The sequence below is a fragment of the Pteronotus mesoamericanus genome, unplaced genomic scaffold, assembly GCF_021234165.1.
Source record: "Pteronotus mesoamericanus isolate MK-2021 breed Mesoamerican mustached bat unplaced genomic scaffold, CSHL_Meso_final scaffold_174, whole genome shotgun sequence".
Classification (NCBI taxonomy): domain Eukaryota; kingdom Metazoa; phylum Chordata; class Mammalia; order Chiroptera; family Mormoopidae; genus Pteronotus; species Pteronotus mesoamericanus.
This window is the reverse complement of record NW_026555309.1, coordinates 14,995,191-15,096,854: the sequence shown is the minus strand read 5'-3', so window position 1 is coordinate 15,096,854 and position 101,664 is coordinate 14,995,191. Positions and strand designations below refer to the sequence as shown.

At 36.1% G+C, this 101,664-nt stretch overlaps 1 protein-coding gene and 1 non-coding gene across 3 annotated transcripts; one reads left to right on the top strand and one right to left on the bottom strand.

Annotated features, from left to right (window-relative positions):
• Positions 1-46,386: 46,386 nt before the first annotated feature.
• VIRMA (vir like m6A methyltransferase associated) lies at positions 46,387-99,849 on the top strand. Of its 2 annotated transcripts, XM_054590266.1 has the most exons (24): positions 46,387-46,482; positions 54,241-54,356; positions 58,134-58,220; positions 59,291-59,339; positions 60,984-61,152; positions 66,103-66,225; positions 68,185-68,457; positions 69,675-70,815; positions 74,670-75,161; positions 76,129-76,283; positions 78,765-78,847; positions 80,826-80,919; positions 81,279-81,823; positions 82,373-82,608; positions 83,314-83,566; positions 85,570-85,787; positions 90,745-90,877; positions 92,665-92,817; positions 93,262-93,422; positions 94,463-94,559; positions 96,116-96,282; positions 97,042-97,373; positions 98,782-98,925; positions 99,514-99,849. In XM_054590266.1, exons 1-24 carry the CDS (start codon positions 46,420-46,422, stop codon positions 99,666-99,668), a joined length of 5,439 nt encoding a protein of 1,812 aa, XP_054446241.1. In that variant the 5' UTR covers positions 46,387-46,419; the 3' UTR covers positions 99,669-99,849. The 2 variants fall into 2 exon arrangements, with proteins under 2 accessions (XP_054446241.1, XP_054446242.1); XM_054590267.1 differs by lacking the exon at positions 92,665-92,817.
• Positions 99,850-101,038: 1,189 nt separating this feature from the next.
• Positions 101,039-101,141, bottom strand: LOC129084487 (U6 spliceosomal RNA). Its single transcript, XR_008530611.1, has one exon. It is a non-coding gene; the product is annotated as a U6 spliceosomal RNA (small nuclear RNA).
• Between the last annotated feature and the right edge of the window lie 523 nt (positions 101,142-101,664).

Here is a 101,664-nt window from a genome sequence, read left to right as displayed (position 1 = left end):
CCTCTGACATTAGCTTAGACTAAAGACCCGATCAAGGCAGACTAAAACATTTAAACCAGACTTTACTGACCATGTGTCATAGGGAAATATACCACGAATCTGGACAAGATATGCCTGCTTGAGGAACACAGAACCAATCCATTTAACTGGGCATCCTGGGAAGTGTCCCTGCTTGCTCCTGGCCCATGCCCTTTGCTTAGGAGTGGATAACTCCCAAAATCTAGTCAGAGAGTCAAGCAAAATAGCTAATCTTTTAAGTCAAGGTAGGTTGACAGGAATGGGTAAGAAAAAGATTTAAGAAGCTTGATTCTCTTAAGAAATTTCTTAAGTTCCTCTGCTTCCCTATAGTAGGCGTACTTATCCACCCATTTGACTGATAAAAGGCCAATTTTGTTTTTCTGCCAAAATGCAACCCAGAAAGACCAGGAAATCGTTGTCACCTGCTTTGTATATACAGTATCTAAAGTGCTGTTAAGTTGAGTTAATATACTTGGCAGATACTACCATTTGGAGTCAGTGAAGAGAAATAGTATGATGGTCCTATCTCTTTTATTTGTATGTCAGTGCATTCTCACCTGTAGATTTCTAAGTAACTCTAAAAGTCTATACAAAGTGTCAGACCAGTGGACACATTCAGTCATTTATTTAACAAGGACTTATTTGCAATATACTATGCACCAGGTACAAAATGTATTAGCCACTGGAAACACAATAGTGGATAAATGCAAACACGGTCCTTGCCCTTATTGAGTGGGGAAACAATCACAGAAATGTATCACTACAAACAGTGATAAGTGTTCTAAAGGTACACAGTGCGCTGGAATTGTACAACAAGGGGACATAAAAGCAACCAGAGAACCAGAAGAAAGTTCGGAGAACAGTGGTATTTGAATTAAAATTCACAATAGAGACATATGCTTGAGAAGATGAGACCTCCAGAATCCCCCCGGACTTCCCCTATGACAGTTGCTAACCAAGTTCCTTAAAGTTTTCCCCAGTGACACCATGCTTGGATCACTCCCCTCCATTCCTTATGTGACCCACCTGGCCCAAAACTATAGAATCTTGCCAACCGGTTACAACTGTCCTAGCTCAGTTGGTTAGAGAGTCAGCCCAGTACACTTAGGTTGTGGTTTCGATTCCCAGTCACGGCACACACAAGAATGACCCAGTGAATGCATAAATAAGTGGAACAATAAATCGGTGTTTCTCTCTTTCTTTAAAAGTCCATTTTAAAAAAGGACAGAAGGGTAACCACCATAGAAAGGATTTCAGTTTTAATTTTGCTGAGAAAGATATGTCATAACAAAACCAATTACTATTTACTGTGCTCATTTCATAAAAAAGGCTATTTTAACACCAAAGAGAATATACTAATTTCAAAATAACAACTTTTATATTAGTTATGTGAATCAGCTTTATGCAAAATCTGCCACATTGAGTTTTTTTTCCCATTTTTGTCATTCAACTTTGCTTTGGAAAAAAGTAATCATATACCAGGGTTTTGAAGACACTGCTTTGATTCCATCTGAAAATCATCAACAAGTTGATTTTTCTAAAACTCATTTTTCTTTTTAAATTCATATATATTTAGGTAAAGTAATACAAGTACATCATTTTATGTCTAATCTACATGGCTTATAATAAAAAATTGTAGTCACCTGTCTGTCCTCCCCCTGAACTCATCCTTGCTACCCAAATACAGTTGCTATCCACTTTCATCTGTCTTTCTATTCTTGTAGTTACCTCTTCATTTGTAAATAACATGCACTTACTAATATTAAAGACCTTTTTTAAAAAAAATTCTAAAAATATACTTAAATCTTGTTGCTCCCTTCTCAAAATAAATTGGAGCTATAGAAGAAAATACATGCTATTCAAATCTCAGATCCATCTGTGATGCTTCCCAGATGTCAAGCTCTCAGTAATGGCCACTATAGACTATATACTTAAAATGCTGTCCTGTATTATTTATGTCAACTAGGCAATTACTTTTTTCCTCAAAATTCTAGACTCTATCCATTAATGGTTATTTTCCCTATGCCTGCTTCCATGTTTATCATTAAATTCTCTTTATGGACAACTTAACAACCCATAGAACTTGCTGATGCTTAGAACTTGGGAAAGGGGTTTCGTGAGGGTATTCATCAATTATGCTGGTGTTTGAGGAAGAATAAACACAGGAAATAGAAGGACTGCTTCCAGTAATAGGACACCTCTTTCTGGTCCAACTTGTATCCCTGCTTTAGAGAGTGGAGGAAATATCCAATTTTAATTGGAATCTGTTTGTGTAAATATTTTTAATCAGATCATCATTTTGGAAGGCCATATAAAAAGCCATTAGCATTTATTCCCTCTGAAGTGTGGATCCATGGAGTTGATGGGAGAAGGAAGAGAAAGATCTTTCTCTGCACCTATGTACACAATAACAACAATAGATTAGTTTTTATTTGTTGATTTGACCCTATATACCAAAGTGCCATTCAATGCCTTTGCAAGCATTATGTCATTTAATTCGCAACCAAATGGAGTAACAGTACTCCCCCCCCCCCCCCCCACCACACACACACACACACACACACACACACACACACACACACACTTTACAACTGAGGAAACTGAAGAGTAAGAATAACTTGGTTGACACTGACAGAGCTGGGATTTATATTTAGGAAGCCTGACTCCAAAGACTACATTTAGCCACTACACTATACTGAGCCTGAACCACTTTTATACTTCAGAAATCTTATTAATAAACTGAAATAGGGTAGACTGTCACAAAGCAAAACATCTTCCTGAGATAGCTTGACTGTAGCACATATACAAGCAAAGCTACAGTAAGCTGAAGAGTAATATCCCACCTTAAATTTTATAAAATAACCTACATTTTCTACCTCAGCTTGTTTACAAGGTAACCATGAATTATGAAGTATCTTTGAGACCCATGAAAGAAATGACAGTCTATGGTAGTTATAAATAGCTTGGTAGTTAACATAAGCATTTAATGTGTCATCAAAGCTTATTGTTTTCATATTTGGAAGAGACCTTTGTACATTTTATTTCAACTCCCTCTTCACAAGAGGCCAAGGAAATGAAGTGACTTACTTGTCCAACTAGGGTGACACAGCTAATTAGCAGCAGGGCTATACTCAGAGCTCAGGTCTCCTAGCTCCCAACTCAGTGCTTTTTCCCTGTTGTATCCATGACTACGCAGATACTGTGCTCCCTCTGAGAATATGGTAGGCTTCTAGATGGGGCTCAGAGATGTCTGTGTAGCTAATTTTGGTTAAAATTACCTTTCTTGAGGTTTTGGTAGGGAAAAGACATCTTGGTTGAGAGGTCTCTTCATTGAAACTTAGGGGATGGAAAGAGGACTTGGGTGTCCCCCTCTGATGCTGAAACAATTGCTGTTTTTTGGAGTCTGATTCTGGAACTACGGCCTGACACATTGAGAGTGTAGAAGAGTTTTGGTAGGAGGACAGGAGGTGGGGGTTGTGGATTTGGGTAAACCATTGAAAAAATAAAAACTCTTCAAAGAAATATTAAGGGATGCATTCTTTTGATTTTGGTAAATCTCTCTGTAGAAGATACAAATTCATAGGGGATGATCTCTGCTGTTAAGGAGCTTGAAATTAATAAAAGGGGAAAAGCTCAAAGAACTTGCCCAACTGGTGTGGTGTGGGCGCCTCAAGAACAAGGCTCCAGCCCAGAGCAAACATAAGAAGAATGCTGTAGCAGATGGTCTGCACAGGAATGCTTTTCTGTACCTCTGAGTCACCAGGCTGGCTAACCCATTTCCATCTTCAGTATTGGACGCTCAGACTTCAACTACATCCTTCACCCTGAAGCGTAATCTTTACTGACAGTTAGCTAGCAAAATTCCTCCCATAGTTTGATTAGTGTCTCTTTTCTTCTTTGGTATAATGCCCTCAACTAACTTTCCTACCTCCCCTCCACTTAAAACAATGGCAACAATAACCACATAGGGGGATAATATTATGGTATTATGGTCTGGATCAGGTAGGTATTCAGCATCCTGCCTCATCTATCTCCAGCCTTCCATTCTCCATACCCCCCATGTATCAGCCATATACATGAAACTCTTACTGTATTTTTTTTCTTTTTCCAGTTTCCTTACTCTTCTAGGAAGACCTGGTCACTTGTTCCTCTAGCTTCCCACAACTGTCTATGCTTCCGATCATATAGTATTTAATGAATCTATCCACCCACATGTCTACACTGGTGAATCCACCAAATGAAGGAGATTAACACTAATTATGCTTCACAAATTCTTCCAAAAAGTAGAGGGGGAAAGAATGCTTTCCCAACTCCTCCTGTCAGGCCAGTATTACCCAGATACCAAAACCAGACAAAAAAATCACAAAAAAAAGTAAACTACAGACAAATATCCCTTTTGAATACTGAAAATAAAGCAAACTGAAGACAGCAACATAGTAAATAGATGGTGCTCTGTGATCAAGTGGAATTTATCCCAGGAATGCATGGTTGGCTTAACATACGTAAGTCATTGTAACATACCATATTAGTAGAATATAGGACAAGAACTACACAATCATCTTAATTAATATGGAGAAAGTATTTAACAGAATCTAACACCCTTTTATGATTAAAAAACAAACAAACTCAACAAACTAAGAATAGAAGGGAACTTTCTCAATCTGATAAAAAGTAGCTATGAAAAACCCACAGCTACCCTCATACTTAATGGTGAAAGACTGGATGCTTTCTCCCTAAGGTTAGGAGCAAGACAGGGATGTCTACTCTTGCCATTTATTTTCAACACTATATTAGAAGTTCTAGCCCAAGAAATTAGGTAAGAAAATAAGAGGCATTTATATGGGAAAGGAAAAACATTAAAACTATTCATAGATGACATGATATTATGTATAGAAAATCCTAAAGAATCCACTAAATATATTAGAACTAAAAAACATTCAATAAGGTTGCAGAATACAAAAACCAATTGTATATCTATACACTAACAAGGAACAATCCAAAACTGAAAGTAAAAAAGTCTATTTAAAGTCACATCACAAAGAATAAAATAATTAGAAATTAATTGAACAAAAGAAGTGCAAGAATAATATACTTAATATACTGAAAATGACAAAACATTTTTGAAATACATTAAAGAAGACCTATATAAATGGAAATAATTCCATATTCATGAGCCAAAAAAAATTGTTAAGATGGCAATACTCCTCAAATTGGTCTATGGATTTGATCCCTATCCAAATCCCAGTGGCCTTTTTGCAGAAGCTCACTGGCTGATCTTACAATTCATATGGGAGAGCCAGAATAGTTAAAACAATTTTGAAAAAGAAGAAAATGGTTTGAGCATCCGCACTTCCTGATTTCAGAACCTACTACAAAGCTATTGTAATCAAGACAATGTGGTACTGATATGTGGACAGATATATAGATCAATAGACTAGAACTGAGAGTCAAAAAAGAAACCCTTAAATTTATAGTCAGTTTATCTTTTACAAGGGTGTCAAGACCATTCAATAGCAAAAGAATGGTCTTTTCAAAAATAGTGTTGAGACAGTCAATAGCTGTGTAGAAAAGAGTTAAGTTGGACTGCTTCCATCCACTATATACATAATTAATTTAAAATGGATCATAAATCTAACTATAAGGAATGTGTTATATTCATACTATGTAATATTACTCAGCTATAAAAAGGCATGAAGTACTGACATGTGCTACAACTTGGGTGAAACTTGAAAACATTATTCTAGATGAAAGAAGACAACCACAAAAGGTCACACATATAATCACACAATTGTATGGTTTTATTTAATGAAATGTTCAGAATAGGCAAATCCATAGAAAAATCATAGTGGTCATCAGGGCTGAAAGGTACATGGGAATGGGGAATTTCTGCTAACATAAAGTTCCTTTCAGGGGTAACGAAATGTTCTAAATTTATATAGTGATGTTGGTTTTACAACTCTAATATACGAAAAAAAACACTGAATTGTACATGGAATAAGGATGAATTTTGTGGTGTGAATTAAATGTTAATAAAGCTGTTATATAATGAAAGAACATATCATATCGCATTGAAATTATGTCTTTATATGTATTTCTCCTATTAGATTTAGGCTATGAGCTCCCTTCATCCTTACACATTGTAGGTTCTCAAAGAACACAATAAATACTTGCTGAGCCAATAATTAATTCATTGACATCTCTGAAAGAAGTTTAAGACTTTGACAGGCAGTGGTGGGGGGGAGATTATTGGTAGCTGAGCCAACACAGTAAGAAGGAAAAGCATGAGGTTTGAGCAGCCAGGAATTTCTGTCTGGCTAGGAGACACAGGAAAGGAAGCAGTCCAGATGTGGGTGGTAAGGTCAGTACTACCTAATCTTTGTTCCATTTTTAATTGTTGTTAAATATTGTTAATTGATAGTGTTTTGCTAAATAAAAGTATTTTTAGACAAAATGCTGATTCTACCACTCTCTCCTATGTCATTTCCTATCTCCTTAGTTTAGTCAAAAACTACAAGGGAGTTTGCTTTCATTGGAACAAACAGAAAGAAAACAGTTTCATCTTTGGCTGCCAGCTCTGCCTGCTCTGGAAATACTCCTTTAAAAGCCTTAGGTGGTCATCATGCTTCATTCGCACAACTACTGTGCCCTGCTTTTGCACAGTTCCAAAGGCAGAGACCTGTTCACACCTACCTGCCCAGCTTCATTCCTTCCTTTCTTTATTCAACAAATACCTATCAAGCACTAACTTTTGCCAGGCACTGGATATGGCAGAAAATAAATAAAGTATTTTCTCAATATATGTCATAGTATCCAAATGAGTTGAAGCATTTCTATTGGACTGTAAGTAGTGAAAACCCTGAGAAAGAATATATCTTCTAAAAATGGCTCCAAGAGGCTAACTGGGCTCAAATGAAAGACAAACAAAAACAAATAAACAAATAAACAAACAAAAAACAAAAAACACCAGAGCCTAGCAGCCATCACTACATAGGGTCCTTTGATCCAAACTGCACTTCTGCAGAAGCCTGCACTGAACTGCCTGCCTGCCTACACTGTGTTCCTACCATCGGAGCCAGCCCTTACAAAGGAGTTCCTGGAATCTTCTTTCAACCAATAGGACTGAGGTTTTCCCCAACAGATCAGAGCTGCAGAGCTGTATCTCCATCATCTTCTTCACTGACCAATCAGAGTGACTTCATTCTGAAATATCAGAACAGTGCTTTTTGGATCAATCAAACTGAGGATTTGGAGTTCTCATTTGCATGGAGATGGACCAATCAGGGACTGGGGCAGGGACCTCTGTCTGTATAAGCTAGCTCCCCCCTGGCTCTGGGACTGCACTTTCTCTTTCCACTGAAGACTGAACTGTTCACTGGGGCAGAACAGCATGTAGCATGGGCCCACCTGGCCCCATGGCCACCTCCAGGGTCACCTCGCAGTCCTGCTGTATAACAATTAAGTTGTTTAATAGCCGGGCTGTGACTGTTACAATTGAGCTGTTTTGCACTGAATTAAGTTTCCTTCTTCACCACACTACAAATTAGGGATTTCTGTTGACCTTGAATTGTCACCAAGACCAATGACCATTGATCATCAATTGATAGCAGCAACATTTTAGAAAGAGCTTATAAACTAGGCTCTAATGAATGTGTGAAAATACTGTCTTGCATTTGAATATATTAGAATTGTGCAGTAGCTGAGGATTTCACATGCATTATTCCATTTGATACTCAAATCTATTAAAGAGAAAAAGAGTAAAACAACTATTATCTTCATTTTGCAGATGAGACCAATGAGATTTGGGTAGGTTAAATGAATCCTTCAAGTTCACACAGCTAATAAGATAAAAAGTCAGCTTGGGAGCCTAGCTGCTACTTTTAATTGGTTGTTTTTTCTAATGCCCCTTACTGAGACTGGAAGGTCTGGCTTCTTAGGGGGCAGCTGCCTCTGTCTGTGTGTAAACAATAAAGGCAGCAAAGAACTGTTAGATTTGCTCTTTTTAAATGTTTAATAAACCATCACTCTGTTTATTATCAATTTTATAAACAGGCAGCCATCAAGAAGCAAATCCAGATCACAATAACATCAGTTTTCTGAACAACAAAAATAAAAATATAAGATACATATCAGATGATGTTAAGTCAGCATTTAGAGGCAAATCTCTGCTCTTAAATGTTTATAGTAGTAGAACATTTTTAATTTTATTTTTATATACTATCTTCTTTTTTAAAAATTTTATTTATTTATTTTTAGAGAGAGGGGAAAGAGAGGGAGAGAAATGTCAATGTGTGGTTGACTCTCATATGGCCCCCTGCTGGGGACCTGGCTGCAACCCAGGCCTGTGCCCTGACTGGGAATCAAACTGGCGACCCTTTAGTTCACAGGCCGACATTCAATTCACTGAGCCATACCTGCCAAGGAAGTCAAACATTTTTTAATGACAGGAATGTTATTTTGGTAGCCAAAGAGAGAAACCATGAAGATATACACAGCAGAGAAAAAAAAATAGGTACTTATCAAATGATTAATAAAACAACAACAACAACAAAGCCACCATTTTGTGCACTATTGCTGAGAGTGTAAAGTAGTAGAACTTTTTATGGAATACCATTCAGAAATATCAAGATTTTTTATGGCTACCATTTGACAAAGCAATGGTACTGTAGATGTTTTTTTAGAACTGTTTGTATATGAAAGTTCAAAAAAAAAAGTAGAAGAGAGATTGTTTACTGAATACTGTTTTTAAGAATAAAAAAATTAGAAACTATCTGAATTTGATAAGGCATGGAAAGAGTATAATTTTCAGTGTATTGAGATAGTAATGACCAAAATCTATTGATGAGAGAGAAATGCAGGTTACAGAAAGTATGTATGTATAATCCAATTTTTAAAAAAGACTGACAGGATGTATATGAAACTGTTAACAATGTTTATCCCTAGTGAATGAGATCAAAGACTTCCATTTTACAGTGACTAAACATGGTCAAAATCAATGAAGGTATTTTTGTTTGGGGAAAAATGGTCACTTGACTCAAAAGACTTAAAAGACTTTTCCAAACTTACAAAAAAGTGCAATCTCCATATTACATTACATTACATAATCCTCATATTACATTCTATTACTGTTTTTTATTTTAAGGTTTTTAAAAAAGACTTTATTTATTTATTTACTTTTAGAGGGAGGGGACGGGTGGGAGAAAGAAAGGGAGAGAAACATTGATGGGTTGCCTCTCAGGGACCAAAACCACAACCCAGGCATATGCCCTGACTGGGAATTGAACCCAAGACCTTTCATTTTGCAAGACAATGCCCTATCAACTGAGCCACACCAGTCAGGGCTATATTGCTTTTTTTTTTTTTTAAGATGGGACATGTTTTACAATTTTGCCTATTTTATGATTAATTTTTCCAACTTTATTGGGATATGATTGGGATATGATATGTTGTGTTTTGATATACATATACATTGTGAAAGAATACTGCCATCGAGCTAATTAACATATCCATCACCTCACATGGTTACCATTGTATGTATGCATGAGTGTGTTTGTATATATGGTGAGAACACTTGAGATCTCTACTCTCTTAGCAAAATTTCAAGTATAAAGTACATTATTATTAAATATAGTCACTGTGCTATAAATTAGGTCTCTGGAACTTATTCATCTTATAACTGAAAGTTTATACCTTTTGATTAATATGATGTGAATGTGATTTTGATTCTAAAAACTTGACAAGAATAACAAGAAAGAGCAAAATTTTCAGGTCAATCCTGTTTTTGAATGTGGGTGCAACCCAACTCTGCTACTCATAGTCAAGTCCTCCCCACCTTGTCTAAGCAAGCTTGAACCACAGGCATCATGCAAGGCAAAGGGCCAGTGCACTTAAAGAGTAAAAATGAATCAGATCATTATCTCAACAGACTCTAAAAGGCAGGAAATAATATTCACCATTTGAAAACTTAACCATGAAGTGGTTATTTTATTAGCATAAAATGTAATGTGTATGTATATAAAGTGTGGCAAAACACTGAGCTATGACAAAGGTAGGTAGAGTATGCACTGATGTTCATTACACCATTATACTTTTCAGTATGCTTGAAAGATGTCATAATAAAAAAATTAGATGATTAACACTTATGTAATACAAAATTGTATTTTCAAACCTTCCTTCTCAACAAGGAAACCTTTTCTAGGACTCTCCTCTTGCTAAAAACCCTTCACTCTTTTTGGATCTTCAAAAAAAATGATATCCTTCTCTTCCACCTTTCCCAGTCCCTTTTTCACACCAACAATAATTTTCTAGCGTTAGGTTCCCACACATTGCTGAAACTTACCCTGGGAAAGGTCACCCATGAGAAGTTGCTAAATCCCACGGCTGCTCTTTTGTCCCTTCCTGCATGGTATTTCACATGGTGCACTACTGCCTCTTCTGCTGGTTTCTAAGGGAACAGTCTACCTTGGTTCTCCTCCCACCTCTTTGGTTGTGTCTTCTCCATGGACTTTGCAGAGTTCTTACACTCTGAACACCCTCTCTTTCCACCTTCTTTCTCCCATTCACTGCCAAGACTCCAGCTGCACTTTACTTGCTGATGATGCCCAAACCTCAGGAATTTGGTGCAGACCTCGCCTCTCAATTCTAGTGCTATATCCTCTAGTTCAGAGGCTGAGCTTCAATCCTAGTTCAATTATCCACCTTAGGCAATTTATTTAGCTTATTGATTAATTGTTTATCTCATCTGAAAATAAGAGCAGCTCTCCAAAAGAGTTGAGAAATAAGGTTTGTAAAGTACTTACTGCTGTATCTATTGTATTAAATAAAAAAAAAAAATTAGCTGACATCTCCACTGTCCCAAATACATGAAGAGAATTCCACATGTTCCAAACTAAACTCATTATTATCTCTACCTGTGAACCTGCTCATCTTTCTAAACACCCTCCTGGGCCATACGAGTTAGAATCCTGCATCATGCTGGACTTCTCTTCTTCCCTGCCACGGCTTACATTTGGTGTATTCTTGGTTTTTAAAAATGTCATGCCCAGCGCTCCCTCTCCACCTCTTGCTCTCCTCCCCATTGGTTGATCATCTCAACTATTCCAAGAGCCTCTGAACCTGTCTCACAGGAGTGGTTAGTCAGGGGAAGAGGAGGGATCTGACCACTGCGGAATGACTGTCACACTAGGAAGGGAGGCGATTTCATTTCATGCATCCAGACAAGGGTTTGCATGGGGTGACTTAAACAGCGGCAGGGAGAAGGCCGTCATTAGGGGATGAGTGAAGAACAGAAAACTTAAACAGAAAGGAAAACAATGAAGAAATTGCTCTTTCCAAAGATAATTCCTATGGCAGTAACAACACCCTACTGCTGGCCCTGAACAGGTTAGGGTCAAAGTGGAAGAGGAGTTTATCTTTGGGGTGGACTATACAGATATTGTTGCCTCGTTGTCCCCTTAACTTCATTCTCCACCTGTCTCCAGTGACCTGCTGAGACACTCCTCTGACTGTGTCAGTCTGTCTCTAAACCTATAGTGCTTCTGAGTTAACAGGGAAACTAAGTGAAGGGAAGGACCCTGACCAGTGGTACAGTTCAGTGGCTTCTTGCCTATCTCCCTTTTTCCACACTGAAAAGTATTTGTATTCGTTCTAGACGGTTACATCTAATAGCAACTGAATTCTTTGTGATTAATTTCCATGCCCCATCAATCTCTCTGACACTGCAAATATTACAGGGAATGATAGAGTGAACTCATGATCCTTCGTTATCCAGAGTTTGAGAGAGAAAGCCGTTGTGTGGGTCTCCCCAAATGGGACCACTGAGGAAATAGCTTTGTGGAGGGCAGGAGTTTTGTCTAGCAATGTGCAAAGAATTTGTAAAAATGTTTCCTTTCCTGATTGGACTGTCTGTTTAAAATATATGAGGTCTTAGGGTAAAGGTGGCCTTTCAGCTGAGTACTAGAACAGCTGTTGGATGCCCACCCGATGCCGCCTACCAGATTCTTGGGTCCTACGCTTGTTGTGGATAGAGTGGGAAGGAAGGAAGGATGACGGCTGAGACGCTGGGGTCTGGGGGCAGGAAGAGGCCAAGGTGTGAAGGTTTCGGTAAGATAGAAAAGAGTTGCTTTAGAAGGAAAAGAGGTGTTCTAAGGTCTGCATTAAAAGGGGTACTTGGGAGCCCAAAGTGGTTCTTTCCATTAGCAGCTCTGAGATCTGGAACAAGTGACTTACCCTCTCTGAGCCTCAGATTTCTCACCTGTAAAATGACAAATAATCATAGAGTTGTTGTGAGGATTAAATAAGATATACAATCTTTACAGCAGCTAGCAAAATGTCCAGCACATAATAGGTATTTAATTAAAATGTTATTTTCATTAAGGAATTTGGAAAGCTTGGAGTTCTGAGAGATTTCAGATTTCAGCTGTAGAAACTGGGGATAGGGTCATCCAGGTGACTCTGAAGCATGTGCTCAAATCGTGAGAACTACATTAGAATCACTGGGAGAGTTTGTTAGAATCCCATCCCCAGCTGCACCACAGACCTGCTAAACCAGGATTGCTAGGACTGGAGCCAGCTTGGGCCTCAGTGTTGCTAGAGTTCATCACGTGATCCTAATGTGCAACCAAGATGGCCACCTTGGGCTCACACTAATTTAAGGGCTATCATTTATTAAGCACTCATGTGCCAAGCATTGAGCTTCTGACTTACATTTACATATAACCCTCATAACAACCCTAGGACTTTAGTATTACTATTCCCGCTTTAAAGAAATTAATATCAAGGTGTAAGATTTTGCATCTTGCCCATAGGCACAAAGTTAGCAGAGCCAGGATCCCAATTCAGGATTTTCTGATCCAAAATCAGGGCCACAGGCAGAATACAGCATTCTTAGAGCTATAGTTAGTGTAGGAGTCATTGGCCAGGTGAAACTAAAGACTTCAGAGTAGGTGGTAGCTCAGTAGCTACTAAAAAGAACATATAAAGCAGAGGTTTAGGCCTCAGACAAACTTAGTGACTTAACCTCCCTGAGCCTCAGTTTCCTCACATATAAAATGGAGATATTAATACTTTGTAGAATTGCTGTGAAGATTAAATGAGATAATACCCATGACAGTGCCTGGCCGATACTAAGAGCACAATAAATATCTGTGTAGTCCACCCCAAAGATAAACTCCTCTTCCACTTTGACCCTAACCTGTTCAGGGCCAGCAGGAGGGTGTTGTTACTGCCATAGGAATTATCTTTGGGAAGAGCAATTTCTTCATTGTTTTCCTTTCTGTTTAAGTTTTCTGTTCTTCACTCATCCCCTAATGACGGCCTTCTCCCTGCCGCTGTTTAAGTCACCCCATGCAAACCCTTGTCTGGATGCATGAAATGAAATCGCCTCCCTTCCTAGTGTGACAGTCATTCCGCAGTGGTCAGATCCCTCCTCCTCCCCTGACTAACCACTCCTTCTCTGTGGGCCAGCAACTGCAGCTCTTGCCCGCTATTAAGGGCCGAGTATAATCACATTATTGGCCTGCACAGCAGCCTTGGGTTGATGGCACCCCGTGGTTTAATGATAACTTCCTGGCCCATTAGAATACCCAGCCGCTGGGAAAGTCGCCAAGTGAAGTGTCCTAACTTCTTATCCTCCACTAACATTGGCCAGTCTTCCCAGCATTCCACCACTCCTGACTAGAAAGACTTGTTTCTCTAGACTCAGACAAAGCTGAAAGTGACTGTAGAGAGGGAATTTTGAGCTCTTTTCTTTTGTTTCATAGGTGAGGAAACAAACTGCTTGAGGTCAAATGGCAAGTTGGTGAGGGAGCCCAGACTGTAACTCAGGGTTTTTTGGGGTTTTTTTTTAACCCCCAATAAAGCATTCCTGCATCAAGAAGCTGTTCACAGTGGAGGTTGCTCTGGACTGGAATTGCAGTACCAACCTTTCAGCAACAGCTGTACTAGGCTTTATTGACTGTCTTGCTATTTTTTTGTTAATACTTTAAAATTGGATATTAATTAAAATATGGTCATAGTAGAACAATGGAGCAAAAAGAAGAAAAATAAAAATTAAAAAAAAGGGACAATGGAAGGTAAGGAGGGGAGGGCAGAGAGAGAAGCAGCTCAATTTAAGGGACAGGGAGAGAACAGAAGGAAAAGGGCAAATAAAGACTGAGGTAAGCCCTGGCTGGATTGCTCAGATGCTTAGCGCATCATCCTGATACCTCAAGGTTGTGGGTTCAATCCCCAGTCAAGGCATATACAAGAATCAACCAATGGATGCATAAATAAGTGGAACAACAAATGGATGTTCTCTCTCATCAATAAATAAATTTTCTTTTAAAATAAGTATGTTATTTTATTATTGTTGTTAAAAACTGAGGTGTGGAAAAATTGAGCAACCTGTACCAGCTTTGTTGGTCAGAAGCCACTCCTCAGCTTCTGGTTCTATCACACAAATGATTACTTAGAGAACTTTGCCATTCCCGCAGTCAACATGAATTGTTCCTCCCCAGAGACCTAAGGCTCTGTTATTCTTCCCTCCTTTCCCATCTTAAACACTGTCCCCATCAGAAGCTGAACCCAAAAAGTCAGGGAAAACTCAGGGTATATATGTCGAAATAGCTGGCTCAGAAAAATAAAAATGTTGCAGTGCTCGGTGTAATTTTAGGCTCTCCTGGCTCTCAATGTATGAAACACTCTGGGAGTTTAATTATTCTGCAGGACCTATTTTTTGGCCTGATTTAATAATACCTTCCAGGGTCAAAGTTGGATACACCTTCATCTCTAACTCAGCCAAAAGGCATTGAGTCAGACTGGCAGATCCAAGAACAAGGCCATATTTCTTCACATTATATTCTGTGAAGGTAGATAATGCACAGGCAAGAACCAGGAACCAGAGTCACACCCTGACTTTTTCACTTTTTTAATTGAAATTTTTACTGAGATAATTATAAATTCATATGCAGTCGTAAGAAATTAAGCAGAGAAATCCAATGTACCCTTTACCTGTTTTCTTCCAATGTTATTATTGTGTAAAACTGTAGTACGCTATCACAACCAGGATGTTGACACAGGTGTAATATATTCAGATTTCTTCAGTTCTGCTTGTGCTCATGTGTGTATTTAGAGCTGCACACTTTATTATTCGATATGGACCTATCCACTATCACAATGTAGATGCTGAACAGTTCCAATACCACAAAGATCTTTTGTGTTGCTTTATTACAACCATACCCACTTCCCTCCTGTCCCACCTCCTTCCACCATGCCTAACTCCTGGCAATCACTATTGTGTTTCTAAAATTTTGTCATTTCAAAAATTTTATACACCGGTAAATGAAATCATAGAGTATTTAAGCTTTGGGGTTGGCTTTTTTTCAATAAGCATAATTCCCCGGAAAATCATCCTAATTGTTGCATATATCAATAGTTTGTTCCTTTTTATTTCTGAGTTTATTCATTTTCTTTGTTTCTGTGAACAAGTTTCTTAGAAGTTTATACTTTTCTACCTGAATGACTCTCGGCATTGTCTTAACCCTTCCAAAGCTCCATTTATTCATCTACTTTTTTTTCTTTTCAATGGTGGAAAGTTGATAAGAGCATAGTTTCTCCCAGGATTGATATGAAGATCAAATAAAGTAATAGGTATAATGATGTATTATGAACTGTAAAGTGATTATACATGTAAGAAGGTATTATAAGGCCTCTTTAAGGGAAGCTAATATTTTAAGTTTTGTTTTTCCTGCTTCTTCCAGACAGATCAAATTATTCCCACTTTGGGATTTTCTTCCAGCTAGCTGAACTCAGTGGGTAGAGAGATTTAGCTTTTAGGCCTCCCGGGAGGAAATTGTTTACCTGAGCAGAGATAGGGAGAGGTGGTGGGGGTGGGGAGAGAAAATGGGAGGGAGAAAGAGAAAGACAGAGAGGGAGGGAGGAAGGCAGGGAAGGAGGGAATAGATACCAAGAGGAGGAGGAGCCCTGGCTGAGCAGCTCAGTTAGTCGTCCAATACTTGGTTGCAGTTCATCCCCAGTCAGGGCACAAACGAGAAGCAATCAATGAATGCATAAATAAGAGCAACAGCAAATCGATGTCTTTCGCTCTCTCTGCCCCCCCCTCCAAATCAATAAATAAAAATCTAATGAAAGAGGAGGAAGAAGGGAGGGAGAGAGGGAAGAGAGAAAGCCGGCAGAGGGAGAGCATGAAGCTTTCAGAGCTCATTTCAAGCATTCTCAAACCTGTTCTGATGGCAGGGTACCTAAAAGTTACATGCAATTTGCATAATACTGTTGAAATTACTAAAACAAAACAAAAATAACTTCGATGGCAAAAAAAAAAAACAACTCCTCTAATTCTGTGAATGCAGTATCAAATCTCAGTCATGAGCACACATACTCATGAAAAAGAACAGGATGTCTAAGTATGGTTACCTCTTTCTGGGTTTTTCAGTACATATTCAGTGTGTGTTCTACTAAAGGTCATCAGAAGACAAGTGGTAGCAAGCTCTAATTTTTCCTCTAAAGAAAAAATTTAGGGAAGAGAACTTAAAATTTGAATGTTCTACCTATTAACTTTTCTTTTTTAACCAGGAGAAAGATGTTGATTCTGTTTTGGTGGGAATGTTCACATTCAGCTCATCTTCTACTCTAATCAACTAAATCAGGACAACCCAAGGAGCTTTTTAAAAATATAAATTCCATTAGTAAAAATTAAATTCAAAACTAATGACAATAAAAATAACAATTTTTATCCACCGTTTTGCTTTCTGTGGTTTTAGTTACCCATGGTCAACTGTGGTACAGAAATATTAAATGGAAAATTCCAGAAATAAACAATTCATAAGTTTTAAATTGTGTGCCATTCTGAGTAGCATGATGGAATCTCATGCCCTCCCACTCCATCCCACCTGGGACATGAATCATTCCTTTGTCTAGGGTATTCCTGCCCCCTTAGTCACTTAGCAGCCCTCTGTGTTATCAGATCGACTGTCTCAGTGTTCAAGTAACCCTTATTTTACAAAAATTATGAAACAGATCCTTGATGGAATGGCCCATTAAATTCACCCAGATGATCACCAAAGAATTACAACCTCTGCAGCAACAGCTTGATGAGTTAAAAAGAAACAACAACTTCAGATTACAATGTTCTTCCAAAAACTTTTGACAAAAAACAAAACAAAACAAAACTTCAACTATTGAGGATCCCCAGCCATCAACATCATCTGGTCCTGACATCCAATCATCAACATTGTCATGGCTCGATGATTTGGGATCACCCAGAGCATATGGCCCTTCTTCTGATATATTGTCAGAAGGTCAATAATAGCTTAATGCTATGTCACAAGACCTATATTACTCGCCTCACTCTATCTCTTCATGTCGGCATTGTATTGCCTCACATCTTCATAAGAAGAAGGTTGAATACAGTTCAATAAGGTATTTTGAGAGTGAGACCACATTCACATAACTTTTATTACAGTATATTGTTATAGTTGTTCTATTTTATTATTACGTGTTGTTGTTTATCTCTTACTATGCCTAATTGATAAATTAAACTTTATCATAGGTACGTATTATAGGAAAAAAACACAGTATAAATATATAGGGGTCAGTACTATCTGCAGTTTCAAGCATTCACTGAGGGTCTTGGAATGTATCCCCCTTGCATAAGGAAAGACTATCAGATATGTATACACCAATTCCCATTTCTACTAATTCAGTAGATCTTGGAAGGGACCAGGAAACTTATTTTTTTGGTTTTGGTTTCTAAGTTTCTCAGTGACTCTGACCTTTGGCAAGGTTGGGGACCTCTTCTATTTGGGGTTTGTCTTTAGTGCCCCCAATGGATCTTTGTAAACATATCTGGACATGCCCCTCTTCTGGATGATCTGTTTTCACAAAAGTTTTCCTCATTATTAAAACCAGGCTTCCAGCGGTTTTCAACTTCCTTCCTGCTTGGAACTGCCCTTGTCAAGGTCGTCATCACCTCTCTTTCTCATCTCGCTCAACAGCTCAGCACACCCTCTTAGCCTGCAGTACAGTACACTCAGTTTCTCATTTCCACAGTGTTAGGCTGTCCTATCTCTCAGCTTTGTACCTTTCAGCTCCTTGGCTGGCTCCCCTCCCCTGCCTCACTCCTCAAGGTCTTGTACCTGGAACTCTGGCTGGGCTCTTTTCTGCCAGGTCTGAACTTCGTCCCTAGGTGATCTCATTTAGGCAGCTGGTTTTAAATACTATCTTTATGCTAATGGCAGTTACAGTTTCGCCCCTGACCTTCATCCAGAGCTGCCTACTTGACATCTCCATGGATATCTCATAGACACCTAAAACTTAACATGCCCAAAGTAGAACTCTTGAACCGCTACCACAAATCGCCAGTCGGTTCTGAAGTCTTCCTCATTTCATTTAACAGCACCTTCATCCACACAGTTGCTTGAGCTAAACACCTAGCAATCATCTGTGCTTCTCCCTTCCTCCCTCACCTACCTATATAGTGAAGTTGAAACCTCTTTACTTCTCACCATCCCTTGGCTACTTCTCTCATTCATTCCCCATTGTCTCTCATGGAAACTATTAAATTGCTCCCTCACTGGCCTCTTTGCTTCCATTCTTGCCTGCTTAGAGTTGATGCTCCACTCAGCATTACTAAAAATATAAATAAAGCCCTGACTGGGTGGTTTAGTTGGTTAGAGCTTTGTCTGTACACCAGTAGGTTGCTGGTTCAGTTCCTGGTCAGGGCACATACCTAGGCTGAGGGTTCCATCCCTGGTCTGGGCATGCATAGGAGCCAACTGATAGATGTTTCTCTTTCACATTGCTGTTTCTCTTTCTTTCTCTCTCTCCTTTCCTCTTTCTCCAAAATCAATAAACATATCCTCACGTAAAGAATTTTTCTTAAATGTAAATGAAGTCAGACCACTCAGCTGCTTAAATCTCTCTAATGACTTTCATTGCAAATAGAAAAAAAAAATCCATTTCTTTATTTTGGAGTTTTAAATAACATGGCTCTGAATCCTTGCACTGCTGTCCCCTTTGCCTGAAGGTTCTTCCAACAGATCGTTACAATGCAGGCTTCTCAGCATTTAGAACTTTACTCAAATACCACTCTCAGAGAAAATTTCCTGAGCATCTTATCTGATGATTCTCCCAACCTGCTCAGTCTTTCTTTTGAAAGACTTGGTATTTGATTCATTTTATCCATTGCCCTTTCACTATTTGACAGTTTTACTTATGTATTTGTTTATTGCTGGTTCAGCCTGACTAGAATGGAAACTCTAGCCCCACAAAGCAGATGCTCAATTAACATTTGTTTAGTAAGTCACTCATTTCCACCTTAGTATAAATGACTGAGGTATTCTAAGCATTCCATTTTTCTCAGGCATTGCACTTTAACTGGGATCAAAGCTTTAAGATCATGGAAGCAAGCTGGCGAAATTTTAATAATCAATTTACTGACCAAGTAGAGTTTTTTCACCATGCCCCTGAAAAATCATACCTCTATTTTACAGGTCACCCCCACTTTCTGTCTGTACTTGCTTCTGGATACCTTCCAGCTTTCCTGGGAGGTTCTCTTGGAAAACTGTTCTTCCCTAGTTAGACCCATCCTCTCACCCCCAGTAGATGTTTAAGTGTCCAGGCTTACAGATTCTTGCTTGCAGTAGTTTACACCCTGGGTACTCTTGTCAGAGGCGATGCCAGGTTCTGCAGGTCCGTTGAGCCTTTCTCAGCCTGCATCTCAGCAGTTTTCAGAAGCCTGCTGCCACCTCAGCTTTATGTTCCTGGTCGTCCACACCCTCATTCCTGCCTACCAGCTCTGCTGAGCCCATGTTTCTGTGCCTTTTTAGGCCTGTACCTTTTCTTGCTTTTTTACTGGCCAGATGCCTAATTCTGCCTCCAGCTTCTTCATTTCTGGAAACATTCCACCTTTACAGCTGCCACAGTTCTGCCCCCTAGTAGCTGAAACTGAAAACACATTTCCGTATTCAAGTCACATTCTCTAAAGCGCCCCTTCAGTGGTATGGTCCCTTTTTTCTTCCATGTCCCTTGTTTTTGACAGCACTAGCAGATCCTCCCAGACTGAATTGAGAGTTTGGTACTCCTTTAAATTAACATATTCTGTAACTGTTCAATATTTATTAAGTGACGGTGGAGAGAAATTAGTTTTTTATCAATAAAAGTTACTCAAACTAAGAGATCTAAAACATGTAATTTTCTAAACCAGAAAACCTTCTGGGAAGAATAGTTATTTTTGCCTCCAGAGATAACCACAATTTTGACTTCTATCACTTCAAGTTAGATTTGCCTGTTGTTGGACTTCACATAAATGGAACCACATAATATAATTTGGGGGGGGTGCAGTTCTGACTCTTTCACTCAACATGCTTTTAGAATTCATCTATGTTGCTGCATGTAATAGTTTTTTTATTGCTAAATAATATATTATTTTATGGATATACCATAATTGTTTATCTATTCCCCTATTGATGGACATTTAGACTGTTTCCAGATCTTTTCAGGCTATTATGAATAAAGCTACTATGAACATTTGTGTACAATTCATTTCATGGACGTATGTCTTATTTTCTTTTGGGATGTTACTTAGAAGCAGAATTGCTGGATCATAAGGCATATATTTACACATTTAAATATATATAAATATATATTTTGTGTTGAAATATTTTAACACAAAAAAATTTTGTTGAAACCAAAAAAGATTTTAGGTTTTAGATGGTACAGTAAAGGTGTTTCCATCCCCATCTCCCAAAACAAAGAGAACAGTAAGAGAAACACACCCTCATGCCCTGACTTTTCCAAGGAATGATCCATAGGGACACCAGAAACACTGGTGTAAATTAGAAATATTGTACCAGTTAACTTGGGAACTTTACCTGACTCCTTACAGAACTGACTGAAAATACACAGTATTTTTTAGAGAAATAAGAAATCATGCTTTGCCAGAACTGACCAATCTTGAGTGACCAATTTAGTGAACTGAATGTACATTTTGTAAGATACAGCTGAAAGATCCGCCTTCAGGCCCAAGACCTTTCAGCTGACAGTTTCCTGGAGCCTGGTGGTCACAACCAATGAAATTTTTATAGTGTAAGGGCTAGTCACAGAGAGTGAGTTATTTTATTATATAAATTTTAAACAGTTTTGTATATCTCCCAAGATGTAAAATGACACAACCACTTTGGAAAGCTGGCAGTTTGTAATAAATGTAAATATATGTCTTTTAATATATTTACATGTTAATGTATTTACAAATATTTTTAAAGGGTATAAAACTATTAAGTTACTATAAGGCAAGCACCCTTATAATCACCCTCCATGCAAAGAGACAGGACCTTGCCAGCTACTCCAGAAGTCATTCCTGCGTCTGCCTCAAACACAAATCCTACTTCTCCACAAATAACAACCACTGTCCTGACTTCATGGTCATTGTTATTTTCTCCTTTGTTTAAAAATTTTACTTATTGATTTTGAGAGAGAGAGAGAGAAACATCAGTTTGTTGTTCCACTTATTTATGCATTCATTGGTTGGTTCCTGCATGTGTCCTGGCCGGGCATCATACCTGCAACCTTGGAGTATCAGGACAGCACTCAAACCAACTGAACTACCTGGAGGGGATGAATATTGTTGCCTTCTTTTACTTGCAGTTTTTGTATCCAACTATGCATTCCTAAATACTATAGCTTTAGGGTTTTTTTGGTAAAGTGTATCTTTTAGGTCGTCCAAATCTATAGGTCTTCCCTTCACCTCTTTCCCCCCTTGCAATTCGTTTGTTGAAGAAACTAGGTCATTTGTCCTTTTGAGTTTCCCACAGTCAGAATTTTGTTGACTGCAACCGTAAAATGTAGTTTGTTTATCATTATCCCCTGCCCTCTGTACTTCTTGCAAATTGATAGTTGCATCTAGAGGCTCTATTAGATTTAAGTTTGATTTTAGGGAAGAAGGCTTCTTTATAGGTCATTTGTCTTCTTCATCAAGAAGCACGTAGTGTCCAGCAGGTTTGTTTTTATGCTTCTAGCAGCCATTGAGGCTCAATTCATCAGGGGCTACAAAATGACTGTATTCCAGTGCCATCATCCCTCTTTCACGCTGCTGAAATACTTCTACAGGAAGAAACTTCCCCATATCAGTTATTTGGCTACCCCATGGTATATTCATGGGAAATGCAAGATATATTCTTGAGTTAAATTTTTTATTTACCACTTTTCAAAATAAAGATTTAACAATATTTTAAAAATATTATTAGGCAACATATGGACTTAAACATATTTTTTACTGATATTCAAAATGTCCCATCTTGGCCAATGGGCAACCTCTTCAAATTAGCTCTTAAATCCTTTTAACATGACTGTCAATTTTTAATAGATTTTCTTTCTCTCTCATATGATATGATTTTCTAGGCTCATGTTACACATTTCCAGCCTTTATCCTGGAATCAGCTTCCCTTCCCTTGCCATCCCTCCCCTCCCACCCCCCCACCCCCAACACCAAGAAGCTTTGTTTTTATTGGTGGGAAATGGTATTTCAAATCCACACTGAGGTGTCAGAGTTGTTGCTATTGGGTTGGTTATTTTTTCTTTTCTCCTCTCTCTGTCCTTTTCCTCCTTTCTTTCTTTCTTCTTTCTTTCTTTCCTTCTTTCCTTCTTTCCTTCTTTCCTTCTTTCCTTCTTTCCTTCTTTCCTTCTTTCTTTCTTTCTTTCTTTCTTTCTTCTTTCTGTCTGTCTTTTTTTCTTTTGATATAATACTTCCTGAATCATACTGGTACTTTCTTTTTTAAAAAATTTTATTTATTGATTTTAGAGAGAGAGAGAGGAAGGACGAAAGAGAGAGACATCTATTTGTTGTTTCACTTATTTTGTGCATTCATTGTTTTATTCTTTTGTGTGTCCTGACCTGGAATTGAATCCACAGTCTTAGGGTATCGGGATGAGGCTCTGACCAACTGAGCTACTGGGCCAGGGCCATATTGGTATTTTCAATTCAAATTAAGAACTATAAGATTTTTACATAATCTATATTATATCTATACCTTATTTTCTCCGCACTAAAAATTCTGGTTTTCAAAGACACTGGAGATAACAGGACTGGAATATCACATAATTTCTCATTTACTTTATTTGTTTTAAAATTTATTTATTTGTTTGTTTATTTATTCTTCAAGATTTTATTTGTTCAATTTTAGAGAGAGGAAGGTGGGGAGAAAGAGAGGGAGAGAAACACCAATGTGCGAGAGATACATCTATTGGTTGCCTCTCACATGGCAAAAAGATCTTATATAGAATTCAAATATGTTTGGATTAACAAGGTGTTACTGTTTATAGGGGACCTGGCCCCCAACCCAGGTATGTGTTCTGAGTGGGAATCAAACTCATGACTTTTTGGTTCACAGGCCTGTGCTCAATCCAGTGAGCCACATCAGCCAGGGCATAAATTTTTTTAAACTTAGGTTAATTTAAGTATATTTGACATATAGTAAAGTTCACCCTTAAGTAAAAATTCATCACCCTTTGATGAGTTTTGTCAAGTGTATATGCTGTTTAGCCATCATCATAATTAAGATGCAGACCATTGCCAGTTCAGATTCAGTGTGAGAGGGGACTATACAAGGGCATGGTTAGTGGGAGGCATAGTTCATAGTAGCCATTTTTGGAGACTTTCTACACTTCAAGCTTCCATGTGGGGCCCTCTTCTCATTCCATACACTCTCCCAAGCAATTCATCTACTTCCATTCCTTTAATTACTGGCTCATGATGGCTCCCACGTCCATATCTCCTGAGCTCTGGACCTGTAATGCAGACATAGCCTCCTGAAGATGCCATGTCATCTTTTTCCAAACCTGCTTCTCCCCTGTGTGCCTTATCTCAGCCTTATCTCAAATAAGGTCTAATTACCTTATCTAAGATGAAGGTGACTTATCCTTCATCTTAGAACATACTACCTCTCCTTCACTTTTTCCTCAATTCCTTCAACCAAAACATCTCAAGTCTGTCAATTACCTTTTGAAGTATCATTGGGCTCAGTTTTTCCCACTGCAATTTTTTTTTTTTGTTTGTGCCTCTGTTATCTCTCATGTAAATAACCTTTTTGTTTCTGTAGCCTCTTCTTCCAGTTTAATGCTTCCCTCCTCTCCATCACTCTTTTCTTCCTCATACTTCCTCCATCCCATCTCTTATCTTCTTTAGTCTATCCTCAGTAGTCTGCAGTTTTATTTCTAACTATAAATCAGTTCATGTAATTCTGCTGCTCAAAATTCTTGAACAACTTGTTACTGTTTATAGGATAAAATCCAAACATATTTGAATTCTATATAAGATCTTTTTTACATTCTAAAATATAATTGCAGTTTTCCCAAATAAGCCATATTTTTTTCCTTCTTGTATATGGTTCTCTTTTCTTGGTATGTCCTTCACACTTCTTTATCCATAAATACCACCTGCTCCTTTGGGAGATACAACAAGAGCTTCCTCTTCTATGGAGCCTGTCTTGATTTTCCTAAACAAATTTAGGATTACTCTCCTTATAAGTTTTACGTAACTCAGACATTTGCTGTATATAATCCCCATTACTTCTCCTTTGTGGAAAATATACTTCTTCAGAATAAAAACCACATCTTTTTTAGTTGTATATGCTCATTGTTAACATGGAAACTGGCCCTGTCAGTTAGAGTCCTCTGCTATTAACAATGGAATTCTATGATCAGCCTAAACCAAAGGGAAATTGCAGAGTGACTATCAGCTCATAGAATCAAAGGGAAGAATGGAGAGCTAGATTAGGAAGTAGGAAGGGTCCAGGTCTGTTCTTGAGAGACAGAAAACAGAAGTGGAGAGAAAATAGTCTTCTGGCTGGAGCAACCTGGATGAACTTCAATCATTTTTATCTCTCTTATTGGGCAAAGTTCCAGGAAGGAATATTTAATTGTCCTACCTATTTTCATCCCCAGCCATGAGAGCAAGGTCCCTGATGAAGTTCTGTATAACCAGCCCATGGAGATGAGGTAATTTTTTTTTTTCAAAGATAGAATTTCAGTTTATATACCAAGGTCTGTCCAGAAAGTATCCATCTATATACTATGAAAAATAGAGACAGTTGTTGAAGAAGATACAAGATGCAAGAAACAGTGCACATAGGACAATGATGCCTCAGGCCCCATCAAAGTAGGCACCTTGGGGCCTCACACAGTTCTCCCAATTGCCATCCTGCCCCGTTGTATTTTCCTGAATCTCATCAACGGTCTGAAATCTCTTCCCTTTCAAAGGTGATTTTAGTTTGGGGAAAAGTCAGAAGTCACAGGGTACAATATCTGGGCTGTAGGGGGGCTGAGTCACCTGGGTGATTTGATGTTTCACCAAAATACTCTGTACAAGATGCAATACATGAGTGGGCACATTGTTGTGATGAAGCTGCCAATCACCAGTGGCCCATAGCTGTGGCCTTCTGAATCATCCAAATAATTTATACAGAGGAATGTTCAAGCTTAATGCAAAATCTGATTCAGATTTGTTGTTCTACTCCAAACAAATCATTTTGTTTGTTGCAGTCATTTTGAGTGCAACGGCCACGCAGTACACATGATTGCTCAGCGGCATCTACCGCCCCCACTGACTAGTACAGTGAAGTTGTCATTGTTCATGCATATGTATTCCAGTCCACTTTCCTTGACTGCCAGGGTACATCAATGTCATGCAAACTATTCTCGTTATATTAACAATGGCTGGACTTTTTCCAAACAGACCTCTTAATTATAATGGTAGCCATCAGAGAAATACAGAGATATGAAATGTCTGTGTCATAGAAAGAAAAACATGCCCAAAAGAAAGAAGACAGTAAGATATTTTAAATTTCAAACATTAAAAAGAGAAAGCAAACAAACTAAGACAACTCAGAAAAAAGACTCTGTTATGTTAATAAATATAATCTCAGCTATTTTAAAAAAAGTTCTCAAACTGCAAGACAAAACAAAGCCCATTTATATACATGCAACATTTTACAAGCTCCCGCACAATAAGGAGACCCAGAAAGGTTGAACATACGAAAAAAAGATATGGGCAACTAATGCAATAAAAAAAAGAAGTAATGGTCAAGAAACTAGTAACAGATTTAGCTCATGTTTGTGGGGGCAGTTTAAAAGATAAAAAATATAACTGACAAAGAAAATTTAAGTGTAGTGATAAACCAAATAACACAACACAAAAGTACATAAGTAAGAAACACAGGTAATACAAGGGGGAAGAACCAGAAACAAAACAGAATTAATGTGCCACTCTTGGCCTATGGGAGATCTTTCATTGTTTTTCAATGGAAAAATCTGGAATAATCTGAGGAAAAAAATAAAGTAGTATTGAATTATAACCCATAATATAAAATAAATATCCATGAATCCACATTGATAAAAATAAATCGTGTTTTTTAATCTTCTTCAAGAAATCCCTTTAACATTTCTTGTAATACTGGTTTGGTGGTGATGAACTCCTTTAGCTTTTTCTCATCTGGGAATCTCTTTGTTTTTCCTTCAATTCTAACCTTGCTGGGTAAGCTAGTCTTGGTTGTAGGTCCTTGCTTTTCATCACTTTGAATATTTTGTGCCAATTCTTTCTGGCCTCCAAAGTTTCTGTTAAGAAATCAGCTGACAGAGATTAGGTAATTTCTTGAAAGGAATGAGGTAGTGTCAGGAAAGGAAAATGGATAACTGATAGGTAAATAGGAAACATTAATTATACTAGCACATAAAAAGCACTCAGTAAATATTTTAATATGAATCCATGAATGAATACTTAAAATTTTTATTTCCTCCTGTACCAAAATGCAGCCATTCGCTGGACACTTCAGATAACATTTTACTCCTCCACCTTCTCCTGGTTGTACCTCTATTTAGATGGCCTTTTCTCCTCTTCTCAGCCTGGGAATGTATTTGTCCTCTAAGAGTCACCTTAAATGAAACAATCTCTTGGACACTTTTCATGTATTATCCTCATTCTGTGCTCTTACAGTATGCTCTGTGTTTCTGTCATGCTGCTTCACTGGTTACGGTTCCGTGAGCATAGGCTCCTCCAGAGCTGATTCATGTTACTGGTACTAAAACCATCAAGACACCAGCACAGATACATTCCTCCTGCTCTCCTACTCCTTTCATTCTAGATGGGAGACCTATATAGTATCAGAATTCAACTTGCACTGTTTTGGGTTTGGCCACTAAAGTCCCATTTTTGCTAATTTGGCCATTGAACCACCAAGTTTAAAAGTTGCTATTGGAAATATTTTGCTGAGTTCCTAAAATTAAGTAATAAAGTATAAAACACATAATATTGTAAGTTATAGGCCATCTGTGTGTGTGTGTATATATATATATATATATATATATATATATATCGACAAAACTTACTGTATTGTGAGGGATTCATGGAAGAATAAAACTTGCTTTCTGGAGAGCTTTTTGTTCCTGTCCTCAGTAATTTACATTTCTATTGCGAGACCCAAGCATTTAACTAACTAATTATTACAGGAGGCAAAACATACATACAAAAATATAGGGCACATAACTCTTGAGAAACCTTAAAAGAAAAAAAAAAGTCATTTCTCTAAGGACCAAGAATTATGCTTTACCTCATTTTCATCCCTCACAATGTTTGTTATTGTGATGTTCACAAAAGAGGTTCAATAAACAATTTGATTAATTCTCTGGTATAGAGAAATTTCTTAATAGTATTATTAAAAGCCTCAGTAGAGATTAATAAAGAGCAATGAGTTAGTTGTAAATAAATATGTTCTTGAAATGTCATATAGTAATAGAGGAGATAATGCCTACGTGATACCTTAAAATTTCAGTTTGAGATTACTGCTAATGCCTTACATATCATTTTAAGTATAATATTGTCTCAGTAGTGACTCAGAGGAAAATTTTTTCTTACTGAATCACCTATATTATGTCCCTGAGCACACTTGGTTTCCCCTGCAGGTCTCCAGATGTGTACAGTTAGTTAACTGGACTATAGCAGATCCTTTCATTGCTTTTCAGTAGAAAAAGTCTGGAATAATCTGAGCAAAAAAATATGCCTAGAAATAAAATTAGTTTGGAAGAATAGCATCATAGATCAGGGTTCCATTTAGAATTTTTATATTTTTCATTTAGTTTTTTCCTGTGTAAAACATTTTAAAAGAATTTAAGCCCTGGCTGGTGTGGCTCAGTGGATTAGGTGCCAGCCTGCGAACCAAAGGGTTGCTGGTTCGATTCCCAGTCAGGGTACATGCCTGGGTTGCAGGCCAAGTCTCCAGTGAGGGGCATGCAAAAGGCAACCACACATTGATGTTTCTCTCCCTCTCTTTCTCCCTCCCTTCCTCTCTAAAAATAAATAAAAATTTTAAAAAATAATCTCTCTAAAAAAAGAATTTAGAATATTTTTTGTGTGTTGTCTTTAATTTTAAGATTTTAAAAAAGTTTCTTTTCAGACCATCAAGTTCAGGTGTGAAATGAAGGAAATGAATCATCTAGGAATAGGAATTATTTTTGCAACAAAATATTATATATACTTTAACATTTTTTATTTGAGGCTTAGAAGATAATTCTTTACAGTTAAAATAGGAGCCTTCTATCAAAATCTAACAGTGCTAGCAAAAAAGTAGGAAATCAGTTTAAAAAATTTTTTACAATGTAAAGTATGGTTTTTAAAAGTTTTTATTTATTGATTTTTAGAGAGAGAGAAAGGGGTAGAGAGAGAAAGGAACATCAATTTGTTCCACCCATTTATGCATTCATTGGTTGATTCTTCTATGTGCCCTACAATGTAAAAGTGTGTTTTGATTCACAAAATGCTTTTGTGGTTTATGAGACATCCAGGTTCGCTAATTACCTCAGACATCTATTTTTGAAAACTCGTGAAAGGAGTTTCGTTGCGAATGCCTGAATAATTTTGTGATTATGTAATGCTCAGCTTAATTTCAGAGATCAATTAAAGCAGGATGGGGATTAGAAAAGTAAACAAAAAAAGATCAAAATGAAAAAGTGTCAAGTCCAGATATGTTTTTTAATGCTCAAATCAGAAGCTTTGCCTTTTACCCTCTCCTCTTACCAAGCTGCCAAACTGGCTTTTCTGGAAGCAGACTTGCTCCAGATGAGTGGCAGTTGGTGATATTTCTGTTTGGGAAATCTCCTTTGAATTTTTGGTCTCTTGCTCCTTCCTTTAGCTCTTTAATCTTTCTCTTTTTAACATTTCTTTTACCTCTTTGTTGTGTCCTTTTTGGCCTTGCATGGTTTCTGCTTTCCCATGGCTGTCTAGTTCTGTACATGTTTTCCTGCACAAGGTGTGTTTGGGGGGTGAGAAAGTAAACAGCAAACTTCAGTGTTCAACTGCCCTGGGTCAAATGTTAATTAGTTCGACAAATCTTTTTTGTTAAATTCTCTGTTTCTTTTTTTAAATTTTTATTGTTGACACTGTTACAGATATCCCCATTTTCTTCCCCTTTGTCCCTTCCTCCCAGTCCCCATCCCCCCTTCCCTCTGGCCATCCCCACACTGTTGTCTGTTTCTATGAGTTATACATACATGTTCTTTGTCTAATCCCTTCACCTTCTTTCATCCAGACCCTCCTCTCCCCTCCCATTGGACAACTGTCAGACTGCTCCATGTATCTATATCTCTGTTTCTATTTTGTCAGTTTATTGTGTTCATTAGATTCTACATATAAGTGATATCATGTGGTATTTGTCTTCCTCTGACCGGCTTATTTCACTTAGCGTAATGGTCCCCAAGTGTGACAAATCTTAACAAACACATATAATTGTTTGTTGGTAATGTGCCTGCTAAGGATACAGAGGACATAAAATGTGGGTGTCTCTCACTCCCAATAGAATGACTATTATAAAAACAAAATAAAACATAAATGGAAAACAAGTGTCGATGAGGATACAGAGAAATTGGAACCTTTGTGCATTGCTGGTGGGAATGGTAAATGGTGCAGCTGCTGTGGAAAACAGTTTGGTGGTTTTTCAAAAAGTTAAACATAGAATTACCCTATGACCCAACAATTCCACTCCTAAGTATATATGCAAAAGAATTAAAAGCAGGGACTTGAACAAATAGCATTATTCACAATGGCCGACAGGTGGAGACAAACCAAATGTCCCTCAACTGATGAATTAATAAACACATTCTGATATATATATTTCATTTTATATATATATCAGAATATATATATTTTATATATAATGAAGTATTATTATTACTTTTTAATATCTTATTTATTTGTTTTTAGAGGGGGAAAGGGATAAAGAAAGGGAGGGAGAGAAATATTGATATGAGAGAAACATTGATTGGTTGCCTTTTGCATGATCCCCAACCAGGAATAAAACTCTCAACCCAGGCACATGCCCTGACCAGGAATAGAACTGGTGACCTTTCTCTCAGTTTGTGAGACAACACCCAACCAACTGAGCCACACTAGTCAGGGCTATAATGAAATATTATTCGGCCACCAAGAGAAAGGAAATTCTGACACATACTACAACATGGATAAATCTTGGAAACATTCAGGACACAAAAAAGACAAATATTGTATAATTGCACTTATATGAGGGACCTCGCGGAGTTAAGTTCATGGAGGAGACAGTAGAAATGTGGTTGTGGGGTGGGGATGGGGGATGTGAGGAGTTAATGTTTAATGGTATAGAGTTTCTGTTTGGAATGATGAAAAAGTTTTGGAAATGGATAGTGGTGATAGTTATACAATATTGCTAATAAACATTTAATGCCACTGCATTGTATACTTAAAAATGATTACAACAGTAAATTTTATGTTATGTTTGTTTTACCATACATGAAAAAATGTAGGTGGTTTGTGGCCAGCCAAAACTAGTAAGGACCTAGAGGATATTGAATCTGTCTTCTTGAACTGCTGTCTGGGGTGGGAATTACTGTCTTTAACTGGAGCAGTTTCTAGAAAGTGATATTTAATATGAATCAGAACTTTGGGAAAAGCCAAGAGTGGTGCATAGTAACTTGTTATATGTGGGACTTCTCTAGAGTTAATACACTAAAAAACATTAATTTTTTAAAAAGATCTTTTATTAACAAAAAAACACATATTTATTATAGAAAATTTGGAAAATAAAGGTAACCAGGAAAAAAAAATCACCTATAATCCAATCATTCAAAGAGAAACAACTGTGACATTTTGGTGTATAATTGACTACTTTTTAATCTATATCATATATAAACATATATAATTGTTTTATAACCTCCTTTGTGAATATAACAAGTTTTTGTAAATATCTTTTCATGGGAAACATGTAGATGAAAATTTCATAGTAAATTAATTAAATTTGCTCTATCAAGGTGTTTTGGACTTTAAAATAAACTTTTATTTTGGAATAATTTTAGATTTATAGAAAAGCTGCAAAGATAGTATGAAGTTCCTGTATATTCTTTGTCTAGCTTTCCCTAATATAGACATCTTACATAACCCTTATACATTTGTCAAATAATAAATTCACCTTGGTACATTACCACATTGCAACTTAATTTGAATTTCACTGGTTTTTCAATTAATCTTTTTCTGTTCCTGAATCTAATCTAGTGGTACCACATTGCATTTAGGACAAGGTTTTTTTTGTTTTTGTTTTTGTTTGTTTTTTGCCATTTATCACATGCAAGATATTGTAGAGGATGCAAAACTTCACTTGTCCTCAAAGAGTTGTTTGTCTGATAAGGAGGTCATACAGGTCCATAAACCCCAGTAGTTCAGGGCAGACTACAATATCTATGCACAAGAAAAACAAAGGGCTGTGGTGAGTCCATTTGAGAGGTCAGAAATTTTTAGTGAAAGAACTGGACTAGGCTTGGACAAAGTCATGGATGGGGGTAGTTTCAGAGATAGTAAAGGGCAGTTCAGCATGTCAACTGCACAGGCCATGTCAACTTCTCTCAGGTCTAACTGTGAGTCGAACTCCTCTCTACAGCTTTTTAAAATGTGAAATGTCCGAGACCATTTCCTTATCAATTGAATTTAAATTTAAGAAGGCAGGGCCAAATAGCTTTTTTGTTTGTTTATGAGTTATGGATGATTGGAGAGAACCCAAAAGACATGGTTAAAATAAAGCAAGAATTCCTAAATTGGATCAACTGTATTAGTTTTTTGATAAATTTGAACATGTTCCTTTTAGTAGATTCATCAATAGAGATATGAATAGTCATTTTTCTGTGAGATTGGCTAGATACCAGCTATAAAATTACCTATCTCCCCTGCATCTCTACTTATACATGCTAGAATAATTCTTGCTGCCTATTAGTGACCAAGTAACCACAATATTGCCTGAAACTTAAAAAAAAAAAAATTTATTTATTTTTAGAAAGGGGAAAGAAAAGAGAAAGGGAGGGAGAGAAACACCGATGTGACAGAGAAACACCTATTGGTTGCCCCCCCCCCCCCCCCCCCCCCGCCGCCCCCATACGTCTGCACTGGGGACTAAACCTGCAACTGAGCCCTGTGCTCTGACTAGGAATCAAACTGATGACCTTTCACCTTGTGGGACAACACCCAACCAACTTAACCATACCGGTCAGGTCTTGGCTAGAACTTTTGCACATGAGGTTACCCTCTTGATTTCTCATTGGTGAAGTGGTGGGTAGGACTCAGAATATGTTGGATTCGTCATTTTATATTTTAGTGTTGCTTTTCATATGGCCCAGGCTCTGTTATCTTTTCAGTATCCAGGGCCTCTAAATCCTTTTTCCAGCCACTTCTGAAAGTGGTCTATTTGAAGTGTAAAAGGAGCACACACCCGTGTGAAAAGCTAAGCTCACACTGATTTTTTGCTACTTGATCTACTGGAGCATGTCTGCCTACAAGTAGTGATGGAATTTAGATCCTCAGCACCTTACTCTTGCTTTGAACACTCACTTTGTCACACTGGCCCCTTAACCACTTTGGTGGAGCAGCAATTAAACAGAAAAGGCTCCCAGGTAGTATATGATATGAGGAAGGACTAGGCTGACTTATGCAATCTGTTACCCTCATTTAGATACATGTTTGGATTGGAACAAGTCAATGGTAAAGATTACACCTACAGATCAAAACTGCAGAGGGTCCACTGATAAAAGTCTCAACAGTTTAGACCACCCCCTAGTGGCCACATGAGTCCCTACAGTAATTTGGAGAATTTAACTCTGTTCTCCCTGCCCTTTGTTTTGTTTCTTAAAAAATTTCTGATAACTTTATATTTTTCCATTTTTAAATCATTTTAATTTTTCACTTACGGTTGGCAGATATTATTATATTGGTTTCATTACATAACTAAGTGATCATCCCTAAAAATCTTGCACCCATCTGACACCATACATAGTTATTAGAATATTATTGACTTTATTTCCTATGCTGTACTTTGCATCCACATGACTATTCTGTAACAACAAATTTGTACTTCTTAATCTCTTCCCCTTTTTCACCTGCATCCCCAAACACCTCCCATCTGGCGCCTGTCAAAATGTTCTCAGTGTATGAACCTGTTTCCCTTCTGCTTGCTTTTTGGATTCAATTGTTGATAGATATGTATTTATTCCCTTTTTTCTTGTTTGTATTTTTAATCTTTTTTTCTTCTTAAAGAAAGCCCTTTAAAGTTTCATATAATGCTGGTTTTGTGGTAATAAACTCCTGTTGCTTTTTCTTGTCTGGGAAGCTCTTTACCTGTCCATTAATTTTAACTGAAAGCTTTGTTGGGTAGTGTAATCTGGGTTGTAGGTCCTTACTTTTCATCACTTTGAGTATTTCTTGCCAGTCAATTCTGGCCTGCAAAGTTTCTGCTGAAAAATTAGCTGACAGTCTTATGGGAGCTCCTGTGTAGGTAGCTAATTGCTTTTCCCTTGCAGCTTTTAAGATTCCCTCTTTGTATTTAAACTTTGGCATTTTAATAATGATGTGTCTTGGTGTGGGTCTCTTTGGGTTCATCTTGTTTGGGGCTCTCTGTGCTTCCTGGCCTTGTATGTCTATTTCCTTCACTAAGTTAGAGAAGTTTTGTCATTATTTTTTTTAATAGGTTTTCAATTTCCTGCTCTCTCTCTTCTCCTTATGGCATCCCCATGATATGTGAATGTTGGTACTCTTGAAGTTGTCCCAGAGGCTCCTTACACTATCCTCATTTACTTAATTATTATTTTTTTCTTTTTTCTGTTCTGATCAGGTGTTTTTGTTTCCTTATGTTCCAAATCACTGATTTGATTCTTGACTTCATCTACTCTATTGCTTATTCCCTGTAAATTATTCTTCATTTCAGCTAATGTATCCTTCATTTCTGAATGGTTCTTTTTTAAGCTCTAAGTCCATTGAGCATCCTTATAACCTGTGTATGAAACTCCGCACCTAGTCAGTTGCTTGTCTCCATTTTGTTTAGTTCTTTTTCTGGAGTTTTGATCTGTTCTTTCATTTGGGACATGTTTCTATGTCTCCTCCTTGTGTTTGTTTCTATGTATTAAGTAGAGCTGCTACATCTCCCAGGCTTGGTAGTGTGGCCTAACGTGGTAAGTGTCCTGTAGGTTCCAGTGGCACAGCCTCCCCAGTCACCCAAGCTGGGCACTCAAGGTACATCCCCCGTGTAGACTGTGTACACTCTCCTCTCATAGTTGAGCCTTGATTTCTGTTGGCATGTCAATGGGAGGGATTTACTTGCAGGCCAATTAGCCATACAGCCTGTCTTCGACCACTAACCCCTGACCTCCAAGCCCATTATGGAGGATCAGATGTGCAGGCGCCCACTCCACAGAGCAGGACTTCCTTCAGCTGGGCTCTGGTGCTGACAGAGTCCATCCCTGTGTCACTTGTGGAGGTGGTTGGATGATGTTGCTTCCAGGTGGTCTCAAGCTATCCGCTGTGTGTACTGGTTCTGGGGCCTCCTGGGAGATGCAAACTAAGGTCATCTACCACCTATGTTCGAGCCCAACCACCTGGCATGAGCTACAAAGCAGTTGGCAGATGGCTTCTACTTGTGCTAGTCTTGGAGGAGCCCTGGTGAGGTCAAGCTGTGAACCAAGACTGGCTGCTGCTAGTGCTGGGCCTGGGGCTACTTACCAAGGGTATGGAGCATGCTGAGGCCAAGTGCTGCTTATTTGAGAGATATTAGGAAAATCTGAAGCATGAGCCAAGATGAACCATTTATATGGGAAAGCCACTGGAAAAAGCTTGGGTGGGCCCAAAAGTTGGGTGGGGCAGGCCCTCGAGGAATCTCTAGGGCAGGGCAAACTGTGAGCTAGGTTGATGGAGTCTCAGATATGGCATCTGCATTTAGGCAGTGTAGGGGGAGGCTCATCAAAGGAACAATTGTTTCTGTCAGCACCTCTGTCTAGAAGAAAGCTGCCTCCCAGTCCTCCCCCTGACACTGGACAATTCGGTTCCTTCCCATATGTTCCTGATGCTTTTCAAGCTGCTGCCCCAGCACTAGAGCTCAGAGGGAGTGAGTCCAAGTAAGTCCATGCCCAGGCCATTTATGAGGAACTGTCTGGGACTCTATTAGCCCTCTGCCTGCCTCAGCATCAATCCCCACTGCTTTTTTAAATCCAGAAGTTACGGGGACTTCCCTTCCCGGTGCTGGATCCCTGGGCTGGGAGCCTGGTGTGCGGTTGGGACCCCTGACTCTTCAGGGAAGAATTCTGCAGCTGAAATATCCCTCCCAGTTTTTATCCACCACACATGGGTGTGGGACCAGCCCTGTTTTATGTCTCTGTCTCTCCTACCAGTCTCAATGTGGCTTCTTCTTAATCCCCAAATTGTAGGACTTACATTCAGCCAGATTTCAGGCAGTTTGAATGATGGTTGTTCTGTAGTTTAGTTGTAATTTTAATGTGATTGTGGAATGAGCTGAGCTGCGTTTACCTATACCATTATCTTGCCTGAAAGTCCCCTGCTATTTGTTAAAGTTCCTTTAAATAGACGTCCCTAAGGGGAGTTCTTTATATGAAGAGAGAATAGAGCGTCTTTAAATCTTTTGTTTTTGAGTTGAAGAATTCTATCCCTAAAGTGGAAATAATGTCAACATCTTAATTTGAAAGCAGAAAGGACAATAATAAAACACAAATTATAGGTTCCAGTGAATAAAATGTAGTTAGCAGTTGAGGCATGTAGGAAAAATGCCAATATTAACCAGAGATGTATGAACCAAAACAAAAACAGCTGGTCTGGAAGAAAAGATATGTTATTATTATGATGTTTTCAAATAATCAACAGACAGGTAGAACTGTACCTTTTTACTCAGTTAGAGTGTATCTGTGTTGAACTTTGTGCTTATTAACTAGCAAGCGCCAGTAAGTCCAAGAACAGTGTCAGTGTGTGTAACAGTTTTTTGGGCAGAATAGATACCGGTTGCTTCTTTTAAAATAAAAGAAATATCTAGTCATCTAGAATGTTAGATTCTTCTGAACTAATACTCAAGTCAAATTTTTCCCTCCTACATAAAAAAACAGTCTGTTGGAAGGCCCTGACCAAACTGAAGCACTGACACATAGAAGCCTTGGCAGGTAAAAAAAATCAGAGCAAAGTTTTTTTGTAACAGCTTTTTTGCCACATGTATTTATCAAAGGGTGTGACTTGAGCTGTGACCAAATTGGGACAGAGGCTGGTCATAGTTGAATACAATCTCACCACTGTAGGTCCTTTGTGGGCAATGAGATGGCTTTCCTTCGAGAGTCTGCACCTCTGAGAAGCAATCTGTGGCTACCACAGCATTCCCTCTGGGATCCAACACTGAATGCATTTAGCCCAACCTTAGAGCTTTCCCACACAAATTTCCTTCTCCAATACCATTTTTCCCCACTCCTCACAGCACTGGTTTCCTGTCCTTCAAGTTTTGACTTAAGAGTTACCTTCTTACACAGGGCTTCCTTGACCATCACATGTGTTCTTCTCCAGCAGTACCCTGTTTCTGTCTTTCCTAGCACTCTTCTTACCTGTTTTTATTTTTTTAATTTTATTTTAAAGAATTTTTTACTGAGCCTCGGGCAGATTAAATACACAACAAATTATATGTAAATTTACAAATTTTAAATCATTTTCTCTCATGCACACAAAATGGCATTCCACAGTTGCCCTAAGGTAAAACACAATTACCTTAAACTGTTGCAAGTATTTTCAACCAAAAGTTGAAAAATTGTTTATCCTGAACATGAAAACCTCTAACAAATTTATATTAATTACATAAAACTCATTACTTATAGTTTTATTCTTGCAAAGATCCAAAAAATGTACAATATACATAAGTCACAACATAATCCTGGGTCACCCCCTCACTAAAACAAAATGTTCCTTTAATTTTAAGCCCATCAACAGAGACAAAGACCAAGTCATTCTATTTTATTTTATACAAAAGTCACATGTGCCAAAAAGACCCAAGAAAAACAAAAACAAAAACCATAGTATTGACAGTGATGTTTAGTACCCTAAGTGTCAAATGACACTGATCAAAAATAAAATAGCAGGTATATATCACTGCAATGGAATCTAAGAGGCTTTGACTCATATTAACGTACACTTTTAGACTTTGCTCATAACCTGAGGCTCGGCCTCACACCTCTGAGTGGTTCCTTCATAAACTTTTCTTTTTTTTAGTTTTATTGAGGTATAACTGATATCCAGTAAACTGCACATATTTAAAGTGTACCATTGCTGAGTTTTCACAATGTTAAGTGTAAAACTACAACCGCAAGCAATATTTTTTACCTCAAAAGTTTTATTAAACATTGTTTTTTAAAAAAATTACCATTAAATATTTGTGCATTAAAGCTTTTGAATGTGTCATCTCTTTTCTGAGAAAACCTTCATAGCTGGGTCTCAAAAATTCATGTTTTCTTATAGTCCAGTGATCTTGCTATACTATGTTCTGCAGTTTTATAAACAGTCTTAGATTACCAATCATTTTTCTAATACTTTTTTTTTATTTCTACAGCTCTGCTAGTTCATTTAAAATGACCATATTTCATTTTGCTGCATATGTCCCACTGAGCTCAGAAGAACACTTTGTAAGCAGTTGTTTTATTTAGAACTGTTTGTTTGCAGGAAATAGAGATCTACTCAAGCTATTTAATTAATTACGAGGGCATCACAGTAAGAAACATTAATCCCAGACAAGAGCAGTGATATGCTGGGCCTTCCTCAGTGAATCTGCTTCTGGACTCAAGGCAGTTCTGGGACCTCAGCATAGGGAATCATCAACGCTCATTCTAGTCCAGTCCTTTGTCATTAAACAATTTACCCTTTTATCCTATTTCCAGCTGGTAATTTCACTCTGGTCTCTTTTGAGTCAGGCCACATAAGTCAGAGGTTGCTACCAACTGATGACTCTCTGCTACAAGTTACCTTGTGCCAGGTGACTCTCGCTGGAGCTGGGAGACCAGGTTATGGCCGTCATATACTCTGAGGAAGACTTAGCGGTAGAATTTCTGATAAGGGAGTGTAAGTGGATCCAGAGAGACAGAGAGAGGGACCTAATTATTTAACTGACAAAGTTTTTATATAAAAGTAAATTTTTAACCAACTCAATTCATTCTACCAGCCATCTTTAAATCCACCTAGCCTTTGTATTTATGTTTTTATTTTAAAATGCTAAGAAAAAGAATATCCATAAGGCTGATGTCATGAGCCCTTAAACCTGCAGGGGTGTCCAATCTTTTGGCGTCTCTGGGCCACGCTGGAAGGAGAGTGGTCTTGGGCCACACATAAAATACATTGCGACATGTAATCACAGAAAATCTCAGTGTTTTAAGTAAATATACAATTTTGTATTGGGCCACATTCACAGCCATCTTGGGCTGCATGCAGCCAGTGGGTATTGAAATAATTGAAGTTGTTAAGAGAAAGTTTAGATTAAGCTGCAACTGCTTTTCTGTGTACTTCTTGGAGCTTATAGTATGCATGGTGAAGCTCTAAGAGGGAGACAAGGTATACAGGATTTCCTAAATTATTTTCAATCACAAAAAACTTTTCCCATGGGACTTTTTCAGGGACTATACTTTGAGGTGTGGGATCTGCCAAATACAGTAGCACAATTACAAAAAAGGAAAAGTGTCACGTGTAAGGCTTATGGTCTGCATAGTGCAGGCTCTGTACCTGAGGGTGGAACTGAACCACAGAGTTTTGGCTGTTTGCCTGTCTTTAGAATAGACAGGATCCCAGAGTGTTTTGCCTTTATGAAGCTGGAAAAATGCTGGAAAATAGCAGTGGTCATTCAATCTTTCAGAACAACTGGAACTAATTGGTTGCTTATTTCCAGATAGTTTGTGTAGATAATAGTTTACAATCCACGTTTCTCAAATCTTTAGATAATGTCATACATTGTGAAGAATGATGTGGAAGTTTCACAGCAAGCCCTTGGTTGTGGGAAATTATCATAATCCAGTCTCAGAGAGAAAGGGTGGCAGCTGTTACTTTTTATCAAGGTACTCAGGGAAAATGAAGGCCCTTTTTGTTATTGCTGGTGGATGGATGTGTTGCAATTGGCAATTTGCCAGACTCCCAAATCAGTTGTTCTTGATGCATTTGGTCTCTGGAGAGGCTGAAATGTTTGAGTTCCTTCATACCCCTCCTCCTGCTTTGTGTTCTTGAGTGCATGTCAGTCACCTTGGAAAGGAGCTCATCTGTTATCAAATAAATGCAACATTGAGTTACTGTGGGGGATGCTTAGCTTCTCCCACCATCTTTGCATAAATTGCTTCACATTAGAGATAATTTTCTCTTTTCTTCAAATTGCTCTTTTCACTGTAGGGTGATGGAGATCAAAGAAGAAAAGACACGTTAGATGGTAAAACAGTGGTAGCTAATATGGGCTGTTTACAGGGCACTGCCCCAGGGGAAGTTATAGTCTGATGAGCAAATGGTCAAGAATGAAAGAATAGTACAATCTGAGAATTTGATATGTAAAACATGCACAATATATAATTCTGTATGTGATTTCAAATAGTGAAAAATAGTCTACGGCCATACCCACCCTGAACGCGCCCAATCTCGTCAAATAGTGAAAAATAAATCCATTCATTCAAGGAACATTTTTGAGTATTTGCTGTGTGCCAGAAACTAGAGACGTATTGGCGAACAAGAAATATTCACTATGTTGGAAGCTCAAAGGCTAGAGGGGAACACTGACCTGCAAATAAATAAAGAAATAAACCACTTGGGCACTAGATCTGACTCTGTGAGTATACTGATGTCACAGATGAGAGACTATCAAATCTATTGAAGGGAAGGGGGAGCTGATAGGGGGCAGGGAGTATGCACTGGAGTGTCCAGTCATGTTATGTGAAAAATAGAGACATTTATTGAAGAAGATACAAGATACAAGAAACATTGTACATAGGACAATGATGCCTCAGTCCCCTTCAAAGTAGGCACCTTGGGACCTCACGCAGTTCTCCCAATCGTCATCAGCTGTCCTGTTGTATTTTCCTGAATCTGATCAATGGTCTGAAATCTTCCTTTCAAAGGTGATTTTAGTTTTGGGAAAACCCAGAAGTCTCAAGAGGCCAAATCTAGGTTGTAGGGGGGCTGAGTCACCTGGGTGATTTGATGTTTCGCAAAAAAAAACTGTACAAGACATGATGTATGATGGGGCACGTTGTCATGATGAAGCTGCCAATCACCAGTTGCCCATGGCTGCAGCCTTCTGAATCATCCGAATAATTTCCACAGAGGAATGTTCAAGATTAACGCAAAGTTTGATGCAGATTCGTGGCTCTACTCGCTCAGTTATTTTGAGTGCGACAGCCACCAAGTATACGTGCTCATTCAATGGCGTCTACTACCCCCACTGACTAGTACAGCGAAGTTGTCATTGTCCATGCATGTGCATTCCAGTCCACTCTCCTTGGCAGCCAGGTTACATCAATATTGCACAAAATGTTTTCATTTTATTAACAGTGGCTGGACTTTTTCCAGACAGACCTCATATATACTGCATTTTGTTTATCCATTTATTTATGCTTTATCCATTTATTTGGGTTGTTTTCACCTTTTAGCAATTGTTGAGCTCTGCTATGAACATGTGTGTACAAGTATTTGAGTACCTGTTTCCACTACTTTTGGGTCATATGGCAATCCTGTTTAACTTTTTGAGGAACTGCCAAACTGCTTTCTACAGTGGGTGTTATCAGTTTACTTTCCTACTAGCAATATACAGGGGTTCCAATTTATTTACATCCTTGCCTACTCTTATTTAAAAAAATTATAGCCATCCTAATGGACATAAAATATCTCATTATGGTTTTGATTTACCATTTCCTAATGGCTAAAGATGTTATCATTACATGAATTTATTGGCCATTTGTACACCTTCTTTGGAGAAATGCCTATTAAACCCCCTTTGCCCATTTTTAACTGGGTGGTTTATCTTTTTGTTGTTGTGAGAGTTCTTTATACAGGGATGAGCAAAAGTAGATTTACAGTTATTCATATGGAAAGACATGCAGGATGTGATTATTACAATAGCTTTAGTAACGCAGAAGAATGTCACAATGTAACTGTAAACCTATTTTGCCTATCCCTGTATATTTCGGAGTAGACCCTTATCAAATTCATAATTTGCAAATATTTTCTCCCATTATATAGATTTTCTTTTCATTCTCTTTATAGTGTAAGTTGATGCACAAATATTTTTAATTTTATTAAAGTCCAACTTATTCTTTCTTCTGTCATATCTAATTGCGAAATTCCAGGTAATGATTTACCCCTACATATTCTTCTAAGAGTTTCATGGCTTCAGCTCTTATAATTAGGTCCTTGATCCATTTTGAGTTCATTTTTGCATATAATATGAGGTAAGGGTCTAACTTCATTCTTTTCCATGTAGATATCCAGTTATCCCAGCACCATTTATTGAAGACATTATCCTTTGCCCATTGAATGGTCTTGGCACCCCTGTTGAAAATCAATTCATTACACATGTAAAGGTTTATTTCTGAACTCTTAATTAAATTTCATTGGGCCTATATGTTTATTCTTATGCCATTACCACAGTTTTAATTACCGTAATTTAAAAAAAAAGATTTTATTTATTTACTTTTTAGAGAGAGGGGGAGGAAGGGAGGGAGAAAAATAGGGGGAGAAACATCCATCAGTTCATTCTCACATGCCCCCAACTGGAGACCTGGCTCACAACCCAAGCATATGCCCTGTTTCGGAATCCTTTTGGTTCGCACGCTGGGCACTCCATCCACTGAGCCACACCAGCCAGGGCCTAATTACTGTAATTTTGTAGTAAGTTTTGAAATCAGGAGTGTGTGTCCTTCAAATTTGTTCTTCTTTTTCAATATTGTTTTACTATTTGGGGCACCTTGATTTCCATATGAATATGAGCATCAGATTTTCCATTTCTGGAAATAAAAAAGGTTGTTATAATTTTGATAGAGACTGCATCAAGTCTATAGATCACTTTGGGTAATATTGTCTGTCATCTTAACAATATTAAGTCTTCTAATCCATAAAAATGAAATGCTTTTCTATTTAAGTCTTCTTTAATTTTTTTTCTAGCAATATTTTATAGTTTTCAGTATACAAGCCTTACACTTTCTCAGTTAAATTCATTCCTTAGCTATTTTATTCTTTTGGATGATACTGTAACCATATGTAGATTTTTGAAAGTCATATTGAGGGGTCATAGGCAAAGCAGAGGAAAACATGTAAGCAAGGTCACAGTGATGTAAAATACCTCCGTATTAAGGGAACCATATTTAGCTGGGAAGGGCTAAATCATCAAAGTTGTATGGTAGGGGCAAGGTAAAAGAGTAAGCAAAAAGTGAATTTGGAGCCTTATGTCCTATGAGAAGTGATGGATAGTCAGTCAGGGATTCTGGGCTCTCCTGGAAGCCTAATTAATACCTTCTCTCTTTTTTGACCTCCTATCCATCTTTTTGCCCTCTCAATCATAGCTGGTGATCTCACTGAGACAACAGAAACCAAGAAAAAGGCACTCCTTTATTTCCAAATCATAACTCCCATCTGCATATGTAGCACCTTTCAATTCCTTCTTTTCCCTGGTTACCAGGGAGCAGGTATTCTTTCCAGCAAATGTCACTTGTTACTAGTTTATCAGGTGCCTCTTGCATCTAGTCAATACATCGCTGCTTCAGATACCCCCTTTTTTTAACTTTATTTTTATTGTTGACACTATTACGTATGTCCTCACTCAGTCCCCCCTCATAATCACTGTTTCTCTCCATTGTTTCATTCCCATTATCTTCATGGTCTATTATCCACCATCTTTAAAACTGCTCTTTCTTAATTCCATGTTCCCCTCCAACAATAACCTCATTTCTCTGTTCTATGCAATAAAAGTTCTTAAAAAAATCATTTATACAAGTTTCCCTCTACTTCTCAATCCTTTTTAAAAAAATGTTTATTTTTTAGAGAGAGGAAGAGGGAGGGAGAAAGGGAGAGAACCAGCGATGTGAGATGGTTCCCTCACACGTGCCCCGAAGGGGGACCGACCGAACCTGCAACCCAGCATGTGCCCTGACCAGGAATTGAACCAGAGACCTTTTGCTTTGAGGGATGAGGCTCAACCAACTGAGCCATGCTGGCCATGGCTACTCCTCAATTCTTATTCATCTTTAAAAATTTTCCTTTTTAATAGGTAATACAGGTGCATGGAAACAGATTCCCCCTAATTCTATACCCTAGCCAGCAAGCTCTCCTCCCTGGAGGGCAACAACTAATTTCAGTTTCTTGCATAACTCAGAGATAGTCTAGAAATTCAAATATTGGGTTGGCCAAAAAGTTTGTTAGATTTTTCTCCCATAAGATTGCTCTAGCAGTGCTTAGTTGCCTTTAATTTCATTTGAAACAGTTTTGTTAGATTGTACTCTGACAGTTGTCATACCACTGTGCATTTAAAAAAAAAACTTATCAAAATTGGTGAAGTTTTGTGTAGCCATTTTAACACTGAAGATGGAAGAAAATACATAACATTTCCGGCATATTATACTTTATTTCCAGAAAAGTAGAAACACAAAAAAAGTTTTATACAGTGTATGGAGGAGGTGCTATGACTGATGGGATGTGTCAAAAGTGGTTTGAGAAGTTCCGTTCTGGAGATTTCTCACTGGACAATGCTGTATGGTAGGGCAGACCAGTTGAAAGTGATAGTGATGAAACTGAGACATTGAGAACAATCAACATTATATCATGTGGGAGAGAGCTGACATACACAAAATATCCAAATCAAGAAAGTAATTGGCAAAAATGAAAAAATGTGTTATTTATTTTATGGAAGAAAACTAAACAGACTTCTTGGCCAACCCAAGATAAATACAGTACATATCGACAACATAAAGAATGAACGCTAATATAAGCTATGGTACTTAATAATAATATATCAATACTGGTTCATCAATTATAATAAATATACCATGCTATTGCAAGATAATAGAGGAATCCCTAAACGGGGTGGGGGGGGGGAGAAATGTATGGGAACTGTGTATTATCTGCTCAATCCCGGAAAATTAAAACTGCTCTAAAAAATAGTCTATTAATTAAAAAAAAAAAAACAACTATCACATATTACTCCTCAGTAAAAAAGAAAATCAAAGCTAAGAAAAATCAGACTATGTAAAAAATAACAATAATAAAAGCACTATAGTCCTGGCCAGTGTGGCCCCAGTTGGTTGGATCATTCTCCAGGAAACCAAACGGTTGCGAGTTCCATTCCGATCAGATCACATGCCTTCGTTGTGGGTTCGTCACTGGTCAGGATGGTATGGGAGACAATCTACTGAGCAATGGATCGATGTTTCTCTCTCCCTTCTCTCTCTGGAATCAATAAATATATCCTCAACTGAGGACTTTTAAAAAAAATTAAATTTAAAATCACTACAAAGTTTATTAATTACTGTTAAAGCAGGGCTTGGGGAAAGTTGCTAGACATAAATATGTATAGTCATAAATAATAAATATGAATATAAATAACTTAAGCATCACTATAAAAATTAGAAAAAGAATAGCATAAAGAAAGCACAAGGAAGAAATTAGTAGGTTCCAAAGCAGAAACTAAAGAATAAGAAAATAGAAACATGTTTAGGTGGGCAAAGGGGGAAAAATGGGGGTCATCTGTAATAGTGCCAACAATAAAAAAAAAAGAAAAATGTTGCAAATATTGAATATGAATTCAAGAATTAGTTCTTTGGAAAAGAAAAACAGTAAAAGAGAGAAACTGTCAGTTAATAGAGGAAACTGGTCAGCAGAAGAAGGGTGTAGATGGGAGATTTACTTAAAAAATTAAAAATTAGCTTATTATTAAATATTTCATACATAACGAAAAGGCACACCTGTAAAATACCACTAACCTAAATAATAAAACATTACCAAAGCATTTGAAACCCTGGTGCACTTTTTGATTAAATCTCCCAGTTCACCACTATCTTGAAATTGTAGTATTTATCATACCAATGCATTTCTTTATAATTTTACAACATATATGCCCCTAAAAAGTTATATTATTTCCATGTTTTTAACTATATAAATGAGATTTTACAGTATTCTTCAACCTGTTTAACTGTTAGATTATCTCTGTTAGTAGACAGGGCATTAGTTCATGCTTCCTACCTGCTATATACTACTACATTACATAAATATACCACCATTCACTTATTATTTTTGTTAACGACAAGTTTACAGCCTTTTTGCAACTAAAGTGCTGCCAAGAACTCTTGCACCTGTAGGTATTTCTTTGAGCAGCTGTGCAGGAATTTTCCTGTGAGGTAGGCACATGTAAGTTCACTAGATAATTCCTAATTGCTGTCCCAAGTACTCGTGTCAATATAGACCATCAAATAGTTCCAGTTGCTGCAATGCTCATCAACAAGGAGACAGGGAGATTTACTTTTTACTCTACATTTTTATATTTACATAATTTCTTAAATTTTATTTCAACTTATCCTCACAAAAAGTCTGTGGGTTAGGTATTGTTAGTCACAATTTGCAGATGAGAAAACAACAAAAACGATATGTTTTGAAACAAGTTTTTCTTTTCAAAAAAGTCTTACAACTTTGATCATTGCAGTTTTTTTCTGTCAGCTCTGGAAAGGCTGCTAGCCGGCGGTTTCACTGGGTATGCACCCAAAGTTGGAAATGTTCCCCACCCAACCTCTACTCTCTGCAAAGCCGGCTCCGCGCTTGGCCACCCTGAGGCCGCTGTGGCTTTGTAACGCGGTAGAACGACTGGGTTGGACCATTGGAGCCACCGTAGTACCCCCCTGTTTTCTCTCAGCCTCTCTCCGCGTTCGGAAGGCGCCTCCGCCGCGCTGGAGAAGGCGGGGCCGGGGCTTCGGGATAGGCCAAGGTCTTCGGCGCTAGCGCCCCGGTCACCGGAAGTGCTGCCTTCTGTTCCCCTCCTAGCCGCTGCCTCAGAGGTTATAGGGCTGCCCCGGAAGTCCTCCCCCTGTCTCCCGCCCTCGGCAGACATGGCGGTGGACTCGGGGATGGAACTGCTATTTTTAGATACCTTTAAACACCCGAACGCTGAGGTAAGCCTTCGCCTCTTGATTTCGACCCTGCTTCCCGACTCTGGGACCCTTACAAAAATTCTTTAGATGTGCCTCGACTTTTCCTCCTGCCGGTGGCCGCTTAAATTCCTCACATACACACCCCCTCCCCCAGCTGGGTGTGGGCATCGCGTCTGAGGGAGGGCAGCGGTGGCCAGCTCATTTCCCTGCATTATCTTAAGCGCCCGCGTCTTTGGTTGAGTTGGCTGTACTGCTTGCCTTGCTGTTTTTGTCCCCCCGTCAGCTCTGGGCCTGGAAAATATCTTGGTTCTCAGATTTACCTCAGGTGGTGTCTGGGAGGGGGAGGCTCTCAGACAGCTTGTGTTTGACAGTAGAGGAGACCGAACAGGTCACGTTGGCTTCGTAATTCCTAAATCCCTTCTAGGTACCTTTTCTAACGGAACTTAGGTTACCCAGATGTGACACTCATTCGGTTTAGGATTGTGGCGCTCCCCCGTTTGTCCTGAAACTTTAATACTTTTCTTTTGGAAGGATTTCACACATTAGGATATGAAATATTTGCAGGGAACGGATTTTGCGTGGAGGATCCCTGCGAGAAGGGGAAAACTGAGATAATTGTAGTCAAGCTGTAGTACAGTCTGTCAGCCGTTCTGAGGGGCGAGGGTGGGGAATCGTGGGGTAATCTTTTCGTTATAAACTAAGTGCCACTGAACGTCTTACTGGCTCTGCAATACGTAAATTGAATATAGCTGGATAGCTAAAGTCAGTGAAAAGTGGACATTAACCAAGTCCACAGAGAAATTTCAAAAACCTTGGAACCCACATTTTCTTTCAGTGTAAACGTAATCATTTTAGAGAACTATTCTTCCTCTGGAGATAGTGATGATAGTGGGTAGTGGTTGTATCTTAATGTTTTACTTGACAAAATAAAAAGTTGACAGCGTTGGTCTTCTAATTAATTAATGGTTTGTAGGTCTGTAATAATAAAAAGTTTGGAAACTTTAGTATATTTTACTAACAGTGAACTAATTTGTGGTCTTTCATTTCGTGTAGGCCCATTAGCTCTGTTCAGTAACCATACTTTTCTAATTCCATACACATAGTGTGCAGTAGTTGGATCAGAACAAACCTATCGTGTACAGAAATAGAGATCAGTTAAAAATGAAAGCAAGAAGCATATGATGAGTTAATTTAGTAGTATTTTAGTTTAGGAAGATTGGCTTTCATTCGCTTACATACTTAGGAATCTAGTATTTATTTATTCTTAGACAAACATTGAGGACCATGGAGGATAGGACCCGTAGTATGGTAGTAAATACCTTCTTCTGGCAAGTACTGGAAAAGGCTTAGAAGAGATCACATTTGGACTGAGTCTTGAAGAAGAAATAGGGGTTTGTGGGTAGATATGGAATATTGAAATGTTTGTTCTCAAGGAGTTTATAACTAAGTATTGGGGATTAGGTCCACAACAGTATGATTAAAGTTGGAATGTGATGAATGCTTAAAGAGATAGTGGAAATTCCTTGGGGTTTTGTCACCTTTATTTCCAAAATGCCCATCACATTCTCACATATTAGGACCTCAATAAATATTTATTTAGCTCCCTTTGGTGGTTCAAATAAGGGCTATGTGATTTTAGATGAGCGAGAGATCACTCTTCATTGAAGAGTATCGGGGAAGAGTTCTTCAAGGCAGTTGGCAAATGAACTTGGCCTTTGGTGGAACAGTGTATGTTCCGCAGTTTTAGACAGGAAGGCATCCTCCTGGAGTAGTCAGTCTTCTGTAGTGTATGCCGAAAGTAGCAGTGTGAAGTGATACCTGAATGGCAGTTTGAAGCCAGATCATAGAAGTGCTTGAATGCTCAGCAAAGGAGTGTGGACTTTATTTTGTAGGAAATGGGCAGTTTTTGAGCTGGCAAATTATATGATTAGTAAAACACATTAGGCAGATTAATCGATCAGTAATATTTAAAATGGCTCAGAAAAACTAGAGGTGGCAAATCAGGACAAAAAGATGAGAGGCATGATGAAAACTGGAGTTAGCAAATGGGCAGTAATCATTGTTACCATTTATGGAATGCTTATTTTGTGCTAGACATTGCTTTGACAATTTAAAGACATTATGTATAATCCTTTCATCAATTTTGAAAGGTAGTTATCCCCATTCTATAGATGAGGAAAGTGAGCATGAGAGGTTACGTGACTTTCCCAGACACACATCAGCACACATTTCTTGGCTTTATTTTTTCATTTTTTTACTCTTGCCTGATTTTAGAGAGAGGGAAACATCGATTGATGTGCCTCAGAGACAGAATCTGCAACCTAGGCATGTGCCCTGACTGGGAATTGAACCCAAGACCTTTTGGTCCATGGGACGAAGCTCCAGCCAACTGAGCCACATCGACCAGAGCCATTTGTTGGCTTTAAAGCAGTGCCATGCTGTGTCCTGTGGAACTAATTATGGGAGGATAGATATAATTACATTTTGGGTATAAAATTGACAAGATGGCAAGTGATCTGTGAGGAAGAATGAGTAGCTAAAAATGATAGAATTCACCTGGCCGGTTAGCTCAGTTGGTTAGAGCGTGGCGCTGATAAAAATGATAGAATTTTAGTTTTAGAGATAACTGGGGGGGGGCCATTGAGCGTAATAGAAAAGTCTGGAAATGGGTTTGAAGTGAGTTTGAGGGGAATAAGATAATTTTAGTTTTTGATGTATTTAGTGATACACCAGATACATTTGCACAGTAGGAAGTTGGGAATCTGTTTAACATTTATTTATGAAAAACACTTTTGAAGGTGAGGTATAGCTCTAGCAATTCAAGCAGGAACAGCAACAACAAAACATTGCTGTTATTTTCAAAGGAATTTGTAGTCTGGTGGGGAAGAAAAACTTTTATTCAAGTTTCACAAGGGGAATCCTTAAAGGGGTTTGAGGGTGCTGAATGAATTGCGTATTGTGTTTGTGGTTTGTCTGCCACTTTTTAAGAAATAAATGTTATTTCAGTAAATTTTATTATAGAAAAATTAGAAAAAATATAAAAGCAGAAGCTTTCATAGTTCCACTTAGTCCCAGCTATCATTAATTTAAAATATTTTTCCACATCCTCTATAAAGCATATATATGCTTAAATGCATACACCCATCACCCACATTAATGTACCGATACTGTAATGTTGTTTTGTGTTATGTTTTTTTACCTAACAATGTGTTATGCTTCTTTATAAATAAATAAATACACCTCTGTGATATTTTTAAAAAGCTTCATTTTAAACATTTTTTTTTTACTAGATAATACATGTGTGAGATACAAATTCAAAAGGTACAAAAAGGTATATAATAAAAAGCAAGTCTTTCTCTCATCCCTGTCTCCAAGCCATCCTTCCTTCCCTAGACAGTCTGTGTAATGTCATTTTTATAGGCTGCATGTTATTTTTTTAAGTGGTAATGCTATTTATATATTAAATTCTCATGCATTTAGGCTTCTGACTTTTTACAGTGATATTATTGATGCTAAATTATTTTATACATCTTTAATTATTTCTTTATTTTCAGAATGGATTTGCTGGGTTAAAATTAAATCTTATGAGAGTGATTGATGCTAGAAAGTCCTACTTCATTTCAGAGTTTTTTAAAGAAACCAAATTGGAACTCATCTGAACAGAAGTGATCATGGAAATGGTAGGAATAGATGAGATAGCCTTAGTTTACTGTTAGAAAAGAAGGGGAGATATCTATGCTGTGACCTTTAAACACACAACGACTTCTTCGGAATGAGTAGATGTGGCTCAGAGTTTTGGAATCTGACCAATCTATTCTTTACATTTCTATTAGCTCTCTAATCATAATCCTTTCATGATTACCCATGTTCAACCTGTTTCCTAGGTTAATGTACTCTTCTAGATATTTTAAGCTGCTACTTTATTGTAATATTTTAAACTCTGAAAACATAATTTAATAAACTCTTACTAAGCAAATAATAGAAGTCCAACAAATTAATACACTAAGTACTATGAATATAAGAGGAAACTCAGATTTGTTTCTTGTCTTTTGAAACACTAATGGGAGAGATAAAAAAGGTGACTGCAATTTAGTTTGATAGACTTTGGAAGTATAAGGGAGGGGCACCTACCTAGACTTAATAACTGGTTCATCTTTCAAGAGAAAGTTGACTTCTGAAAGGCTTTAGGACTGAGGAGTGTGGTTGGATTCTAAGTAGAGACAGTAGCATGATGAAAATGAAAAAGAGCATGTTGGGCTATACATTTGGAATGATAAAAAAGGGACCATACTTGTTTTTAAGATCAAGGAATCTGGCCTGGGGATAATAAAGAGCAGGGAGGAGATACATTTACATCCCAAAAAGACCACATTGCAATAGGATAAAGATTTGGAGTGGGGCAAGAAAGAAGCACAAAACCACTTAGGATTCTGCTGCTGTTTTTTAGATTAGAGTGCTTAGGATTTAGAACTAGAGGAGGTGACCGGAGGAATGGAGGGAATTACATAGATTCGAGAGCTAGTTAGAGGTTTAATCAATAGGATATGATGGATGTTTAGATGAATGATTTAGGTGAGAGGATGAGAAAGAAGCCATGGATGATGATAATGGTTTCTGTCTTGGCCATTGTGTGGATGGTGGTGTTATCACTGATACAGGAGAGTTCAGTTTTGGACGTGCTGTGTTTGTGGTGTTTGGGACATTCAAATGGAGGTGTCTAGTTAGTAGTCGGTTATAGTGGTCTGGGGCTCAGGAGAGAGATCGTAGATGGAGATAATAGATTTGGAGTTGAATTTTAGAAGAGGATGAAAAATCTTATGTAATTCTATTGATTGTACTTGGCTACTCTGCCTTACTTCACTCCCATATTTTGCCGTGTAATCATGGTGAATTATGCCTGCAATTACTTGACCATTCCAAATTCTTGCTTGCTTTCCTTTTGTGTGTACTTCTTCTTTTGCCTGGAAAGCTCTTTCTTTTCTTCCCCCGTTTGCTTGAGGAATTAATTAAGGTGCTGCTTCTTTAGGGAAACCTTCCCTAATACTCTCCCCCCCGCCCCCCCCCCAAATCTGAGTTAGGTAAGTATCTCTCTGAAGTTTCATAGTTTCCTGTGTGATTCTTTATCATAGCAATTTATTTGTCCACCACAATAGATTGTTCCTTAATGGCAGAGATTGTCTTGTCTTTGTATCCACAGGATCTAGTATAACTTGGAACATAATAGACATTTAATAAATGTTTGGAAATAATTATTGAATAATAGTGGTAGCACCTTATACAGAAACTCCTACTTACAAACAAAATAGATTTTGAAAGGCTGTTTGAAAAACTTTAAGTTCATTTTGTAGGTCCACAGTGACTATATCCTAACTATCACTAAAACTGTTCATTAATTAGTGGCAGGCAGGGTGGAGGATGATAGAATTGATAAACTTTTGTTCTAAGCTTCCTTTGTAAATTTTAATGAGACTTTAAAACATATAAGTAAAGCAGCTTCTATGTACAGTCATGCTGCATAACAATCTTTTGGTCAGTGACAGGCTGGATATATGATAGTGGTCCTATAAGATTATAATGGAGCTGAAAAATTACTATCACCTAGCATCGTAGCTGTTGTAATGTTCTAGTATAACATGTTACGTGTTTGTGGTGATGCTTGTATAAACACACCTGCTGCATTGCTAGTTGTGTGAAAGTATAGCACTTAAAATTATGTACAGTTCATAATACTTGATAATAAACAGTACATAATACTTAATGTTACTGGTTTATGTATTTATTGTACTAGTTGTTTTACAGTATACTCTTTCTGCTTATAAAAACATTTGCTGAAACACAGTATGTTGTGTTACGCCAGCACAGGAGCTTCATACATCTTGTGTTTATTCATCTCTTGATTGTATCATTTTTTCTTGTGCTTCATTTAATCTATTATTTTGTTCATCACAGTCCCTAAGTGTTCGCACAATGATGAAATCACCTGATGACACATTTCTCAGAATGTGTACCATCATTAAGTAACACATGACTGAAGTAGACTTTTTAAGTAGAAGAGTTCCTTACAGGAAGGACACAAGGCACCAAAGTTGGAGGCAGAACACTTATTTTATATAAGTCTATTTTAGTATTTGTCGAATATCTACAGTGTATTTGAAATAGGATACAAGTTGAGCTGCTGTCACAAAAGTCAAAATAACAGTGGTTTGGATGATAGAGGATTTTCTCTCTCAATAATCTGGTTGTAAGTATTCCAGGGCTAATATGATAATTCTCTGTTCTTCTATACTGTTCCCCTGCTATCTTGTATTGCCTACCATGTTCATGATAGCTTATCATAATATAAGCTTACCAAGCAATAGAATATTGGAAGAAGAGGTAGAAGGAGTTAAGTCTAAACTTTCCCATTAAGGACATGACCCAGAGTTGCCTATATGATTTTCATTTTCATCTCTTCTACCAGAATTTAGTAATCATATGTTTACACTGGTCTTTAGTTCACTTGTACCTAGCTCAGATTTCTCTACAGGAAGACAACAATGGGCATTGTAAGACAACTAACAATCAGAGTCACTTTGAACTCATCCTGTTTCATTTATTTGAAAATTTAAAGCACTTGAATAGTAAACATTATGCTAAGATTTCTATGCCCTGTATATTTAATTATAACCTTTGAGTTTAAGTTGCAAAATTGGGAAGTCCACCCTCTTACATTTTAGGACTGTTGATAGGTACTACATTGTTTGCCGCTTCAAGAGAAACTGAAGACTTGGTCTTTCTAGGTGCAAATAATATGAACTAAAAAAAATTTCACTCAGAAATTTGACCACTAGGTAATGATGATTGGCTGAACTGCTAGGAAAAGTTGATGTAAAATAGTCAAAAACAATGAGAAAACTTTCTTTAAAATTATTGATCACAAGAGCTTCATTTGTTTGATCCTATGTCAAATGATAACAAAGAAATAAGGATATATTACAATTATACTATCCATTTATCTTATTATGAAAAACTTTGTGTATTTTTTTCTTTTTTAAGTTTCAGAGGTTTACCTCAACTATTCAGTACCTAAATGGCTTCTGTTGGTATTTGTTGGTATGTTAAGTCTAATACAGATCCACAGTCCCTTATCTGTAATTTAGGAATTCTAAAATGGCAGAGAAATCCGCTCTGAGTTCATTTGGCCATGTAGTCTGATCTGAGGTGACATGATGCTAGTTAGAATCTTTAGTAGTTTTCAAATTTTTTTGTTATTGATAGTCTGATAGATGTCCCTCATTGCTCCCACCCTTTGCCCATAGACTGTTTAGTGTGAATGTTTGTATATGTGACTGCAGAAATATTAATGTTTTGATAACATGGTACTGTCCCAGAAGCCATTGTGGGTGTTAAATAATAAACAGTATTTGTATTATGTTACCTTTCTAAAAATCTAAAAGGTCAAGATTTGAAAATATATCTGACTCTAGAGGTTTTCAGTAAGGGATTGTAGGTTTGTACTGGTCTAAACAAAACATCAGGGAGGAAAATACACTGTAAAAAAAATGTTACTATACAAATGGAGAAATTTAACCAGGTACATTTTCTCATTAGCTGTTTTTAAAGTGATTTATACAGCATTATAAGTAATAAAATAGCGCTGTTTTAATGATAAGGAGTTTATTTTAAGATTATTTGTGACATTCTGAATGAAACAAATTGAAGATAAGTTTTTTGGAGATGAATACATTTTGAATAAAGTACTTTGCTTACAGTATGTCCTTCTCCCCCACCTTTTTAAAGCAAAGTTCTCATATAGATGTGGTTCGTTTTCCATGTGTGGTTTATATCAATGAAGTCCGAGTCATACCCCCAGGAGTAAGAGCCCATAGCAGCCTGCCTGACAACAGAGCATATGGGTAAGTCGATTTTCCTTTTAAAAGTATTTTGGACTAAAGGTTTTCCTAGAAACATAGTCTCTTTATTTTTTTGTAGTTTGTTTATTTATTTTAAATTGAATTTACCAGGGTGACATTGGTTAATAAAATCATGTAGGTGTCAGTAGAAACATATTCCTAAATGCAGAATTTTAAGGTAATATTTTGTAAGTTAAAAAAAAACAACAAACCTAAAACTTTATTCAGTTATAGTTATGTTGCTTTGTAAATTGACTCTAGGTTTTTTATGTAATCCATGTATCATTATAAACTTGAATAATTTTTTGACCTAAGTACTAGATTAAAATTTTCTTAACCTGGTCTTTGTGGCTCAGTTGGTTGGGTGTCATCCTGCCAAACAAAAGGTCGCCAGTTGGATTCCCTGTAAGGGTACATGCCTGTGTTGCATGTTTGGTTCCCGGTCAGGATGTGTGGGGAGCAACAGATTGATTGACATTTCCCTCTCGCGTTGATGTTTCTCTCCCTCTCTTTCTCTTTCCCTTCCCCTCCCTCTAAAAATAAATATATAAAATCTTAAAAATTTTTTTCTCTTTATTCCTTTTTTTTTTTAAATTGGGGGACATAGGTTTATAATAATTCCAAAATATTCTAGGGTGGCATAATGTAGTAGGTGAAGTATTTTTAAACTTTTTTCTTAAAAGTAAATAAGAATTAGTCTGAATATTTAGAAATATATTTTTTGTTATTACTTTTTTATTATACTATTTTATAGTAATCAGTTTTCCTCAATTAATGATGATCTCCTTAACCTGATACATGTGTCTTTTTAAAAATATGTAGCTTCATATTAACCATTAGTTGTGCTTAGCTGGTTTGTTATTTGAGGCTTTCTCTTTCTTAGGCTCTGTGGGAAATAAAATGTAAGACATGGTCACTGACGTGGAGTTGTTGATAAGTTTATAACAACTGACATAAAATAGAGGAATTTGATCTTTGTTGTAACATGAATAATCATCATCATCTTTTGATTTTAATTACTTATATATCAATACCACATTTCATTATGTGTATCCTGTGAGAACTCATTTTCTCTTATGTAAATGAGGTAAATAGCTATTTACTTGTATTATGGTACAGATTCAAAGTTTAAGTGCTCATTTCTTCATAACTGAAAAGTAGTTATTTGTAGAAGTAGACATAAAATCTTCAAATGTTTTCAGGTCATTCAGAAGTAAAACAAATGCAAAACAAAGCAATAAGAATGGTTAATATTTGTAATGAGACATCATTATGATTGATTTCATATCTTTTTTCCATGTTTAAGGAAATAATAACTTTTTAAAAAAAATTTCTATTTTTCCTATAAAGGGAGATGTGAATAGAATGGGAAAGGAGTAATGATAGTCTATTCTGCAGTCCAATTGCACTGTTTTTGGCCAAGAAACTTCTATTAGTTATCTATTGCTTCATAACTAATTAAGCAAAGTTAACAGCCTAAAACAGTAAAACATTTATTATCTCACTATTTTCAAGCGTCAGGAACCTGGGTGTAGCTTAGTTGGCTCAAGTTCCCTCATTCAAGATAGGGGCCCAGCTGCAGAGTCAAAAGATTTGACTAGGACTGGAAAATTAGTTTAGAAGCTCACTCTCATGGCTGTTGGCAGGAGATTTCAGTTCCTTGCCAGCAAATCCTTTCTATGGCGTGTTCATACCACAACATGGATTCCCTAAGAGTTGAGTAATCCAAGAGTGAGAGTGCATGCTGAAAAAGGAAGTCACAATCAGTGTGTTTTATAACTTAATGTTAGGAGTCACTTTTATTGTATTTTGTTGGTTATATACTCTACTGCTACAGTGTTTGTGTGTGGGGGGAACTACACAAGGGTGAGAGTATCAGAAAACAGGAGTCTTTGGGGGCCATTTGGGAGGCTGGCTACTACAGCAGGCCAGTTGGATCTCTACCAGTAGCTACAATGAGTAAGAATGTTTGCTACATTGTCCCTCTTATCTCTCTTCTTTTTCTTAGCCATTCTTGGGGAAGAATGGCTGTTTATGTTTAAAAACTTTTTAATTGGTTTTTTTAGAGAGGGAGAAAAGAGGGGGAGAAAAAGAGAGAGAAACTGATCTGTTGTTCCACTTATATATTCATTCATTGGTTGCTTCTTATATGTGTTCTGACCAGAAATCAAACCCACAACCTTGGCATATCAAGATAACACTCTAACCAACTGTGCTACCTGGCTAGGGCCTGTTCATATTTTAGTAATTCCAAACACAAAAATGGCAGAAACAACTTTATACACAATATGTTAACAAAACAGTAAAGTGAAGTGTTTATTCAGTTATACAAATGTAAGATATTAAGAATCCTAACATTTGATGCATTGTGTTTTTTAACATAAGCCTGTATTTTTATATAGGGTTTGTTATTTTTTGTAAATATAGTGCCTTATGCAAGGTTAGGTGTGACTCAACAGGTTTTAAGATGAAAGTCTAGTGCAGTGAAATTACCATTGATTCTGTAAATCGTTTTTCAGTGACCACGACTGGAGTCTTTGGTACCTAAGAATTTTATGAAATTCTTCATAAAAATATGAAGAATTTACATATTAGCCATTTTCTCTTTCTTTGGGATATTGGAGTCCAGGGTCTAGTTTGAAGAGGAAGGATAGGAGGGTGAGACTAGAGTTGTTGAGCACATACATAATAGTTGAATTCGAATAAGGTAAATGTATGTTGCTATGCTGACCCCTCTGTGTACTATTCTGTGTACCTTTATTTCATTTAACATTATGTCAGGAGTACTTTCACATCATTCAGTTTTATTTGAAAATATGATTACTAATGGCTGCATAATCTAATGAATGTAATTATTTGGCTAATTCTTCATGTAGGGACCATTAGATGGTTATAATGAACATCCTCTTGAAAAAAATCTTTGTTTGCATATGAGTGTTTCCATAGATACACTTTCTAGAAAAAAGTATTTCTGGATCAAATGGTGTGAATATTTTCTTAGTTTCCTGAATTTTATTGCTATAATTGTCTTTCAGAATGATCATACTTGTTTGTATGTCTGCCAGAAGTGCATGAGGAAACCTCTGTGGTAGTACTTTGGGCATTACACTTTTTATCATTTGGATTTTTTTGTAAATAAACAAAGCAAACAGTGTTTAAAATCAAGATTTTAGATGAGCCCAAGGAATTTTAGCTAAGGATTATATGTATTTAAGTGTAGCATGATTTCATTGTAATGCAAATTAAATAGGCTTTACTCTTAACTGTAAGTCTACAAAAAAAGTAAAAATATTTAATGTAAATTGTTGCCGTGCAAATTTCAATTTTAGGCTTTAAGTCACAGTTTAGGGCTCTGATGCTAAAATTATTACAATTTTGTATTAATGTGGATTAAGTTGAAATTAAATTACAATATTCAACCTGAAGTTAGTTAACTTCTGTTGTTTTTTTTTTTTTTTTTGCTAATGAAAGAAAATAATGATACAAAGAATTATAAAATTAGATATCACAATTACTGGTAATTAGAATTTGCCTTTAAAATAGATTAAAAATTTTAAATATTTAGGTGTTTTAGAATGATTCCAAGTGGCAGGTAAAAGATGCTTGATGATTAACATTTAAGAAATAATACTCAAAGTATTGGCTGCTTGAGAATTGGATGGGAATAAAATTACAGAAAATATTACAATGAACTGTATACTTTTGCTATTTAAATCGAATATTATGTCTTAATTCTAGAATTTTGCAAAGGCTGACCTTTCACCTTTGTTTCATTCACAGGGAGACATCTCCACACACATTTCAATTAGACTTATTCTTTAACAATGTAAGCAAACCAAGTGCCCCAGTTTTCGATCGATTGGGAAGGTATGTACCTACTAGGTAATTTCACCAGAAACTCATGAATTAGTATGCAAGCCTTTTTACTCTTTCAATAGAAGAAATTCAGTGGTAGACCCAAGAACTAAGGGTTTAATTTTTATCAGTAGGCAGTATTAAAGAAATGACATGCCCCTAAGACGATATTGAGGTTATTTACAAAATAAAATTTTAAATGTATGAAACATTAACCATGTTTTGTTTGCTTTTTATGGTTGTATGCATTTCTTAGATATATTATGATTTGATAATAACCTAATTTGGAAAAGATTGCTTTTTGATTCTTAAAAAAAAGGTGTGTAAATACAAGAGCTAATGTTGTGCCTGTCTTTTATATCGTACTACTGTGTAATTTAAAATTCCATAGTCACATTTTGTAAAATGAGAGTTTTGTTAATAGAGACTTCGTTTTTGGATTATTTAATACATGCTAGGTATTATTAAAACTGGTTATTTTGATATTTGATATTTTGATATTAGATTTACTTAGAATTTATAAAATAAAAAATTTAAAAGGCAAATGGAAAAATTTCTCTATCAAGACTTTACAGTTTTTTAGACTTACACTTTTATCGCTTCTTCACTCATTTATTACTAACTTATACTGATAATTTAACCTTTTATTTTAAATCATGGGAGGCTAAATAATCTAAAGCAGCTAATTTTTAATATTATAGAATGTTTTCCTTATGTTAGTACCTACCTGATAAAAGTAGGTACTTTTAAAAAATTTTGGTCCCAGTATGGTACATTTTTTGAAGACTATAATGCTCTGGTTCTCTACTCTGGCTGTACATTAGAATTATTTGGGGCTTTTAAAAAAATACTGATATCCACACTCACCCCAAGTCAATTATATCATAATCTCTAAGGGATTTGTTTTATACTTTTTTAAAAATGACATTTTGGGGGGAATCAGTAAGACCCAAACTTTGTAATATATTAAATCAAAATGAAAATTTTGCATAATTTTATTAAAATACTTTAATCTAGAAAGACTTAATGAACTTTGATGGTCAATGTTTGAGCCTATATATTTATTCCTATTCTTTTCGCAGCCTGGAATATGATGAGAATACTTCCATCATCTTTAGACCCAACTCAAAGGTAATTGTGGAAGTCAGTTTTCACCTTGTTACTACTGTTTGTTTTTACCTTCACTCAGAGTTTTTGACCCAAATAAACTGGTGATGCAAGATGTCAGTTTTTTTGGTTCTAGTTCTGCAGAATATCATCATTACTAGTCTGATTTCCTCTTGTGTTCATGAGCAAAGACATTGTAATGTCATTCTCACCTGTAAAGTTCTTTCTTCTCTTAATTTTATATTTGAGTCAGGAAGAAGTGAGCAAGTCCAGAACATGATAGGCAGGTAAATTACTAGACACTGTTGTTCCATAGTTAAGATCTCCTTGGCGGGGGCGGGGGGGGATGTATTTCATATTTTTCACTTTCACATCAGAAGTATACCTTTTTTTCTTGATATACCAAATGCCATTCTAGAAGAATCGAGATCTGAATCTTGGAAGATCTTAAATCCATAAATAATTGTGATATAGTATGGGACTTCTCAGCCTGCTGTTTGTTTTTTGGTGGGTTACAGATATTTGATCTTTTGCATCCTGTTTAGACTAAAATTCTTCTTCCTTATCTCTTTGTCTTCTTGTTAATGGGATTTCTATAGAGTCCATCACTCCATGGGCATAGTCTTTGAGCTTTTGTTCTGGTCCGCAATTTCCCTTTACTAGAGTTTGCTAGAGTTAGCAAGGAGAATAACAATTTGTTCCTTATTGTACCTCTAGAAGGGACTCTATTACCATTTATTACCTCATTTTTACCTAACATGGTATATTGTAAAGAGAATTCAGAAGTCAGGGGTTTTGGTTTCTAGCCCAGGTTCTTCTACTGACACTCCAGTTTCTTATTTGTTGATACTGTTTGCTCTGAAAAAAACATTTTTATTTTATAAGAACGTATTGAAGGGTAATGGCATTGATAAAGTCTTTGATCTTTTTAGGACAAAGTTTTCATAGACATTTTGTTTAATGCATTTTAAGTACAATATGAGTACATAAAATATACTTGCATGTTTGAGTTGGGCATGTAAAAAGAATGCTATACAATTTTATGGACTTTATAAATCTTGAAGCAGGCACAATTTGTAGTTTTGTTCACCTACATGACCCCTGTAACTATTGGGGTTTAATTCATTAATTGGCAGTAACTCCCACTTAATTTCATTCTCATTTCTATTTCCTTTGTTGGGAATTTGGTAAAGTTTTTTTTAAAAATATTTTATTTTTATTTATTTTTAGAGAGAGGGAAGGGAGTGACAAAGAGAGGGCGAGAAACATCAGTCTGTTGTTGCCTCTTGCATGCCCCCAAAACCCCCAGCTGGGGACCTGGCCTGCAACTCAGGCATATGCCCCTACTTGGAATCAATCCAGTGACCTCTTGATTTGTAGGCTGGCACTCAATATGCTGAACCACACCAGCCAAGGCTGGTTAAGCTTTTTGAACAGGGTTGGTATGAAGTGTAGAACTGGGGAGATACAATCTTGAAACAGGCCTAAGTATGGTAACTTGGGAGGACCATTTAAAAGCTGTGCCTCTGGGTGATGGTTCACCAATATTGACCTTTGCATTTTCAGCATACTTTTCAAGACTTTAGTTTAACTACAAAGTAATTTGATATGAGTTTATTCTGGTATATTAAAACATTAATTTGAAAGATATTTCCCCTATTAAATCAGGTGAATACTGATGGTTTGGTGCTAAGAGGCTGGTATAATTGTTTGACACTGGCAATATATGGATCAGTAGATAGAGTGATAAGTCATGACAGAGATTCTCCGCCGCCACCACCTCCACCTCCACCTCCACCTCAACCACAGCCAAGTTTGAAAAGGAATCCAAAACATGGTAAGAATTTTAAATTTGCTTTTGTCAACAACATTTATCTTCATTATAGCAGAAAAAGGTAATTCAAAGAGCTCTTCTACCTTTTCAACCTTGTGTAAGACTTGACAAGGTAGTCAGTTTCCCATTCTTTCCTATTTGAGATTTTTTTTATTTTGAAGATGTGACATTTTATTTTCTTCCTCTACTTTTCTAGAATGCTTATTAAATTGACCTGAGGTTTTAAAAAATTTAAATATGTAAATGATAATGTAATCTAGTGGTTACTCATAGATTACTATCAAAATTATCTCTAGAAGAATTGAAAAATAATAAATTTGGTATATATTTTCATACTCTTTAAATTTTTAATTTTTGATTTTAGAGGGGTGAAGGGAGGGAGAAAGAGCAAGAAACATCGATGTGAGAGACAAACATTGAGGTTGCCTTCCGTATGCGCCCCAGGGGGCCGAACCTGCAATCCAGGCATGTGCCCTGACCGGGAATCCAACTGGTGACCTTTTGGTTTGCAGGATGATGCCCAACCAACTGAGCTACACTGGCTGGGGCAAATTTTTTATTTTCAATTACAGTTGACATACAATATTATATTAGTTTCAGGTTTACAACCCAGTGATTAGACATTTATATAAACCACAAAGTGATCATCCTAATAAATCTAGTACCCATCTGACACCATACGTAGTTGTTAAAATATTATTGACTATATTCTCTGTTGTACCGTACATCCCCATGATTATTCTGCACCCACCAATTTGTATTTCTTAATTTTTACCTTTTTCATCCATCCTTCCAGCCCTTCTCCTATCTGGCAAATGTCAAAACGTTCTCTGTATTTGAGTCTGTTTTTGGTTTATTTATTTTGTTTTTTTAGATTCCACATATAAGAGAAATGAAATAGCATTTGTCTTTGTCTGACATTTCATTCAGCACACTACTCTAGGTCCATCCATGTTGCTGCAGATAGCACGATTTTATTCTTTATTATAGCTGAGTCATATTCCATTGTATATATACACTACTTCTTTGTCCATTTCCTCTATTGAGGACAAAGGCTGCTTCTGTATCTTGGCTATTGTACATAATGGTACAATGAACATATGGATGTGTACATCTTTTCAATTGAGTGGTTTGCTTTTCTTCTGTTAAATTCCCAGAAGGAGAATTGCTGGGTTATTCTTTGTCTCTTGTTATAGCCTTTGTTTTAAAGTTTACTTTGTCTGGTATATGTATTGCTATAGCAGCTTTTTTCGTTCGTTTGTCTCCATTTTTATTATATATATATATATTCCTCTCAATCTGTGTCTCTTATCTGAAGTGAGTCTGTTGTACCCAGCATATGTAATGGTCTTATTTTGTTATCTCTTCCGCCACAGAATGTCTTTTGATTAGAAAATTTAACCCATTTGTATTTAAGTAATTTTTGATTGACATGTATGAGGGGGGACCCAAAAAAACTGGAATTACCTTCTGGAGGGCAGGCCACTTGTAGTACAGGCTTCCCCTATTTGGTGAGTGTTCTAGGAAACCCATCTGTTATCAGTGTACCAGACGATACTGTTGTGAGAGAGGCTGCCTTCGGCTTCAGTGAATTTTTTTGAAGACTCTCAGTGCGTTTGCCCATTTCACATTGGGTGATTTATGAGAAGGGACCCAAGAAAACCTAGAATTTATTTTCAGAAATTGTGTATTTGTTCTTAAATATTTAAACTTCAGTCACCTTTAAAGTACTGTCCATTTGATGTAGTACATCTATTGAGACTTACAGCGCCTGCTCAAAACAGTTTGTGAACTCTTTGATTTTGATGTCTTTCAGTGCTTCTGCTGTGTTTTGTTTCACCTCGTCCATGTCGGTAAAACATTTCCCTTTAAGGACTTTTTTTTAATCTGGGGAAACAAAAAAAAGTCACTTGGGGTGAGAGTGGGTCAATAGGGATAATGGGGCACAGGGGTCATGCCGTTTTTGGTTAAAAACTACTGAAAACTCAGCATGGTGTGGGCAGGTGAGCTTGTAAATCTCCTATCATGAAATGGTGAAACATGTTGTAAGAGTCTTCAAAAAAAATTTCACTGAGGCCTAATGCAGCCTCTCAAAACATCACCAGTTGGTACACTGATACAGATGGGTTCCTAGAATACTCACCTAGTGGAGGAAGCCTGTGCTACAACGGGCCCACCATCCAGAAGATAATTTTGGTTTTTTTGTTTGGGCTCCTCCTCATACTTACGACCATTTTATTGTTCATATTTTTTATCCTTCCTTCTTCTTCTTCTTCCTTCTTTTTCCTCCTCCTGCACCCTCTTCCTCCTCCTTCTAACCCTTTAACATTTTTTGTAATACTGGTTTGGTGGTGATGAACTTCTTTAGCCTTTTCTTGTCTGGGTAGCTCTTTGTTTGTCCTTTAATTCTAACTGATAACATTACCAGATATAGTAATCTTGGTTTTAGGTCCTTGATTTTCATCACCTTCAGAATTATGCCAATCCCTTCTGGCTTGCAAAGGTTCTTTTGAGAACTTAGCTGACAATCTTATGGGAGCTCCTTTGTACGTAACTAATTGCTTTTCTCTTACTGCTTTTAAGATTCTCTCCTTTATCCTTTTGCATTTTAATTATGATGTGCCTTGGTGTAAATCTCTTTGGTTTCATCTTGTTTGAGACTCTCTGCACTTCCTGGAGCCTGGCGTGGGGTTGGGACTTGTCGCTCCTGAAGTCAGACGTGTGCAGTTAAGATGTCCCGTCTGATTTTTAACTGTTATTTGTGCATGTTTATGCTAATGTCATGTTAATGGCATTTTTTTTTCCAGGCACACATTTCAGATTTGTTTTGGTGTCTATATCTTGGCTAATGAAGGTTTTTCAATTTTTGAGAACCTTCTGCTTATTAACTGAAAACAATAAAAACAGTAGCTGTAGTAAACTTCAGTGGCTTTCCTTGTATAAAGCAGGCAGCTGGGCTCATGTTTCCTAGGGTCTCTTCTTAACTCCAGTATTACTCACTGTAAGCTGTTGAAATGAGATTCAGGAATAACATTTTGAAATTATAATTGATGTTACTAGGGAAAATAATTTGATTTATAATTAGAATTTTATGAGCACAAATAAAATGATCTTTGTTTCTCAGTATTGATTTAGTAGTGTGGTATGAGCTCTTTGTCTCTGATGGTGGTCACATGCTGTATTTTAATCTCTTTTCTTAAATCTTACCTGCTAAGCACAGTTCATATTTCACTGTTTCTTTTAACCCTTCATTTACTGTGCTCTTTTATCTTCTTTATCAGAGTGAGTTCCTTGTGTGCAGTGAGTATATTTTACTTATATTTATGTGTCTCTCTCTTTTTAAAAATAGTTTATTTAAACTTAAAAACCAAACAAAAAGAGAATTCACTCATTTCTCTAACTCATCGCCCCTCCTGCATCTGGCATCCACCAGTTTTCTTTATCTGTGAGGTTGGTTTAAAAATAAATTTTTTATTTATTTATTTTTTTTACGTATATATGAGAGATCACACAGTATTTGACACTCTGATTGCTTTTACTTAGCATAATGCCCTTTTGGTCCGTCTGTGAAGTTGCAAATAGCGAGATTTCATTTTTTTTTTTTTTAAATGGCTGAATGGTATTTTATTGTGTATATATACACCACAATTTTTTTATCTGTCATTGGACACCTGTGTTTTTTCTATATCTTGGCTGTTGTAAATAATGCCATAGCAAACATGGTGGTGTATATATTTTTCGGGATAGTGTCTTCATTTTTTTTTTTTTAGATAAATACCCAGAAGAGGAATTGCTACATCATATGATAGTTCTATTTTTGATTTTTTGAGGTATGTCTTTACTGTTTTTCCATAGTGGCGCTGTACCAGTTTACATTCTCACCAACATTGCACATTCTTTTCTCCACATCCTTACCAACACTTGTTATTTCTAGTTTTTTTTTTTATAATAGCCATTCCAGCAAATGTGAGGTGGTAACTCATTGTGGTTTTGATTTGCATTTCCCTGATGGTTAGTCATGTTGAACATCTTTTCATATGTCTAGGTGCCATCTGTACACTCTCTTTGGAAAAAATATCTGTTCAGATCTTCTGCTCATTTTTTAATGGATCTTTTGTTTTCTCACTGTTGAGTTAGATGAGTTATATATGTATTTTGGATTTAGCCCCCCCATCACACACATGATTTATAAACATTTTCTCCCATTCGGTAGGTTGCCTTTTTATGTTGTTGATGGTTTCCTTTACTGTACAGAAGCTTTTTAATTTGATGTAGCACAACTCGTTCATTTTTGCTTTTGCTGCTTTTGCTTTGGTGTCAGATTAAAAAAAAATCTTCTCCAAGACCTATGTCAAGGTGCTTACCACCTATGTTTTATCTGTTCTCTATTCTCTATAATTATTTCATGAATATTATATAAATAGATTCATGCAGTAGGTGTTTTCTTGACTTTTTACTTTTTTCATTCAGTACAATTTGAGATTCACTTTTTTACTTTTTTCATTCAGTACAATTTGAGATTCATCCACTTTGTTGTGTGTATCAATAGTTCATTCTTTTTTATTACTGAGCAGTATTACATTGTGTGAATGTATAATAGTCTACCTAACCAGTCAGTCACTGAAGGACATTTAGGTAGTTTTCAGTTTTTGATTGTTGCACATAAGGCTGGTATGAGCAGTCATGTAAATCTTCCTGCAGGAAAATAAGTTTATTTCTCTGGGATAATACTTAAAAGTATATACAGTATATTTTGGTATGTGGGAAGTCAGAAATTCTAATTCTCATTAATATAAATTAGCAAAATTTCTATTAAGCATTAGGACAGAAAAGTAAATCAATAAATCCTGAAGATGAAAAATTCAAATGATGAACAATATTATTGTCATGCATTCATTTCTCTATGCTGTTAATAATTTGAAAGTTTTTTTTCTGTCTCTAATAAAACTTCAGCTGATGGGGAAAAAGAAGATCAGTTTAATGGAAGTCCTCCAAGACCACAGCCAAGGGGACCACGAACTCCACCAGGACCTCCTCCACCTGATGATGATGAAGATGATCCCATGCCTTTGCCAGGTACAAATAAAATCAGTGCTAGGTTTTTTTTTTTTTTAACATTCTTGATTAATGTTAATAGTGCTTTTTTCCCCTCTAAGATTTTATTTATTTATTTTTAGACAGAGGGGAAGGGAGGGAGAAAGAGAGGGAGAGAAATAATCGATATGAGAGAGAAACATTGATCAGTCTGTTGCCTCTTGCACACACCCCGACCAGGAACCGACCCTGTGACCCAGGCATGTGCCCTGATTGGGAATCGAACTAACAACCATTTGCTTTGCACGACGATGTCCCAACTAACCAAGCCACATCGGTCAGGACTATATAGTGTTTTTTGATTAAAGAAAAAAAATGCTGATAATCAAGTCTTGATGAATGTACTTCTCCCTTTCTTACTATGCAGTATTTCCTTGTGTTTTTATGTTGGCAGGTGAACTTATTTTTTAAAAGATCAGTCAATTCATTTGCAGATACACCAACACTGCTTTGAAAATAAAGTGTTAATGTGGTATAGTGGTATATATAGAAGAGTACCAGTAAAAATAAGCACCATGTATTGGAAGAGATAAAAGTCTTCATAGTTACTTAATAGATAAAAAGAAAAGGACTAGCTTATGATATTAGAACATAAAATAATATACTTGATTAATTCTCACTATATAGTTTTGCAATGTATGCTCTTAATATTTTTTTAAAAACAACCTTTTAAAAAAATAGTATTTATAAGCTAAATCATGCAAAATGTCATTAAGTGATTGCATTATTTAATCCTGCTGCCTCATGTTTTTTTAAACTATTCAAATAAACTGTGCCTTGAGGACCTGAATAGATGTTTCTCAAAAAAAAGACATAAAGATGTTCAATAGACATATGAAAAGACGCTCGACATCACTAATTATCAGGAAAATGCATTCTAAAACTGCAATAAGATATTACCTCATACCTGTCAGAGGGCCTATCAATACAAATTCTATAAACAAGTTTGGATGTGGAGAAAAGGGAACTCTCATGCATACTTGGTGCAAATATAAATTAGTGCAACCTGTATGCAAATAGCATGGAAGTTTCTCAAAAAAATTAAAAATAGAGCCCTGCCCAGGTGGCTTGGTTGGAGCATCATCCTGTACATCAAAAGGTTGCAGGTTTCATTCCCAGTCAGGGTGCATGCAAGAGGCAACTGATCAGTATTTCTCACATTGATTTTTCTCCCCTATCTCTGTCTGCCCTCCCCCCACCCTTCCTCTTTGTCTAACATCAATAAACATATCCTTGGGTGAGGAGTTAAAATACAGTTAAAAGTAGAACTATGATATGACTCAACAGTTCCACTTCTGGGCATTTATCTGGAAAAATCCAAAACTAATTTGAAAAGATATGTGTACCCCCATGTTTATTGCAGCATTATTTATAGTAGTTGAGTTATGGAAGCAATCTAGGTCTCCATTAATAGATAAATGGATAAAGAAGAGGTGGTACATATATACAATGGAATATTACTCAGCCATAAAAAGAATGAATTCTTAACACTTGGAAAAGCTTGGATGAACCTAGAGGTTTATGCTAAGTAAAATGCTGAGTGAAATAAGTCAGACAGAGAAAGACAAATACCATGTGATTTTATTTATATGTGGAATCTAAAAAGCAAAGTAAGTGAGGAAACAAACATAGATAGAGATAACAAATGGATGCGAGAAGGGAAGGATTAGGTGGATGGATGAGAAAGGTGAAAGGGATTAAGACGTACAGATTGCTAGTTATAAAGGTAGTCATGGGGATGCAAAGTTCATCATTGGGAATATAGTCAGTAGTATTGGAGTAACTGTATGGTGTCAGATGGTTACTAGACTTATCAGAGTGATCTCTTTGTAAAGTATGTAAATGTCTAATTACTGTACACCTGAAACTAATAATAGTGTTGTATGTCAATTGTAATTGAAAAATTTTAAAAATAATTTCTGCCTTAAATCAATTTTTCAGTGTCTGGTGACAAGGAAGAAGATGCTCCACATAGAGAAGATTACTTTGAGCCCATTTCTCCTGATCGGAATTCTGTTCCCCAAGAAGGTCAATATTCTGATGAAGGAGAAGTAGAAGAAGAACAGCAAGAAGAAGGAGAGGATGATGAGGATGATGTGGATGTAGAGGAAGAAGAGGATGAGGATGAGGATGATCACCAAACAGTAGACAGTATTCCTGAAGAGGAAGAAGAAGATGAAGAGGAAGAAGGTGAAGAAGATGAAGAAGGTGAAGGTGGGTTATATTAGCTAGGACTTTTTGGTTTAAAGTGCTGGAAGCTAACTTGGTGTCCCTTTGAACAGTGCAAAAGAATTTATAACAAAGATAGATTTCCAGGAAACCCAAAGGTTGGAATATAACTGGGCGTGACTAGAGGTGGGATTTCCAATTTTTCTTTGCTTTTTGTTGCTACTTTGTTTTCTGTCAGCTAACTGTTCTTTCTCTGTTCACCCCATCACTTTAATCTCCTCTTTTTAATCAGCCAGCTTACCTGGCTGTATCTCGGTTCCATTTCCAACTTACTGGGGGAGATTCTTTCTGTTTGCCTCACTACGATAAAAGCTGTCCCTTGGTACCCTCAGTTTTGGTCAGGGAACCAACGTCTTGCAGCAAATACATAATGACTAGAAATATGGTAGGCTGATTTTAGAGTAAGGAATGGTGTTGTAAACGGGGTGGAATTCCTAAAGGTGTCTGCCACTTAGATACTTCAGCAAAAAGCTACATTATATTTTAGAAATTCAGGGGGGAGGGGGAAATCTCCATTCAGATATATGTGATAGCATGATGGTAAAGGCTACTTTAATTAGGCTTACTTTGTTTAGAAGCAAATGTGAGATATGTTCAAACTATTTGACTCTTAATTTGTCCAACAGATGGTATAGAATGTTAAAGCATTTGCAAAACAACAGTTAATCTGCTTTGGTTTTTTCCTAAAATAGTGACAATGAGGGTTATTATATGTGAGTGAGGCTCATTTCAGTACTACAGAGATCCTTTCACAAAATATAAATAATTAGGTTAAGTGATACTTTTTAGCTTCCCCCATTGTCAGTTCATCCAGTCTTCATTTTTATATTTATTGTATTTGACTGTCAAGTGGTAGGAGTTAGATTTCAGGCAGGCTATTCTCTTAATCAGAGGACATTTTAGAGAAGGTGAGAGAATGAGGCTAGTTTATTTCTAATTTTATTTATGGGGGGGAAAAATACCTGAAGCATATTTAGTTGTAAAGCTGAACAGATATGATAGAAGACTTTGCTTATGAAATTCCTTCTTAATTATTAAAAATGATAAATGTTGGTAATTGGGGCAGAAGTTAATTTTGTTGAGGAAGTCATTCTTATTTTTGCCATATTACTAAACTTGTTAAACTGTATTTTGATTAATCAGTTATTTTGTATTAAGAAAAAATCATATAATATTTAAATATTATTCAAACTAATTTTCAGGGGATGATGGTTATGAACAAATTTCCAGTGATGAAGATGGAATTGCTGACTTGGAACGTGAAACATTTAAGTATCCAAACTTCGATGTTGAATATACTGCTGAAGATTTAGCTTCAGTTCCTCCTATGACATATGATCCATATGATAGGGAGCTTGTGCCACTTTTATATTTCAGCTGTCCGTACAAGACTACTTTTGAAATTGAAATCAGTAGGATGAAGGATCAAGGTCCAGATAAAGAAAATTCAGGGGCAATAGAAGCCTCAGTAAAGTTAACTGAACTGTTAGATTTATATCGGGAAGACAGAGGTGCAAAATGGGTAACAGCTTTAGAAGAAATTCCAAGTTTAATAATAAAAGGATTAAGTTATTTGCAATTGAAAAATACAAAACAAGACTCCCTAGATCAGTTGGTAGACTGGACCATGCAAGCTTTAAATTTACAAGTAGCCCTTCGCCAACCCATTGCCTTAAATGTCCGACAGCTTAAAGCTGGGACCAAGTTAGTGTCCTCCCTAGCAGAATGTGGAGCTCAAGGAGTTGTGGGACTGCTACAAGCAGGAGTGATCAATGGATTATTTGAGCTCCTATTTGCTGATCATGTCTCATCTTCCCTTAAGTTAAATGCTTTTAAAGCTTTGGACAGTGTCATTAGTATGACAGAAGGAATGGAAGCCTTTTTAAGAAGTAGGCAGGGTGAAAAAAGTGGCTATCAGAAACTTCTGGAGCTCATACTTTTAGATCAGACTGTGAGGGTTGTCACTGCTGGTTCAGCTATCCTTCAGAAGTGCCATTTCTATGAAATCTTGTCGGAGATTAAAAGACTTGGTGACCATTTAGCAGAGAAGACTTCATCTGTTCCTAACCATGGTGAACCTGATCATGACACAGATACTGGACTTGAAAGGACAAACCCAGAATATGAAAATGAGGTGGAGGCTTCAATGGATATGGATCTTTTGGAATCTTCAAATATAAGTGAAGGGGAAATAGAAAAACTTATTAACCTCTTAGAAGAAGTTTTCCATTTAATGGAAACTGCACCTCATACAATGATCCAACCTCCTGTGAAGTCTTTTCCAACAATGGCACGTATTACCGGACCTCCAGAGAGAGATGATCCGTATCCTGTTCTCTTTAGGTAAGGCTTCATTTAGGTAAGACTTTTTTAGTTTGGGGAAGTTATTCACAAATCATTGGAGGCAATTTTTATGTGATTGATTTTTTTAAAAATATCTGTAGATAATGCATATCTGTGTAAGGATACTTGATATTTCAAAATAGTTGTGAAACAGAAGTATGTTACTCCATAGTAGTAGCATAACTATAGTTAGCTATATTATGTCAGTATTTAAAGTAGTAATAGCAAGTTAAATATAGTAATAACAACAATGCATATATAGGCATGGCTATGAGCAAGAATAAACGAGAAACTTCTGAGTTGCTTCTAGGAAGGTGGTATAAGAGGATGGTATAGAAAGGAGGGCTTTTCTGTGTGAACCTCTTTTTACTTTATCCCTCTAGTATATTGTAAGTTAAACTTGTATTTTACTTAGTTTTACAGTCTTGGTTAAACATTATCTTTAAGGTTCAGTTAGCATTTGCTTTTGACATCTAACTCGTTCATTATCTGTTGAGACAGTTTTGCCATTACTGAGTATCAGCACCTAGAGATTTTAAAATTTTCTTTTAATTTTTGAGACTTTTTTTGGCATTTTTATCTCTAGTTTTCTAACTAGTGGGCAAATACTATTTTTATTACTTTATTTCTTATATCTATTATTAAATTGGCATTTACTTGGGGCATAATATAGTAACAGAAAATAGGGTATTTGTTCACTCTAAAGTCTATACCTACCTGTTGCTATTTTTAGCTGAAACAAACAGATCTGTCCCTAGTCAGACTTCTTATAGAAACAAGAGGTGGTAATTACTGGAGCAATTATCTGTTAGGAGATGAAGTCAAGATTATAAGCGTAGGGGTTTGGCTTTGAACAAGAGAAAGGAAACCTTATGAATACACATATATAGATACATTTGTAGTATGGCGGTGGTAAAGGAACCAAAATGCTCCTCACTGACCACTTCATTTTTAGTAAAGTAGGAGGTAAAGTTATGCACTGAAGATGACTGAGGGTGGTGAGTGTAGGAAGGAGGTGGTATTTTCAAACTGTCAGTGAGGCGAAACTACTAATTAATGGCTTATTAAACACTGTTCTTTTTGTCCGCTGTAACTGAAGGAGGTATGTTTGGGTGTCACACTTTAGGAAATAAAGGATGGGGTACTGCGTTAAGGAATTTAGCTTTTGCTTTTAGAATGTGGAAAGATCTTGAATATCTCACATGATGTGATCAAAGTCATGTTCTAAGATTATATATTACAAGATGTGTTGCAATGGAAAAGAAATTGGAATTATTAGGTAGACAAGGCAGTCTGAAGATTATAGGTAGTAGGTGTTGTGTTAAATACTTGGCCTAATATAGAGGCACTTACAGGGAATGGAAAGACACTATTACTGTGTTACTATTGAGAGAATTTGTAAAAGAGCAGTTACTAGGACTTGGCAATTGGATCTAGTAGGTGAAAGACAGAAAAAGCTAAAGATGTTTTAAGGTTGCTTGCTAGGGTAGCTATGGAACTGTAGTTTTATTGACAGAAATTGGTGTATAGGAGGGAGAAGGAATTTTGTAAGAAGTAACTGCGTTTTGGAAGTATTGGTTTGAAATGATGGGAAGGCTCTAATGTTCTGTGTTGTGGTCTTCAAGATCACCCCCATGATGGGCTAGCAGGACTCACAGGGCTCAGTGTTGTACTCACCGCTATGACTTATTAAACAGCAAAAGGGTGCAAAACTCAGTCAGCAAAGGAAGAAAGTACGTAGGGAAAAGCCTGGGGAACCGTTTCTAAGCTTCCAGAGTCCTCTCCCAGTGGAACCAAATGGGACCCAGTTAATTCCCCAGAAACAAATTGTGACAAGCATGTGTGAAATGTTACCTACTGAGGAAGCTCATTAGAATCTCAGCATCCAAGCTTATTGTGGGAGGATAGCCATATAGACACCCAGTACGTAGCATATATCAGAATTCCAGACTTCCAGAAGGAAAACATATATTCAAGTGTAAATTACATATTGTTTGCACAAACAGTTTAGGCACAGTGAGTATTCTTATCTGTTGGGCAGTGGAAAATCTTCCAAAATTCAAGTTCCCAGATGGCAGCAAGGGCCAAACTTGCAAGCAGTCCTTTCTAAGAATAAGCACTCTGAGGCCTGCCATGTTCTCTGAATAAGATGGTTAATGATGTTCTTAGAGCATACTAATTATGAAGTTTTGTCTTCTTGAGAGTTCTTTTTGCCTTTATACTTATAAGTTACTAATAGTGTTTATTATCATGAAGTAGAAGCCTGGATTTAAGCAATAATATGAAGGGGGACCCAAGAAAAACTGGAATTATCCTCTGGAGGGTGGGCCCCTTATAGTACAGACTTCCCCTATCTTTATCAGTATACTAGCTGGTGTTTTTGTGAAAGGCTGCCTTTGGCTTCAGTGAAATTTTTTTGAAGACTCTTTCAATGTGTTTGCCCATCTGATGGTGGGTGATTTATGAGCATACCTGCCCACACTGTGCTGAGTGTTCAGCAGTTTTTGACCAAAAAACACATGACCGCTTCCTATTTACCCAGTCTCCTCCCAAACAGTGTTTTGTTTTGTTTTTGGTGACTTTTTTTTGTTTATTTGTTTCCCTGGATGAAAAAAGTCCTGAGATGTGGAAGAGGTGAAACGGAAAACTGCAGAAGCAGGCATCAAAATTGAGTTCAAAACTGTTTTGAGCAGTGCAAAAACAGTCTCAATAGGTGTATTGCCTGAAGTGGAGAGTACTTTGAAGGTGGTTGAAGTTTAAACATGTAAGAATAAATACACAATTTTTCATAAATAAATTCAGGTTTTTTTGGATTTCTCTCTTGTATGATTGAAGAGGCAATTTTATACTGTGTGATTCTAAATATATATGATGTTTTAGAAAAGGCAAAACTATGGAGACGGAAAAAAAGATCAGTGATTGCTAGGGATTAGGGGTGAAGAAGGCACGAATAGGTGGAGTATAGAGTATTTTTAGGACAATGAAAAGACTCTGTATCAGTTGGAGTTGTATCTATTTTGAGGTGTTGAATAAATGCAGACTTTTTCTACCGCTACTATGTATGCTAAAAAATGGTTCTTGGATTTCATAAGAGTGCTGTGTATTAACTAATAGTATTAACTAGTCAATAAAAATTGATAACTTGAAATTGTTTTCTCTAAAGGTACATATTGATATGCTACCTGTAATAAATCCGAATATGTTATATATTTTTTATAGTATATGTCCTATGTTTTTCTAGATACATTAATTCAGATAGCCCATTGGTAAATTAGGAGTGTGGTGAAAAAGAAGCATTTGATAAATAGCCTGTAAAGAAGGCCCTGAATTTAAAGTCAGGTTTGATACAGGAAAGAGAAAACTTGTCAACAGTTACTTGTTCAACATCTGTTGAATGCTAGCTAGAAAAACCTCAAAGAGCTTTCATGTTTGTTAGGCCCAGTGGAGAGAAGACTTGCTACTCACATTACATTTTTGTTTTGTTTTTTGTTTTTTTTAAAAAGATTTTATTTTTTTGTTTTTAGAGGGGAAGGGAAGAAGAGAGGGAGAGAAACATCAATGTGTGAGAGAAGCATAGATTGGTTGCCTCTCTCACACCCCCAACCAGGGACCTGGCCCATAACCCAGTCATGTGCCCTTGGCTGGGAATCCAACTGGCGACCTTTCTGTTCGCAGGCTAGTGTTCAGTCCACTAAGCCACACCAGCCAAGGCTCACATTATGTTTTTAGTTAAAGCAGTGTATTGCTGAGGCTAAGGGTTATGGCCATTAAAATTTTTACCCCTCCTATCTAATGACTATCGAGTGAATGAAGAATGTTTTGTACTGACTTAATATGTACCAATTTTTCTACAGGTATCTTCACAGTCACCACTTCTTGGAGTTGGTTACCTTGCTCCTCTCAATTCCAGTAACAAGTGCCCATCCTGGTGTACTGCAAGCCACAAAAGATGTCTTAAAGTTTCTTGCACAGTCACAAAAAGGTCTCCTCTTTTTTATGTCAGAATATGAAGCAACAAATTTGTTGATCCGAGCTTTATGTCACCTTTATGATCAAGATGAAGAGGAAGGTCTTCAATCTGATGGTGTTATTGATGATGCATTTGCCTTGTGGCTGCAAGACTCAACACAAACATTGCAGTGTATTACAGAACTGTTCAACCATTTTCAGCGTTGCACAGCCAGTGAAGAAACTGACCATTCAGATCTCTTAGGAACCCTCCATAATCTTTATTTGATTACTTTTAATCCTGTGGGAAGATCAGCTGTTGGCCATGTTTTCAGTCTTGAGAAAAATCTCCAAAGTCTTATTACTCTAATGGAGTATTATTCCAAAGAAGCCTTAGGGTAAGTTTCTACTTAACTCATTAAGTTTTCTGTTATATTGGAAAACTGCATCACTAATGGGCAAGTTGTTTAGTTGTTGCTTGAAAGTAAAAGCTGTAATTTTTTTTCATAACATGTAACTTATTAATTTAAGGATTAAAATGACAGAAATCTAAAAGTAGAAAGTGTGGCTGTGAAGCAGTGAGGTGGCTCTTTTATCAGGTTCTTCCTATTTCCCCATGATGTTGACAAAGATTGCAATGGTAGTACTCCTGCTAATTTGTGTGGAGGGGAATCCTAAGGCACAGGAACATGTATCTTAAGAGTAATGAGGACTATCTTGCTTGCTGTCTTCTGTCCTCTAAACTATTCATGGTGTTCTGGTTTCAGAAGTACTTTGATGGATTAGGGATTGAGAGTGATAATCATTTTCGAGGCCTATCCAGTAGGGCTGAAGGTTTTACCATAGGAACAGAGAAACATACTCCTCCTGGCTCGTGTCCCACAAAACAGTGACATCCAGCTAATTGACCTCACAGTGGGGTGTTGATATGACTGAGTCTTTTAGTGAAAAAAGCAGACAACATTGGTTTCTATGTTAAGCTGTATCTTATCAGTAACTTTAGTGAAATACTGAATAATGATAGTAGATTGCTTTATCATACTTGTTCCTATTTATCCAGAGTGGACAAGCATTTTAAAGGAGACCAGTAAAGTGTACTTCCTAACGGCTCATTGCTAATGAAGTATATTTGTTCATTGATCTTAATAGAATTTCACTTTCCATTTTGATACATGTGCTTTTTTTTATATACTTTTAAGTAGTGGTTTTAGGTAAAATTTAAAATTGATTTGTTGTCTCTAGGAAACAGGTTTCATTATAAAATTCCTTGGTCTCTTTAAAACCAAGTAGGAAAAAAAATGTTTAAAATTGTTCCTGAAAAAATTGTTTTTTGTACCCAAAACTTAAAATCTTATTTTGTTTCAGTGATTCCAAATCCAAGAAGTCAGTAGCTTATAATTATGCATGCATACTTATTTTGGTGGTGGTTCAGTCTTCTAGTGATGTGCAAATGCTAGAACATCATGCAGCATCTCTCTTGAAGCTTTGTAAAGCAGATGAAAATAATGCTAAATTGCAAGGTATGGTACTTAAATTATTTTAAGCATTTATGATATGTGAAGGAAAAGACTTTGAATATCTGTAATTAATGCTTTATTCTATTTTGGTAATAGACCTAGTAATACTATGTTTTTATTAAAATATTTATGTATTTTCAGAGGGGGGGGAAGGGAGGTTGAAAGAGAGGGAGAGAGACATTGATGTGCAGGGGAACATGGATTGGTTGCCTCTTGCACACCCTCAGCTGGGGACCTAACCCCCAACCCAGGGAATCGAACCAGCCACCTTTCGTTTCACAGGCCAGCGCTCATTCCACTGAGCCACACCAGTCAGGACCCTAGTAATACTATTTGTAACTCCCTGAAAGTACCTTTTATGAAGGTATTTTATATGGTGTTCTTCAAAAGACTTTTAAGAAATTGCTGAAAGTACTTTTTTCTGGAAAGTCATGGAAATTGGTGGTTAGTTTAAGTTCTTAATCAAGGTGGAAATAGTTTAAAGATGAACTCAAAAATTCAGTTTTGTGTATAGTATGCATGTGTGTGTTTTTTCTATATATGTATTTCTGAATACAACAGTGCTATAAGTACAGCTTAACCACAACTTTACCATTTGTGGTTAGTTAACATGTACATTTCTCAAAAGTGTAGAATAATGAATATGAACATTATATTCTAAAGTATATAAATATGTTGAATGAAGTTGATGGCAAGCCTTATGGGGCAGTCTTGAAAAGTTTTAAGTTATCTAATTATATTTTTTTATTATTTTATTTTGGTTCCTGGCTTGCTGACCTTACCAAGTAGAAAATTTGATAACACTGAGTAAATATTATAAATAACACGTTTTTTTTTTTCTTTTTATTCCTAAATTTTATATGTGACACCACCAATAAAAGTTGGGTAGTAAACTCAGCTTCCAAACTGGAAATAGGTTTTTTTTTTTTTCCCTGAAGTATGCCTTTATAAAAGGAGGGCACACAACATCTCCAAAGGTATTATTAATGCTTTACTACTTATTCTGGATGATGGACATACTTGTATTTGTTTTATTATTATTCCTTATATTTTCCATTTTAGCAATGTACTCTATGTATATCAGAGTTCATTTTAAAATGCATAGGAAAAATACTCAGATGTACACAATCATAATCCTCGTGGAAGAATACAGAACCAAGGAAGACATGACTTTTTAATTTTCCTTTAGTCATTCCTTTAAAGTGTCTGGAACTGGTAATATTACTTTTTTATATTAGAAGGCTTTTTTAGCCCTCACTAGTGTGACTTAGTGGATTGAGTGCTGGCCTGTGAATCAAAGGGTCTCCGATTTGATTCCCAGTTAGGATACATGACTGAGTTGTGGGCCAGGTCCCCAATAGGGTGCGTGCTTGAGAGGCAACTGCCGTTGATGTTTGTCTCCCTCACTTTCTTCCTCAATTTCTCCCTCCCTTCCCGTCTCTTTAAAAATAAATAAATTCTTAAAAAAAAAAAAACAAGCTTTTTATAAAACATACTTGGTAATAGATATAGGTATTGGCCATAGTTTGTAGGAGAGTTTCAAGTTCAGTTGTAAGTGGTATATTTCATTTGTGTTTGTTTTATAAACAAAGTTTGCTGTTATTATTTTGGGGTGATAGTGTACTTCTAATTTCATAAAGGCAGATTAGGAAAATGACAATTAAAAATTCATGTTAGTGGAAAAGTTACTCAATAAATGTCCCCCCACAGGTTTGACCCTGTTAGAAATTAATACATTTCGTGTGTGTTTTTTTAGTGTGAGAGGTAATGAGAGCATTAAGTGAATAAACTGTGTTATTAGTTTATAAGCAGTCAGTTTTATTAAAAGTTTTTTAATGTTGCAAAAACATTTAATTATATTGTCTTGTTTAAGCATGTAAATGTTCAAGTTTTCAGAAACCAGATACTAAGAATGGTCACTTCTTATTTCTAAAACAGTATAGTAAGGCATTTATAATTTATTCATTTTATTTTTCTTCGTGGGGCCTGGAATGTGTTGCTCCCACAAGAGCAAGCAGTGGAGCCAGTGCCGTTCTTCCTTTTTTGTAAACCATTTTTTAATTGTATTTTTTTCCATTACTATTTATCCCCCTTATACCCTCTCCCACCCCCCCCACTCCCCCTGCAACCACCACGCTGTCGTCAGTGTCCATGATTCCTTTTCCTTTTTTGCTGGATCCTTCCCCCCCCAATTATCACCCCTGCCTATCGCTGTCAGCAAGCCCTCTGCGAGACTGTCTCTGTTTCGCTTGTTAGTTGTTTGTTCACTAGACTCCACATATGAGTGAAAGCATACAGTATTTGTTCCTTATATTTTAAAGTTTAAGGATTTAGGCATAAATTCATCCCTATATGAAATTTAGATTACTAAAATCAGTTTGTATCTGATAATGTTTTTCTTTCGAAAAGAGTTCCTTTATATCCTTTGTTATAAAGGCTCTTATTTTAAAATATAATATCATAAATTACTCTTTTGTTTTTAAGAACTCGGCAAGTGGCTTGAACCTCTGAAAAACCTTAGATTTGAAATTAACTGCATCCCAAACCTAATTGAATATGTTAAACAGGTAAGTAAAACTTAAATGTGCCTAATTTTATGAACTGTATGGTAGCATATAGCAATAGTACTTCTGTAGATGCAATAATTGTTAAGTGTAGAGCTTGATTTCCTAGACTTTGTTGGTACAGATTGGTACATGAATGTAGGTGGTGGGTGTGAGATTATATATATACATGAACAGAATGCACACAACCCCCTATTTTCTGCTTTCAAATACCAGATTTTGTCCTGTTTTTTTCCTCTGAAATCAGAGTAGTATCACCTACCATTATAATGACATTAACAAAAGTTTTAAAGTTAAATGCTATGAGAATGTAACATACAATTGTTTCAGTTAAACTTTAGTGAAAAAGAAATTTTGTACAAAAGTTTTAGGTGAAAATTGATGGAGTCAAGTCCAGATAATTGCAATGGGGACTAGTTCTATTTTAGTTAATTTGGGACGGTCAAATCTGCCATTGAAATAATTCATAAAAGGTGAAAAATCATAACATTCATAATATTACGATTGAAAATTTATATACAGTTCAAGTAATTCATAATGAAAAATTCATTAAAATCATTGCATTGTTAGCCCTGGCTGATGTGGCTCCTCAGTTGGTTGGAGTGTTGTCCTGTAAAGCAAAATGTTGGGGGTTCTATTCTTGATCAGAGTACATACCCAGCTTGTGAGTTCAATCCTCGGTCGGGGTGCGTATGGGAAGCAGCCAGTCAGTGTTTCTTTCTCACATCGATGTCTCTTTCTCTCTTCTCTCTCTAAAATCAATAAACATTTAAAAAATTTAAAAAAAAATCATTGCATTATTAGTTTTAGAAGTTTAAAAAATTTTCTTTGTTCCTTAGTTAATACAATATGTATGCATACACATTGGGGGCTAAAAGTGCTCATAGATGCATAAAAAGTTTTAAGCTGGAGGGGCAGAATGGACCTTGAGTGATCTTTCATTTAACAGATGAGCTGTGTGTATGCATGTGTTTATAAACCATCTTGGTCTTGGAATTGAAATGTATGTAGTGTATTGTCTAATCTGTTGCTATTCTGACCCAGCAACAAAGTACCATTTGGGTTTATTTGCATCAGAGTTTTCTTTACTGACTAGTCTGCCCTTACCTTTTTACTCCATCTCTCCTGAGAGTACTTTTACCACATGTGGTACCATCATATTATTCTTTGTTCCTTATTCTGTGCCTCAGATGACCATCTGTAGCTTTTAATTATATTCAGTCTTTATTTTAGCAGGACAGTAATGTCCTGTAAATGTAGCCGGTCATGTGTTCAGGATATTTGCACATGGTCAGAAGAATATATAAGGTATCCAATAAATATCAGATGGCCCAGTTTTAAAAAAGTTTAGTTCTAGAAATTTGAATTCCATGCTGTAATGAGATTTTTTTACTTTTATGTAAATCTTTTCCCCATTAATTACTGTTATTGTAAATGACTCTCATTCCCAGATATACTAAAAACAGTTAATACAAGACTGAAACTTCACTCTGTGGCTCCCTGCTACCTTATATAATTGGTGGAATTATTGAAAGACAACAAAGAAGAAATTAGAGGAAAATTTAACCTAAGGTCCAAAACTATGAGGGAAAAGAATTACTTTATTTTTAAGTTTCTCCTCTGAGGTTTAAAAGTTCAGATAGTGACACTTTAAAATGTTGTTTCTTCTCAGTTTTTAAAAAACCATCTATATGCTGCTCTGTGGAAACTACAAAAAAAAAAAAAAAATTGAGCATAACTGTTTGTTGCCAGGAAACATAGCATGGGCAAGAGCTAGGACATAGGGAACTGTTTCTGCCCCCCGCCCCTCATAACAGTAAACTTTTATTAGCCTCTTAAATTTAGTTAAGAAATTTTAAATGATACACTGGTAAGTACTTAACTTGAAACTCATACTTTTAACTAATACCTTCTCTGGAATTGTCTCTTGATCTGAAAGGTACCAAGAAATTAAATTTTTTGTTTATTTTTATTTTTAAAGAATATCGATAACTTGATGACTCCGGAAGGAGTTGGCCTTACCACTGCCTTGCGTGTTCTCTGTAATGTGGCATGCCCTCCACCCCCTGTTGAAGGTAAAGTGGCTATTATACTTTTTTTTTTTATAATTTTAATTTATTTTTTCAAATACATTTGTTTCTGCCTCCCCCCCACCACTTTCCCTTGCTCCCTCTCTCCTTCCCTCCCTCAGCTCTTCCCCTTTGGTTTTGTCCATGAGTCCTTGTATGTACCTTGACTTTCCCCTTCCCTTCCTTTTCCCCCCCCCCCCCTTCCTTCTTGTCTCTGTTGATTTCTTTTCCTTTCAGTGTTATACTTTTAATATCATTTTTAAGCCTAGTATGAATATCATTTATTAAGTAAAATACTCAAAAATCTTAACTAGTTATTAACATACAAGTAATTAGTTTTTCTTTTCCTTTTATCCTATATAAAGGTCAACAGAAAGATCTCAAATGGAATCTTGCTGTTATTCAGCTTTTTTCTGCTGAAGGAATGGACACCTTTATTCGGGTTCTGCAAAAATTGAACAGTATTTTGACTCAGCCTTGGAGACTCCATGTCAACATGGGGACTACGCTTCACAGAGTTACTACTATTTCAATGGCTCGTTGCACACTCACTCTTCTTAAAACCATGTTAACGGAACTCCTGAGAGGTGGCTCCTTTGAGTTTAAGGATATGCGTGTTCCCTCAGCACTTGTGACTTTACACATGCTCCTGTGCTCTATCCCCCTCTCAGGTCGTTTGGATAGTGATGAACAGAAAATTCAGAATGATATCATTGATATCTTGCTGACTTTTACACAAGGAGTTAATGAAAAACTCACAATCTCAGAAGAGACTCTGGCCAATAATACTTGGTCTTTAATGTTAAAAGAAGTACTTTCTTCCATCTTGAAGGTTCCTGAAGGATTTTTTTCTGGACTCATACTCCTTTCAGAGCTGCTGCCTCTACCATTGCCCATGCAAACAACTCAGGTATCACTTCCATATAACATGAATCTTATAAATGACTGTAGTAACACTTTTTTAAAAGCCAGTGGTTTTGTTAAAAAAACAAAAACAAAAAAACAAAAAAAGCCCTCATCCCCTTCCCCTAAAAAAGACATAAAACAACCGGATGAGGGTAAGATAAAACTGATGCAAGTCGGTCATTAAGGAAATATGGGGGTAATATTTTAAATAAATTTTTGTTAATGTGAATTTTATTATGCTGTTATGTATACTTGTACTTTTGTTATTTTTTAAATCCTTTTTTTCTCCTTTATCATGTGTTAGAATTTGTCATTAACTAGGTTGCTTCATCAATGGACTCTGCTCTACTGACTGCTAACCTGAGAACAATATTTTTTAGATGCATTGAATTCAAGCAAATGTTTAATTGTATGACAGATGTTTTAAGCATCTTAAGTGTTTTCAGCATGCAGTAAAGGTGTTCTTTTCATAACAGTTCTTCCTGAACAGTTTTTGTGACTATAAATAAATATTTAAAAATCTACGAACACATACATTATACTTTTTTAACAGGTTATTGAGCCACATGATATATCAGTGGCACTCAACACCCGAAAATTGTGGAGCATGCACCTTCATGTTCATGCAAAGTTGCTCCAAGAAATAGTTCGCTCTTTCTCTGGCACAACCTGCCAGCCCATTCAACATATGTTACGGCGTATTTGTGTTCAATTATGTGACCTTGCCTCACCAACTGCACTTCTGATTATGAGAACTGTGTTGGATTTGATTGTAGAAGACTTGCAAAGGTATTTTCTTCTTCTTTTTTTTTTTTAATCCTCACCCGAGGATATGTTTATTGATTTTAGAGAGAGAGGAATGGAGAGAGAGAAAAACATCGATTGACTGACTCTCGTATGTGCCCCAACTGGGGATTGAATCCGCAACATAAGTATGTGCCCTGACCTGGGGTCGAACCCACAGCCTTTTGGTGTATGGGCTGATGTTCCAACCAACTGAGCCACCTGGCTAGGGCAGTATTTTCATTTTGCCTAAAATAATTTTTTTTAAATTATTTTTGACACAGACACATTTTTTTCACTTAGAATTTGTAAACCAGGATTTAGAAAACAGATAAGATGTATATGTACAAATATACACATACATGTATGCATATGCGTATACATATATACACACTTATAAGTATATTAGTATAGACTATTTTTAATCAGAACATTTTATTTCATGTGGAAATTACCTTGAAGGTCTTGATTTTGTGTATTTGAGAGATGAATCATAAAGTACTTTGATTTGAGAAAATATATTTTTGAAAACCTAAGTTTATAAAATTTTATAGTAATTGTAAAATTCCAGAGAAGTTGTCATATCCAAGAAATGAAATGTTTTATACAAGATTGGTCTGAGTTAATAATGTGTTAAAAAAAATAAATATTAGTTAAATAATGCCTTAAAATTGAGAACTTTGTTTTCTAAATATATTGGTTTTATTTCAGCACTTCAGAAGATAAAGAAAAACAGTATACTAGCCAAACCACCAGGTTACTTGCTCTTCTTGATGCTCTGGCTTCACACAAAGCTTGTAAATTAGCTATTTTGCATCTAATTAATGGAACTATTAAAGGTGATGAAAAATATGCAGAGATATTTCAGGATCTGTTAGCTTTGGTGCGGTCTCCTGGAGACAGTGTTATTCGTCAACAGTGTGTTGAATATATCACGTCCATTTTGCAGTCTCTCTGTGACCAGGTATTTACAGTTACTTCATAAATTCTGTGCGTGTGTGTGTGTGTGTGTGTGTGTGTGTGTCTCTCTAAAGCGGTTGATATAACTCTTAGCTGTGAACAAAGATATCTCACCTGTTTTATTGTTCCTGCTGTTGCTGAGGGAGATGAATTTGACTAAGAGCCAACAAAAAAATGATTTAGTGCATCAAAGCTTCTTTTAAAGGGTTTGTACTTACAGGTTTTTTTGAAGAACTCTCCTTTTCTTTATGAGATTGCATCCTTGGATAGTTGCTTTATGTGCCACAGTATTATTAGTTTCAGGTGTACAACACAGTGATTAGACATTTATAAAACTTAGAAAGTGATCACCCTGATAAGTCTAAAGCCATACATAGCCATTTCAGTATTATTGGCTATATATCCTATGCTAATCTTTATATCCCATGACTATTATTATAACTGGCAATTTGTACATCTTGATTCCTTCCCCTTCACCCGTCACCCAAACTCCTCCTCCCATCAAGCAACCATCAGAATGTTTTCTGTATCCTTGAGTTTGTTTCTGTTTTGTTTGTTCATTTTTTTGATTCCATGTATAAGTGAAATCATATGGTATTTGTCTCTCTGTCTGACTTATTTCACTTAGCGTTATACCCTCTAGGTCTATCTGTTGTTGCAACTACCATCAAGGTTGTATTTTTTATGGCTGACAAATATTCTGTTAAGATAGTTTTTGAAGGTGTTACAGGCTACTACAGTTTTAGTGTTTTTCAGAAGACTACTGCGCTTGTAGATGCTGACTAAAAGTAGTAGTATTTCTCCCTGCTGCCTATGTTACTGACTTCCAGTTTATAATTCCATGATTTAATAAGAATTGTTTTAACTTTGGAAGCCGATTGTGATTGGGATCTTGGGAGAATTCTATGCTTAATCACATCCTAGCTTGTTGAAATGCTTCTGCTCTCTAGTCATCAGGTGTGATTTTTTTTTTTCCAAGCAGAATATTTTTAATAGGCTTCCATGTTGGGAGATTATCTTTTTTTAGCTAACAAAAATTCAGTTTGTTTACATTTAAATACTCAAGGGGGAACAATTTTTGTATGTCTTTGTTTTCACAAAAAGGGGGCCTGGTGAAAATAGTTTTGGAACTGGTAGAAAGAGTATTTTAAATTCTTATATGTCAAATGTTCATTTGACTGGTGTTTATTATATTGTCCACATTAGCTTTTATGACTGTGCTGAAGAACACTATAGCATCCCAGCTGCTTTGATCATGTAGACAGTCTAGGCCTCAATTATTAAATTTCCCTTCTGATTCTAGTTATGTTTTATAATTTTAACCTAAATTGAACACTGGTTTGTAGTATGTTGAAGCTATTAAAAGGTAATGAAATATACCTAAAAATATTTCCTGTAAAATCCGCTTCTATAAAAAGAGTAGTGGGAATTTTTAGTTATTGGGAGCTAAACTTGCTTAATATTGAAAAACTTGAATTAAAAACATTTAAGAGCAAGAGGAAGATATTTAGATGGAAGATTGTGTTCAAATGTTTATTTGTTCTATCCATCCCTTTTTGTAATGTTTTAAAATCAAATATGGATGTATTTATTAAACTTTCTCTGAATGATTTTTAAATAAATTTAAAAGTACTTAAATGAATGACTAATACAGTGATCTAAAATATTTTAATACCAAAAGTAGTTAACCAGTTGAGAATACAAACTACACTCAGTGCAATACAGAAGGAAAAAATTTAAAGAGATATTCTTCTAAAGTAAAAATATTGTAAAGTAAAATATTTAGTCTTCATTTCTTTAGGTATGTATATTTGTATTAACTTTTATAGGAGGGTAATATGACTTCTTTGTTATTAATATGTTTGAATATATGTGTAGGATGGGCGTGTAACTATTTTCTTGAGATTATTACTATTAAATGCTATGTTTTTTGAAAATAAAAATCCTAAGTAATGATGATAATCATTTTTAAAAATTATTTTTTCCTATTCCCCTTCTCCCTCACAGGACATTGCACTTATTTTGCCAAACTCTTCTGAAGGTTCTACATCTGAACTAGAGCAACTGTCCAATTCTCTACCAAACAAAGAATTGATGACCTCAATCTGTGACTGTCTACTGGCTACGCTAGCTAACTCTGAGAGCAGCTACAACTGTTTACTGACATGTGTTAGAACAATGATGTTTCTTGCAGAGCATGATTATGGATTATTTCACTTAAAAAGGTAATGTTTTATCATATTTAATGTGTTCTCAGATTTAATTTTTCACTGTTACCCCCCATATTAATTAATTCATAGCTATTGTAGAAGGTTGAAGGTGTGAGGAGAAATTTTATATTTATGGAAAAGATTTATTAGCAGTGGAATGTGCTAATAAAGTCTTCAGGATTAAGCATATAAATATAAAAATATAAATAAAATATAAATTGAAAATATAGACAGACAACTTAATATGGGTATCTTAGAAGTATTTAAGGAAATCTTACTGTTTCAGGGATGTTAATTTATGTTTTAAGATATTTGTTTTGTTGATATATTCACCCTAGTCCTTTAAAGGTGGTGATAGTGTGATATTATGGACCCTAAAGCTAAAAGTGCTGGTTCTGGTTTTTTTTTTTTTATTTTCTAGAGGAATGGCTGAGATGAAATTAATTCGAAATGATACTGAATATAAACCTCATGTTGCATAGTCTCTCAAATGTAATTTCTGCTCCGTCCATGCCTTCACTTTTTCTTCACGCTGGCTACTACATAGATTTTCTTGGGAATTTGTAAATGTAAGGTTATGAGAGAGAATGGAGAAGGAAGCATATATGTATTTCTTATTAATTCTTGTAACATTGGTTGAAAAGTGTTTGATTTTGGCTCCTACTCTTTGTCCTAATAAACCTGTCTTCTTTCCTGTATTTTCTTTCTTAATTGGTGACACCTTTAGAACATCCAGGTTTTTTTTCCCTGCCCTCCCCATTTCCCAGTCTCTTATGACAATCTTTAAGTTTTACCTCTTGATTGTCCTTTTTCTTATTTCCTGGATATTTACTCTATATACTTTACAACTCACCTTACACACTGCACTTTCCAAGAAAGTCCAAAAGCTTTTCTTGATTCGTCCATTACTGGCTGGGCTAGGAACTCTCACAAATACCCTTATGGCAAACCTCTGCCATAGTATATATGTGATGTTTTGGCTTTGTTTGATTGATGTTTATGGTCCTTTTTTAAATCTGTAATTTTTTCCTAAGTTAACCTATTCTCTTTTCTCCCTCTGGCTCTGGTCTTTGTGCTAAGCTCCAAGTAACCCATATATCTGTTTGACATCTCTACTTGACTATTTAATGGGCTTCTCAAACCAGACAGATCTAAAGCAGAGCTCTTGATGTGCTTGCTTCAGACATGTTTCTGTCTTGCTCATGCTAGTAAATGTTATCACCATCCACCCAAGGATACTACCAAAACTTCAAGATTCTTGCTGCTGCTCTTTTCCTCACTCTACATCCTGTCCATCAGTAAGCCCAGTGGATTATATCTCCAAAATACATCTTCAGGTGGATCACTTTTTCCACCTTCATAGTTACTGCCCTTGTCTAGTTCATTCTCAAGTATTACATGACCCATTGGAATAGCCTCCAATACTTTCTCCTTGCTTCCACTGTTGTCCCCCTGAAATCCATTTTCGCAGCACTCAGGTTGAGCTTTGTAAACTTAAAACAGATACATGTCATTCCTTTGCATAAAATCTTCTGATGGCTTCCAGTTGTACTGCAAATAAAGCCTACCCTCTCTAGTGATCTTTGAGACTCTATACAGTTTGATCCTTGCTCATTTCTTTGTCTTAAAACTTTTTTATCCTTTGTCTTCCTGCCAAGCTTATTTCTCTCTGCAGACTTTTTTCCCCTAAAATGTTTTCCCCCTAGATACTTCTATGATCTATTTTCACACTTTGATCAGTTGTCTGTAAAAATATAAATATATTTAAATATAAATATATTTCTAAGTACCTGCCTAAAATAGCATAACCTTTGCAGCCCCATTTATCCCTTTTAATATTTTGTGCTGTACTTATACTGTTAGATATTATATAGATTTATTGCTTATTTGTCAGTCTCTCTCACTAGAATACAACATACACTAGGACAGGGACTGTGTTTTCTTGATTATAATCTTACCATCACCTAGAAATCTGATACATGGTAGGCACTATGAAGGAGTAAATATGAATACTAGGTCGATTGGTCCACAGATACTTACTGAATGTGTTCTCTGGGCCAGACACTGTTCTAGGTACTGAGATTCAGTTAAAAAAAAAATCCCTTGCTTTCTTGTTGCTTTCATTCTACTAGAGGTAGACAGGCAATAAACACATAAGTAATATACATAGTATGTTACAGAAAAACATAAACTAGAACAGTGGGATGGCAAGTGTCAGAGTGAAGGTGCAAGTTGTCATTTGAAATAAGGGGAGGTGATTAGGGAAGTCCTTGCTGAGAAGACGACCCTTGAAGAAAGACCAAGACCTAAAGGGGGTGAGAAGTAAACCATTAATATCCTGACAGAGAACAATTGGCGATAGCATGCCTAACTTGTCTGAGAAATAGCTGTGAGGTCATGGTGGCTGCCCTCCAAGTGAATGAACAAGAAGAAAAATGATAGGGCATAGGGTCAGAGAAGTAATAGGAGGGTAAAGAGGGAGGAAGATTATCAAGGGCCTTTAGGGTTATAAGGGCCATTGAAAAGTTTTGAGCAGAGGTATAGCATAGTCTGGCTTTTAAAAAATGTATATAAACATGTCACTATATACTTTCACAAAAAAATCCTCACAACAACCCTAAGGCAGATACCTCCTAAAAATTTTTTTGAGATAATTTTACACTTTCACAAGAATTGAATAAACAGTAGTACAGAGTTCATATATACCCTTCATCCAGCTTACCTTTATGTAATGTCTTATATAACCATTGAGTATCAAAACTAAGAAACTAACCTTGGCATAATACTATTAACTAAAATACAGAACTTATTTGGCTTTTACCAGTTTTTTCATTAATATTCTTTTTCTCTTCCAGGATCCAAGACAGGATCCTACATTGCTTTTAGTTGTAATATATCCTTTGTCTTCTGTGTTCTCATTTTTCATGACCTTAACATTTTTTGAGAATTCTTGTCAGTTATTTTGTAAAATGTCCCTCAGTTTACTTCTGTCTGATGTTTTCTCGTGATTAGATTGAGGTTATGCTTTATTGAGAAGGATACAAGAGAGGTGGTATGCCTTTCTGGGTGCACGTCTCAGGAAATATATGATGTATGATTGATATTAACCTTGCTCACCTGCCAGGATTCTTTAGAATTACTGATTTTCTATTTTTAATTACTAAATATTTTAGAAAATACACTTTGAGACTATGCAAACAGCCTATTTCTACCTAAAACTTTGTCCACTAATTTTGGTTTCCATCAAGAGTCTTGGCATATGGCAGTTATTACTGTGGTGTTCTAATGATGATTTCCTATTTCTCTCATTCTGTTTTCATTTATTAATTATCCTTCTGTAAGAAAGAATAATCACTTTTCCCTTATTAAACTATTTATATCAGTATAAGTTCATGAACAGTAATATTTTTTCTTATATAGTAATCTAATACTGTTACTTATTTTGTTGCTCAACTTGTATCAGTGATTTTGGTTTCTCTCCTTGGATTGAGCTAGGACACACATGTATATGTCCTAACTTATGCATACATACACATCTACATCTTTGTGCATGATTTTTGCATGTGTGTGTGTATGTATATATATACTTTAAATGAGTCTATACTGATAACTTTAATTCTAATCTAATATCAGAAAATTGACTAGCCTTCCCCCTTTCTTTGTAACCCCATTCATGTTTTATGATGTACAGTTCTATGCACATATGTGTAGATTTTGGACATATGCATAGATTGGCAAATGCCTAGAGCCCTCTGTTTATCACCACAGTTCTGTATAGAACAGTTCATGACCCCATATTCCAGTGTTCCATCCTTTTATAGAGAGCTTCTTTATGAGTTGAGCAATGAAATACCAGAATTTAGTATTTTTCTTTTTTAAGATATTCTAGTAGGTGTGTAGTGGACCATGTTTTTTTGATAGACTATGGAAGTTAGGTTCATTTGTTTAAGGTTATAGGGAGAGGCTAGTAATTGGTATAGTCCAATTTTGAACCTATCCTTTTTTCATTAATCATATTATCTTTGTATTTAATCTTAGTTCTGTTTGTTGTGAGTTTTCTGTTTCATTAGTTTATAAAGTTCTAAGAGCAGGAATCCTGTTTTTCTCTCTTTTGTATTGTTTTACCAAAGTCTTGAATGATGGCTTGTTAGAACCTAACCGTATTTTTCCAATATCAGCACTATGTGTTTAGTGTTAATATACTTATTTTTATTTTGGCTAATTATAGTACAAGTAAGGGACATAATTAACTATTATAATACTGTACCCTTTAAGTTCTCTTGATCAGCTAAGAACTGTAAATGTATCAGATAATTTTAGCAGGACTGTATATTGTCATAATTTTAGATATGTATCATCATGATTGTTGTGCTTGAAATCTCTCTATATCAGTGGTTGGCAAACTGTGGGCCATGGGCCAAATCCAGCCTGCCACCAGGTTTTGTAAAGTTTTATTGGATTGTAGCCAATATTTATGTGTTGTCTGTGGCTGCTTTTTTTTACTACACTCGCAGTTGGATATTTGTGACTGAAATTGTATAGAGAGAACCAGACTGATTCCGTATAGCCTGCAAAACCTAAACTATTTACCATCAGACTCTTTACATAAAAAATTTGTTGACCTCTGCTCTATACCTTTGATTTTCTTATGTCAGATTATGGTGTCATATAGTCATCCTTTGTAGTTACTATATAAGTTAGGCTTTTTGGTCAGGCTTCTGAGACAGCCAAGTTTTATACCTTTATTATTTAGAGGAAGGGTTTTTGTTTCTTTTTAAGAGCTTAAAGCTTATCTTTAGAAGGAGATGTCAGCTATAGTGCTTCGTTGCATGATTTGTGTACACAGACACACCGAAGTATTTTTTACATTTTTTAATGGCGGACTACATATTCTATCTGAACTGAGATAGTTCATTTCTCATACTAGATTTATATGCTCAGATTTTAAGACTTCCTTTTTTCTTATTTACAGCTCTTTAAGAAAAAATAGTAATGCGCTGCATAGTTTACTGAAACGAGTGGTCAGCACTTTTAGTAAGGACACAGGTGAACTTGCATCTTCATTTTTGGAATTTATGAGACAAATTCTTAACTCTGACACAATGGTGAGTATATTTATATGTATATTATATGTATTTGTATTTCTTAAAGTTACAAACTTTTTGTCATAAGTAAAAAAAAATCACTTGGGTTCAAAAATATCTTAGAATAATGTGTTTTAGAACTTGGAACTTAGGATCGTGTCTGTGTCCTACCCCCACCATAAAATCAGATTTTTAATTTATTAAAAAAGATAGATGTTTAAGAGCAGACTTTATTGAACTCTAATTTATCAGACATTACTAATTTACGAATACTATTCTCTGATTTTTCAATTTAAATAGAGAAAAATACTATCTACAGTGTATTTTTTACATTGAGTTACCTTACTAGGGTAACTCAGAATAGTCAAGTTTTATCAGTCTGTTAGTCAACTATTTATCTAACTGTGATTTAAATGAGCATTTACTGATTGTGTTTTAGCTGCTGTGATTTTCGGTGAATGTGAAGTCTATTATGCTAGGCTATTTTGGATTCATCTTAGATATGAATTAAAGATTATTTAACTCTAAAATCTTATTAAGGGTTTCTCTCATTACTCTTTTCAGGAATTATGCTATATATTATAAACGTAATTCCAGAAACCATTAATTTTGGAAATGTCTCCCCTGATGGAACCTGTGCACATTACTATATTTGAAGCTCTAAAAGTTCCCAGATAAATAGAAACTTGCTTTATTGCAGTCTAATCCAGTTTTGCCCAAATGTCGTTTGAATATTCTTAACTCATTTACCTTAAAAAAAATTTTTAATAGAGCATGAGCTAGGCAATCACCTACCTTTCATTCTCTACCTCCAAACAGAGCAAATAAAACTTTTGTAGATATAATGGTTTATTAAAATTTCTTATTAAAACTCTAGGCCCTCTTTCTTCCTCAGTCTAGTGTTCTCTGAAAGGAAGGAACAGTGTGCTTTAGGCACAATATGAGTTTGAGTGGGAATCTGTTAAAATAATTGTTTTCTATTTTTATTAAATTTTTTAATATTTGAATTACAGCTGACATTCAAAAATAATTTTCACTTAGTTTTCATTGAAATTTGTCCACGTACAGGACAAATGATAGGCACTCCAAACAAAAATTAAATTGTTAATGCCTCTTTTTAAAAATGCTAAGTCCTGCATCTGGATTGGTGGGTATAGTTTCCTAAGAAACCGTATTGATAAAACAGAGCTGTGTTCTAAAGATTTGAAACTACCTAAGTGTTCTTTCACATGTAACAATATGGATAGATTTATTGTCATAAGCCAAGATTTGTTTTGCTGGATAACTTTCCTAGGATTGAATTATTATCAACTCAAAATTCCTTTTATATTGTGGCATACTTTTAAAAGCAAACTCTGCATTAAAAAATACCTGCTTTTCTTCATGACAGAATATAGTTTTAAATATGATAGTTACTGTTTTCTTTAGTTGTTTGCCTTATCTCCAGAAAAATAAATTCCGTTTCATCAGTTCTTTGTTATAGCAGGCATTTTATTAACTTCAGAATCAGTGTGTTATGTGTCCTGCATGTACCAGTGTATCTGCCATTGGATATTTTTGTTGAGAAATCTTGGTGCCAGTAAATCGAGTGCATGTGTTTACCTGTTTATTTTGTAAGTCATACTCAAAGAAAATTTAGTTCATCTTTGAGCTGATCAAAGCCTTCTTGAAACTAGCCATTTATATTGATGTAAAACCGAAGCATTGAGGGGAAGATTGTAGCAAATGGCTTCAATATCTGAATAAGTTTGGGAGCACCTTTGCAAATTTCATTGTTCTCAAATTTAATTTGATTGTGACATTTACAGGGATGTTGTGGAGATGATAGTGGTCTCATGGAAGTAGAGGGAGCTCATCCATCACGGACGATGAGTATTAATGCTGCGGAGCTAAAACAGCTTCTACAAAGCAAAGAAGAAAGTCCAGAAAATTTGTTCCTTGAACTAGAGAAACTTGTTTTGGTAAAGAAGAAAAATAAAAACAGTGCATTCTCCCAAGACATTTTCTTTCCATTTGACTAGCATAAGTTTGTCTAGTGACTTTTTAAAAACAGTGAACTCTCAGTTGGGTATTTGTACCATTTGAAGTAACTCTTTGAGTTAATAATTTGAAGTAAAATCCTTCATACTGTTTATGAATCTTAATGAGTAAATGGAGGCAATACTTCTTGAATTATTTATGGTTCAAATGCAAGTGTCTCATGCCACCATTCTTTAGAAATAAAATGGCAGGTGGTTTTGGTGTTTGTTTTATTTTAATATGTTAAGTTGATAATTCCCTGATGGTGCTCCAAATTTCTAAGTAATGAAATAATACAAACTTTTCTACTAAAGAGTTAATAGATTTGGGGCATAAATGTTCTAGTTTTACCTGCACCTTCTTACTTTGTTTTTGCATGTATTTAGGAACATTCAAAAGATGATGATAACCTCGATTCGTTGTTGGACAATGTAGTTGTACTTAAGCAGATGCTGGAGTCATCAGGCGATCCTTTACCTCTCGGTGACCAGGACGTGGAACCAGTACTTTCAGCTCCAGAATCTCTCCAAAATTTGTTTAACAATAGGTAAAACACTCTCTCTCTCTCTCTCTCTCTCTCTCTCTCTCTCCCCCCCCCTGCTCTCACTCTCTCTCCCTCCCCTTTTCTCCCCTCCTCCCCCTTCTCCCCCTCTTCCTCTCTCTCCCTCTCTCCATGTCTTTCTCTTTTGTGGTTAAGTAGATACCTAACATCTGGGTTCCAGAGAGGGCCAGCTTACTATTTTTCTGTTAATGGACCAGATAGTAAAAATTCTAGGCTTTGCAGGCCCCATTAAGCCTCTCGTGTATTGTTTAACTTTTGGGGTTTTTTTCTTTTGATTTTAAAAAACTTAAATTATCCAAACCATTTCTAGCTCACAGGTTGCACAAAAACAGGCCAGCAGAATGGGAGTCATAGATTACTGATCCCTGACATATGCCTCTTGATCTCTGGAGCACTATACTTTTAGAGCATAATGACTATTCATTGTAATGCAGTTATCCTCTAAATTTAGAAAAATTTAACCATAGGCAATTTCTGTACACATTGGTGTACAATGTAATAAACTTGGCTTTTTGGAAGTAAAACCAGTTCTCTGTGTTATTTTACTGAAAGGTCAAAATTTGTCAAAACAGGATTAGTTTCTAAGTGACTGTTTTTTAAGGATATTTAATTTTTTTTTTCTTAAATCCTCATCCGAGGATATGTCTATTGATTTTTAGAAAGAGAAGAAGGGAGAGAGGGAGAGAAACATCGATGTGAGTGAGAAACATTGATTGGTTGCCTCTCATACATGCTCTGACCAGGGTTGGAACCCACCAGAAACCCAGGCCTATATCCCTGACCGGGAAATAAACCCACCACCTTTCTGTGTAGTGGACAGTGCTCCAGCCAGCTGAGCCATCTGGCCAGGGCAAGGATACTTAATTCTTAAATAGCTTTTTGAAGGAGTGTTTTTAGGTGCTATTTTACTAATACCTTTATAGGGTAACATTTTTAATTGTACCTTCCACAGATTTTACTTAGAAGGTCAGCTAAGAATTTGATTTTGGAGTTCTGCTTTTTACCAAATACTTTTTCTGTTCCAGGACTGCATATGTACTAGCTGATGTCATGGATGATCAGTTGAAATCTATGTGGTTTACTCCATTTCAAGCTGAAGAGATTGATACAGATCTGGATTTGGTATAATTTTATTACTGAATATTTAGAAAAAGTTGTCACATTTTTTGTCTCTGTATAATGTTAGCAAAATAGGTTACATATTATATAGCTGATAAAAGTTCATTTGGGGACCAGTACAGCATAATTTTTGTGTCAGTCACCCACTTAACGGTGTCCAGGACTCAATTTTTATGCTACTTGTTTTGCTTCTTTCTGGTTGGTGATCTGTGTATATATAGGAGAATGAGACATTTTAGGGGAAAACAACATTTTTTCATAAGTACACAAAATTACAATTATTTTTGTAATTGCATTTAAGGAGAGGAATGGTGGTGTGGTATCTGCTCTTATTTGGGGACATGTAAGAATGAGTTTGTTAGAATAATATAGTACTAATGGTAATGGATATCCTTAAACATAATGTTGAGTAAGGGAAGAGTGTATTTACACTGACTGAAAATTTAATGTAGTCTGTTTCATGGTTCTTAGAGATGTATTAGGGAGGATGATTTTAGTCACATCTAATGGTACTATGTATTGTTTTTTTCTTGATTAAAGAAGTATATTTGATATTTCTTGGCCTTAAAAATGCTAATATTTATCACGTGCAGTGAAAACTAATATGATTTAGGTTTAAAGTGTATTTAGTGCATTTGAGGGTTGTTTTTCCTTCTTTAAAAGATCACATACAATTCAATTTAGATTTCATTAAGAAATTTACTTTTTTTTCCTTTGTAAATTGGTCACTGATTCTTTAGAACTGTGCTGTCCAATAGAACTGTGCAGTGATAGAAATGTTCTGTATCCTATGCAGTACAGTAGCTACTAGCTTCATGCGACTGGTAAGCTATGAAATATTGCCATCGTGATTAGGAACTGTATTTTATTTTGATTTAATTTCAATTCATTTGAAATTAAATAGGCACATGTGGTTAGTGGCTACGTACTTGGTATCACAGGTCTAAAACATTTGAGTTACAAATTGTTCTTTTTATAACTTTACTTTGAATCACAACTGTGTTGTGATGGTGATTGTGACCTTACATGGCTTAGGGAAATTCCAGGTCTTTTAGATTTGATAAATTTGAATAAAACCTAAGTAAATGTAATTTTCATTTTTCTGTAAGTAAAACTTAGGTTGGAACCTCATTAAATGGATATAGCTTTGAAACCTGTGGCACAAAAATCCTTTTATGGCATATATGTTGACTTTACAAGGCTTGCAGAGTATGTTCTTTCCATATTCTTTTGGAAAAGTCTGGAGATACCACATTGTTAATTTATATAGAGAAATCCTGAGACTCTTGTCGGGCAACAGACATCTCTTAGTTTAGTAACACTGCTTTGAGGAAGAATACTAACCCTCCCATCCCCTCAAAAAAAAACCCACACAACTGAATTCCTAAGACTTTTTTTTAACTACCAATGATGTTGCTTTTTGAGCGGATGAGGGACAGAGGCAGGCCTATAATTTATTTGAGTCATGTAATTTACAGGAAATAAAAATTTGTCAAATATCACATTAATCATAACAGTTAAGGTATATTTTTCATTTAATTTAATTTTTATGACTGCAGGTAAAGGTCGACTTGATTGAACTCTCTGAAAAATGCTGTAGTGACTTTGACTTGCACTCAGAATTAGAGCGTTCATTTTTGTCAGAACCATCATCTCCAGGGAGAACCAAGACCACTAAAGGATTCAAACTTGGGAAGCACAAGCATGAGACCTTTATAACTTCAAGGTAAAATTTATTCTACTGAAGATCTTGATTGTGGTCATGTAAGCTTATTTATTTTAATGTATTTTAAGATAGACATAACTATTAAAGGACGAAAGAAGTTAACATAATACTTGATTCATGAATATTACATTGTTTGGCCAAGACATACCCAGTACACTTGTTTATTATTCTGCTTTATAAGAGTTTGGAAGGTGTGAACAAGGGTGAACTGAATTATTTTAAATAATTCCTAGTCATATCAGTAAAACATGAGTACCATTCTTAGCTAGTTTTATTTTATTTCATTGGAAAGTACAGGTATACCTTGGTTCAGTTCCAGACTACTGCAATAAAGTAAATATAATAAAGTGAGTTACATGAAATTTTTGGTTTCTTTGTGTACATAAAGGTTATGTTTATACTACACTATAATCTATTAAGGATGTAATACCATTATGTCTAAAATCCAATGTACATACCTTAATTAAGAAATACTTGATCGTTCAATGACGCTAATTATTATCTGAGCCTTTAGTGAGTCTTTTAATCTTTTTGCTGCTGTAGAATTTTGCTTTCAATTTGGAAAAAATGGAGTACCTCTCAAGTTCAGTAAAGTAAAGCACATTAAAGCAAGGTTTGCCTGTTAACCTGTAAAATTTATCACTGTTAGAATAAGAAATAATTAAAACATAGTTTCCAGTATTGCAAAGAGTAACTTACATTTTCATTGGAAATATGAAAAAAAGAAAATATTTTCATGGAGTATTTTTGTTTTAATAGTGGAAAATCTGAATACATTGAACCTGCCAAACGAGCTCATGTTGTGCCACCACCAAGAGGAAGGGGCAGGGGAGGATTTGGACAGGGTATACGACCCCATGATATTTTCCGTCAGAGAAAACAGAACACAAGCAGACCACCGTCTATGCATGTGGATGACTTTGTTGCAGCTGAAAGTAAAGAAGTGGTCCCTCAAGATGGAATACCCCCACCCAAACGGCCACTCAAAGTATCACAGAAGATTTCTTCTCGTGGTGGATTTTCAGGCAATCGAGGAGGACGGGGTGCTTTTCACAGTCAAAATAGATTTTTCACACCGCCTGCCTCAAAAGGTAACTACTTATATATATATTCTAGTGGGTTAAAACAGCAATTTTCAATCAGTGTGCCACAAGAATTTTTAAAACATGCAATACTTGACTATTTAGTCAGGAGCACTGACCTCTTTTTCCTTAGATTGTCAAATAAAAAGATGACAACAGCCAACACAACAATAGCTGTCTGGTGTGAATGAATCAAAATTATACTTAATTTTTTGGTCAGATTGGCAAATAATACAGTATATTTTTTGGTGTGTTGCAGAATTTTAGTAATTAGTTTATATGTGCCATGAGGTGAAAAAGGTTGAAAATTGCTGCGTATAATTTTGTCAACCAGTGTCACCCTCCAATAAATTCAATTAAAAGGAAAAAAAAAGAATATTGGAATATTAGAATATTGAATAGAAGTGATTTAGATGGTAGTGATTCAGATAAAGTGTTTTTCTTTTTAAGATTTTATTTATTTATTTTTAGAGAGAGGGGAAGGGAAGAGAGAGGGAGGGAGAGAAACATCATGTGAGAGAGATACGTCAATTATTTGCCTCTTGCATGCTCCCAACTGGGTACCTGGCCTACAATTCAAGTATGTGCCCTGATGGGGAATCGAAACAGTGACCTTTCGGTTTACAGGCCTGGACTCACTGAGCCACACCAGCTAGGGCAGATAAAGTATTTTTTTGTTACTACAGTTAAGCTGCCTCTAGACCAGTGATGCTATTTGCAGAGTACTTAATTGAATAGAAAAAAATCTTTTTTAGGTTAACTTTTGCTTAATTGCATATTTAGTGATGAGTTTAAGTCTTGGCTAATTATTTTGCTTTTTGCATTGAGAATTGTGTTTATCCTTTCTGAATAATATACATTATTTTTCCAGTTCTACTTAGCAAAAATTTCTTAAGATTGCTCTTTATGTTCACCATTGATTCTTTTATCTGCTTGATTCCTACTGTTATATTTAATCTGTTTTAAATTGTTTCAAGATTTTAGAAACTGAGTTTATTTGTAAAAATTATACTTTGCTAGTGTTTTACTGCTGCTGAGTGAGGAGGGTGTGAGTGAAAGAGAATAGGAGTTTAAATTAATAGTAAACATACAACTATGCTAGGAACTGTTATAAGCACTTGACACATGATATTCTGACATCAACTCCATGAGGTAGGTTCTGTTAATACACGCTCTTTATGGGAGAGAAGACTGTAAGCTGACCAGGAACTGTAAGTAATAGTGATAGAACCACTATATGAACCCTGGCAATCTGGCTCCATCCTAAAAATGAATGGTGCTGCCACTGTACAGTATGTTTCATTTACAAAAATTTCAGTTTATCTTTCATTACTTTTAAAGATTAAGGAAAACTTGTCAGATCTTCTTTAATCTAACTGAAGTTGTGAAAAAAAGATTTTGATTGTGTTGTCTTTAGGAAACTACAGTCGCCGTGAGGGAACAAGAGGCTCCAGTTGGAGTGCTCAGAATACTCCTCGAGGGAATTACAATGAAAGTCGCGGAGGCCAAAGCAATTTTAACAGAGGCCCTCTTCCACCATTACGACCACTTAGTTCTACAGGTATACATTCTTCCTACTTGTTATTGCTGAGAGAGGAAGATGAATCCTTATTTTCAAATGGTTGAATGTCATGTACTCTGATTCTGGGAGAGAATATTTAAGAATATAGATATGTAATTCTAAAGTGAATTTAACTTTATATCTAAATGAGTGCCCGATGTAGATTTTCTATAGAAATAATCAGAATTTCAGTTTCTGAGCTTTGTGTATAATCTTAAGTTTCATTGGTTATGTGCTCTGTTTTTATATTTCAACAATAAAAGCCAATCCCTAAGGCACATTTTTGACCAAAGTATTTCAATAACAGAGGTATCCTCACAGGATGTATTATTCTATTTTTGATTACAGTATTATCTTGTGTACATAAACATATAACCCTTAACAGCTTTATTTGAGATGGTATTCACAACTGAAACAATTTACCTTTTGAAAGAGGACAATTCATTGGTCTTTAACACATTTACAGAACCTGTACATGGACTTTAAAAGAGGAAAGAGTAATTTCTGTCTTGGTTTGAGCCCAGTGTTATAGATTCATATAATGGGAGAGGATGTTGTAACTAAATACTGTATTTTTTTCTTTTATAGGCTACCGCCCAAGTCCTCGTGACCGTGCCTCAAGAGGTCGTGGGGGACTTGGACCTTCCTGGGCAAGTGCAAATAGTGGCAGTGGAGGATCAAGAGGAAAGTTTGTTAGTGGAGGCAGTGGTAGAGGTCGTCATGTACGGTCCTTTACACGATAAAAATTCTTTCGGGAACATTCTAAGTGTATATGAACATTTCGTGACAACAGTAAAAGTAAAAAAAGACATTGAAGGACCAATTTAGACTTAGCAGTTATCTGGAGACATCTGAGAGAATATTTTTATCTGAAGAAAGCAGATTTTGTTTGATACCTAACACAAAATTTCAATAAAAATCCAAACTTTGTATGTATGTTTTTATATATTTTTTCTCGTTCTTAAAAGACTATTTAGAAAATTTCTTAGGTAGTAAATGAATGATGTAATGACTTTTGTCTTAGTGTATATCTTGCCTACACCACAGATGTTCTTGGTACTTTCTCAGCTCATGGTGCCCTTTAGTGTTTCAGTAATTTTTTTTCCACAGGACATCTAGGACAAAAGAAAATGCATTATACTTCCATTTATTGAATAGTCCAGTGCAAACAACTTAGTAAGAATTAACATCATAAGCACTAGTAACTGTGGACACTGCACAACTTCTCAAACCTTGGAATCAGCTTGGGTTGACATTGCCACTATCATTTCCTGTTCCAGTATGCTTTTGCACAGTACTTTTTATCACAACTGCTGAAAACCCAGTTTTGCAAAGATACACTGCCATGAAAGGAAATATAGTGCTACCTAATTTTGGAAATGTAAACTACCTCAAACTAGTAGTTTGTGTAATGTTCAACAGGTGTGTTCCCCTCAAAAATTTAAAATAAACTGTGGCACTTATGTTAATTTACTGGGGTGCCTTGGTACATAGTTTTGGGAACCTTCTTGGCTATAACAAAGGAAACAAAAACATTTTTCTCCTGTATGTTAGAAATGTGTATGTACTTTGTGTTTCAGCTTTATACCTACATATGCTATTTTATCACGCAGTTATTGAAAGCCTAAAATGAGGCGTATTCTAATAGTTATTTTGGGAAACCGAAGTATCTAATAAACTGGGCTTTATATACAGAAATACAGTTTATAACAGAAAATAGCCGTATTTTTCCCAAAAGATAACACACTGAGCCTATATAACTGACATAAAATACAGAACTTTCTTAAACAACAAAGGAGTGTGTGAGTCTCATTTGATTCCTTTATCATCCCGTTTTGCTGAACTATTTGTGAGTAAACAAAAGTTCGGCTCTGAAGATTCTGGTGTTGAAGTGAAAAGTAAAGGAAATCTGTAACTAATGGCCTCAAAAAACCTAAGATGACCTGAACTACTTTCAATTCTCAAGCCTAGTAAGCTCATCTCTAAAGATGCATTTTTCATATTAGATAGAATTTGTAGTTTGTCCCTAATACATCACACAAACATGGAAAAAAAGTTGTTTCATAAGTATACATTTGTTAAATAACATGGCTACATACAGGTATGTTTTTTTTTTTTCCTGGAGCACTTCATGAATTTGCATGTCAGCCTTGTGCAGGGGCCATGGTAATACTCTGACGTTGCAATTTTTGTGTATGTGCTGCAGAAGTGAGCACTATAGGTATGTTTCTTGATTTATTTTTAAGGTTTTAATTTGGTTTTTTAGAGGGGAAGGGAGAGAAACATCTATTGGTTGCCTCTCTCATGCCTTCAACTGGGGATCTAGTCCTCAACCCAGTCGTGTGTTCTGACTGGGAATTGAACTGGTGACCGTTTGGTTCATAAGCCAGCGCTTAATCCACTGAACCATACCAGCCAGGGCTTGATTTGTTTTTTTGTTTGTTTTTAAATACATAATCTTTATTATATTTTTTTCCATTACCATTTAGTCCCCAATTTGTTTTTTAGCTTTAAGTTTGATACTGTCTTTTAAGAAACACTTAAGTTGTTTATGCTATTTGACTGTTAGTGTAACACTCAGGAATTCAGACCAGCCAAAGTACGGAATTACTACAGTAAAAGCAAATTAATACCAGGCAAATTAAAAATGTCCTGATTAAGAATCTTAGATACATGTGAAGGGAAGGAATTCAACATATAGACTATCCCTTTCGTGCATCTATTAGTCATCTTAACAGT

Bases quoted from the DNA above. Each gene is read 5' to 3' on its own strand.
- VIRMA (XM_054590266.1), top strand. From the start codon at position 46,420: ATGGCGGTGGACTCGGGGATGGAACTGCTATTTTTAGATACCTTTAAA. The intron at 78,848-80,825 runs GTAAGTAAAACT...TTATTTTTAAAG, and splicing joins TAATTGAATATGTTAAACAG to AATATCGATAACTTGATGAC. The intron at 82,609-83,313 runs GTATTTTCTTCT...GTTTTATTTCAG, and splicing joins ATTGTAGAAGACTTGCAAAG to CACTTCAGAAGATAAAGAAA.